General features: G+C 37.3%; 3 long non-coding RNA genes across 9 annotated transcripts; 1 reads left to right on the plus strand and 2 right to left on the minus strand.

The window, feature by feature from the left end:
- Positions 1 to 36,376: 36,376 nt before the first annotated feature.
- On the minus strand, positions 36,377 to 38,407 carry LOC122232547. The gene is made up of 3 exons (XR_006209901.1): positions 38,347 to 38,407; positions 37,068 to 37,249; positions 36,377 to 36,580 (listed from the first exon to the last, which is right to left on the minus strand). It is a non-coding gene; the product is annotated as an uncharacterized LOC122232547 (long non-coding RNA).
- Positions 38,408 to 47,059: 8,652 nt separating this feature from the next.
- LOC122232549 lies at positions 47,060 to 57,947 on the minus strand. The gene is made up of 3 exons (XR_006209902.1): positions 57,883 to 57,947; positions 49,186 to 49,238; positions 47,060 to 47,208 (listed from the first exon to the last, which is right to left on the minus strand). It is a non-coding gene; the product is annotated as an uncharacterized LOC122232549 (long non-coding RNA).
- A 116-nt stretch (positions 57,948 to 58,063) lies between these two features.
- LOC122232597 lies at positions 58,064 to 97,853 on the plus strand. 7 transcript variants are annotated; one of them, XR_006209945.1, is made up of 7 exons: positions 58,077 to 58,316; positions 58,477 to 58,565; positions 65,942 to 66,082; positions 66,558 to 66,637; positions 66,794 to 66,948; positions 73,397 to 73,590; positions 73,678 to 74,279. It is a non-coding gene; the product is annotated as an uncharacterized LOC122232597 (long non-coding RNA). The 7 variants fall into 7 exon arrangements; XR_006209950.1 differs by having other exon boundaries at positions 65,942 to 66,049; XR_006209949.1 differs by lacking the exon at positions 66,558 to 66,637 and having other exon boundaries at positions 58,064 to 58,090.
- The last annotated feature ends 46,326 nt before the right edge of the window (positions 97,854 to 144,179 follow it).

Genomic DNA, 144,179 nt, shown 5'->3' on the forward strand with positions numbered 1-144,179 from the left:
TAAGGACATAAAACATGTCATGTAAATTACTCTTCTAAAGATTTCACAAGTGAATTTCAAACCAGAGATATTCTTGCTGTATTCTCTTTTAATTCTTAGCTCCTTCCATGGTTGAAAATTCTAGCAATAATGAGTATTCTGCTGAGTTTCAGTAAGGATTCCAACTTGAAATGTAATTGCATTATGTTATACATGCTCTTTCCATTTCTAATAACACGTCAAAATAGATGAAGTGCCATAATTCTACCCAAAAGTATGTGTGAAACAATGAGAATCAAAATCTGTTTATTGACATGTGGCTTAGAAAATTAAATAAAATAACAAATTTCTTTCTATTGCCACCCTCTAGACTTATTTTCTTTATTTCTAATTTTCTATTATATCCTTATTCAAATTACCTTTATTCTTTTAAGTTGTCTACACTTGTAGAATAAGGAAAGGTGAATGTAAATGAAAAGTACACAACTCGAGCAATAACAAGCATTTGTCTGAGAACAAAACACCTAGAGGGTCTTAGAGGTCAATGTTGTGGAAGTGGCATTATTATTACACAGCTAAAGGAATGCGCACATAAGAGGCAAATGGATACTTTAAAGGTGTTAACATGAGATCGATTTGCATCTTGAGGATCAGGATTTTCGGGGTATAACTGTGTTTGGTCACTGGCGTCCCTGCTGTGATTTCCCCTGTTGGTCAGTTTGGCCCTTGGACCAGCAGAATCAGCATAACCTGGAATCTTGTTAGCACAGAATCCAGGTTCCCAGCCCAGACCAACTGAATCAGAACATGCACATTAACCAGTTCGCCAGGTGATTTGTGCACACATTCAAGGGTAAGAAGCCCTGAGCCTGACCCCATCAACCTTCTCTGTTTGCTGACTTACTATCCATTTGCAGTTCCTCCAGGGCAGGGACGCCTGAGCATGTTTACTGGCTGAGAACTTAGTGGCCATTTATTTAACCCCCACCCCCCCTCCCACTGTTGCACCTGTGAGGAGCCAGGCTCAAACCACATGCTGACCCATCTCAGACTGGAGACAACGAACTCGATCTAGGAAATAGATTAGTGTATGTAAGCAAGTGATATTGGGCTTCCAGTCATTGTATCCCTTCCTATAAGGATCCCTTCCTATAAATAGTCAAAAGGCTGTTGCTGACATAGCTAGAAACAGATATGGAAAATCACCGTGAGGAGGCAGGCACCACTAATGGTGTCTGTGACACACACACACACACACACACACACACACCAAGTTTTATAACAAAAGATTGATTTTGGTAATAGACAATACATTAGAAATAAGAACACTGCCAAAAATCATCATTCTCACAAATAAGTTCCAATGGCAGCTAAAGATATCCTAAACCTCACCTTTAACCTTTTATTAATGAGAACTCAATAAGAGTTTCATTTACTTGTATTATGCTTTCTTCTATAGCTCTAATTCAAAATTTTTATTATGCATTGATGAAAACTCTGCTTTTGAAATTGGACTTCTATGTGTATATGGGCTGGGTTTCTCATATATTGTCATAGTATTCATTGATCTGCTTACTAATAGTGTATAATATAGATACTAAAGACATATTGAGAAAGAACAAGGCACAAATTATTTTTAAACTATTTTCTTACTCTGTTCATGTTACCCAAGGTATGGAGACTGGGAGTACGCTTAACTTTGAACATGACAATATCTTTTTATTCAGAATGAATGCATATCAGTAGAAAGAATTTCTGAGAAATTAAAAGATTGGTTTATTTCACTGTAATAATGGCTGACAACTGAAATATTAATCTACCACGTTTGTAAAAAAAAAAAAAAAGAGGGCCCTCTAAAATACTAACTCAAAAATGCAGATAACTAATCTATGGAACCTTGGATGATAGTGACTATTTTCACAATGCAAATTCATACAATTTCATCTTAACTACGCACATTTATCTCAACTATGTACAAGAGACAACCTTATAATAGTAATAAAACTAACTATGATAACAATGACACATGTATTATGATACATGAAACTCACATGTAGGTTTAGCTATGGAGAAGAAATGGCTCCCATGATACGTGTGAGGCTCACAGAACTACTCAATGTGTTCTTCTAAAAGAGGAAGTCCTGTGAAACAAATCTGCCCCATTCTCCTCTTGAATGACCTTAAAACTTGAGATTGGAAGAGAGCCACTAAATAGCCCTTCCTTTGGTCAAAGAGAAGGAACAGAAATACATAGGCATGTAAATTATGTTTATTAAATGTTTAGCTCTGATTGGTTGCTACATATGTATGTATTCATACACATGCAAACATAAACATAATAAAGGCACATTTTTATTCTTTTTTGCCATGTTTACTATATTTGATTTCAGTCCAATAAATTTCCAAATTCTATCCCAAACCCAACAACCATTCTTTTTGTTTTGATCTCATAGGGCTATGTAGTATTTCTTCTAAAATGATCTTGATACATAACTTTTATAAATTGATAATTATCTTTGATAAATAAAAATATATAATCTACTTGCAGTTTTTAAAAGCCTCATCTAAAATATCTAATTAAATTTAAGAAAGGAAATTATTTTAGAAAATAGAATACATTGCCTTGTAAATTTTAACATCCAGTTCCATCCAAGACTGGCTAATTGACCTATAATCGGTCAATTACAACTGCAATTATATGCAGTTACCATCTTGTGTACACAAAGATCATAGGTGACAATATGTACACATTAAAGAAGTAGTCATTCTTAAAAATAAGATCTTTCTCATGTTAGGTTCTCCAAGGGCATGTGGATGCATGAAATTCCAACTGGCAAGCACAAGATATTTTATACGCTTTGAAGAAATTTTAATCCCTGGAAAAATACTTTATATATTACAATATAGACAGAAGGAGCCATTGCTATCAAAGTCTGATGTATCTAAACATCTTGTATGAAAACCAGTTTGAAGAGTGCCTCTCACCTTTAATACAGTGCTGGTTGCTTGTAGGATTGATGTCCTACCTAGTTGAACTCTTAACTGCTTTGCTATAACGGGATGTTAACAGAGACAGCTGACATAGTAAAAAGTGCTATCGCCACCGCTGGCCAGGGTGTGACCCAGAGCAGTTACAGAGCAAATCCAAAATGAATAGCTTACAGAAGAAGGAAAAAGAAAATATGATATTTAAGCTTCTCGTACCTTATAGATAATGGCCTTTAGGACAACAGAGAGACTTTCTAAAATTAGCATTTCCTTTTTGACATAACATAAATCAAGCCAAAGTAGTATATGTTACCATGTTGTTTGCGGAAATATAAAGCACCTGAAAACCACACTGATTAGCAGACAAATACCTTCTGTTTCCACAGATGCTAAGTACTTATTGATTTAGTTTTACCTGCTAGTGGTCATTAAGGCCGGAAAAAAAAAATGACCACAACACCATAAATCATTATCATGCGGAAGCATTGATTAAGTACCTGTGTGTACCTGAAGGCATTTGGTGGAAGCAGACAAGGAAAATCATGTAAAAATATGACCAGTGGGAGAATGTGGTGATGAAAGAGAGAATGTGATACAGCCGTGGGTTCAAGCGGAAATTATGGCTTGACAGGCTCCGTGTGGGATCAAGTCTAATGGAAGAAGTTAAAGCACCACCAATCCCTCAGTATGTGCTGTTGTCTGGCATGGGATTTACCCAAGCAGACTGTTAAATCTGGTGTTAAATCAAAATGAGATCTGTCTTCAATATTATGAGCATCTCCATAGAAAATATTGGAAGTGTATTTATACTGTGTCTTTGGTCATTCTTGTTTTTAGTTGTCTCTATTTTAAAGTATTGCTTTAATGTTTATTTATTTTTGAGGAGAGAGAGAGAGAGAGAGAGAGAACCAGAAGGGGAGGGGCAGAAAGAGAGGGAGACACAGAACCTGAAGCAGGCACCAGGCTCTGAGCTGTCAGCACAGAGCCCGACACAAGACTCGAACTCACGAACCGTGAGGTCATGACCTGAAGTGAGGTCGGACTCTTAACCCACTGAGCCATCCACGTGTCCCAGTCATCTTTATTTTAATAAATTGGCTCGAAATTTTACAAATATGAACACGATGCAAGTTGTTGTGTTGTTTGGTATTGTTTTGGCTCTTAATCCTTGAGAAGGCAAGGACCCGTCTAGAATGTTCTGGCTTCCTCCTAATTACAGGTGAGGAGAGGGTTCTGTGAGAACAACAATAATTGCTCACTTAGAAGGAACTAAGATATTCTTCTCGGTTTTTAAGGAAGTTAACATAACTTTCCAAACCACAAGAAGCTGCAAAATGCCTTACCTGTGCTATCTCTTACATGATTTTTCCCTTAACAACCTGAGACTAAAGAACTACATGATTTCAAAGCGACCTCGGCTCTGCCCTCATCTTCAAAAGAGCCAGAGAGTGCTCACAAGGGCAAGTGCTTTTTCTTTCCTCTCTGCACCCTCATTGGCAAGTGCAAGGCCACACACCTTTGAGCTGATTGAAGCATAACAAAGCTAACTACTTGCTCCAAGAATCAGACTCTGGCTTTGGGCTATAGCTCAGAACAGAAGTGATCTTTGCTGAACAGAAAGAAAGTTAAACAGATGCAATCCTCAGTGACAATCAAGAGAGACAACACTGATGCAGGAGGAAAAAAAAAATCTAAGGGCGAGCCGACATTCAAACCACTGCACAGACACTGCACCCATAAACTAAATGAAGCATTAACAGGTCATACAATTTCAATTTGAGTGTGGGAATGAGTGAAACTTTTTGTACAGAAGATTCAAGGAAAAATAGAGACCAAAGTGAACATGGAAATCAAACTTTTGAAGCCTTTCTTTCACCCTCTTCAGAAATGGTTAGGAATTTGACCTTCAATGATAAACAGTTGAGTGTGCCATGGGAAAAATATACTAAGGATAAATGTTTAAAGTTTCAAAAATGAAAGTCCTGAGTCACGATTAAAGCAAACTAGTGAGTACTCGGAATCACAATTTTCAGGTCTCTAAAACATATCACTGCTTCAAAAATTATTGGCATTACTTCCTTAGCATATACATCAATTTGTTCAAACATTTATTGATGCCCATTATATGCCAGGTACTGTATTAAGCACTTGGTGCATAAAGGTGATAAGGACCTGCCTCTATAGTAAAGAAGCTTCCAGAGTTCCAAAACAATTATGTGCAAGTGGCCACAGTGTTTTATTTTGTTTATTGTTTGCTAAACATCAACTCTTTTGAGCCTTGAAGACCTCTCCTTGAGACCCTTGCAGTGCTGAGGGATATCAGTATTGAGCTGGGGAAGAGAGCACAATATTGCCCTTGGGAAGGAAACCGTGAATAAGAAGAATCCTCTTCTTGTAGATGATTTCGTGAAACCAAAAGACCTTGTTTGGAGAATCCAGACCAAGAAATGAAGTGGTCATCTTCTCTAGGTAGATTTTAAGAAAACAGACAAAGATAAAGGTAAAGAACTTGATTTCTAAGAGAAATTTAATGAGCCTAATTTAAGTATGTGACTAAACTTCTACAAATTGGGAGATGAGAAGTACCCAGAGGTCTAGAATAGACTAAGAATATCTACAAGAGGAAATTTTTTGCTATAAAAAAATAGGCTTGCATCAAATAAAGTTAATTGGAGTACTGTTTCGAAGAACCCAGAAATTCAAACTTTGATTTTCTTTGTCTTTTCCTATACATACTAGTTTCCATAGAGATCCCTTTTGTAAGTGTCTGTTCTCAACATGGAGTAGGATGTGTTCATTCCAGTGTTCTCCCTGGGTGAGTGTGATAGCAACGCCAGCTTTAACTTCCAGCCAACACCCATTTTAGCTTTAAAATGGAAAATTCTAGCATTCACCAGAACCTCGGAGACAGAAGGAGAGACATTCTGAATTCGTTCGGAATATTTTACATATTTTCTTTCATAGCAAGGAATGCTGCTCCAGGGTCTCATGTGTGCTTTCATAACCTCAATTCCCAGACAACCCACCTCAATTTGATTATCTAGCAACCACGCTACTGAAAGACCTCTTACTGGCCACTTACGGCATTGAAACTGATCACTGGACATTTTTCAGTGTTATTTTATTTGAACTCTCAGTATCATTTGACCCCGTTCACCACTTCTCTCTTTTTGAAATTCTTCTTCCTTTACTTGGATCACACTATATTCTTCTTGTTTCCCCTAATTCTATCAGAACTTTCTTTTTAAACATGCTGTCCCCAAGTATTCGTCGTGGCCTCTTCTCTCAATTACGTGTACTCAGTTGGGCAATTTTTGTAGCCTGACCAATTCATGTTTGTCCCTCAAGGACCATGAAGTACATTTTAGAAGACTTCCCTTTCTTGATGTTCCAGCTTGATACTGAACAATTCATGATTAGCATTCCCCTCTAAGATTCCATATCATCGTGTACAAATTTCTTAGAAAACCACAGTGAATTATAATTTTCCACCAGTTTATTTTTCATTATCTTGTTTTCCACCAGATTTTAAGATTCTCAAGACAGGGGTCTCTGTCTCATTCATCATTATATTCCACCTTATTCTCAGTTTTTGCAGAATTGCTGGACGAATTAGGTAATGTTTGTTAAATGGATGAAACAATTAAAAATGAATAAACTAACTTCAATTATTGCCCAAACAGTGTGTAATTTTCCTCAAATATTATGGGAATCTGAGAACTGTTAGCATTTTCTGCAAGTTTTTGAGGAGAAAACAAACACAGTGACATATTTTATTAATATACTCTGCTCTGAAGCACACGATTAAACATATATATTTTCCTATGAGTGTGATCATATGCAAATGTATAGAAAATGTTTTCAACTATACTGCTAATTGAGTTTTATCTGCAGATTCATGCTTCATGTTGACAAGGAATAACTCCTATGCAAAGAGTTTACAGTTTCTGCACAAAACAATATGGATAGAGAAATAAGAAATGTATTGAATAGATCTTCACTACATCTACTATACTAAAGCAAGAGTCCAATTTTTTTGAAAGCTTTTGAAGAAAAAAAGGAAGGCTAAAACCAAACCACTAAAACACAGGGCACCTGTTTCTCAAATTAAAATGGGAGCAGTCTATTAACAAATGAGAGGTTTAGTTGGTACTATTTTTCATTAAACTACTGCATATTCCTTTGTCTTTAAGTCACATGAAAAATCAACAGATTTGTTCTTATTTGTGCCAGTAGAGAGGAACATTGGCCCAGGTAATAGAAAGCCATAGCCAATTAAGTCAGCCATGTAAGGTGAGTGGACCTCTAGGGTCCTGAGCCATGTTCAGGGTGCAACTAGGTAGCAAGATATCTAGAAGGTGTGTAACCTTATGTCTAAAAATAACAGATAGGTAGATAGATAGATAGATAGATAGATAGATAGATAGATAGATAGATTATTAAAAGGTTTAGAATCTAAGGACAAAAAAATGCCTGTAATTGAAATGGAAAAAATGGGGTATTACTCCTCGGTGAAGTTCACAAATACTTGTAGCTCATGAAAGTGGTTTTTATAACTACATTGCAACTTAACACAGGTGACAATTGCTTTAATGCAAGGCGGTCAAAGATATGAGCGGATAAAGGCAGGTAAATTTATTATTTGTTTTACAACCGATGGCAAAGGAAACATGATTCTGATTTCAGTTTCTTGGCAATGCATTTATTTAAACCAGTAGAAAAGATTCTCACAAGTTTTTTTTTCATAAGGAAAATGTTGCTTGGGACTATACCCCAAATTCAAATATAATAGATCGGTAAGAAAAGAGTCCGGGGTTGCAAATAGATACATACAGATAGAAAGGGACATGTAAAAAGAAAGTGGACACAAACAGAGGCCAAGAAGCAAAAATAAATAGCCCAGTGAATTTCAATATTTGGGAGCAAGAAGAGTTCTGTAGGTGGCCTAGATGTAGGTGTAAGGGGAAAAGTTAGTATGGAGTGGGCAACGCACAGCACTTCATAGGAGGATAGGGCTGAAAGCATCAGCTCAGGAAATACTTGTGATAACTTGTTGTGGCATCCTTGTATACTAGAGTATTGGTGGAACTGTCCCAAAGAGAAAGCAAGCAAGCTGGGGGAAATCATAAATGAATCTTCCTTTTCATTGTTGTCTCTCTAACACGCTCTCTCTCTCTCTTACATGTACACAATGCTCAAAAAATGTTTGTGGAATAAATGAATGAATGAATGAGTTAATGAAGTCATCTAACAGATAGACATAAGGTGAAAGTATCTGCTTGCCATTCAATTCCAAAAAATAACAGGGACTACCACAATTTTAAAAAAAGAAGAGTGAAGAACTTGAAAGTGTCATAGAGAAAAATATAAAGGTATTGGGAACAATTTTTTTCCTCTCTGAAAAGAAATGTATAGTGTAGGCCCATAGTTTGCTAATGCTGATTATTTAAGGATTAAGGAAAAGGAAAGGAATTAAACAACACATATTTCTGCCCTTATATATTTTGCAGCCTACTTAGGACACAAGTACAGAAACTTGAAAATAGTTATGTAAAAACCATGTTCAGGGGTCATTAGGCTCTTTTTTCAAAGTGGGGATATATTTTCTTTCACGTACAGTCTGTGATGATTATTGCCCTCCCCCGTCCACATAAGGATTGAGCCCTTAAAAGTGATCTCATGACTATGTGTGAAAGTGTCATGGGGCTATTTCCCTGGGTTCTATTCCTCTGCTGCCCACACTCCAAATCAGAACCCCTTCCTCTGGTGCCTGTGGTCCTGAGAGCTGTCATTCCACTCTGCACACTTTACTTCTAATGAAACTATTGCTGTCGCGAACATGTTGACCTCTCCTCTGCCACCCTGTACAAAACTTATGAGTGTACTTCTCTACATTCTACACTGTACACAGTTAAAAATTATAGACTTAAGGAAAGTAAACTGCAGAAAAGCATTACAACTGCTTTTAGATATGAGTGCTTTTGGAGCCTGGAGAAATTAATTTTGAGTAGGCATTATCAGGTACTAATAGGCTTATTTATTTATTTATTTATTTATTTATTATGTAGGCTTCACGTCCAGTGCAGAGCCCAACATAGGACTTGAACTCACAACCCTAAGATCAAGACCTGAGCGGAGATCAAGAGTCACTTAACTGACTGAGCCACCCAGGCACTCCTAGGCTTTAACAAAATTGTCCAATCCATGTATATTCACACAAAAACTTGTCTATGAATGTTCATAGTAGAATTATTCAGTAACTAAAAAGTTGAAATAACCCATAGGTTCATCTACTGGTGAATGGAAAAACTAAATATGGTATATCCCTACGATGAAAAAGTGTACATCCATGTGAAGGAATGAGGTACTGATGTATGCCACAACATGGGTGGCCTTTGAATATGTTATGCTAAATACAGAAGCTGACCTCAAAGGCTGCATTTTGTGTAATTCCCTCCATTTGAAATCAGCAGAATATGCAAATCCACAGATACAAAAAGCAGATTAGCAGTTGCCTAGAGATGTGGGGAGAGAGGTATTGGAAAGTGTGGAGATTCTCTGTGGGGAGATGGAAATGGTCTGGAATTAGATAGTGGTGAAGATTGCACAACATTGTGAATATGCTAGAGACCTGTGAATTATATACTTTAAAATGTTTAACATGGTGAATCTTAGATTATGTGAGTTTCTAAAATAATAGTGGAAAAAATAAGATCTAACCTGATATCCAATATCCAAAATGCTGTACGGTAAGCTTTTAAAAATAACTTTTAACATGAGAAAACCTGATGTCAGATAAATTAAATAATCTGCTCGTGAAAAATACAAAGAAACAGAGAGCCGAGTCTAAGCTATTTAATTCCTTCATACCACAATGCTTCATGAGATGAATCTTTTTTTTAAATTTAATTTTAATTTATTTTTTTTCTTTTGCTTAAGTACAAATTAGTTAATATAAAGTGTAACAATGGTTTCAGGAGTAGAATTTAGTGATTCATCACTTGCGTATGACACTCAGGGCTCATCCCAGCAAGTGCCCTCCTTAATGCCCATCACCCATCTAGCCCATCCTCCACCAACCTCCCCTCCAGCAACCCTCAGTTTGTTCTCTGTATTTAAAAGTCTCTTATGGTTTGCATCCTTCTTTATTTTGATCTTATTTTTCCTTCCCTTCCCCTATGTTCATCTGTTTTGTTTCTCAAATTCCACACATGAGTGAAATCATAGGATATCTGTCTTTATCTGGCTGACTTATTTCCCTTAGCGTAATACATTCTAGTTCCATCCACGTTGTAGCAAATCACAAGATGAATCTTAAGCAGCTTCCTAGTGAGTGGGTCAGTCAATAATATATAACAAAGTAACTTTAAATATGTCCTTACTCTATTTTCCATCAATATTTTCATAATCCATATTTATTTGAAATTGCCAAAGTGTTCCTCCAGTTGGCTTCCATTGGGTTTTCTATTATCGTGTTTCAAGATCATCCAGGACAGGTCTCCTACGGATCCCTTTTGAAATTTCCAAAGTGCATCCTCAGGGCACTTTACAATACATATTTTTTTGTATGAAATAATGTTGCTTTTTGATTGACATGTATTATTTTATTTTAAGGGCTTAATGATTCTTAAGTAACTTCCTTTCACAGCGTTTATATAATTCATATTTCAAAAAATATTTTGGTTTTGTTTACAGTAATCAAACATGTTATGAGATTTCAAATATTGCATTTTAATTTTCAGAAATTTTTATAAATATGTAAATAGAAGTAACTTGTGTTATTTAAACTTAGGCCTACGTTTCTTTTTTTAATGTAGTAAATACATTTGCAACCAAACACAGGTGGTTTTTGCTGAGAGCCTCTCACTTCCAGACTCAGAAGATTCACTTGACCTTGGAAATGTGTTCTTTCTTCTGTTTAGCTCTTTGTAGAATAGGACAACATTGAGTTCCCAGGAAGCGATGGTAATGTCAAAAATTACAGCCTCGTAAAAGCTTTAATTCTCACCATAAAAATAATATATAAAGTAGAGAACTATGAGGGTGCCTCGCATATTGCAATGTCAGGTTTAGGAGCACTACTATAAAATTTATAATACCTATCTATTTGATAGTGGGTAGGAGCTTGAGCAAGTGTTGCTTAAATATAGCTAGGTTATAAACAAGTGAATGCTTTGGGGAGAGAGAATTTGGGGCATGTTTTGTGGTACAAATGAATGTTAAGGACCTGATGTTTAAAGACCCTGTTTCTTTAAGATGACTCTGTAAAAAAATAACATTTATCATTAAACCATAATGAGTCAAAATTACAAAATATGGCATGGTATATGGATATGTGGGGGAGTGCAGAGCCGTGATTAACCAAAGCTGCAAAACCAAAAGATAGAAAAACGAACCTGCCGAAAACGCAGCTGGATTGGCAGATGCGGAAACAGGACTGAGCAAAAGAACATCTGTAACGTCAGATTAGGCACGCCAGATTAGGTAGAATTAGCTCTACTTGGCCAACAATATGCTCCAACTCCCCGGTTTCCTAGCTGGATCCCCATCCACTAGGATCCCTTTCCTACCATTCTGATTCTGGCTGCGAGAAACTTTGTCTTCAAATTCTGTCTGTGCGTTATTGGAACACAAGGCAGGTTTGGAAGGTGCAGGGCTGCAAATTGGCAGGTAGGACTGTTCTCGGTGGCTTCCTGCAGACCCCACTCCTCCACACGGGCAGAATAGCTGCTCCTTCATAGTCCATTCAGCAACAGCCCCTTTCTCTCCAGGGCTTTATCGACAGGTATCGTTGGTGGTTTTTTTTTGCTTTATTACGTTTTTGTAAACATTTTTGCTATTTTTAAATAATCTCTTTTGGACAGGATAGTTATAAAACCTACTGTTTTGTTTCAGCAGCGTTGTCTGCTGCTTGTGAGTTTCTCTTTTCACACCCACATCATTTTGCTTTCTGCAATTAAATGTTTCGCTGGGAGAAATTTTCTTTTTACTCTGCATATCTTTTATTCTGTCTACTATTTTGAAACTATTTCTCCCCAAATTATGTTCCCATTCTTGTATCCACACCCCAAAGCCTCGTGTGACCTCAGCAGCCGCTCTTGTACCTCAGGGAACTGACCATAAACTCTATAATAGTCCAGAGATGGGTGTCACGGGAAAAGCAAGACTAAACAAAACAAAACAAGCAAACAAGCAAACCTCAAAGTCACTTTCCTTATTTGGGAAATTCATTTTATTATTGATTATTTTTTTAATTTTATTTTTAATTAATAAATAAATAAAATTATGGATTTATTGAGGGGGAAAAAACCTATGACCCAGTCTGGTCCAAGAAACTTCTGGAAGTGTTCTGAATATTTTGGGAAGAGTTTTCTTCGTTCTTGTGAGAGGACCTCTCTGTCTCTCCTTGTGTCCACAAACAAGAGAGCATGTGTTTCTGGCTGCTTCTGTTGGCCATCCCTCAACAAGCATGGGGACTAGATTAAGACGAAGTCCATGATGTGGGTGCAGAGAAAAATGAGTCTCCATCCTCAATGCCTTCATTAAGCCACCGAATTGATAAAACCTGATCTTCTCTTTAGTGCTATATATCCTCATGTGAAAATTAATTAATTTCCATATTTTCAAAGCTGGTTTGAATCTGATTCTCTGTTACTTGTTCCAAGAACATATTATCTGACACACACATGTTCATATTTATCTTATATTTTAATAAGTGTTGCATATTCTATATTAAGTGGTTGCAACATTATAACTATTACTCTGATGATCAGAATTTTCATTTTAGAGAATGCAGTTGGCTCTTGTTCACCACGGCCAGTCTCTGGGCTTTTTCTGAGCACGTTTCTCCCTATTGACCGTACTGAGAAACTAGCTGCTTTCTCACCATGTTGTTTTCTTCCAGAGTGTGGTATCTTAGCGTTCACCAGCTCGAGCTTTGATGTGCTTCCACTGATGTAGTGTTTAATGTCAGAAACGGTTTTCCAGTATATTTTATTGCTGGGTTTAATACAACACACTTAATGAACAGGTGATCTCGATGAGTTACAGGCCTTGCCTTCCAGGAGCTTCCAGTCTGGGGAAAGATGGGGCTAAAGCTTCTGCATGGATTTAAGGCACTGTTGGTTGACATACCACTTTCCCTTCCTCCAGAACGCCACAGAAACAGAAGACTGCAAAGTGAAAGCGAAATGAAAAAGAAAATCTTCGGGTAAAATAAGCCAAGTACATTGACTGTAAATTTCATCCTCTGCAACGAAACAAGCGAAATCATGGCTTTCCCTGTCTATCAAAATCACAAAGAGTTAGAGGCTCTCCTGGCAGAGCTGCAGATTCATATGAATGTCGTTTGCCTCATACAACTGGGCGCTGGAGAAGCCCTTCTCCCCACGCACCTGGGTGCAGGTTGCATATGCTGCTAGATTCTTGTTTTGCACAGGAAAGCAGTCAGGAAACACATGCCATGGCGAACACCTGCTCTCCAGCCATCTGAGTATTTTTGAACACTGCAAAATTACGCAGAGAGTAGGTGCAGATACAATTATTGCTACAGATTTGTAATTTTCGAAGGAAAATTGCAGCTTTCGTTGCTGCTGTCTAAATTTAGATGAATGAGCGCAGAATCAGCAAAGTAAGTTTGGGATGTATATATGTATAAATTAAGAGTCTGCGACAGAATCTAGGTTTGCCAGTCTTCTTTCTTTTTTTTTTATTTTTTTAACATTTATTTATTTTTGAGACAGAGAGAGAGCATGAACAGGGGAGGGTCAGGGAAAGAGGGAGACACAGAATCTGAAACAGGCTCCAGGCTCTGAGCTGTCAGCACAGAGCCCGACGTGGGGCTCGAACCCACGGACCACAAGATCATGACCTGAGCTGAAGTCGGACGCTCAACCCACTGAGTCTCCCAGGCGCCCCATCTTTTCTCTTTTTTCTAAAAAAATAATATGAATATTTTAGAAGATGGAGATTAAAGAACAAGTTGTAAAGCTATACGAATTATGTTTTGTTGCCCTGATGTAGTTCAGTTAGCCATTTTATATCTGAGAAGTGAATGTAACACTCAGCAATGGAATACCAAAGTAATAACCTCTTCCTCTAAGTGGGATTATTCTTACATGATGTTGAGAAGCCACTGAAAGCTATAGAAACTCTCCGCAGAAAAATAAATAGTCATGCCAAACCTTGCATAGAGTTTTAGGACATTATGGATGCTCCTAGCTATTTAATATTTGAGATGTTAGACAGCCTTCCCTCCCTCAAAACATCAAGTAAATAAAAGGAAAGATGTACATTGGGAAAAAAAAAGGTAAATGTAATTGTAGAACTATCTTATTGGCATCATCTGGCAAACAAAACATTCTTTTTTAATTTTTAATTTTTTTTAACATTTATTCACTTTTGAGAGACAGAGAGAGACAGAGCTCAAGGTGGGGGTAGGCCAGAGAGAGAGAGGGAGACACAGAATCCGAAACAGGCTCCAGGCTCTGAGCTGTCAGCACAGAACCCAACGCGGGGCTCGAACCCATGAACCATGAGATCATGATCTGAGCCTAAGTCGGATGCTTAACCGACTGCGTCACCCAGGCGCCCCCAAACAAAACATTCTTAAATCGCAGAAATTTTTCCTTATATCTAATTAAGCACTTGCGGTGTATTCGAGTTTTTATGTCATTATATGTATATACAGAAAAATTCAGCAAATGTACACTTTTTCATAAACTGTAAAGTTTTTAAGATGTTGTTTATGTATATGTAAATATATTTAGTTGCATTTAGAATCCAAATATAATGGTTTAATGGAAAACATGTCTCCTCCCCCACTTCCAGGAACCCCACATGTTGGCATTCCAGAATTGGCCAAGTGACTTTACATCATATCTCAGGATCTTTCTTCTGCTCAGTTGTCTTTGACAGGACACTCACATTCTCACAGATTCCTTTCTTTCTTTCTTTCTTTCTTTCTTTCTTTCTTTCTTTCTTTCTTTTTTTCAAGTTTACTTATTTATTGTGAGAGAGCAAGCTCAAGCAGGGGAAGGGGAGAGAGGGAGAGAGGGAGAGATAGAATCCCAAGAAGGCTCTGATCCCGACACAGGACTCAATCCCACAAACCATGAAATCATGACATGAGCCAAAAATCAAGATTTGGGTGCTTAACTGACTGAGCCACCCAGGCGCCCCATCTCACGGGTTCCTTGTGGTCATGACATGGATGCAATCTTTGGTCTGCACTGAAGGCAGGAAGGAAAGTCTGGGAAAGACTGGCTTCTTTGGAAAGCAGACTTCCTGGCCAGAACCACGTCATTATGATGAACCCAAAGCCAGGAAACATATCCTTGGAAGTAAGTAGGTATACCGCTGTTCCCCCAAGATGGTGACGCTGCTAGGAGAGATGGCCGTTAAGGACGGATATCCAAGGCAGTTTCTGTAATCATTGCCAATATTTTCATTCTTCTTTTTATTCGGTCACTTTTTGAGTGACTTCTTTGGAATATATGCTCCCTAGATGAATTACAGTGCTTTCTGAACTTAAAATCTTAACAAATGGGGAGATTTCCTTATTGATGATAACAAGAGAATAATTTAGGTATACAAGTTATGAAGGATTTGTGAAGAAAATATACTTAATTCAAGTGTAAGTGGGAGAGTTAACTAGAGGATATTCACCCAGGTAGTTTTCAGTCACAAAGAATGAGGAGAGCAGTTTTCCTGGAGGGCATCATGTTACCTATATTTATGGTGCACGTACTTTTTGCCAGACACTGGGACATTTAGCCCTCGCCATGACTTTACCAGGTAACTACTACAGTTATCCTCACTTTAAGATAGGAAAAACACAAAAACAGCCATTTAGAGAAGTTGAGTAATTTTCTCAAGAATGCTCTGGTATTTAAAAAAAAATTTTTATATTTATTCATTTTTGAAAGACAGAGACAGAGCACAAACGGGGGTGGGGAGGCGGAGGGGTGGGGGGACACAGAATCTGAAGCAGGCTCCAGGCTCTGAGCTGTCAGCACAGTTCCGACGCGGGGCTCAAACTCATGAACCACGAGATCATGACCTGCGCTGAAGTCGGATGCTCAACCGACTGAGCCACCCAGGCACCCCAAGAATGCTGATATTGACAATGCTTTGCTAAGAGTTAAACACAGTTTTCTCCAATTGCCAAAACCCACAGTTTTTACCATAATGTAGCACTAATTTATCTATAAGCAGAAATGTGGAAACACGAAAGTGCTTTTGAGGGGTGGGGCATTACAAACAGTTCAGTGTCGGTAGAAAATAAGTGGACTCATGAGGTCTCGGGAGAAATGGTCAGAGAGGCAGAATAAGCTGGCGCACTTAATAATTTAATTCCGGAGACTCCACTGGAGGGTTCATGCAGGGGGATGTCACACAGCAGTGCTTCTCAAGCCTTAATGTACATGCAAGTCATTGGAGATTCTTACTAAAATGCTGATGCAGATTCAGGGGTTCTAGGCTGAGGCCCGTGACCTCATTTCTTTCTAGGAAGTCCTTCCTCCCAGAGAAACTCCACTGCTGTTAAGGCTGCTGACCTTGAGAAGGAAGGTCACTGATCACTCTGGAAGTACGGCAGAGAGGAGTCTGAGGGACATAGGGTGGGAAGCTCGACATATTCGTTAAAGAACAAGCCAGCTCCGAGTTCGGACCAGCAGTTAATAAGCGTGTGAGTGCGTCGCTTTGTCTGTGGGATAAGCGTTAAGACAGGATCGCGTGCAGAGTCGGCCACGTGTATAAATACGAGCTGTGCAAAACAAAGACGAAAGAGGCTTTGACTGCATAGAGGAAATTGAGGCCAACAGGAAGTATACGAATTGCACTTTCTTTGCCAGCAATGGTATGGAACATACCGACGTCAAAGATTTGAAGAAATCAAATAGAGTCAATTCCCCGTTCTCCTGCAGTCTCTCGCTCCTTTGGAAGGCGATAAGGATTGTGTATGCCCATTCAAAACAAACCCTTTTGATTTATGAGCACTTTTCTTGAATCCACGGTAAAGTAACACATTTTTACCAGTGCTGTTCAGAGTAGACCATTGCAGAAGTTCTAAAGAAAATATACACATAAGTTTCAGCCAGGAGATGATAAATATCAGCGTTAACGTGCATGGGCTGAGCAGATTTCTGCTAGGACAAGTATAACAACATTAATTGTAAAGTAGCTTTTTGAAGTGCATAATTGGATAATGGCAGAATAAATGGAAATACTTAGACAAATCCAGTGGCATAATCATTTTTATTTTATGGGATATAACGCAGGTAAAACAAAACAGAGACACAAGAACACAAACTGTCTCTTGGCCAACAGGGGCTAATGTGCTTTTTTTGCTAATGCCAAATTTTTAGAGTTTAATGAAAACAAAAAGAATATAAATGTTCAATAGTGTCTTGAGCTTCAATGTACTCATAACTTCTCTTAATTAAACAGAACCCGGCTAAAAGCAGAATCTGCCTATTCAACAGCATTCATTCACCCATTCATTCAGAAAATATTTATTCAGTGTCTGCTCTTATCAGCTACTGTAAAGGGATCTGTGACTTCAGTGTAAAAGTGAGACCGAACGAAGCCCCTGCTTTCATGATGCTTTTATTAGAATGTGGGGGGATAGGAAAGAAACAAAATTAAAATAAATAGAAGGATAATTTCAGGTAATACTAAAGAAATAAAGTAGGAACATTTAAGAAAAAAAACTGAGGCAAGAATCTAACTTAAATGTGGCAATAATTAAAACATTCTTTAAAGAACTGCCAATTCACGTGAGATCTTAATGCTTAAAAAGCCGCTGTTGGAAGATCTCGGGAAAACTATGTGTCGTGCAGAAGAAATAGTGCCTGGGCTTTGAGGTTTCTGTAACGTTGGTCTGACCAAGAAGGGGTAAGAACAGCAGAGGAATGCTCACACTGAACGGGTAGGAGGGGCCCCAGGAGGCAGAAAAGAAGATACAGGAATTAAGTCCCCAGTGCAGTGGATGGTAAGCCAATGAGCTCACACTCCATTTTCATGCGAATGCGAAGGAAGTGACAGGTTCACGGAAGCAAGAAAAGTGATCTGAATTTTATTTTATTTTATTTTATTTTATTTTCATTTTTGTAATCTTTATTTTTGAGAGGCAGAGACACAGAATGCAAGCAGAGGAGGGAGCAGAGAGAGAGAGAAGGAGACACAGAAGCCGCAGGAGGCTCCAGGCTCAGAGCTGTCAGCACAGAGCCCGATGCAGGACTCGAACCCAGGAACCGTGAGATCATGACCTGAGCCAGTGTTAGATGCTTAAGCGACTGAGCCACCCAGGTGCCCCTGTCTGAATTTTATTTTTAAAGAAGTACCCTGGCTGTTGGATGGAGAAAGGTTTGGAAGAGGATCAGCAGCAACAGAAAAATAGAATTTCAAATAGTTCAAGGTAAACAGGAATTCTGACATGATCAAAAAGATGCTTAAATGCCTGGTAGATCTCGAAGGGCGATGTCAGTTGGGCAGCTGTCATTTAGGGATGGCGTGTTGAGATAGATGTTTGAGAAACAAATGTCATGTAAATGGTTATTAGACACATTGAGGCCAAAGAGAGAACAAGAAGTCCATGAAGGAGACTGAACAGTGTGGGCAGTAGAGTGGAGAAGATCCTTCCAGAATGAAGCATCATAGAATGAAAGAAGTAGTTGTTTCAATTAAGTGGAAAGAGGGAACTGCAGTTTTCTTTTTCCTTTTTTTTAAACATTTACTTATCTATTTTGAGAGAAAGAGAGGGAGAGAGAGAGAGAGGATCCCCAGCAGGCTCTGTGCTGTTAGCATAGACCCCAACACAGGGCTCGATCTCAGGAATGGTGAGATAATGACCTGAGCCAAAATCAAGAGTTGGTTGCTTAATCAGCTCAGCCACCCAGGTGTCCCAGAACTGTACAAATTACTGCTGAGAGTTCAGTTATGAGAAGACAGATGAGTGGTCCCTGACTTTCAAACCTGGAACAACTAAGAACCCACATTATGGTTCAATAGAACCATAGGAATGGAGTCCAAAGCAAGTGAGTTGCAGGGAGAATGTGGATTGCATAAATTAAAACACACTTTGACAGGAAAGTTGCACTGTGAAAGAAAAGAGAAAAACAAGGTAGTGCCTGGAGCAGGGTGTACAACCTGAAGGGTGGGGTTTGATCCCCAGATAGGGACTAATCAATTTTTCCTAAAATATTTTATTTAACCCTTGCATGATACTCAATGGAACAAAATATTTCAGAGTCTTAGAGATTTCGCTTCTTCCACAAATATCATTATTTCCATCTATCAACAAATTTAGCAATATAAATCAGATCTATGGGTAAGAAATTTCTTGAAAATAGTAACTTACAGACAATATTTGTCATAGACTCTAAGTCTAAAGTTCTTTCTTGTCTAGCAAGAAAGAGGGACGCAGGATTAAAATGAGAGATGGCTAATGTCTGGGAGAAGACAAGAGCCCTGAATAAGGGTCCTTTCCCTGTATTTATTGGGATCAGGAGGCTTACAAACATGGTGATGGACGTGCAAAAAAAGAATGAATCTGTGAACATTAACTCATGGACGTGAGGGAAAAGGGGTCTTGAAAGTATTTGGGGTTAGGGGTTTGGGTTAATACAAAACAAAATCCTGGTGCCGGGTAGCTGGGCGGAAGGTGGTTTACAGTGAACATGAGGCAGCACCTCTGTTATCTTAGCTAGCCTAGGGGATGCGACAGGTAGGACATGTGACCTAAGGGATAACAACGCACCTTTCTTTTGTTAATCATCTCCTCTCTGGGCAGCTTTGCTCTGCAGGGCAGCACAACCATCTATAGCCCTATTTACCTGTTTACCTAACTTGGTCCTTCCCTCATGTGAAAGCAGCTTTCTCCTATAGTACTAAATTGGGGGGGGCACTTTTTCCCTGAATACCTAATCTTACTTACCCCATATATCTTTGTATTGGGGGCCTTTGACCCCTCTGCCTTCTGGGGCCTTTGCCCCTCCCTCTCTATTCTGGGGTCCCTGGCCCCTCCTTGCTTTATTATGGGGGTCTTATCTTGTTTACCCAAGCTTGGGTGAGACTTTGCAAGTTTTTATGCCTTGTGAATTTCTAAGCTTATTCCCCACAAATATTTAATGTGACTCCTTTTTTTGGAGAAGCTAAAAACAAGACACACAATATGTATGAATTTTAACACATTTGTAAATATCTGTTTTAAAAACGTTGCCATATTTAATTTTTTCCCAAAGAACCTTGTGTTTCAATTTTCCTTTATTGTAGACAAAATGTTCATTTATTAATTGTTAATATTTTAAACGACATTCCTGAAACTATCATTTGCTTAAATGAACAATCTCCTCACTCCCTGGTTCCCAGGAACCTAGAAAGCCAATTCTGGATAGATCATACCTCAAGCTTTGGGGATGGAAAGATATTTTTATGTTCTAAAAATCTTTCAGGGGCAGCTGAGTGGCTCAGGCAGTTGAGCATCCGACTCTTGATTTTGGCTCAGGTCATGATCTCACGGTTCGTGGGATTGAGCCCCAAGTCAGACTTTCTGCTGACAGCATGGAACCTTCATGGGATTCTCTCTCCTTCTCTCTGCCCCTCCCCTGCTCGTCTCTCTCTCTCTTTCTCTCTCAAAATAAATAAATAAATATTAAAATATAAAATAAAACTCCTTCAAAAGGAAATCCTAATTCTTATAAATACCTGTTTGAACAGAGCTAAATGCTTATTAATGTATTTTCTTTAGTTCCTCAGTGCCTCCAACATTGTCAAATAATACAATTATTTTTAAAGTGATGTGATATAACAGGGTGGTCTTCTTTAAGTTTATCTAGTTTATACATATCTAAAATAATTTACTTTTCATAATCATGCCTGCTCAAAGTGTCACCTAGACCTGCAGGGTCTTATCTGTTAGAAGTCACTTTTGATCGACGAATTTATGTTGTTTAACACATACCTTAGGAAAATTATGTGTTGGACCAGATAACAGCATTCTCACTGTTCTGTCCTGGAGTTTATCTAGTATTTTCATGTTTATGCTAAGCACCTCTATCTACCTACTAAGCATAGTTCCTCCAGGGCTATTTATATTTGAACACAAACAATGCTGAAAGACTGATGCTCTAACTAGCACACTTAAGCCTTAGCCAGGAAACAAGGGAGTTCCTGGGATAGGACATCAGAGGTATCTCTGATCTTGAAACATAGCTATTTGTCTACCGAGCGTGAGTTCTAGAAGGAGTTTCTTCATGGGAAAGAATTAACGACATTTTACGGACGTATCATGTGTTCTCCTGATGTCATTATGCACACCAAAATGACCAAACTGTTATAGTGTAATTTATAGGAAGTTTGATGACTCTTGATGCCTGTATCAGGCACCCTAAAACGTGCCATTTACTGTAAAGAGTATAGAAGGATATTGGTCTTATGAGCCTTTAAAAAATGTTGTTTTTTTAAGGTAATTGTCGGTAGAGCAGATTGTTGATAGCCTTTCAACTGCGAGAGACTGGCAAAACAAAGCTCTCATTTCTTTGAAGGTTAGTTTTTCATGATGCCGTCTGCCAAAGGGTCAGTTAAAAATTTAAATACAGTACCCAGATTACTCATGTTTTGCCAGCAGCCTACTTGTTATTGTACCCATATTTGAGATGTTTCACTAGCTTCCAATTATCCAATTTGAAAGAACTGCGTTCTGCTTTCAATTTTTAATGCCCAACTCCTGTGGATTTCAGCATGAGATCTGTGGGTAGCAAAGTGTCAGAATATACTGACTTTAAGAGGGCACTTACAGCTTTACAAGGCAGTAAATGATATAAAGTTTCAGTATGTGGATATTTCACTGCATGTTACATTATTAAAGGTATACCAGCTTGGTGTTCCATCTCAGAGCTCTAGGGCGATAAGAGAACAGTTGTTTGTGTTTTTGCTTTTTTTCTCTTGTGACACAATTAAAACTTCTAACCCTTGAGAAAAGTAAACTTTAATGTTTCATTTTATGATTAAGAATGGGTATTCTTTAAAAAAATTATTTATGAGAGAGAAAGCACGAGTGGAGGAGGGGTAGAGAGAGAGGGAGAGAGAATCCCGAGCAGGCCTCACCATGCCAACTTGGAACCTGATGCGGGGCACGAACCCATGAACCGTAAGACCATGACTCGAGCCAAAGTCGAACACTTAACAGACTGAGCCACCTAGGCACCTGAAGAATGGATTTTCTAAGTCAGATTTGAATGGCAGGTGAACTAAATGCTCTCTTATATTCTGTAAACTAATCCAGTGAAAATCAAAAAAGTAACTGTGAAGGCTCTGCCATAATTGAAGATGCAATTCTATGCTTTTGGTTTGTTAATACCTCTAGAATACGTGAAAATATATAAACAAAGGCATATAATAATATTTACTATATACATTTTTCATACATTTTGATCATAATGTCTGGTTTGTAAATTTGTAATAAGTTTGTTTCTGGCATTATTATGATACACTCATTAACTAACATATTATTAATTCAATAAACAGATATCCTGTGGATATTTTTTGCCAGGCACATATTAGCAGTCATGGGAAATGCCAAACTATATGGACAGCATCTCTTCTCAGGAAATGGAAGAAAAAACAGACGTATAAGAACTATAATAAAAGCAATGAAATGCTATATAAGATAAAGACAAATAAAATTTCAGGAGAGGGGCACCTGGGTGGCTTAGTTGGTTGAACGACGGACTCTTGATTTCAGCTCAGGTCATGACCTCACAATTCCTGGGATCAAGCCCCGTGTCCAATTCTGTGCTAATAGCACAGAGCCTGCTTGGGATTCTCTCTCTCCCTTTCTTTCTGCCTCTTCCCCGCTCACACACACTCTTTCTCTCTTTCTCTCTGTCTCTTTCAAAATAAATAAATAAACTTTGAAAAAATTTCAGGAGAAGTTACTTCTTGTTGATGTTGTGGAGGAAACATTTTTCTCTACTGTTTAAGATTCTCCTGGCTGGTCTAAAAATTCACCTGACATGGGACAAATTACCAGGAGAAAGTCAAATTTTAATTCTGTATGCACAAAAAACATGATTCTTCAGATAGTCAAAATGAGATATATATGTCATTATGGATGAAGAAGAAAGGGGTAAAGTTATGGGCCTTCAAAAGGGAGGAAGGATATTTACAAGAAGAACGGGGAGAGTCCATGTTTGATGCGCAAACGTTTGCTGGGTCATCTAGAAACAATGAGACACAAAGAGCCCTTTGATGAAACAGGCCTTGCTATACTTCCTGTCTAGTACACTTCTCTGTCTACCATACTTAGTTTATATTGTACTACAATTATCTTTGGTGATAGTTCCCTTTTTGGATCATGTCCTATTTAAATTCTTTTAGGCAGTTAGGGTGAATGTCAAAGGTTCTTCCCAAGCCTTCTAGCTCTCAAAAGCAATCAGCCCAAAATAGTCCACATGCCCTGGAGTGGTACCCTGGAGAGACATACCCTGGGGTGGCAAAGCCTGCTCCACCACAGTAAGGTATTTGAAGACGATGTCATGAGAGCGAAAGCATAAAATGGGAGCGTTTAGTCTACGGAATAAAGGGTAATCCATATGTAGCATTTTATTCTGTGTGTGAAAGGAAGTAGCAAGAGATAAGCCTGAAAGGGCAGGATGGAAAGGGATTCTGAAGGACTATTTTGTGAGACTAATGATAGAAACAACACTCTATAGGCAGCAGGAATCCATTAACTGGTCTTAAGCAGGATAGTTTTCTCCGTGTTTAGGAATATTAATCCCCACTGGGGATAAAATGAATTTAAAGAGGATTATAAGAGCAAGGAGGTAAAGGTCTGATACAAATAGTTGCATATGGCTTTATTTGGATTCATGATGGTGTGAAAGCGATTAGAATGAAGAACAGTAACGACTTGAGACAGAACACACCCAAAATTCGTGCAGAACTTGAAATCCAAATGCCAGTGTACAATAAGGAAGAAAAAATAATTATCCCAAATCATTGAAGAGGATGACAGAGTCAACAGGATGGGAAATTCAACAGAAGCAAAAGCAGATATAGAGAAATAATCAAAAATGATGTGGCATGTAATCATTAGGATCTCGGTAGTAAATCTAAATAGTGGTGAATAACAGGCAATGTGAAAACCTAGCCTGGATTTTGGGAAAGGTTTTGAGTTAGAATATATTAGATAATACGAAGAAGGTGAAGGCACACGAATGGATGAAACTAATAAAAGAAAGTGTACAGAAATGTAAAAGTAAATGAATACATGCAGGATATTCTCACTACCTTCCTAGTGCCCGCCCTCATATAAAAGATAACTATGGCAGACTCTCCAGGTGGCCTATGATCCACACTTCTCATCCTGTGGGATCTCCTTCTCTTGAGTAGGTGGGAATTTACATATATAACTCAGATTCAAAAAAGAATCTTTCTCTTTTTGGTGAAATATGCCTTTTTGTAGCTGTGGAAATAAATATAGCATATGCTGTGGATTAGTGATATCTACATGGAGAAATTACAATCTTTAGTAGTTTGTCAGGAGAGCTCTTGTTTTTACCCACCTATTTCAACATGTTTTTAAATTGAGTTAGAAAAACAAAAGGAATATAGATAAACCTGTGTTTAGACTTGGATCTAATTGAGAGACTTTTCTCTCTCTGAGCCTCAGCGGCTAGCAGTTACTAGCCCTGCAAATCTCCACATAACTTTTTCTTCTTCCCCACTTATAATGCTTAAATTCAGGCTTATATTTATTATTTGAGGAATTTCAATTAACAGTTTCAATTAACGGTTTGAGGTTTCAAATTAACGTCCTTGTCTCCAATCTTGTCCCTTGCATTTTGATCTCTTCACTATTTGCAAAATTCTCTTCCTAAAATGCTGATCAGAAACAACTTCCACAAGTCAAAGATTTTCTCTCGTTTTTGTCATTTCTGATTTCCTAGCACTTGGCATGATGAGTTATCCTCAACATATTGGGCTCAATACATATGAATAAATGCTATTGAATGAATCATGTTGTTTCTTTTGCTTAAACATTTTAAATGATTCCCAAGTAAATAATCTCTAAACCTTGCCCCTAGTAGAGAAGTCTCTTTATGATCCGGCCGCTACCTCTCAGCATTCTATCTGATCTTCGTGTCACTCACTTTGTCCCTCCACCTGCGGTCAAGCCACAGAACACACGGAAGACATGGAAGCATTTGTAATTTCACCCTCACATCATCAAGTTCACAACTCCTCTGTTTTGTGCCGAAAATTCTATACTTGCTTCTATATTGACTGCCTAGAACCATCATGCCAACCCATCTTTCAACATCAGGGGTTACGTTTTTTTCTAAACCCTCAGCTGGCCCACCCTCATAGAGTGAAATTGAGCTCCAGCTTCTATGACACCACAGTCCACATCCTCTGAGATGTGCATTCATCTGTGAGGGTCCTAGCAACATTTTACTGCGTTTGCTTATGTGCATACCTCTTTACTTTTCATGCTAAAGCACCTTGTTCGCAGAAGCTATGTTTTGTTAATGTGCCCACCTCCGGTGTCTAACATGGTGCTTGGCATAGATGAAGCTGAGCACTTGTGAGATGCTTCATGAAAATTCCACAACTGCTGTACAGATGGCTGGGGCTTTGCTGCTTCCCACCTGTGACCCTGGGGACATTCCCTAACCACGTTGTGACTCACCCTGCCAACTCTGTTATGAAGATATTAATAGCGCTTCATTCAAAGATTTCTTGGGAAGATTAAAAGAGACATTGTTTGGTGCCTGAGGTGGAGCAAGAACCCAACAAATGATACATGCTAGTTTTTCTAGAAAATCCCTCGTTTGGTCTGAGAGTCCGTTTTCTTATTTGTAAATTAGGGGTAACAATCCCTACCTCAGAGAATGTTGGTGAAGATAAAATGAGGAAGTTATTTTGAAATGATCATTTAAACATGTTATTTTGTGAGTATTCTATTTTGAAACAAAATGAAATTTGTAAGCAAAAATGTCAGTATTATCACAATAATTGGACTAGCGTCGCAAGGAAGACAAGATCTTGAAGTGGAGTGTGTCCGGGAAGAATGGCTTATGAGAGAGAAAAACAACCGACGACAGGGAGAGGAGCCTGTGACAAACTCAGAAGTGCAGATGCGGACCCTTGACCTAAGTAGGGAACACACTTGTAGTCCTACATGGGGGCTCCCTGAATATCGAAATGATTAAGCAGAAGACATACTGAATGCAGTTTATGACAGTTTCAGACTACAGAATAGAAATTGTAGGAAGGCCCATTTGAGCTCAGCGTAAGGAAGCATTTTCTAAAAATTAGATTTGTCCACAAAAGGAATCTGTTTCTTCATATGGAAGTGACAGTTTAAAAGCACATTCTGAGCGGTGCCGGGGTGGTTCAGTCGGTTGAGCGTCCGACTTCGGCCCATGTCATGATCTCATGGTTTGTGGGTTCGAGCCCCACGTCGGGCTCTGTGCTGACAGCTCGGAGCCTGGAGCCTGCTTCCGATTCTGTGTCTCCCTCTCTCTCTCTGCCCCTTCCCTACTCATACTCTGTCTCTCAAAAATAAATAAGCATTGAAAAAAAATTTTAAAAATACAAATAAAAGGACATGCTGAATGCAAAAGTCTTTGGGAGGCCAGAATGCTATTCTATGAAACAAATTCTAGTTGGCAAAAGGAACTCTAGCGTTCCTTTCAATTTTTATATTTTATTATATCATTTTGCTCTTTTGATGGCACATTACTTTTCATTATAACCTAAATAAATAAATAAACAAACCAATTGTTTCCATTTCCTTACCAACATACAGTAATTGGAGATAGATACTTACAATGTCTACCTCACCTACCACTGTATACGTGATAACCAACAGGACTAATTTTATTAGAGAAAAAAACGAGGCCATCCCAATTTTAGAACATCTAGCTTTGAAGTTCCTTTAAGCATGAGTTGATTTTTCTGTTGCTCTTTCAGAAGCAATGCCCATCAAAAGGAGCCTGCCTTTTTTTAAGCTTTTAAATGAGTTCTGTAATTATTATTTTCATGAATGATTAATCTCTAGCATAAGAAAATTAAGAAGATGCAAATAAGCCTACGGAATTAACGAAAACAAAATGTTGCTTGGTGAAGCAGCAGATGCTGACTATTTCACAGTACCCCTGATCCCGCTTGTGGGGTTGTGCCCGGTCTGTGATGACAGCGGAAGCACATATTTTTCAAGCCCCAGTGAGACATTTGATCAATGTTCAAGTGGCAGATGAGCCTCATTATTACGGTGTCCGGCAGGTGTAGGCATTCAGAAGGGGGCTGTCATTAAAGTATTTTGTATGTATCTGCTAATTATAGTTCTCAGTGCCAAACAGCAGCACTGACGTCCCTGTCACATTTGTCATCCATGCAGCAGGTAGCAGGGGTACAATGAAAAATAAAATACTGTCTTCACGGTCGTGTGGAGTTCTGCCGGAATTCTGGAAAAGGTGTGATAAGAAAAATCCATCCTTTTCTTCCAAAATGTCATTAGGGAAAAGCAAGGTGAGTCAGACAGGAAGGTCCTATTGAAAGCAATCTCTACGTGTGTGTGTGTGTGTGTGTGTGTGTGTGTGTGTGTGTGTAACTTTTATCAGTGCTTTTCTTTTATTGGTTCTTGATATTATATATGTATATGCTTTATTCATTGCTTAAATTAGTTGTAAAAGTTTTACTTGTATTACATTATATAGTTTACAAAACATGTGCATGTGCTATTTTATTTCATACTTAAAAGGGCAGTACTCTTAATTCCATGAATTTGAAACTGAGATCGTTTCAATGATGTGTCCAGAGACAGAGCCACAAAGGGTAGATCCAGAATGCCTCTCGCAACTTGTATTTCCGAAGTTCCAGCCACTCTCTGCCTACACACATTGCATCTTTTCTGGGCTTGTTACCCAAACTTGAAATTGAAATACATGAATAGGAAACATTAAAGAAGAAATAGAGCAATATAAAGCTTTGTGAGATGTAATTGGATTTGCCCTGTGCACATCATCAATAGTCAATTTGTTTTATTAGTTCTGAAATGTGTTCTGCAATCAGTTTTATGAACCACTCTATTGGCTTTTAGATACAACAACAGAGTCAAATGTCCAAACAGCTATCAGGAACATAACTTCAAATTTTAGATCATTTCCCCTTCAACACTTTCTTCTGACCTGCCTTGGCTAGTTATATTATGGAATTAAAGAGAAATGAAAAGGGGCCTTTTGAAAAATTCTTAAACTAGAGAATAGCTAGATAGCAATACCTCTTAAATGTTTGACTTTGAAAGAATTACTTACGTTGCAAAATAAGATTCTGATCAAAATATTTACAAAATCACTGTTTAAAAAAATCAACGGGGTTTTAAGCAACATCGTTTCACATAGGAAATAATGATTTTGATATCTTCAAGTTTTAGATATTTTTGTAAACTTAATTGTAGAAATTAAGAAATACATATTTTACCTATAATATTAGACTCTAAAGTAGACCATAATTCTATACCCCTAAGCACCTACTGTATTTGCTCTTTCTGTATTCAGCTCGCTTAAAGTTACAACTTTTTAAATTCAAACAAGGAATAAACTGAGCATTTCGTAATTATTGTGTCTTTCATATTTTTATTACTTTATTCTTTTAATCCGTATTTTTAAAGGGCAATGGGCTTGGGAGATTAGCCCATTATCTTCCAAGGAAAACAAATGTTAACTCTTTCTTTCACTCTTGTCTCTTTCCAATTCAGTATAAATTCCAGTGACATAGCCCAACATATAAGGCTCTTTACCGTCTGACCTACTCCTATTGCTTCAAATACAACTCCTTCCATCTACCCTGATGTAGGTTTGGTCTTCCATGTTAGAATAGTTATCTGGGGGCACCTGGCTGGCTTAGTGGGAAAAGCATGTGACCCTTGATCTCCGGCTCTTGAGTTCAAGCCCCACGTTGGACGTAGACATTACTCAAATCAATAAACACTTTATTTAATAAAAGAAGATAGTTATTCAAATGCTCCATGCACTTTTAACATTTTACATCTTTGCAGATGTTATTGGTTTTTCTGCCAGCCCTTTTCCATTTCTCATTCCAACTAGTAAACTATTCCTTAGTGGTTTGTCTGTAATTCCCATACTCTTTTTTTCCTGTAGTATCAGAATTATAGAATTTTTAGGTGGTACATTTCTGCCTACAAAATACTACATTTCCCATGTCCCATGAGGTTAAACATAGTTTTGTGGTTAGATTCTGGGCAACAATATGTCTGATATTATGCAGCATCCTTCAGAAACTTTCCTTAAGTAGCAGTTGGCAAGCATCCTCTGCCCCTCTATATCATCAATGCATTCTTACTGCTTTCTGGAATGGGGGAACTGAGGGTCAGACCAGGATCAGACATCAGAGTGTTAAAAGAGAGGGGCCAAGGTCATCAGGATTTCGTGGTGCAGAACACAGAGCAGCCTTGAATCACCTACTTCCCAAATCAATTTAATAGAGAGAAAAATGTCCTTCTATCTTGTTTGAATTACTACAATATTTAGGTCACTTGCTGCAGAACCTAATTCTAACCATATATCGTTTTTCAAGATCAAGCTCAATTTTAACACTATGAGAACTAATAATATTAGATTGAGCCACATACAAATGTAATTTCTGTAGGTCAAAAGCATCAAAGATCTACAATTTCATGTGGTCCAAATTAATACTGCTAATAACAGTATTTTTTACTCTATCTTGTATAATCCTGTAACACTTATTTCACTCAATTATATCATATCATATTTAGTATTGTAATTATTTCTTTACATTCCTATCCCTGAAACAATCATAAGTGCTTTAAGAGAAAACACAAGACGTAGTCTCAAATTCTCAAACTAGAGCATAATTCCTAATCTTTAGTAGACATAATCACTTTTTAATGGAAGGAATGATCAATCAAATACAGTATTTCTATGTTGCACTTACATATTTTTTTAAATGCAAGCCTTTTGATTTAAATTTATATATATTTTCATAGCATAAAAATTTCCAAATATGTCATTAAATGATTATTTTCTTACTCAATAGTGGCTTTTATTTGGGGAAAAATGAGTGGAGTTTTTTTGTGGTTCATTGTGCCAAGTATTTAAAGGCTTTTAAGTAAAATCTGTGTGAATCGACTCCTTCTTTACCAGTGGATCAAGAATCTTTGTTTCTGTAAACCTCCAGTTTTTGGCAAGTTAACTTATTTGCCAATAAAGTCTAAAGTAAGGGAAATAAGTAATCCAGACTTTCCATATGAAAGAAGCTAATCCATCGCACATACTTGATACTATCTAAGGTGAAGCCAGTTGAAAAAGGCTGTCTTTGACTATTGAGTAACAGCTAAATATAATTATTAAATTATAATTATTTTCATAGATATTGGTCAGACTTTAATTTTTATATGAATTATGGTTTGCTTCTCTGTGAAGAAGGATATTCCATGTTCCACCTTTTACTTGCATCCGGTCAGACCAAATGAGACTTACAAAGGTATATCTACAGTTTTATAAATGTTGAAACAATAATTTAATGGTGCCAGCTGTAACATATTAAGCTGCAGAGAGATACAGACATAAATTTGCCGATGAACACAGCGCCATTTTGTGACGCCCAGGGCGTAATTCAACATTAAGCTGCAAATGGCGGTGGTTTTTGGATGTCTCCTTTTCAAGTAGTGTGTTATATTTTCAAGAAGAGATATGTGGGCCTTCTCTGCTGACCCTTTCCGCTGTACATCAAGTAACTGCTTTAGTTTATATAAAAATAGATACACGTATTGATTTGGATCTTCTGAGGGGTTGTTTTTAATAACCATCCTCTCTGTTCTGTGTAACTCCTTTGCTCTTTTGGCTGATTGGCAGCATGTGGGAATACTCCAGCATTAAACAGAACCTTTAGCTGATAAGAAAGTCTTCCACTCAACCAACTATCATCAAATCCACCAGGACAAAGACAGAGACAGACAGAGAGGGAAATCTTTTCCTGCAGGCTAAGTATTGCTTACTGTGTTTGAAATTGCTTTCATAGTCATTATTCTTGGCTTTTCTCAAAATTATAGGTAGTGCCTATTCATCCTTTCTTTTTTTGTTTTTGTTTTTTTATTTTTTTTAATGTTTATTTATTTGTGACAGAGAGAGAGACAGAGCATGACCGGGGATGGGCAGAGAGAGGGAGACACGGAATCCGAAACAGGCTCCAGGCTCTGAGCTGTCGGCACAGAGCCCGACAAGGGGCTCGAACTCACGGACCGCGAGATCGTGACCTGAGCTGAAGTCGGAGGCTCAACCAACTGAGCCACCCAGGTGCCCCACTTCATCCTTTCTCATGCAATACACATAGCTCTAATCTGTTCGATAAAATTCACAAAATAGCACTTTTTAGAAGTTTCAAAAAAACCTTTGAAAACTTGTTAAAAATGTATTGCTTGCACAAATTTAGCATAAGTTTAGGCCCTGAAAAAAATCAGAGGACACTGGTCTAAATAACAATTAATATGTTAAATTCCTGTTTTTCAACTCATTTCATTTGGTTCCATAGGAGCTCTTTACCTGTGTAAGATCTGAAGCTATTTTCTTCATATGCTTTGGTCTTTTACATGTGTCTCCAAAGTTCACAACTAGTAATTCTTTATTTGTCAACTAGTTGTTAAATTACAGTCTTTTGTTTGTTAGTTTGTCTATTTTAGCCAAACTCTAGTTGTCTGAGGCACTGGTACAAGAGCCAACCAGAAGAATTTGATTCAGCAACAATGACAGGATGCCTTTGCCGACAATTTGAGAACAGAATACTGGGTTTTGTTCACTGGTTGCTATGAAAAACAGACATACAAACACATAACAAAACAAAATAAAACAAAACCTTTCCCAAATACTCTAGGTTAAAAAAAATAAAACAAACATTTTTGCTATGTTTTTATTTTTCCTAATTTTATTTCATTGTGGTCAGAAAGTATTATTTGTAGTGTTTCTTTTTGAAAAGTATTAGTTTTCTTTGTGGTCTAATTTATGATAATTTTTGTAAATGTTTCTGATGTGGGAAATAAAGGCAAAAGAAAAACTTAAATTGCCTTACTACTTAGAGCCCACTGACAAGACCTTGAGACAGGCAGAATGACCGTTCTCTGGAACTCAAACGCCTCAATGTGAACACTTTGCGAAGGGCAAAAGGCAATCTTAGCTTGACAAGAATCTGACCTCCCGGATCCTCTAGGTCCTTTAACATATAAAAATCTTTTGCAGATGCCTGGGTGGCTCAGTCAGTTAAGTGGCCAACTCTTGGTTTCGGTTCAGGTCATTTCTCATGGTTTGTGAGTTCTAGCCCCACATCAGGATCTGTGCTGACAGTGCAGAGCCTGCTTGGGATTCCCTCTCTCTCTCTATCTCTGCCCCTCCCCCACTTGTGCTATCTTTCTCTCTCTCTCCAAATGAATAAATAAACTTTAAAAAAAGGAAATTAAAAAAGTAAAAAGTTCCTTTTGGAACTTTCTTTATCTCTGCCTCCCAAATATATGTTAGCAATCATCCTCCAAGCATATGTCCCACTGATATACACCTGAAGGGTCTCATGACCAACACTTTAATTAGACAGTAATAAATGACCTTTTCCGAACAATAGCTAGTCTCCTCAAGGTCCTGGAAACCTTGCTTCCAAAATTCCTTAGAGATTTACATTATCCCTGACCCCTTCCCAACTTGAAAGTTTATAATCAGTCACCCCTCCCAACCCCAGGGCAGCTCTTCCTGCCCACTGGTCCTGGCCCTGTGTTTAATAAAACCAGCTTTTGCACCAAAGATGTCTGAAGAATTTTTTCTTGACCATTCGTTCTGAACCCCAAAATTTCCACATCAATTTCTTAAATGCTTAAAAAGCATGTTCATCAATTGCTACAGATCTATAATGGGCCTATTTAATTCATTGTATAATTTAAATATATATTCATTCTGTTTTTTTTTTTTTTTTTTTAAATCTTGAATGGAACAGAGAGAATTAAAATAGTCAATATTTAGGGTGTTTTATTTATTGCTCCTGTCATCAACTTTTTTTGTCCTATAAAAGTTGTTGCTGTGCTATTGTGTACATAAATATTTATAACTCATACTTTTTCGAGATTCATACCCTTTAGCATTATGAAGGTTCTTCACACTTTTTGGTCTGAATTCTGGCCAGTTCTTTTACTTGTGTTTGCCTAATGTATATATGTCTATTATTTTTTAAAGAAATGTTCTGATCTTGACCCTTGTCCTCAGGCATGCTTCTTTTGTTCGTCCATATCCCTTCACGTTAGAGCATGCTTTGTAGGAGCATCTGATTTTTCTCTCTTAAAAGTTAATCATCCTTATTTCATCGACATGATTACATTGTTTCACCAATATTTTGTTACACATAGATATATAAATGTCCGTGTGTACTTTATGCCTGTGCACATGCACATATGTATAAAAAGACTGGCAACCTCACTAAGTAAAAGAAATGGAGATCAATATTGAGGACTAGAGTGGGATTTGGGGACAAAGTGCTAGACAAAAGAAAACCATAGGAAAAGTGCTCCCCAATTCTACATGGACGTTCATTCTTGGATTCTTGGCCTACTGTTTTCATGAACAGATTCAAGGTGGGACCCTGAGAGCCCCATTCAAGAATGACTTCTAAGAATGTGAAAATTTGGATGATATTTCGGAGTCAGTAAAGTGTTAAAGAAATAATAGTCAGGATTTTTCTACATTTGATGAAGGACATCATCCCTCAGAAATAAGAAATTCAGTAGGACACGTAAAGAAAATGATCTCAAGGTTTTGTTTATTTTTTGTGTGTCCATGTTTTGTTTGTTTTACTTATAATATTACTTCTATGACCATGATAAAATACACCTATTTTTCCTTTTTCTATAGCTCATGTTTGGTTTTTGAATGTGTGTTCTATTTTTCCATTTTCTGAAAGAAAGATATATATATCTTTTTCTCACTTTCTTCTTCCTTTCTCATTTACAATTTTTTTTTAATGTTTATTCATCTCTGAGAGAGAGAGAGAGAGAGAGAGAGAGAAGAAGGAGCAGAGAGGAGCAGAGAAGAGAACATAGAATCCGAAGCAGGCCCAGGCTCAGAGCGGTCAGCACAGAGACTGAAGCATGGCTTAAACCCATGAACCATGAGATCATGGCCTGAGCCAACGTCAGACACTTAACTGACTGAGCCACCCAGATGCCCCTGTTCTTCCTTTCTCTTAACTTCCATATTAATATCATCCCTTTGTACTGTAGTATATCTACTTTTTCTCTTACTTTACACTTTCTTAGTTTAAAATGTAGACTTAATTTCCAGTTTGGGATTTTACAGCTTTCATTTCCAGAAGTATTATTTTGTTCTTAAATCTAATTGATCAAATTATTTCATAATTTCAATGGCTACTCATATTACTTTAAACTTATTAAATTCACAATTATTCATGATCTCTGATAAATCCATCTTAGGTCTTTGTAGGTCTAATTAATGGTTTGTTATTTCATTATCGAGAGTCCACTCAGAGAAGCAGATCCACTAGAAATTGTGTAGAATAAGAGATCATAATAGCAATTTGGCATTTGAAATTATGAGAACTGGTAAAGTATACTGCCAAATTCCCAACATCTATCCTTGCAGTTTTGAATGACCCATAGCAGGAGGGAATGGCACTGTTTTCACAGAACCTCATTGGCACCTTGCCAGGATTTTAGATGATTGATAGATAGATAGATGATAGATAGATGATAGAAGGATGGATGGATAGATAGATGATAGATGGGTGGATATATAGATGATGGATGGATGGATAGATAGATGATGGATGATAGATGGATGGATAGATAGATAGGTGATGGATGGATGGATAGACAGATTATATATGGATGCTAAATGGATGAATGGATGGATGGATGGATAGATAGATAGATGATAGATGGATGGATGGATGGGTAGATAGGTAGATGATAGATGGATGATAGGTGGATGGAGATAGATGATGGATGGATGGATATATAGATGATAGATGGATGATGGATGGATGGATGGATGGATGGATGATGGATAGATAGATAGATAGATAGATAAGAGATAGACAAACACTAAAAGAAGAGATGCCATGGGAGCAGAAGCTATGGGACAGGCTGCTGCCTATGCCAACAGAAGTCATCCTGAAGAGAAACGGAACATGAGTAAGCCTATGTTTTGACCTTTGGAGAGTAAGCATCTACTGCACCACCTTCAAATCCCATGCAGAGCTTTTGTATGTCTATGACTAACCAAAAGTAGTATAGAGAAGGAAAAGTATAGAGAAGGAAATTATGAGTCCTTATTTCTTCTTGCCTTAGGTGGCATGCTACAAAGCCATCAGAGTTACATATATGGGCTCTCATTCAAGGAGGCTTGCTTACTGGTGCTTTGTGGTTTTTGTTCAGGAACCATTGTTCTTGGTGCTTTGCCCTTGAGGCTTCTCTGAGGCTTGGGTTGGTTTGCATCTTAGCATTTGTTTGGGCTATAGAGATAATGAGAATTCAGGATTTGAATGTTTGGAATTTGAATAATAGATTTTTTTCCCTTTTTCTTCGTTTTATCAAAAGTCAAGCCTAAGTAGGCAAGTATTTGCATGTATTTCATTTTCTTATTCCTAGCTACCCACTGAAGTTTCTATTCCTTAAGGATCTTAGCTTAATACACACCATCTTCTTTGACCTCTCAATCTGCTCAGACTACTGACTTTCCTTCTGAATCCAGCTCCAAAAATGCATTAAAATACATGCTCTAATATGCCAAGGATTAGCATATATCCCCATCCTGAAACACAGTGCTTGATTATTCTTCTGGATCAGATTCACAAAAATCTGTTACTTTCCCAACAGTTTATCAATGAGTGATTTTAGATAATCCAAGATTAGCAACATCAGAAAGTCATTTCCACCCAAATGTTAGAAGAACAGAGGGATAGGATGGCAATACTGATGCCCAGGGGCCAATCATGTCTAGGAGATACTAAGATACAAGCTGCTATCAACAATTCTGCCCAAAGCTGAAAGGCGCAGAGAGAATAGTTTCAGTTCTTCTCTTCTCCAGTTTTCTAATGCTGCCATTCATTGACGTAACCCAGCCAGAAGCTAGCGGGCCCAGCAGTGTGGGCTAGGAGCCTGGACTATTCTGCCTCCTCTTTAGAGAGCAGAGCACAGAAAGGTTAAGGAATGAATCTAAGGACAAAGGAGCCGAACAGCCTGCCCAGAGCCTTAATGTAATTTTATCTTCATTCCAAGAAGTACAAGGGATCCAACTATATTTGGAACCAAATCTGTGAAGCAGTAAATTTTACATTTACAACTTTGAAATTTGGTGTGATTATATTCATTTTGCAAATGAGGGAGAAAAAACCCTGAGGTTCAAAAAGGTTAAATATCTTGTCTGAGTTCATACCGCTAATTTATAATAGTGCCTGGAATAAAGCCTCCTTCACCTTTCAACTGCAGTGTCTTCGTTTCTTCCTTTTTCTTTTGGTTAACATCGCCAAATAACCCCAATTCCAGATGACTGGTATTTTAGCCCCATTGCCACAGAATCTAGTTCAAGGTAAACAGAGACACAAGTTACACTTGAGACTGCAGTAATACGTTGCAGGTACTGTTCCCAGCTTTATTCTTGGGATACTCTCTGGGGAGATTATGAGACCCTAAAGACAAGTAATGTTTGTTGTACAGGTATTTGCATCTACAAGCGCCTTTGATCCCGACTACATATGCAAATACCCAAAAGAAGTGAGCAGTGGTTCCTCCTAGTAATTGGGATCCTCCAGAGATTTAATTAAAGCAGAATCCAAGTTCATCTGCCTGCCACATTCTCCAGAGGCTGGTATCTATGCTGAACTGCATAGCAAATCTGCCAGCTATTCCCAGGAAACACTTGGCAGTGGAGAGTCGAATTCTATTCCCAGTGATGTATGTAAAGGATGGGGAGAACAGGAGTCTCAGTTTCAATTGTTATCATGGCTTTCCTGTCTAGGTAAGACAGCGAGATAGGCAGCCGCTCCTCCATTCACACACTGCTTACCCTTGACTTCATGCCATGATTGTTCTCCTGAATGCAGCATCCTTCGTAGCATGTAATCAGTCACTTGATTGGCCTGATCTAGTCTCTTCTGCAAGGAATGTGATTAGAATATCTCAGGGGTTCCTTTCCATTTTGAAAGCTTGTGACGCCAGGCTACAATGTGCTTTGAATTAGACTTCAATCTATAAATAATAATGCATAATTACTACTACTGTGATTAGTGCCGCTACTCCTGAGACTACGCTACTAAAAATAACAATGATGTAAACTGCTGTTTAAATAATGATGTGTAGCATATCCATTGCTTTCATCAGTAGCATCTAATTTTATTTTTCCAATAATGCTGCAGCTCAGCAAGGTTGGTGACTCTAAGGCCAAAGACAATGAACTGATGAAATGCTGTTGAACCCTACTTGCATGAACTGATGGAGACATCTCTGTAATATCAATTCAAGGGAAAATTATCCTAGAAATTATTTGACGGAAAATTATTATAGAATGAAGGCAAGAACATTTAGTCTGATACAGAGATTTTTGTTTCACAATACGAATATATTGTTATTGGGTTTCCTAGAGACTCACGGGTCACAGGGCCTTCTTCATGTTAGCTCTTTGCTTACCCTGGGATGTCTTACTTCCACCTTACTTTTTCTTGGCTTGCTCCTTCTTTTAATGCCAATCTCAGCTTTAAGGCATCTCCTCATACTATTTATTATTACCTGATGATTTGATATCTATCAACCTTCTATATTAATTACCACACTCCTCTTTAATACAACCTTAAAAAAAGCTGTGTAGTCACAGCTCCATCCCCAGAGCATAAAACAGTGCCTGAAGTGTAGCAGAAACTTGATAAATATTTTGTGACTTAATTACTAAGCTATAAAATCTATACTCGAAGAAATATCACTGAAAACATTTTATATGATCTTTATTTTAATTAATTAATTATTTTCATCTTAATTCAAGTTAGTTAACATATAGTGTGGTATTGGTTTCAGGAGTAGAACCCAATGATTCATCACTTCCATATAATCTTTATTTCAAAATGGGACTTCATCTGCTATAGTTAATTAAATTTTCCTAAAATAAATATGTCATCATCAAACACAGAAGAGAAATATTTCTTATAATATGGAGTCACAGGACTCTTGTTGGAAAGCCTACACTCAAATCAAAAGGGTTTTCCTACATGGCTAACATTAGTAGATTTCACAAAAGAAATATTCAGAGAATTAAGCTAGTCACAAAAAGACACTTACTGTATAATTTCACTTACATGAGTTATCTAAAGTAGTCAAATTCGTAGAAACATAAGGCAGAATGTGGTTATCAGGAGACTGGTGGAGGTAGGAAAAAAGACATTTTTGTTTCATGAGTATAAAGTTTCAGGTTTACAAGATGAAAACATTCTAGAGATCTGTTTCACGATAATGTAAATATACTTAACACTGCTGAACTGCACACTTCACAGATTTACACAATACTGTTATTTGCCTTCTCTAGCATCATTCCGTTACTTAAATCCATTATATATTTTGGGGACATATTAAAATGCAAATGCACATAAATTAATGAGCAAAGATGGAGATGAACACATATCAGATTATAAATGTACTTTGTGGCCCAAGAGCCCAGCAGGTTACAAATGAATTTGAACATGGCTACGACTACGTCACATGAGACAGCAATTCAGTACTAGCATTATTAAATGATTTTACTTTTCAGAACTGGGGCTTCCAAATCACCGACCAATTTAAACTATCTTAAATAGTCCTCCATTGTCTTCAGGATAAATTCATTCTTGGTTTGCCTGTAAATCTGAGCCCTCCACAATCGGCTTTATAATTCCAACCTCATCGCCCGCCATTATCGTGCCCACTCTTCCCAGTCACCTCTGGTGCTCAACTGCATTCATGCCTTGCAAGTTCTCAGTTCAAAAGCCTCCTTTCCTTGCTGTCTGTTAGAGCAATAATGTCTTTCATTCCATTCTCCCATCTGTTTAAATCTTACTAAGAAGGGACTTCTTCAAATCATTTCCTTGTGAAACACTTCCTTATGTGTATTCCTCTCCATTCAGACATACTCTACAGAAAAGTTACTTTCTGTCCTAGACCCCAAAGACCTACCAAACTGCAGAGGGGAATAAGGGCAAGACAGTATTTGGCCTGGTGGGTGACTCAGGACTCCAAACACCGATGTTTTCCTTCACTAGTAGCCACTCTTCAGGAGATTCTCATGATAAATTATTTCAACAGCAGACAGCAAAGTCCTTCCGGAGAATGAGTTAACTTCAGGTATGAACCTATCTCAATGCTCGTGGAATAGAAGTTGAGTTTATGAAAGCCATAGCAGGGATAGCTAATAATAAATTTGAAGTTATCTGTATTGCTAAAATATAAACATTTCTTCCATCCCTAGGTTATGTCCAATCTACTAATCATCTATGATTCTCCCAAGGGTTTGGTGTGAACATGTTTGTATGAATATATATGTGTATGAATGTCTGTACCTACTTATTTTGAGAATTTAAGGGAGTTTTGACCTTCATACTTGACTCACATGGTATGAAACTTGGTATGAAACAACACACAAATGGGAGTCCAGATCCACAAGTGACCTGCGGAACAGAATAACCCCAACACCGAATCTTTGGCCTTATTATAAAAGAACATGGTATTTTCAAAAGGCATATAATAGCCATACCAACAACTTTTTAGTTTTATGTTCTTGGAGGACCAACATCTGAACCTTAAGTAAAATTTTATGATAGTATTGGGTATTTTTATTTGTGTTCTTTTTGAAAAAGAAATTAGCCATTTTACTGGATGTGTACCTAGTGCCGGTTTTGATTTGCATTTATATGATAATTAATGATATCATTAATGATGTGACAATTAATGATCAGTTTCTCATGTGCTTATTGGTTATTCTCATGCCTTCTTTGGTGAAGTGGTTTTTTTTAAACGTTTGTTCATTTTTTTAAAACGTTTATTTATTGAGAGAGAGAGAGAGAGAAGGAGAGAGAGAGAGAGAGAGAGAGAATAAGGGGTAGAGAGAGGGAGAGAGACAGAATCACAAGCCAGTGTAGAGCCTGATGCGGGGCTTGAACTCAGGAACCATGAGATCATACCCAAGCTGAAATCAAGAGTCAGATGCTTAACCAACTGAGCCACACAGGTACCCACCCTTTGGGCACGCATTTTTTAATGTATTGTGTATTAACTGACTGCATTTTTAAATGTTCTTGTATTAATATAACAATTTTTATTAGATATACATTTGCCAATATTATATTTCAGGCTGTGGGTTGTCTTTTAATTTTCTTACGTATCTTCAAAGAGGCAGAAATATTTTATTTTAATGAAATATGATACAGCATTTTTTTGTGTGACTTATGCATTTCGTATTCTAAGAAAACCTTGCCTAGCTAAAGGTCACCATATTAGTTTTCTATTTTTCAATAGAAATAACCTCAAATTCAGCAGCTTAGAACAACAACATTTTGTAGTTAGGTAAGTTAGAAGTACAGGCACATTGTGTCCTGGCTTGCAGCTCAGGGTATCACAACACAAAAATCAAGGTATTAGTGAGGCTATGTTCTCATCTGCAGCTGGTGGTCTTCTAGACTCCCACATTTGTGGCAGAATTCAATTCCTTGCCGAGGACTGAGTACCCCATTTCTTCACTGGCTGTCAGAGAGGAAGTTTCTCACTGAGTTTCTAGAAGTTGCTCAAATTTCCTGCTGCTGACCCTCTCTATTTCCAAAGTCAGCTTTGGGGAATCCTCTTTACATCAAATCTTTTCCATCTTCGAATCTACTTAACCACAAAGAACCCAGATGCTTTTAAGAGTTCACTGGATTGTGTAACGTCTACCCAGGATATTTCCTGATGCGGGGCTGGAACTCACGAACCATGAGTTCATGAGCTGAGCTAAGAGTCAGACACTTATTCTACTAAGCCACCCAGGCGCCTTATCCTATTTCACTGTCTTACATACAGTAATTTTATATTAAATCTTTGTATCAGATAGTTCATTTACTTTTCTTCACAGAAGTATTTGGGCACTTGTAGGTCCTTTATATTTCCATAACAATTTTTGAATCGTCTTGTTATATTTTATAAAACATGCTGAAATTTTAATTGGGATTATATTGGAACTCTAGATCTATTTGGAGGTATATGATATTTTCAAAATATGGAGTCTTATAATCCATGACTGTGGTGTATATCTCTCCATTTGTTTAATTTTTCTTAGCAAAAATGTTTTTAGATGTCATTGGGTGATTTTTCTATTTTTTTTACACTTATGCCTAAGTATTTCCAATTTGTTGATGTTATAGTACATGGATTAGTTTATAATTCAAATTTCCTATGGCCTGTTGTGTATAGAAATATATTTGATTTTGTATATTGTCAATTTTCTTAACTTATTAATAGTTACAGTAGCATTTTGGCGGATGCCTGAGGCTGGTTTACATAGGCTATCACATATGCAAATAGAGCTTTATCTTTCCTTTCTGATGTATATATATATATATATATATGTATATAACTTTTCTTGTTGTTTTTCCTTATCTTATTTCCCTGACTAGGGAATAAGCTCTATGTGCTTATTTCCAGTAGCACATAGAGTAGAAATGATGAGTGAGTTTTCTTTCTGTTTCTTACGTTAGGAAGAAAGCTTTATTCCTTTATCATTTAGCATTATGCTAGCTGTATTTTAAAAGATGGTTTTCTATTGGGTTGAATAAATTCTCTTGTTTTTCATTTTAATTTTTTAATTTTTTTTTACCTTTTCAACTAATGGAGGTTGATTTTTTTCAAATGCTTTTTATGTATATATTAAGGAGATCATATGGTTTTTCCTTTCTAGTCTATTCATATAATGAATTGCGTTGATTAATTTTCACATACCAAACCAACCTTAAATGCTCTAATAAACTTCTTGCTCAGGATATAATTGCATTATGTAATCATATTCATTATGTGATATATATGTATGTGTGTATATATATATATATATATATATACACACACACATATACATATATACATACACACATATCATACATATTTGAATTTGTTTCACTAATATTCTCAAGAATATTTGGGCTGTTTTATGAAGAAAAATCATAGTTTTCTCTTTTTGGTAATAGCTTTGTCACGTTTTGATATAAGAATAACTTTGTAAAATGAGTTTGGAAAGGTTTTGTCCTTAATCTTCTGGATAATTATTGTAGAATTGGCATTATTTGTCTTTAGATGTTTTATTGATTCTACTATTGAAACCATTTGAACCTGGGGGTTTCTTTGTGGAAGAACTTAAACTACAAGTTCAATATATTTAGAAGGTTCAAAACTACCCAGTTTATTTATTTATTTATGAGTGAAATTTGGAGATCTTAACTTACAAATTTATCTTTTCCCATATTATCATATTTATGGGCATAGAATTCTTAATATATACATATTTTCCATTTACTACAGGATCTACATTATGTTCCATTGCTTATGTAAGCTGTATTTAATATGTATCTTTTGTCTTTTTCTTACAATTAATCTAGATAAAAGCTTATCAAAGTTATTTATATTGTCACACCACCTTTGGTTTCATTTATTTCATTATTATTTAAAAATTGTTTTTTAAATGTTTATTCTTGAGAGAGAGACAGAGCATGAGCAGGGGAGGGGCAGAGAGAGAGGGAGACACAGATCTGAAACAGGCTCCAGGCTTTGAGCTGTCAGCACAGAACCTGATGCAGGCTCGAACCCAGGAACCGTGAGATCATGACCTGAGCCAAAGTCGGTCATTTAAGCTTAACCGACTGAGCCACCCAGGCGCCCCATATTTACTCTATTATAATTTTAATGATTTCTAAGTTAATGAATTTAGTGGCATAAAACAATGTATATTTATTATATCACTGTTTCTGTCATTCAGTACTAATTTTTTTTTCATTTTTCAACCCTAATTATTGTTTTCTTATTTATATATGGCGTGGCATATATTGAGTAAGTTTTTGAAGTTAATTCGCCTTTTTACAGTGTTTGGAGGTATAGTTGGCTTATGTTAAATTCCATATACTTAATTTTTTTTAACACGTACTTATTTTGGAGAGAGACAGAGTGCACGCATGCACGCATGGGGGAGGGGCTGAAAGAGTGAGACAGAGGATCTGAAGCACTTGCTCAAGCAGATGTGGAGCTCAAACTCAGAAACTGTGAGATCAGGACTTGAGCCGAAATCAAGAGTCGGCCATGTCATGGACTGAGCCTCTCAGGCGCCCCTAAATCACATATACTTAAATTTGATATGTAGTAAAAGCTTGGTTTGGGAACATAATTCATTCTGGAAGCATGCTTGTAATCCAAAGTGCTTGTTTATCAAAGCAAATTTCAAGAACCTTTGGCTCAGTGTGATCATGTGTTGTTCTGCATCACGAACTACTCATATTGTAAGACATCACTTGTTTATCAAGTTAAAATATATTAGAAATGTTTGCTCAGCTTGTGGAACCCTGGCAGAACAAATTACTCGCAATCCAAGGCTCTACTGTATTTTGATATAGGTATGCACCTGTAAAAACAGCCTCACGATGAAAATAATGAAAAAATCTCTTTACCACCACCTCACCTCCAGACAAGTGATTGATCCACTTTCTGTCACTCTAGATTAGTTTCCATCCTCTATAGTTTATATAAATGGAGTGTAGCTACAGGTGCTCCTTCTTGTCTGGCTTCTTTCATTTAGAATAATTATCTTGAGATTCATCCATGTTGCTTTGTGTATCACTAGCTCCTTCTTTTTTATTGCTGAACTCTATTCCATTTATAGATATGCCAAAGTTTGCTTATCCGTTGACTAACTTATGGACATTTGGAGTGTCTTCACTTTTTCGTTATTCTGAATAACGTTCCTGTAAACATTCACGTCTATGTCTTTGTATGGACATGTGTGTTTCACGTCTCTTGGGTGAGTTTGTAGAAGTGAGGCCGTTGGGGCGGGTTACATGGTGAATTTATGTTTAACATTTTAAGGAACTCTAAAGTTGTTTTTGCACAATGGCTGCACCATCTTCCATGCCCAGCAGCAATTATGAATGCGCGGACAATTTTAAGTGTTCCCGAGGATGTGACAAAGCCATCACATTCACACATTGCTGGGTCCAGGGCTGTTGGTAGAGCCTCGCTGAATCCTCTGTTCAGGGTACACAACACTGCAATCAAGACGGCAAGCAAGCTGTGTTCTCCTCTGTAGTTTGGCATCCTTTGCCAAATGTATTCAAGTTGGAAGAATTCAGTTCCTTGTGATTGCAGAACTAGAAGCCACCCCTGTTCTTAGCCAGTTTACAACATAGCTGCTTGTTGTTGTTGTTTTTTTTTAAGTAATCAGGAGAGAGTCTCTGAACCTAGACCCTCTTTTCAAAGGCTCCCCTAATTCGGTCAGGTTCACTAAGATAGTTTTTTTTTCTTCATTAAATTAAAAGTAACTGATGGGGTATCTTAATTATAGCCACAAAATGTTCACCTTTGCTACATAAGATAATAATCCCAGGCATCCCATCTCATCACCTTTGCCATATTCTCTTAGTGAGAAGCAAGTTATAGGTTCAGTCCACACTCGAGGGGTGTGTATTATACAATGGCAGAAGTCATCGGGGGTAATTTTAGTATTCTATCCACCACACCCCCTTCTGCTCACTTGGAACCTAATTTGCTTTTTATTATTAACTTCTTGAAGTCTAAGCTTACACCATGGATTGAGAATTTCCTTCGCCTCCAATGCAGACATTTAAAGCTGTCAGCATCTGGGCACGACCGTAGCTGCGGTTTATGTGTTATGATGCACTACCATTTCATTTTCCTCCAGTGAAAATTGTTTTCTAATTTTTTCTTTCGAGTTATTTCTTGAGTTGGGGGTTTAGAAACATCTTTCTCAATATTATAACATTTGAGGAACTTCGAAATCTTTTTGTGATTAATTTATATTTTTATGCTATTGTGGGCAATCGCACCCCTCATAGGGTATCAACAATTTTTAATTGATTGAGAATTTGTTTTTCAGCCCACAACATGCTCAATGCTGGTGAATACTCTGTGCGCACTTGAAAATCATGTGTATTCTGCTATGGTTGTAGGAAGTACTCTAAAATTTTTAATCAGGGCCAGTTTGAGAATATTATCAAAATCTGTTCTATTATCCCTCAGTTTTTGCCTCTCAGATCTCTTGCCTTATCTTTCTGATGAAAACCCAGTAGAGGCACACGGAAAACAGTGGCGAGCAGGGCAGACCCCCCTGTAGTCAGAGGCTCTCAGGGATCATAAACTTTTATGCTTGCCTGCACTTGTCCTTTAAGAATTCATTAAAATTTCATTTGATTTTTTCTAGCCGGGTTTATGGTCGCCCCCTCTCCCACCAATGCTCTGCCAAAGGTGAAACAATTTTATGTGACCTGTCTCTCTTCAGAGGGGCTTTTATCACCTTTGGAATCCAGTTCACCTTGTGAACTTCACTGTGATGGAATTTGAAAAATGACTTTTCCCGTTTTTAGGACAGCACCGATCTTCTCTTGTGGTTTTCTACCACCTAAGTACGAGCAGAACCATAAAACTTTGGGGCTTTGAAACTGCCAGCAATGTTTCTGCACCCTCCCCAGCCAGGAGGAGCCTGGAGGGAGACTAGGTGGGCTCCCCACAGGCCTCTGTGCTCCTCCAAAACTGGTCCCCAGTCTGGCAGCTGACGGTCAAGTACGTTTTGAAAGATTGAAAATTCTCAGCACAATGAATACAAAAATGGGTCCTTGCTGATAAGTGATGGGAATGATAAATGATATGATGTTGGGAATCAGTGTTGTAAAAAGCAAACTAGTATTTATCCCACAAAATCTAATCCGTCCTCTCTCTCTAGGTAATTCCGAGGGCTTTTGTGAGGAGAAAGAAACACCTGTCACAGGTCCTACGGAGCCCTAAGGAACCACCTCTAAGTTGTCCACTGTCTTGTTGTTTGTGGTTTTCACGAGAAAAAGAAAAAGTGGTGCAAAGATCTCCAGAAAGATACATCCTCAGCCATTAACTCAGCAGCGGGGGAGGCTGGCTTGTTATTTAGTGAGTATCTGCGTGTACATATGTGTGTGCACACATATGAACGTGCGTTGTGTAAGAGACAGAGTTCCTCATGGAATACTCAGTACCTAGTTACAAAACAAGAAAACACCTGTTAGCTTTTAAAGTGCGATACAACCCAGATTACATATTATCCGGAAACAGTTTATTTCTTCCATGGCTCTTTATAGTGCAGTGCGAATTACCATAAGTAATGTATTTTCTAAAGCAACTTTAAATGAAAACAATACTATATTATGAAATCTTATAAGCCTATAAAGGAAATAAAAAAGAGTACCCCAGCTTAGGAAGGACTGTAAGGGCCGCGGAGAGTGAGCCTGGAGTTTCTTCAAACCTTTAAGGCCAGACTCTGGCAGGAAAGACCTTCTTGTTCCATGAGCCAATCCAATCCTGATTATACCTTCTATGTGCAATTTGTTTAAAAAACCTAATCATCCTCTCCTGCTCCAGATATAACCTCTCCACCCCATGTGGTTTATATTATGTAAATGGAATCAGAAATGTAATAGCTCAAATTTGATTATCGCCGCTTGCTGCCCATGGTATCATTCAAAGTGCAGGTTGACACATGGGCTTCTAGTTTATGGGACCGCATGTCATAAGCATATTAGTTAAGGCAGTAACAGCTCCTGCTTGATTTTACACCAAAACTGGCAAAAGGCATATTTGTAAAATATGCTAAGCGCCCTAACAAGTGACTTCCAAATCTCGGTGGCTTATGCAAGTTTCTTGTCTGCATCTCAGAGGTGGGTAGGTTGGCTGGGAGCGGGAAGGGTCCCGCAGGCCCCTCCTTGGGCTCTCCCCGCCCTTCACTGGGTCCTTTGGCTGATGAGCTAGAGGGCTTTCGCTGAAGACCTAAGAGAGGCGCAGAGAGGCCAGCCCGCTGCATCCGCGCTTGCGCACTTTCCACTGGGCACACCTGTCACATGGCCAGTCCTTCCAAGGGGATTGCAGAAAGCTGTCGCAGCACGTGATCGGGTCCCAAAGGGGTGTGGTTAATGGAGACACTTTTCCTGCAGGCCAATAAAATACAGACTTATCAGAGAAGTACCTATTAAAAATAATGTTTTACGTGGCCAGCGTTTTAAGCTTTTACCACAAGACATTGTCAAAACACAATGAATCACTAAGAATGTGGAAAGTTGACTTCAGAAGTGGAAAATAATTTTAAAAACGGCACATAAAAAACTGTATTCAATACCTAATCTTCCAATCGTGTAAGTCACGGGGCAGTAGCCAAGTGGCAAGCAAATGAGAGATGAAAGGAAAATGCTTCCTTATTTCTTTCCCGTCCTTGGTCCCGGGGGTAGAGTTTTCTAGCAAGTCTGCAGAGATGCTACAGATAATCACAGAGCCACTGCAGGAATTTGGAGTATTCACATCGCTACTGATCGGAGAATCCTTGAGAGCACACGTGTTGTAACCCAGCCAGACTATTCGTAAGGGAGAGTTTACGGAAACTGGCGGTAAGCACAATTGCCACAAGCCATGCGGGGCTTGCTAATGATTCACAGAGTAGAATCAGCTCCATGTAGGAGAAAAAGAACCCATTGCATCATATGTCTACCCTTAATATGAGATATTCTAGGTTTCCCATATGCATTGCTTTTTGTCGTTATTAAAGCACCCTAAATGTATTGTCATCAACATTATGTATCACAGATGATGATAGATTTTAGTAAAGGATGAATTTTTTTTACGTATTTCACCGCACAATAAATCTGAGGACACACAGAAGAGCAAAGTGTGAAATAGAATAAAATATCACTGATGATCCACTTCATGGACCCAACAGTTAGCGTCTAGGAATATAGTTTTTCAAAATCCTTTTCTCTATTTTATTGTTGATTGCACTATCTGTTGAGGATGATCTTTTGAGCAGTCCATTCATTTTATTATCTATTTCTTCTGGTAAATTTATTTTAAACATTGTTAAAATCAATTTGATTTACTTTTATTTAGTGTATTACACAATTCATTAGTTACTTATCTTTACACAGAATAGACCTCTGGCAAAAAGAGGCACTGAGACCTCTATCCTAAACTCACCATTTCACAGGTGACTAAAAAAAAAAAATGAGTCACGTAGATCCTGAGCTATAAGGATCCACAAATGGCACCTCCCATTCCCTTAGGCTATAAAGAGCACCTAAATGCCTCGAACTCTCCCAAGTTCCCAAGAGCAAAATGTCTACTGGGCTCTTTTTTTTTTTTCTTAGAATTGCATATTTAGTCGTGTTTCTAGCAATCACGCTGTGTCATTTACAAATGGGGGCTCATAAATATTCCAGCTTGCACTGTCTTGCGTATGGAGCGTTCACATTTGATGGTGTAATTTCATTTTGGTTAAGGAAAATTTTATGCATTTGGGATCCTTTTAGTTCCCAACATGATTAAACCTAGTGTTGTAGCTAAAAAGCTCTTATGGCAATTTATCACTTGTTGGCTTAAAGAAACTTTCATTACTTTATCCCGTGACATCGTTTTCTTTCCTGGTTGCACAACAGATTTTTCACTTAAAGACACTTTTCTCTTCTCACACTCTATCTCGGTTACTGCCCACGTCCTCTTTCCTTCCAAATGTTTTGTTACATTTTCCCTTGCGCCAGATCCAAGAGAGTACTTCTACGAAGAAAGAGACAGTTTCTCCATTTCATAATTCAACAAAATTCCTTAGTCTTCCTTTTGCTATGCACGTCTTTTACTAAAATGCATTAGTAGTTACAAAAGATAATCCGCTCACCCACAAACAATTGTACTCAAATACAAACAATTGAAAATAATCTTCATTTCCCAAAGGCCTAGCATATACTTTGATTCATTTTTGGTGTTTGAAATTAATTATTTAACTTAATGTTTGTGGCTTCTAACCTAGAAGAGTGCTTATTTTAACTTATAAAAAGGAAACTGAGGATATTAGGGCTTGTATAAATTTCCTAGAGTTCAAATCTGATAAATAGAAGCAAATTTTACTTCCAGGCTTGACTTACTCAAAATCTTCAACTTATTACCACCTTGCGATCTTGTCTGGCTCCACAATGTCCTGACAGAAGTGTTGTTAGTAGAAAAAAAAAAGAGGAAAATCAATGATAAATTTAAGGAGCTGTGTCACCTATTATATCTATTAGTGCTCCTTTCTCAGACTATCACAAAGACTTGAGAGCTTCCTGTGCCCCAAATCAAGAAACTGTTTTGGGGTACAGGTAATGTAGCTTGCTGATTGCCTCATTATGATATCTATCTACTAATTTTAAAAATAGAAATGGTGAAAATATCTTAAAATATTTTATCAATAATTTTTTAAAGTTTAAAACACTTTCACAGATTCGCAGAAAAGCTCCTATGTTTTATAGTTCATTTTATCTCATTTTGTCTTTTGAGAGTATATATGGTTTTCAGAACATACCTGGTCTAGTTTGTTCTCTTCTTTAGCAGAGTTACCTTATTCATTTTAAATACAGTAGAATCTATTTGTTTGTATTTGTAGTGTACCTGTTTGTCACCCACATTGCTGATGTGACTTTATTTTTGTGTATGAAACCCCTGGCATGATTCTAAAAGAACTCTATGCGGAGGAAAGCTCTAAGCAGCGTCCCTCTCTCATCCATTTTACCCATTGTCCCAAGCTCCCTGCAGAGAATCGAGTTCATTGGGTACAGATTCAGCCTCCCTGTGTTTCTTTTCTTGCACAAATATGCATATACAGGTGTATTTCTTATCCCAACATTTTTGTTTGTTTGTTTTTTCTTACACAAAAAGTAGCACACGACAGATACTCCTTTGAATGTTGTGCTTACTCATATCTGGCTTTTTTCACTGCAGCCTGTGGGCCAAATAAAGCCCATCACCTGTAAGCTGAATTTTTACCTTTTTAAGCATTGTAGGAAGAAAAGAAAAAAAAAAATGTTACAGAGATTTAACGTGCCTAGCAAGCTGAAAACCTGACTGTAAGTTTTCCTGCCCATGACTTAGCATACTTAATTTAGGCTCATCTGTGTTGTAGCTTATGCTTAAAGTTTATTCCTTTTTATTGCTGAATATGATTCCATTGCTTGGATAGATCACATCGTTTATCCATTTGCCAGTTGATGGGCATTCGTATTATTGCCACTTTGGAACTATGAACAACAATGGTTTTATTTCATACATACAAATCATTGTGGGTACATATGTTTTCATTTTTCTTGGGTGGATACCTAGAGGTGGAATTATTGGGGTTTATGGAAAATACATGTTGACCTTTTTTAAGAAAATCCCAAACTATTTTCCAAAGTGGCTGCAACATTTTCCATCCCTACCAGCAATATAGGAAGGTTTCTGTTTATCCATATCTTAGTCAATATTTGTTTTCTTTCTTTGCATGATTGCCATTCTAGTGGGTGTAAAATAGCATCTCATTGTGGCTTTAATATTCACTTCCCTAATGACTAATGATGATGACATTCTTCATTATTTTATTTTATTTTATTTTATTTTATTTTATTTTATTTTTTTAATGTATATTTATTTTTGAAAGAAGAGGGGGGAGAGAAGAGAGAGGGAGAACACAGAGGAGAGGCAGAGACAAAGGGGAACAGAAGATCCAAAGTGGCTCAGCACTGCCAGCACGGAGCCTGACGTGGTGCTAGGACTCGAGAACTGCAAGATCGTGACCTGAGACCAAGTCAAAGTTGGACACCTAACAGACTTAGCCACCCAGGCACCCTGATGGTGAAATTCTTTAAGAGCACGTTTTTTTTTAAATGTTTATTTATTTTTGAGAGAGAGAGAACATGAGCAGGGAAGGGGCAGAGAAAGAGAGAGACACAGAATCCAAAGAAGGCTCCGTGCTCTGAGCTGTCAGCACAGAGCCCAATGTGGGACTCAAACTCATGAACTATGAGATTATGACCCAAGCTTAAGTGGAATGCTTAACTGACAGAGCCGCCCAGGTGCCCCTCAATCTATTGGGTTCTAAATTTTAATTTTTTAATGGTTTATTTATTTTTGAGAGAGAGAGAGAAAGAGAGAGCAAGGAGGGGCAGAGAGAGAGAGAGAGAGAGAGACAGAGAGAGGGAGACACAGAATCCCAAGCAGGCTCCAGGCTCTGAGCTGTCAGCACAGAGCCTGAAGCGGGGCTTGCACTCACGAACCACAAGATCATGACCTGAGCTGAAGTCACTTGACCGACTGAGCCACCCAGGCGCCCCCAAAAAAGAGCACTTTTAAAGTACATTTGGGCTGGATGTCCTCTAGTTCTTGAGCAGAAAGAGTTCTTGATGTATTTTGAATACAAATCCTTATCCACATTGTGTGATTTGCAGTTGTTTCCTCCCGGTTTATGTAATGGCTGCCGGCAGAGGATCCCCTGCCTCAACTGTCTCCTTCGAGCAGCTTCCATTCCTGCACCATCCATTTCCTGGAGAGCAGGTAAGAAGGGAGGAGAAGTACGTGTCTAGCTCCTGCTACCTTTACCTCCGCATATTCTAGTTATTTAGCGTCCACTTGAGTTGCCTTAGTTTTTTGTCGGGTTCTTCCATAGTCACTCAGTTGTGTTCATGCCTTGAGTCTAAGACTTTTAGGATCATGACACCCAAATTCAGGGTCGTGCGTTTTCTGTTTGAAGACTGAATATTTTCACACTTGTCCTCAGGCTATTTCCTCGCTCAAGTCTGGATTCTTCTGTTTCATGAAACTCAAAAGTATGGTAACGGTAACTGTGTATGTACTTATTTGTTAAAAATAGAGTTTTAACTTATTTTTATTTTTTGTTAGTAGGATTGTGGGAGAGTGAGTGGCACCTTTAAGAACGTTCTTCCTTGGGGCGCCTGGGTGGCTCAGTAGGTTAAGCAGCTGACTCTTGATTTTGGCTCAGGTCATGATCTCACAGTTTGTGGGTTCGAGCCTTGCATGGAACTCTGAGATGACAGCACAGAGCCTGCTCGGGATTCTCTGTCTCCCTCTCTCTGTCCATCTCCTGCACTGTCTCTCTCATTCTCTGTCTCAAAAATAAATAAACATTAAAAAAAATGTTCTTCCTTGACTTTCCTTGCAAAATTTAGGAAGGAATACTTTCTCAATAAGGGGGCAGGAGATGGGGTTGGGGGAAGGGAAGAAAGAGAGAGACACAGAGAGATGTGTGTCCAATTTACTTTTTCATTGTATGAAGCTAGTTGGTGCAAAGCAGTGTCTATCAAGTTTTCTCTTCTGTGTATTCTCTCCACTTCTTGTAGGTTTTTTGTTCTACCAGAAGAAATGCAACGGTTTTGAGTCTCAGAGTAAGAGCATATCATTTTCTTGCGTGGCACTAAGTATTAAATTCGCATTCAGTAGTAGACTTGGAAAGATTCTATACAGCAATAAGTCATAACGATTTTAACTTTGTTGATTTTTCCTTTAGTCTTTATTCCTAGTTTGTTGAATAAATTAAGTTTATTTCTTCTGGTAGTGATCTGTCAGCTTTAATCAATTTTCATAAGATTTGTTTTATGTGAACTCTAGGGGCTTTACCACTACTATGCTTGTAGTTCATACAACCAATTACCTTGATATTAGGTAGTATTTACTTAATTAGAATTATAATAAAATGATAAAAATAAAACAATATTTATGTGTTTAGAAGTAATATGTGTTCCTAAATGGAATTTTAGACTATATTTATTATGCCATAAAATGTCTTAACATCATTGTAAATAATAGTGACTTAGTAATTAACTGTGCCTGTATAGTCCCTGGAGAAAAATAAAAATGAGAGGAAATTGCAATCACTTTAGTAATTTGTGACCCAATAATTTATTGGAGTTTGGTAAGATTACAGATTAATATTGTGTTTTTAGTTATTTGCAGGCAGAAATCTTGCCAAAACTATGCAAATAACAGGGGTGGTGAGAGGCTTAATATCATGTCCAAGCCTGACTGTATAGGCAATTTGAATATTAATTGGAGTAGGTAGGCGAAGTAGAACATCAATCTCATGAAGTCAGGTCACCTTGACAATGGACTTGTGTGGTTAGGAATTCTGTCTTCCAATTGATAAGTCCTCTTTACTGATTCACTTCTGTTGGGGAATATTTCTACTTGTGAGATTGATAAGAATTAGAATTTCAAACAGAGGGTTCACCTGACATTTACTTTTGAAACCGTACAAATGTAAGACTTACCACCTCTGGTCTTAATAGAATGGGTTACATTTGTAAAATATTTCTAATTTCTCAAATACTTAAAAAGTTGAACAATGCTTACTACTTGCTACCTTAATACATATTTGAATTTGTTTTTTTTTTCAAATGGATGTTTTAGTTTTAATTTAGTTTTATTTGGTTTTTTTCTTGATTAAAAAAACACTTGAACATATAACAGTATTATATTTTCTTTTTAGATTTATCTTCTTCCAATCCATGTATTAATGGGTTAATTATCAATATCAATTAGCTTAGAACACTATAGATCATCATGTAACATGACCATCAATATTATATTAAAACGCTATTCCAATCAAATTAAATATGAAAAAGACTTATAGGACTTAGGATTTCTAGTTTTTCAGACTTATAGGATTTCTAGTTCTAATTAGTTAACTGCTAGCCCTTTCTTGGATTCCCCTCTAACATTAAACTTCCTTCATTTTTAGCTACTTTGGTTCCTGATCTGTATTTTCTCAAAATTCTACAGATTTGAGTCACTCCATTAATGGGGAGAAGAATAACCTTTGTGCATTTTCTGACAGCTTCTATCAGTCCTGTTTTTGTAATGTCAAAAAAATAAAATACCATAGAAAATCATTCATGTCAGAGGTAGATTTCAACTAATGTGGTCCAGTGATAAAACTGGGACTAGATTTTTATTTTGTAGTATGTGGTATGAATCTCAGAATAAGATTTAGTTAAAAAATATGTATATAATATAATTGTATTATATCCACATATGAGTGCATAAACTTTACATTGATATATTTTCAATAAAAGGATATTAATTTATCATGAACTAATGTGCATAAAACATAAGTTCTTCTCATTGTAATTATGTAATTTTCAGCAAACTTTTCCCTATTCATTACAAGATACACATGAACCTAATAAATAATATAAATCTGAATATCTTCATCAAACCCTGTTTCTTATCTTGTTTGGTCTCTGCATTACTGAGCCGCAGATTCTCAATTTGAAAGTCATGACAACTTTGAACACTTGATGAACATTTTTCAGATGTTGATTCACAAAAATTAAAAGAAAACAACAACAACGCTTCAGAAAAATTTCCTCTTGACTTATATTAGATCGGAAAGCTTCCTTGATTTTTCTGACAAACTTGTATTAAAAAAAAATCGGTAACCTTCAGCAGACATTCAGCAGGACTTGACAAAGTTTTGATTGAGGAAAGATTGATTCTCTAAAGTTTGAGTGGTCAGACATGCACTGAATTTGCTGCGGTTCATTGCTATATCCCAGAAAGGATTTCTAGCCATTCTCGCCTAATGAGCTTATTAGTAAAAGGCTGAAAGGATCACAGATTGTCTATCAAGGAAGATTGTCAGTCACAAGCTGTTAGCAACTCTGCTGTGATTTATACACCATGAGTAAAGAACAGAATGGTGCTAAAATGCTGCTTATTATGTCCCACAGCTTGTGCGGTAACACAAATAAAGTATGTGGAGCAAGGGTTTAAAGGGGAAAAATAAGTTCTGAAGAAGAAAATCAAAGGAGATTAGACAGAATAGTGCTTTACCACCTCCCATTTCCTTTAGTGGTAATTATAATGCAGAGGAGAAATCAAGGCAGCTGCAACAATAATAGCCAAAGTCCAAAATGACGCCATTAAGGTCGAGTTGGGGGAAAAAAAAAAACTAAACAAACTAAAAGTCTGATCAACTGCTGTTAGCAACAGGTAGAACTGAATTTTCTCCTTGGAGATATTTTTCCCCCCATATTTTTGGAATTCTCCATTCTACAGCCTTTCATTTGTGCCTTAGTTAAGCTTTAAAATTAGTATTTTGGCGATGTGTTGAGTATGATTTTATATATATATATACGTATATATATATATATATATATACGTATATATATATGTATATATATACGTATATATATATACACACATATGTATATGTAATTTGTGATATAATTATAGAACACACACACACGTATATATGTAATTTGTGATAAAAATTATAGAACACACAAAAAATTCAGACTGGAATATACGCACCAATATTTCCAGTGGCTCCCTGTTATATTTGTATTTACTGAGACTTTTAATAACTCCATATTCTTCCAGTAGCTAATGTTTTTAGATAGGCAGTACATTTTGTTTTTTTGGTAATGACATAAAAATTAATGCCTTTGCTACATTCTGTCTTTTTTAGCTTAGCAACATTCCCATCTCACTGTGAGTTCTGTTGTATGATGTATAGGGAAGCCTGTGTAAGAGTAGGAGTTATATGGCTAAATGGCTCCCCCCCTGCCACAGGCACTAACTGAGGATTAGTAGCGCAGCTTGGTCTCATGGGACTGTAAACTCTCTTCACTGAGGGTGTTGAATTTCCTGATAAAAGAAGTCATCAACCGCAAGCACGATAGAGACAGCAGCCCAGGAGCCCTCAGAGAAAGATCAGAATCAGCTAAAGCTCATTTCTTCCAGACATTTCCATTCTCTCACCTGTTGGCCAGTGAAAGGTACTGTACTGCCCTGTCATCAGGCACTTGACAGGGATCTTTGTTAGAAAGCTCTCCTTTACATATAGTCAATGAGAGTCTATATTACTAATGCAGCGATTCGGAATTCTCTGAAATCACTGAAAAGGAGCCTGACCAACAATGAATAAATGAATGAAAAAATAAAGGATAAAGTGAAGACAGCTGATGATGCGCGTGCAGCACAGGATGTGATAACTTCATCATGGGACACAGTGATAAATATGTGATAAAGCTAGAAAACGTTCAGGTTGTAAATGTTATCATTTCTATTATATGTGCTATTCAAGAATATGGTAGTCTTTGTTTTGTGGATATTGCCTGAAAACTCACAAATTATTGATGTAGGTTACTTTTGCAGGAGAAGACGCATATTACATTAACAGCAATCACATGTGCAATAGCCTCTTTAATTATAAATTTCTCTATGAATATAAAATCTCTGTAGATCCTGCTCATCTCATGTAAATATAAAGAAGTAATGTATACATTAGCATAACATTTCTAAATTTAAAATTGGGTGCGGTTTATTTATATTTGGTAGAACTACTCTATCACCAGCCCCAGCCTCGATACTGTACAGAATGTGCTGGGAAGAGAGGACCAGGTTTAGCTAATGGACTTTACTTCTAATATCAAAGATTGACAGTAACCAGAGACTCTGCGGCAATGATAGCCTTGAAATTTCTAAAGCGGAGAGAATAGTTTGCACCTTTTCTCATATACCCAAGTCCTGACAGCATGAAGGGTTTCCTGATGGCTCTCCAAAGAGACACGATCGCCCTTCTCAAAGCCGTTAAGCTCAAACTTGTTCCACTAGAAATAAAACAAAACAAAACAAAACAAAACAAAAAACAAGACATAATCGAAGAGAACATAAACAAAATGAATGTTTGGTGATAAAAGTCAAAGTTTCCAAAGGTGATTAACAAGGTGACCCCACTTGTTGCTGATGGAGCAAATAAGAATATCATTCTGAAACAAAAGATAATTTAACCTCACTCTTATGAATTTTAAAGTACCGATGTTCTGTGTGACAATAAAAAGAATATACAGAATATAGCAAATAGGTCAAACTCCTTGAAGAAATATTGGCCTTTTCCTACTTCAAATTAATGTTTTCTGGAACATATGTCCTTGGTTGAAATCGAGTTTTAGCTGTTACTGTAGGTGTTATTTTTTTTTTCACCTATTGTATTGATATATAGCATTCCTAATGTGTTTTACATTATTAGAATTAAAATTTGTGATTTAGGTTTCCTGGTTCTCAGCCTCCTTCTTGAAACTACTTCTGAGATTATTTTTCTTTTTATACTGCATTGTTTTCTTATCTATTTTTTTTTACCTGGAATTTTGGTTTTTGAAATTCAAAGAGTCATTTTCCTAAAAGATTTTTTTCTTTTCTTTTTTTTTTAATACTGAACATTGAGGTGCTTGGGTGGCTCAGTCAGTTAAGTGTCCGATTCTGCATTTTGGCTCAAGCCATGATCTCACAAGTTTGTGGGATGGAGCCCTACATCGGACTCTCCACTGTCAGCAAGGATCCTGCTTGGGATTCTCTCTCTCCCTCTCTGTCTCCTCCTTGCTCATGCTCTCTCTCTCTCAAAACAAATAAATAAACATTAAAAAAAACACTGAGCGTTGAAAATACACTACAGTTGATAATTTGAGTTTGTTTCCCTATTAACAGAACTAGCTTCATACACACGTGTCTAGGCACATTTTCATTTCAAATTGGACATTGAAAAATATTATTAAAAGATTTCTCTAGGGGCACCTGGGTGGCTCAGTCGGTTAAGCGTCCGACTTCAACTCAGGTCACGATCTCGCGGTCCGTGAGTTCGAGCCCCAAGTCGGGCTCTGGGCTGATGGCTCAGAGCCTAGAGCCTGCTTCCGATTCTGTGTCTCCCTCTCTCTCTGCCCCTCCCCCGTTCATGCTCTGTCTCTCTCTGTCTCAAAAATAAATAAAATGTTTAAAAAAAAAAAAAAAAGATTTCTCTAGTTAGCAAAATTACTCACAGTTGATCACTACGCATTTTGTACTGAGTTTTGTCCCTTCTAAAATTCACATGTTGAGGACGTACTAACCCCCAATGTGACTGTATTCAGAGACAGAGACTTTAGAGGTAATCAAGGTTAAGTGAAATCATAATGGTGGGGCTCTGATCCCATGGGTCAATTGTCATCATAGGAAGAGGTAGGAACCCCGGAGATCTCTCCCTGCCTGGTGAGCACAGAGAAAAAGGCCAACCAAGTAAGAACATAGTAAGGAAGTGAGTTTTGCCAACTCAAAGAGAAAAGCTTTACCGGTACTCTAGTATTAATGGACTACTGGTGGCTCCAAATCAAGTCCTTGTTGTATACTAAGAGAGAGAGGAGGTAGAGGCAGAATGGAGCCCCCTCCAGTCCTGAAGGAGCTCTGGGCTAGCACTGGATTTGCATAAGCCTCAGATGTAAGTTCCTTCATGTACTTCCTGTTTTCACAATTGGAAATCATATACAAAATAGAAGAGGTCCGTTTGGGGGCAAACAGAATTTTGGAACTGTATGGGAATAGGGATGAGAGTCACAGGCCTTGTGCAGTATTTACTAAGCAATTTGGGGTCCTCTCAGGTGAAAGCTGGAGAGGGCAGTTCACCCTGCATCGTTCGCCAGCGTTGCCGCAGCTCCTAGAAGAGACCCTACCGCACGCTGGGCGCTCGGTGAGTAGTTATCACATAAGTGGACTTTTGTTACTTTGATTACTTATGGGATCACACTGATATAAAACAAAGTTCAATTTGGAAATACCGCTGTCCCATTTGTGTTTGACAAAATTATCCCTAAGCCTGCGCAACATCAGTGGTTTTTCATCACTAAACCCACTTTTGAGTCCTTAAAGGACTCAAGATTTCTGTGTCAGCTTTACTTGCTTGTGAACTAATTAAGACATAAAATAAAAACAGAGAGGGAGGCAAACCATAGGAGACTCCTAAATATAGAGAACAAACTGAGGGCTGCTGGAAGGCAAGTGGGTGGGGGATGGGTCAGATGGGTGATGGGCATTAAGGAGGGCACTTGTTGGGATGAGCACCCCGTGTCGTATGGAAGTGATGAATCATTGGGTTCTACTCCTGAAACCAATACCACACTGTATGTTAACTAACTTGAGCTGAAATAAACACGTTAATTAGAAAATAAGTTAATTAATTGAGCTATGGCATTTTTGGAGATGTGTATATTTTTGTTCCCAGAGATATCTCCCCAAGTCACAGGGACCCAAGTTTGCATCAGGATGAAATCAGTGTTTTTCTCCTAGGCATCTTGCAGACATTCATGTGTGATCGCCACCTACCTGATAACTATTCTGTATGTTGCATTTTAAGCGACTGCCACCAGGCCTGTTCATAATGACATCCGACACTCGTTATTGTGCAGCCCAGCTACGTTCCAATACGTCCCAAGAGTAATTACTCAAACTTAGTTAACATCTATTTGTTTCCTTTTTAGGCATAAGACAATCGACTCTGTACGCACCAAAAACTTGTGTGTTTTTAAACAGGATGCCTAAAGACCAATATAAATTTTCCCAAATGAGCATTGTCTTTTCAAAATGAAGGGGTTGAGAGGTCACCACTATAGTATGTGCTTTGTGAGAATTTGAATAGGAGTTCTTCCCCCAGCCGATGATTTGGTGGGAAAAAATGTACATTAATTAACACACACTGATGGCACAGTAGCACTGAGGCATTAATAATAGTCAACACTATGTGAATAAGTGTATATCTAGTTCCACCAATTTTCTTTTTTTCCATTGGCCTTTTACCTATCCCTCTTCTCTTTTTAAAAAATGTTTATTTGTGTATTTGAGAGAGAGAGAGAGAAAGAGAGAGAGAGAGAGGGAGAGAGAGAACAAGTGGGGGAGGGGCAGAGAGAGAGGGAGAGAGAATCCCAAGCAGGCTCTGTGCGTGGAGCCTGACGTGGGGCTCGATCCCATGACAGCAAGATCATGACCGGAGCTGAAATCAAGAGTCAGATGGCCAACCAACTTGAGCCGCCCAGGTGCCTCTATCCTCTTCTCTCCACTTTTTTTTCCCTATTTTTCTCCACATCTTGTTTACTTTTCTCATAATTTTGTTCCATAGTCCCTTTCTTGCTTAACTTTGTTTTGTAACCCATGGGCACCCATCATATACTTCTGTTTGGATTTATGAACATAAACATAATTCACATGTCTAAAAATCCAATATTATACATGGTTCCTCACACCATGCTCTGGATTGCCATTACCTCCCCACCCCCCAGATTCTCACGAAATTCTTCCTCTGTTATGATGTCTCTCCCATATCCTTAAATTCCCCTTTTCTCCTATTTTAATCTAAGACATGCAACGTGCATAAGTTTTTCTTGTTTTATTTTATTTTTAAAGGGACTTTCATATTTTATTTCTGTTGTTTTAATGTTTATTTATTTTTGAGAGAGAGAGAGAGAGAGAGAAAGAGAGACAGAGCATGATTGGGGGGAAGGGCAGAGAGAGGGAGACACAGAATCTGAAACAGGCTCCAGGCTCTGAGCTGTCAGCACAGAGCCTGATATGGGGCTTGAACCCATGAACTACGAGATCATGACCTGAGGTGAAGTTGGACGCTGAACCGACTGAGCCACCCAGGTGCCCCAAGTTTTTCTTGTTTTAAAGGGAAACAAAATGCAACACCCCATACCCCAGAATTTCCTTCAGCCGTCTATTCTCTGTCTTTCTGCGCCTTTACAGCAAATTTCTTAAACTAATGGCTTACATTATTTGATAGCACTTCCTCTCTCCCAACACCTTCCATTCCTGCCCCTAATCACTCCTAATCTGGTACCAGTAACTCCTGCATTACTAAATCTTTAAACATCATAATACTGGAAATTCTGACAGAGCTGACCACTCACACTTTCTTTAAACACTCTCTTGACATGGCACAGGTGACAGTCACTTTCCTGGTTCCATTCTAACTTGTTTCCATGTCACTAGAGCATTTTGGCTGCTCTTTCTTCCTTGCAAAACCCAGGTCTTTTCCATTTGTCTCTTTGCACTCTTTTAGCTCAACTGTGCCTAGAGATACAAAGAGGCATCTCTACATCCATCATTCCAAGTTGTTACCTTGAGGAAAGTCTTCCCTTCTGACTAGCAGAATGTGGTGGCCAACTGCGTCGGGTATGCACTGTTCCTTGGTATCTCACTGGCAACCCAATCCCTAATTTATAATTCATAATTTTCTTTAAAAGCTACATTTGCGTTAATGTTTCTTCTCTCCATCTGTGTTACCGCCATGCATCCAGCTACAAAAACTTGAACACTCTTCCCTTTACTCCACATATGCCATAGATCAATCAATGAATTCAACCTGTAAGTACCTCTCAAGTTATCTACTGCGTATGATCTCTGTACCTAAGTCCTGGTCTGCATAATGTCTGATTGAAAGCAAAAATTCTGAAGACAGTTTATTGTTTTCTCCCAGTTCGTCCACTTATCTGCGTTACGACCTTGAGCAAATTATTTAGTGTCGCTTGGGCTTCAGTTTCTCCATACATAAAAGTGATACGAGCAGTCTTTTTTAATGTTACCGTGTGGAAATAATACCAAAACATTTTCTTTACACACTGCCTCGCACATAAAAATTTAGTGTTAAATGAGAGTAAGCAGTTACGATTAGAGTGCCCAAGTCATTCATAGACCATTGCTATAAATAGCTTTCTCACCAATCCGCCGTGGTCGATTCTTTAAAAGAAAATACGATCCTTTTACCTCCTTTCTTAAAATATTACAGTGGTTTGCAATGTCTCCCGACACAGCAACGGAGTCCAGAATGCAGCCTGCCGATGGGCTCCAGCTAAAATGTGCTAGGGTCTCTCACCGCCCTCCGTCCCTCCCCTTGCTGTCCCGAAGCCACGTGTTTTCCTGAGCGCCACCTGCTTCCTAAGCTGTTTCCATCTAAGGCCTGAGGCACACATTGTTTCCTCTGCTGGGAACAATTTCCCCTTCACTTTCAGACTTATTTGAACATCTTTTAGGTGTCTATCCTCCGGAATAATTTAAGTACTTCCTCCGAGGTGACAGAATCTCTGTCGTTCTTCTTGTTGTCTGGGAGAGTTTATCTGTTTAGTTACTAATTTAAAGGTGATCACTCCGTCTGGACTAAGTTCTCTGAAGTTAGAGACCTTACTTGCTTTGTTTACTGCCAAGTCCCTTTGTAGAACATCCCACCTATTAAGCAATTGTATGTATCTTCTAAATGTATAAATGAATGAATGGAGGAAAGTAAGAATGAATGGATGAATCAAGAAATGACTCTTTCAGCGCTAACCGAGTATCTGCAAAACTCAATTTTTCCAGACTTTATTGAATCATAATTATGAAATGGGTATTTTAGTTGCCTTCCAAAAAATATCTACATAAGGACAATTTTTTTATTCGATTAGTTTTTTTTTAATGTTTATTTACTTTTGAGAGAGAGAGAGAGAGGGTGTGAGCTGGGGAAGGAGCAGAGAGAGGGAGATGTACAATCCGAAACAGGCTCTAGGCTCTGAGCTGTCAGCACAGAGCCCAACGTGGGGCTCGAACCCATGAGCTATGAGATCATGACTTGAGCCGAAGTCAGATGCTTAAACAACTGAGCCACCCAGGCGCCCCAATTAAGTAAGGAACATTTTGTCTCAAATGCCTCTTTTCACAAATACAGTGCAATGCAAGTGAGCCAAAAAGATGCTGGGGCCAGCTTAGGGTCATAAAATAAACTCCTTCGTACATATATGATTAGTATACCCTGCTTCTAATGCAAAGTCTGAAATCCTTATTTTTATGATTTAATACAGTTACTCAAAATATATTTCATACAAAAACTAGTTAGCAACCATTTTAAGAAAAAATAGGGAACGGTTGCAGGCTTGCATTTTTTATGTCTACTATTACACATATCATATTCTAATAATTCTGGAAAGCACTATTTGAATTAGTGCTTTAGTTAGCAGGACTGGAGAAGGAAAAGAAAGACCAGCATAATAGAGGTGAAGGTTACAACATTTGTCATTTATACGGCATATTTTTTACTTCCTAAGGCAAATGTTAACACTTTCCTTCTGTTACTGTTCAATGTGGGCAAAAAAATCTCTACTTTGAACATGTATTTTATTCAGACATTTTATTTGAGACTTCTTCACAACACCTTAGATGATTTCTATTTACATTTAAAATATAAAGATATAGACATAAGCAAATCCTAAAATCAATCCATGACTACATTTTGTTGTTGTTGTTGTTGTTGTTGTTTTTGGAAACCTGTTTATTTAGAAGTCCTACTGAATCAAACAGATTTTTGTTTTCTCATTTTTCTAGATCACTATAGCCTCAATAATAAATGCAAAAATCGTCATGTTGGATATTTTAAGATACTAAATTTAGCAACAGACCATTTTCCCCTTCTTCATCAATAACTCAGACATTATAAAAGTTAGGTATATGCATGTATACATGTACACATATAACTGTGACATACCCGCAAATATATATACATATTAAAATTAATAGGTGTACCTTCTATTTAAAATATCATCAATTTAGAAATTAAGGAGTAAACTGTGAAACAAAGATTTGCAACATACATGGCAGATAGGGGATTGTTGTCCAAAATGTACAGCTAAAACCTGCATAATAATAAGACTAACTAAGCATCCCATTGTTAAGTTGGCAGGAATAGGGACGCATGACAAACCCATAAATAAAACACAAAAATATAATAAAATTCATTATTTATTGAAAACGCCAATTAAAACAACAAATTAAAATTCCTGAGATTGCCAAAAGCTTAAAGTTCATATCAAGTGTTGATGATTGTGGAGAAAAGGAATAATATCTGTAGTTATAAGAGCAATTTGGTTGTAACCTGCTGAAATTGGGAATGTGCATACTGCAATATATAGCATCTCTACTCATTTTGTATCCATACTACGGAAAAAAAAGCCCTGAGATATGCAGAAAAGTGTCTTATAATGTTGCTTATAATAATTCAATACTGGGAGTATTTTAAAAGTTCATTATTTGGGGAATAGCCAATTCATTCATGGTATATCCAAAATTATGACCCATCAGGTGTTAATTAAGACTAACAGGGTAGCCTGTGGGGTGCCTGGGTGGCTCAGTCAGTTAAGCTTCTGACTCTTGATTTTGACTCAGGTCATGATCTCGGGCCCCTAGGCGGCTCAGTTGATTAAGCTTCCTACCGTTGGTTTCGACCCAGGTCACGATCTCATGGTTCATGTGTTCGATCCCCATGTCAGGCTCTGCACTGACAGTATGGAACCTGCTTGGAATTCTCTCCCTTCCTCCCTGCTTCTCCCCCACTCATGTTCTCTCTCTTTCTCTCAAAATAAATAAACTTAAAAAAAAAAAAAAAGAATAGCCTTACATGAAAAAAATCTAAAAATATTTAAAGTTAACTGAAAAAATGTAATAACAGTTTTTAAAATAATATTTAAACTAAACAGTTTTATGTGCATATAGGTACACATATTAACTAAATTAAAGTATGATTTAAAAAAATTTTAATATTTATTTAATTTTGACAGAGAGAGAGAGACAGAGCACGAGTGGGGGAGGGGGAGAGAGGGAGGGAGTTACAGAATCCGAAGCAGGCTCCAGGCTCTGAGCTGTCAGCACAGAGCCCGACATGGGGCTCGAACCCACAGACCGCGAGATCATGACCTGAGCGAAGTCGGACACTCAACCGACTGAGCCACCCAGGCGCCCCACATATTAACTAAATTCATTCCCTCCCCGCAAATCAACAGTCCAGTTTATTATTTTTATCCTCATTATGCAAGCAAGGAAATGGAGGTATACAAAACTTATGTAACTTGTCTGTTACCTATGTAACAAGGTGTCAAGTTACTAGCCAATAGAACTGAAATTCAAACCCAAGTACACCAGCTCCAGCATCTATACTCTTAAGCAAACTATAGAATTGTAAATATACTAGGGAAATAATGCAAACCAAATGCAAACCAATAATACATATTGCATGTACCCATATTCATAAATATATACCTAAGCTAGCTAAATAATAAGAATATATCATATTGATAGCAACTGAAACCTCTGGGGGGGGCGCCTGGGTGGCTCAGTCTGTTAAGCGTCTGACTTGGGGTCAGGTCATGATCTCGCTGTTTATGAGTTCGAGCCCCGCGTCAGGCTCTGTGCTGACAACTTGGAGCCTGGAGCCTGCTTCACCGTCTGTGTCTCCCTCTCTCTCTGCTCCTCCCTAACTCATGCTCTGTCTCTCTCTCTCTCAAAAATAAATAAACATTAGAAAAATTTAAAACCTCTGGGAATGAAACATGTCAGAATTGGGGGGAGCTAGTTACCTTTATTATTCATGTTTTAATCAAAGACAAGGAGACCATACTCAGATATATCTTTCTGAGTAGAACCTAATAAAAAAAAATAAAAGTGTCAATTAATTTTAAATCGGCTTAGTAATAACGTAAGTTCATGCAATTAAGTTTCTAATTTTGAGAAAAAATTAAGGTATGTTTTGTGCACATAAGCAGAAAGTGAAAAATTATTGAGAATGTGACTTTTTAACAGGTTTTGGAGTGAAAATAATGTATCGACTCAAAATTGAGTGTTATTTTTAATGTGTATAACACATGATTGAAAATTTAAATCAATGAAGGTTACTTTTTCTTCTCTTTATAGTAGTTCAGAAAGATACTATTTACAGAATTGGGTGTTTTTGTTTTTTTTTTTTTTAATTTACCAGATGCTAAAAGAGAGTGACAGTGAGTTCATAATACTGCTAATGTTGATGTACAAATTTAAGAAAGAATGAAATGAATTCCTAATTGTTCATAAGGAAGAGGAAAAAAATTGAAAGGATGCTTTGGGAGGAGTGAAATGATTTATTAATAGGATATCAGAAAGTTTCACAAACTCAGAGTTTAGGAGATGCATTTCGTTTTCGGGAATGAACTCATGTCAACTTACCATGTTTACTCTTAAAGCTCTTTTTTTTTTTTGTATTAATTCTATACATTTTTGTTTCCCTCTCTTTCTCTGTAGATGTCTTCCTGAAATTAGATTCATATACAAGGAAACACAGAGACTTATATAGCCACCAGATGGAGAAAGGGAGAGAAAGAATTTTTTTCCCTTCATCTTAATCACAGAGTAAGGATGAAGATCCATCCATGTTTGCAACAGGTCTCTGTCCCTCTTCCAATCTATCTTGGACAGGATGCATTAGATATTGTAAACGTTTATGCCAGATTTCGTCATTTTAAGCCATAAAGATTAGGGGCTTGGCAATTTTCAGAAAAAGGAGCGCTCGGTAAACGTCTCCTACGCTTACAGAATTCTTACCTTTTAAGAAGACAACTTCTCGATCACTTTGGAAGGACAGTCAAAAGATTCGAAGGACATCCATTTAAAAGTCACATTTTAAAATTTAACCCACATGCTAAAGTATTATTTTCTTTTTAAAAAGTGAATGCTTTCAAAAATTACTTCAAGAAAAATATATGACACTTTATATCTTAAACTTTACTTTTCTATTTAAAGAAAGCTTTATAATGGGGAAACATGATAACTTATTAGATAGGAAATGAGAAACAATAAAGCCCTAAGGCACTAATGAAACTGTGGCAAAAAACAGCTAATGAAATTATTGTCATTACAGGTACCATATCTGAAATTCTGAGGTTGAATTTATTCACAGCAAATGAAAATGGATCATCTCTCCACATAATGATTTCCCAGGTAGGGTGCTTTCACAGCAAGTAGTGCATTGGGTTGTGGAAGGAAAATATTAGAATTGATTTTAATATTTATTGCATATCTAACATTAGAAAGAATTTAAGCTTTGTAACATTTAATAAATGATTGACATCTATTCTCTCTTATTCTGTATGTCAGATGGTTTGCATTGCAAAGAAATTCCACAAAGAAGGATTACATGGCTTTGTAGATAACACTACTGCAGAATAGGAACAAATTATCTCATAGATTTATGCAGAACTCCCACTGCTGGCCATGACAAAGTCACAGATTCTGCATTTGCCTTCCAAAAAGTAAGTAGCAAAGTGGACACAGTATCTAAGTTGATTCTTTACAAATACTGAACAACAGGTGGTTCAGGGTTGTGATGAAAACAATTTATAAGAACATGAACATCAAGGAAATTTATAAAAGCATGAACATCAGGGAAGAAAGAAAGAATTACATTAGTCAAAAAATAAAAACAACTAAACAGCGTAGCTCTTAAAGCTAATACCAATATTAACCCAGATTTCAACCTTAAGTCATTCATATCAAATCACTAACTTTTCACTTTCAAAACTAATGAAGTCTATTTAATCACATTGTTCATTTCAGAAAATGTTATTGATAGGCTTTGAATCATTAATATATGAAGTAAAAGGATTTAAATTACTGTGTATGAAATCCTGTTCTCCCTTTCTTAAAAGTCCCATGTTTGTATACGCTTTTAATGTGGCAAGATATTGGTGCAATGTTACATATAATGAAGACATTTTATAATTTTCAAGGAATGAGACCTGGTACTTCATTATCTGATAAAGGGGATGGTGATAATGATGATTGATTGATTGAAAAGCCCTGTGTAGCTTCGTGATGTGGACATATTTCAGATGTCCTCTCTTGCAACTATACTTATCAAGGCGTAAATCATATAATGAATAACACCACTTAAGAAAACATACAGAGCTGCGCTTTGAGGGAATGACTAATTTCTTGTTTTGCTTCAATTTGGGATCCTATCCAGTGGAGGGGGACATAGTAAAGCTCTCACATGTATCGATAACTTTATTTCAAGATTCCCACTTTCTCCTCTCCAAATATAGTGGACACTCATTAGCACATTTTTCATTTTCTCGATGCATCCCATTTTTTCATTTATATCAGATTAATTGGTTTACAATGTAGGAGGCCTTCTGAGCATGTTGGGACTTGAATACCATTGAGATAGCTCAAAATATTGTATTGTGTGCCTACAGGTTTCTCCCACTATCTAAAAGCAGAGTGTTCCTAAGAAATTGTTCCTAAGCCCAAATGGTGAAAAGCCAAGAAGCAATTACCATTAATTTATGTGGAAACTTTTTTTAGCATTCCTAGACCCAAAGCATAACCTATCTTGGGCTTTTCTGATGCCTTAGGACGCATCTTGCCAACGGATGCACAAAATAAATCCAGATAAAGCACACACCCTCAGAGACAGCTCAGAGCTCTGGTGACTTTTTGCTGAAATGAGGGGTGTAGTTCACGAGGGAGGAGCTGGGGTGTCGCTCTCGCTGCCGGGGTGCAGACTGCCTCTTTTGGGCTTGGCACAAACAAGCACTGATTATCTTTTGGCTTTTCGTCTTTTTTGGTTTGGTTTTGTTTTAATGTGAATCACTATCGGGTTTCTTTCCGACAGTCAAAACAGGTCCTACTGTAGGTCTTTCATAAAAGGAAAGGGGCATAATATGAACTTTTGAAAAGCAGGGGATATCTGTATTTGAAATGCGGAAATTCTGCCATCAAATTAGAAAATGTTTGGCCACACAATAGAAGCCCTTTTATCATGGGAAGGATTGTGTTTTGCGTGTTCTTTTTCTTTTTAGCAGACAGAGCAATAATGCATAATTGAATGGCTATTAAAACAGTATTGGATTCTTGACTTAGCTTAAATAATTCTCATGTCGAAAGCTGCTTTTTTTAGTCTCTACTCTTAGTGACATTTCAAGCTAAAAGTATGCTTCGGAAACCTAAGTGAGTTGTGCGCTGAATCTCACAGCATGGACAAGCTTAATTTTCCGTTTCTTCTTTCATATATACTCTCTCTGCTCCTCTGACTGACTGGACGGTAAAATCTTTGTTCAGCCTCCCTGGGTGAGAGCTACCGGGCCATCTGCGCTGCCAATCTATAACCGATCTACGGCATGACTGAAGGAGCAAACGTTTATCCATTTGACTAAAACAGCAGCGATTCTCATCACTCTGGTACATTCTTCAGCCTGTTTCAGGCGCTGCCCGCTAAGTTCATCCTTGTGAGTTCGTACTGGAGCGGCCTTTCTCCGAAGTGCATAGGCATCTCAGAAAGCCCCAGCTTCCTCTCACTAAACCGTATGCCCATCACCTCCCAGATACGTTCCCCTCCTTGAGACAAATGAAATTAACTGGGACCACACTTTCCCTCAGCCTGATGACAGGAAGAATTAAACTCCCTCCCTCCAGAGAGCGCTGATTCTATGGGAAAGCTTTCTCACTCTGTCTACGCGTGCTGTCATTTAATTCAATTAAATCCACAGCTTTTCACCTTTTAGCTTTAATGAAGTGTTACCCTTTACCTCTCTCCATACCATAATAGCTCCAGCCCAGGCTAATTCAAGACCTCTTCTCACCAGGGCTTCCCTCCAAGGGCTCCTTGATTCAGGGAAAGGGCTTTGGTCCTCGGGGTAGTCCCTCTTTCATATTCCACTTGGCCTGAGTAACACTCCGACTCTATTGGAAATGAAGGATAATAAGAAGAAAAATTATATTTCAGCGGAGCTAAAATTAAAATATTGATTGCTGTATAATTTATGTGTGAACACAGAGCCATCTTTCTTATTTCAAGTCCAAAAGATTCCAATTGACTCTGCTCTCACATACACTTCATGCTGTATTTCCCTTAAATGCAAGAATTAAGTGCACCATACTTCCCATCAACATCCTTGAAGGACACTCCTGAGAATAAACACACTGCTGCTTTACTTTGTTTATTAATTCTCTTCTTCTGGAGGGAACTGAACCACATACTATCTGTACTGCATAAGCACTACTTTATTTTCAAACCTTTATGAGATTTTCACTTAATAAACCTTGACACATTTTGCAGTCAGTGAAATTAATAGCCACCTGAGAGCAGCTTCGGGGGGTCATGTTGGATGGCCCAGTGACTGGCAACTCCAGGATTGGTGACACTCCTGAGTGTCCCTAATTATCACACGGGCTCTTGTGAAATTCTAAAATGACTCTCAGAAGGAAATTAATTTTAACTGGCTTAATTTTTGAAAATACATCCTGTGCCACACTTTTCGTGGCCGAAATGTCCACAGTCAAACATGGAATGTGATCATGTTGAAATCCTATGTCGGGTTGCAATCGGATTCCGTGAACCTGGTTTGAGCACGCACTTTGCACAAGGTCCTGAATCCGGCCCAGTGAATGTTCAAAGATGCGTTAGAAATAGTCACCGCTATGGAGAACTTAAACCCTTGTGGGGGACATAAGCATATAAATAACTAAGTAAACCGTGAGAAAATTAATTTGCTAAATACAAGTTTTGCCATGGGAGTGCTGAGGAAGACACAATTAATTCTGATGGAACGTGCCAAAAAAGGCCTTGAGGAGGAAGTCAGATAGCATCAAGGCTTTGAAAAGTGAACAGGATGCTAGAGACTTGGTAAGAGAGCGGAGATACTGTGAGAAGGGTGGCTATTGCTTGTAAAGGAGAAAAGGTGGAGACCTGGAGAATTTATAAAAGTATGTGGTAGAAACCTATGAGAAGATGATGATTTTGCAAAACTTGAACAATGATCTTCTCTTTTAAAATTAACATGAATTGGGATGCTTCACTGGCTCAGTTGGTTAACGTCCGACTCTGGGTTTTGGTGCAGGTCATCATCTCATGGTTCATGAGATCGAGCCCCGCAGCAAGCTCTGTGCTGACGGCAGGGAGCCTGCTTGGGATTCTCTGTCTCCCTTTCTCTTTGTCCCTCCCCCACTCACATTCATTCTCTCTCTCTCTCAAAATAAATAAACATCAAAAAACCCTCAAACATTGCAAAATAAATAAATAAGGAAATAAATAATAAATAAAACAAAATAAAATCAACAGGAACCATGCATGGGATAATTCACAAGCAAGTTTCTTCCCCCCAACACATCTATTTAGTCAATATCCAACTTGATTGGAGAGGTTCTGAAAAGTGGGCGTTGAGTTCTTGTGGCCTGTTAGTAAGTAGAGGTGTCAGTGCCTATTAATGCTATTAAATGTATTATTACTAATTAGTTAATCATTAAAAATGTGTGCTTAGAACTTCCTGGGGCACCTGGGTGGCTCAGTCATTAGGCATCTGACTTCGGTTCACATCTTGATCTCACAGTTCATGAGTTCAAGTCCCACATTGGGTGAGCACGATCCCCGTTTTTGGGTAAAATGCAGGCCCTGTGTGAGCTCTGCTTCTCTTTCTCTATCTCCTCTCTCTCTCTGTCTCTCTCTCTCTCTGCCCCTCACTCACTTGAGCCCTCTCTGAAACTCAAAAAAAAAAAAAAAATGTGTTCTGAACACCTGCCACGTATACAGCACCATATAGGAGCTATTTATTTTAAATAAAGATATAACTCCCCACGACATCCTCTGACTTTTTGGTTCATACTCTCACACACACCTGTAAGCCCGGACTACTCCTTCTGTCATGCCTCACGCTTGCCTATGTATTTCTTCGTTCTGACAAAGTATCATATTTGGTTGAGAAAGAGGACAAGTTACACTGCAAAAGGAAGGGATATTAGTTATTTATATACATCATTTATTAACACATATCATGTATGGTTGCATGTTAATTATTATGAACATTATAATGATCCCTAATAGAGGACCATGGAAGTCTACTTTATTGTAGGGGTGTATCTGCATATTTGTGGGCATCCTGAAAATCATGGGTACGTACAATCTCCATTCCATTGTATACATCCAAAGGAAGGGAGGGAAGTCTAGTTTGCCGAAGGAGAGAAACCCAGGGAAAACGTTCATGGTAATGTCCTTCAAACATTTGAAAGACTGCTAATGTGGATTAGGTTGATTAGGTAGCAGTCGAATAGAAACAAATTCTGGCTCACTCGATACAATCAATTACCGACAGTTAGAGCTATGAATCAAAGGTAAGTGGAATCTTGTAAAATAACGTCGCCTGCTATATACACAAAGCATAAAGCATAAACAGTCACGAGCAGATGTGTTGGACCGTGTATTCTTCCACTTTTCTCACTGGGGGGTTGGCCTTAAGTACGTGAATATGGAATTCAACTATAATGTCTCATAAATTTATGCTGTGTACCCGGCATATCCCACATTGTCGTGTATTATGTGCCCATATCGTTGGGATGACCATCCCCTGTGGCTGGCTTACACATATTTAGATACTCTTCTTCTTTGTCTTGCTAGCCTACAACCCAGCTTCTAAGTTGGCCCCACTTAAGTTGGGGCCCCAGCTTCTAAGTTGGATCCATCCCTGAAGCTTCTTCCTGCATTGACTTTCATGTAATGCCAGGTTTGGGCGCATCAAGGCTTGAGTCTGTGCTCTCGCTCTAAACCATGGTTGGTGTTCTCTGTCCTGAGGATCAAATCTAGCATTCTGACTGTTTGTATAAAGGACGTTTTATCGGAACAAAGCCATTTCCATTCATTTATGTGTTGTCTATGGCAGAGCTGACTAGCTACAACAGAAAGGGTATGCCCCACCGGGTGAAACGTCCTCTCTCTGGCAATTTACAAACGTGTCTGCTGACCTCTGCTGCAGACCACATCTCAATGCTTCCTCAGAAATGATTTTCTTTTTTCTTTTTTTTTTTTTAAAGAAATGATTTTCTAATTCTCACACCAGAATGCCGTCTGTTGCTAATGCTTCCAGATTCCCAGGAAAATTTTATTGATACTGTTAAACATGAAATTAGATAACTATGACTTATCTCCTTACTCCATCATTTGATTTTTTTTCGCTCTCTTTCTTTCCGATCCATATACTAAAATAAGCAATAACAACTACAGGGCGAACAAACATAAGTGCCCTTGGGATCTCATCACCCTGAAATCCACACCAGTGTAGGTCTCATGCGTGGAGACGTGGTTTTGCTGCTCCAAGGAGTAGAGCCCAATGTATTTTCCAATATTATCATAATTACAAGAGTCAGTTCAGTTCTATAGTGTTATTTGCATCCTATGATAACAGAGGCAAAAGTTCCAGGTTGTACGCTGGGTTTCAGTGTCCCAGAGATATGATAAGGTCATTATGAGTACTTAATGAGACAAAACATTTAAAAAATGTCATAAAATATGACCAAAAATATGTCAGCCATCCTTCTTCTAGTTTTCATATTTTGTATCTGAGGTACTGTGTTTCCGTGGCAACTAGAACCGTAACTCTCTGCCTTGGGGAGTCAGACGGACTCAGAAGCCCCCCTCTTTATCTGTGCGGAACTGGGCTTAGAAAGATCGCCAACAGTTACCTCTCAAACTCATGCAAGTTACACTTCATACTCAATTCCGGTACCAGGGAATGTAGTCGTTTATGGCATGGCCCTGCTGACATAATCCAAAGTGCATGTTATTATCACATTGTGACACTCTAGAAATAATACAGAATACCGCTCTGATTCTGCTGTTGCCGAATGCTAACTGCAGGTGCCGGCATGCTTCTGGAAAGGTGGTGTGTTTTCATACTAACCCAGTCTCTTCCTTCACCCCACCCCCGCCAGGCGTCCTCACCCCTAACCAAAGACTGTGAGTCCGCTCTGATAGAATGTGATGGCTCTGGGTGAGGAATGAAACCTCAAATCAAGAAATGCCGTTTAAGATGATTCTGTTCTCCCTCTGCCCGACATAAACTCAGGTGATACTTCAGGCTCTCTCTGGAGTTTTACGCTGACCTTGGATCACCACACGCAATTAGGTCAGTGTATTAAAAATAACCATCTGCCTTTTGGGATTTAAAAACAGGCCAGCACTTTGGTGCCAGTGTTTCTATTTTTTGTTGCAGTGTGATGAAGGATAATGATATTGGAGGATCCGATACCCTTCTCAGCGAAACCTGGCTCTCTTCTCTACATGCTCATTGCAAAAGGAGAGGCCTCTTGTTCATGAGTAAAAGTGTGAAAGGAAACACTCACGGGCTTTAGAGCCAGACTGCCTGGGCTCATCTGAGGCTTGACTTTGGGCAAGGACCTTCACCCTCTGTGCCTCAGTTTCCAGTCTATAAATGGGGCGATAGGACATCCTTCCTATGTTCACTGTTACAAAGACGAAATGAGCTAACCTACCGAAGGGCTCATTCAGGGCCTGGCACTAAGTGTTCAACATAAACTATTCTTACCATTGTCATTGTTGTTCCTGTCCTGACAGAATTGTGTGTCCTTAGATCTTTTAAGCTTTGATCGCTTCGTTTCTATAATGGGAAAAGTACACCTCCTTTGAAACAATTATTTTGGACAATAAGATCTCACCGGCTGTAGAACAAATAATCGTGTGTGAACAAACAGCACCATAACGCTTTTACTCAGCATGCCACAAATGGTTGGAGAGACTTGGATACTCCCCGGGAAAGAGAGCAACCCCCATGTATACTCATCCTGCCATGGGAAGAATAAATACTTCTCTCAGTGCATTAAAAAAAAAGTTTCCTTTGTGTTGACACCAATCTCAACAACTGCCACAGCAGCCCAAGAATCGATCAGGTTTTATTTAAACATTTTTCCATGTGACTAAGCTAAGAGATAAAGATGTGTCCAAATCATTTGGCATTTTAAAATGGGAACGATGTTCATTTGAAAAACAAAATGAGTGTTGACTTGAAAATTCAGGTGTATCAACTACGACTAGTGTTCCAAAATGATCTTAAAGGTTTCTATGAAAATGCCCAATTAGGGCTTTCTTACCTAAATAATTGTGTTTACATATAATACAAAGACTAATCATTTCTTTAAAACTTTTTTTTAATGTTTATTCATTTTTGGGAGAGAGAGAGAGAGGGACAGAGTACGAGAGGGGGAGGGCAGACAGAAGGAGACACAGAATCTGAAGCGGGCTCCGGGCTCTGAGCTGTCAGCACAGAGCCTGACGCGGGGCTGGAACTTACGAACCACGAGATCATGACCTGAGCCAAAGTTGGACACTCAACTGACTGAGCCACCCAGGCGCCCCAAAGACTAATAGATTTTTATCACCATTAGAAGGAAATCAGGACTTCTTTTTCTCCCAGTCATTATTTGTGTGGTTCTCTTGTTAGAAATTTAACATTTGCTTATCATGAGCTTTTTTTAAAAGTGGTGTTTCCATTCAGAAATCTTTCATACTAGTTCAGTTTCAAGATTCACACATACATATGCATGTATGTATACATGTATGTGTACTTGTGCAAACTCATATTTTTTTCCACGAGTTTTTTTTTATTCTTATAATGCTTCCTGCAGCAGAAAAAGAAAAACAAACAAACAAAAAACAAACAAAAAAAAACACAAAGAAAACAAAGGAATGTTACAGGAGGGCATATTAGCTTTACTTTACAAGAGGAAATAGTAATTAAGCAGTTAGTTTATTTGTTGTTATACCACAGAGTTACAACCTCCCTCTTTCCCACTTCCTGCTCTCTGTTCTAGGCGGATCTGCCCTTCTTTGGCTAATCAGTCTCACCAGCCTCCATCATGCCTCGGAGGTTTTTGCAAATACTTCCTCTCATCAGCCAACACTTTCCACGTCCCCTCTGTCTTTGCCTTGTACAAGTCCTACTCACCCTTCATTAGAGAAGACCCCATGACGTCCTTTTTTAGAAAAAGTTACCTGTTTTAGAAAAATACAGAGGCTGGATTTCTTCTTAGATCTTTTCATATGAATAGTTACATATCATTTGTGTCATTTCTTTTGGTTACTGCAAGGAATACGTATTTGTTAACTGGTTATATTCTTCATTAAGGAAACGTTTCTTAGCTCTCTTGGCCCAGAACCAACCACATTACTTCTGTTTACATTCCATGAGCAGGAACTATTAATATAGAACTATCCAGATGCAAGGGAGCTGAGGCTGTGAGCTATAACTTCCATTTGGGAAGCCACTTCTCACTCACTATTCCATTAGGGAAGCAAAATGAATTATTGGAGGACAGGAATATTGGGTAGCAGTTTACTAATGACCGAGATTTATAAAACCTGAGAGAAGCTCTAAGTGATAGAATTACTGCTGACCAATATAAGAAAAACAGATAATAATATCAACACTAAAATTAGGTCTTAAATTTGTGTTGGGCTTTTGCTTTTCAAATAGATTTTTCATTCAGTACCATGTCTCATCTTCCATAAAACAAGGAGGATGATTTCCAGAAAGATTAACAGCAAATCCAAGACTATTCAGCTACTAAGGTACCAATCAGGTACTTGAACCACAAGGTTCTAAAGGCAATTGTTATTATTCTTACAATGCCTCTTTCTAAAGGAATTCAGTTAACTTTCTTTCTAAAATTATTCATCATATTTCTGTACCTGGGGAATTGCAAGACGACTACTCTTCTCTGCAACAGAATAACATGGATCTACAGTATATGAGTCCATTGAATCTAGCACGGAGACAAATCCTGCCTAAAAAGTAGAAAACGAATACAGATACGTAATGTTTCTTTTCTAAAAAAACAAACAAATGAACAAAAAAAAAACCCATAAATTATTAGGAGCCACATGTATGCATTGGGAAACTGAGCTTCAGAATGCTTAACAGTCTAGTTCAAGATCACACAGTTAAATGAGGAAGTTGGAATTCAAACCTAGCAGTTTCTGATTATGAGTTCCACAGAATCCCATTATACCCAGACATGGGGGATTTATTATCCTGTATAAATAAGACCAATGTTATTTTCTAAATGCTTATAACTTTTCATTTTCACTTAAGGGTAGCATTTGAGCATGGATACCTCTTGGATTATCTGTTCAGTACAGACAGAAAGATCTGGAAAAACAAATCAACTAGACTCAGTAGTAGATTTATGTAGATTTACAACATCTTCATGGCTCTATTCTTGATAAGTATTTTGGGCAAATGGAATCTCTAGTTCCATCAAATATTTTAGAGGAGTAGAAAAATGTAGAGATTCTTGTTCATTCTTAAGGATTGCAACAGTTAGTTATTCATAGACCAGTATGAGGAAGTTTACTGGTATGATAAACCTAGTGATCAATGAAATGAAATGAAATGAAATTAGCTACAGTTCAAATGAGGATGTTTAGAATGTATAATCAGTAAGTATGAACAACAGTACTGCCAAAGTCATGAGTAATCCTATCTCCTCTTTTAAAACTGTCAGGAAAGATAAATTACGTGGGCATTGGGTTTGTACATTCCTTAGACAAGGAAATCTACACAAATTTCTAAAGATAATTTATACTTGAGTAGGAACTCTGGGCTTGTTCAGTGAAAGACATTGACAATTCTAGTGGGTCTTTTTACAGATCCTCAATGATTAAAGGAATTTTGACTCTGGAATATTCACATATGGTACACCCATCAGAAATAGGAACACATCATCTCCTTCATTTCGTATCAGAGAATGGGAATTTATCAGTATGAACTGAGAATGACAACAATATCAAACAAACCCTATGACTAAGATCCATGGGATAAAAGGCCTTTCTCAAATATTTTTGTTGTTGTTGATTAGACTTTTATCTTAAACTATGCTAATATTTGCCTAGGAATCAGAAAAGGAGAGTTCTAACTACTTAATCTCTGTTTTGTCATCTTTAATGAAAACACTTGCCGTGAGTTATTCGACTAATTGGAAATTATGGAAATTACAGGAGGGGCACAAACTCTAACCAATTGGAAAATCTGAGAGAGTACCAGACTATTGACTGCAATCACCGGCACCTAGCCATGATATGAAGATGGGCAGCCCAATTTATTTTCCACATTCAAGAATGCATTTTATTTTTTTTCCAGACTATTTTTTAGAGCAGTCTTAGGTTCACACAAAATTGAGAGCCAGGTACAAATTTCCGATATATACCCCCTGCCCCTGCACATGCATAACCTCCACCATTATCAACATTACTCACCAGAATGACACATTGTTTACCAAGGATGAACCTACATTGATACTTCATAATCGCTCAACATCCATACTTTATCTTAGGATATACTATTGACGGTGTACATTTTATTAGGTTGACAACAGTATAATGATACATCAATAGAATATCAAAGTATTTTCACTACCTTAAACATCCTACACCCTCTGCTTATTCATCTTTCCTCTCCATGCCTAAAAATCAAAGATCCTTTTATCAACTCCATAATTTTGCCTTTTCCAGAATGTTATATAGTTGAGATCATATTGTCTGTAGTCTTTTTAGATTGGTTTGTCTCATAGTAATACGAGCTTACGTTTCCTCCATGTGTTTTCATGGATTGATAGCTCTTTGTTGCTGTTGTTTGTTTGTTTGTTTTTTGCTTGTTTTGTTTGGATTTTTTTAGCACTGAATAATATTCTATTGTCTGGATGAACTACAGTTTATCCATTCACTTACTGAAGGACAGTCTCTGGGTAAATACCAAAGAGCGTGATTGCTGGATCATATGATAAGAGTACATTTAGTTTTGTAAGAAGCCATCAACCTGTCTTCTAAAATGACTGCACCATTTAGTATTTCCACCAGCAATAGATGGGAGTTCCTATAGCTCTCCCACCTCATCAGTGTTGGTGTTATCCATTTCTAGATTTTAACCATTCCACAAGCAGTGGAAAGGTATTTCATTGCTGTTTTCATGTGCGTTTCCCTGACAACCTATGACATGGTGCATGTTTATTTGCCACCACTCTATCTTCACCGATGAGGTATCTGTGAAAGACCGTGGTCTATTTTTTAAATCAGATTATTTGTTTTCTTATTGTTGAGTTTTAAGAGTTCTTTGTTTATTTTGGATAATCCTTTATCAGATGTCTTTTGCCAATATTTTCTCCTAGTCTATGGTTTGTCTTTTAATTCTCTCAATCCTTTCATGGAACATAAGTTTTTTATTTTAATGAAGTCCGGTTTATCAATTTTTTTTTTTTTTTTTTTTTTTTGGGACAGAGAGAGACAGAGCATGAACGGAGGAGGGGCAGAGAGAGAGGGAGACACAGAATCGGAAACAGGCTCCAGGCTCCGAGCCATCAGCCCAGAGCCTGACGCGGGGCTCGAACTCACGGACCGCGAGATCGTGACCTGGCTGAAGTCGGACGCTTAACCGACTGCGCCACCCAGGCGCCCCTATCAATTATTTTTTTAATGGATTGTGTCTTTGGTGTTGTATCTAACACCCAAGGTCATCTTGATTTTTTCCTATGTTTCGGCTTCCTTTTCATCTCTATTCACCTATTTTAATGTCCTCCAAACATTACATGATAGGGATGGAATGAGATGATTTCTATGGTACCTTGCTTTATGTATTTTAAATGACTAGGATTATAGTTCAAAATATTCATTTCCCATGAGAAGCTCATGGTGCTTCTGATGTAAGCAACAGAAAACAACATGGCTCAAGGGAAAATGAATATTTCACTGGCATGAAAAGGTTCAGATAGTCGAAGGGGAATCCACAACCAGTGGGATACAGGTGTCCACGTCAAGATGCCTCAGATCCACATGTTTTCACTCCTTGTAGTAAACTGCATGCATTGTACAAAGTCCAAGGGAAAAGTGATAGAAGGGACTTTTTTGAGCGTGTCACGTTTTCACTCCTTGCTTCTAGAAATGAAGAGCATCTTACCGATCTTCGAGTGTGACATGAAGAATTGATGCAGGGGTATTTCCTCAAATGACACCGAACATGTTAATAAAAATATATTACAACTTCAGGTAGTATATCATGTGTCTACTGCACTCATAATGACATTGTTGCCTATTAGTTTTCCATTGATATGTAACAAATGATCTCAAATGTGGCAGCTGAAAACAATATCCATTTATTATCTTCAATTTCTGTAGTTGAAAAATCTGGGCAGGCTCAATTAAGTTTTCTACTTACAGTGTCACAAGGCCAAATTCATCATGGAATGTTCTTCCTTCCCTCCTATATCTTTTCAAACTCTACCAATATCTCAAGACACTTTCAAGTATCGTCATGAAAATTTTGGGACTTCTCTAGGAATCGCTGGTATCTTTCTTCTAAGCAAATGCAGTATACATAGTTTGTAATACACAAAGTTGGAAAGTATTAACATTCCTTTACTATTCTCAAATTTTGGCACATTTAAAAAAAACTAGAGTATGAGCTATCACAGGGTGTCTATTTTGCATAAATTTTATATCACCCACAGCATTGACCAAAGTTTTAAATACACAGCAGACAGCAGTTGTTAATTTTTACCCATATATTGACATTCCCAAGTAAAATACGAATGAAAATAAAAATCATTCCATCTGAATACTTTCCATTAAACCTGAGATATTCCCCTCCCTTTACATTCATTGAAGTACTTTTTGCAAGCTCCATTGTCATTTACTTTCTCATTCTCTCTCATTCCCGTCCATACAAATATTCCCAACTGATGACAAGGTTAAATCTTTAACAGGAAGGTTAACAATTGTAGGCACATGAAAAAGGCCTGAATATGAAGACAAAACAAAATTGCCGAAAATTCAGTATCACACAAAACTGTCATGTGGATGCCTCATAACCGTCTTTCTATGCCCTGGGTGGATATATTTTGGAACAAAGCAGTTGGCTTAGTAAGAGATCTGGCGCTAAATAAAAGGTTTTCAACCTTCAGGGTTTAGCATCTGAACATACTCTTCAGGTGCCAGATTGGCCTGCCCTGGAGTTGATGGGGATTTGATGAACCTGTATGTATGTACAGCCTCAGTGGATGAAGAGGCAGGGCCTGGGAAGGAGGAAAAGCCACTGAGAGAGAGAAGTGATGGGAAATAGCATCAGAATGTACGGTAATATGACAAAATTCAGTGGGTTCAGAGCCAGTCCATTAAGAAGCAAGGTTTGAGCCATCAAGCTGAGACATCTGGCCATTTTAACTTGGCCACCGATGGCGAAATAAAGGCAGGCTATCCTGGATTCAGCAATAATTAGGATGACTTCAATGATTCCTGATATTTCCATTTCAAGACTATATCTGAACAGTTCTATGTTTGGTGTCTGCTTTTCCTTTCATTTTAATCAGTTTTATATATATTTTGATGGCATGTTTTCATGAGTATAGAGGTCATCTATCAAAGAGAAAAATGGCCTTACCTTTTTCCTTGCAAGAGATTTGAAATAATGACTAAGATGGCCGTATCTAAACATCTTTTCTAGTAAAACAGTTGAAACTTCCTTCACCTACGGACTGTTTGCATTTAAGTGGAAAGCACAATGGGTAAATATTGGGTGAGTGTCCTAAGTCGGGCTTATTAGTTTGTGTTCTCTGAGGAGTCACTTGTCCTGTCAGAGCTTGTATTGTGACTTGTTGAGAGCCCTGACATGTTGTCTCCTCACTGAGGACCTCACCCTTGGATGGTAGAGAAAACAGCTTATGTTTTAGGATTTCTTATGAATGCAGATTCTATGGTCTCATTTGGAAAAGAGCAAGCACAAATAATTTTGAATGTTTTGGTTTAGGATATTTTAGGATATTAACATATACTATTTAGTATGTGAATTAGAGACAGCCTTTTCATGGTCAATGAGCAAAGCAACAAGAGTATTTTCATTCCTCATTTGCATGAAGTTTCGAATTTGCAACCAATATAAATCATTTAAATTATTAATGGTAAAGCACACTAGTTATTTGAGTAGACCTAAAAAGGAAATAAGCCAATGAAATATAGCCTTTAGTTTCTAATAAACCAGCTTTGGAAGTGGATGAACTGGTCAGAAGGAAGCCTCATTCTGATGGAAAGAGGAATCTGGGGGCAGGCATCCTCAACAATCTGAGCCCAAATGATGGCTCAAGGATGTTGGATCTGTGTAACCTGCATCTTTTTTTTTTTTTGGATAATACCATAAGGCACGATCTCATTCCTTCTCTTTGTTTCCTGGCATAAGAGCCAGAGTCCAGTGAGAGAGACTAACTGTTGGTTGTCACGAGTCACATCATTTCCGGGGAATAAGTGCTACTCTGGGAGGGGAGCAGGATAATATAAAAATAAACAGTTGCTTGTGTTTCCTTAATCCAATATGTCAAATCAGTAAGTCCATTTCCTTAGAAATAGCTCAGGCTTTTTGTGTGTGTGCTAGGTGGGTGAGAGCCAGAGAGTATTTCCTATCAGCACTTCTGGTCCTTCCCAATCCCTACACGTAACTGCAGGAAAATCCTTGAACTTCTCTATCTGATAAAGTACATGTTTACCTAGCAAAGTAGATATGTATCAGTAATCTCTTATGCACCAGCATGTCAGATCCAGAATTTTCCTCATTACCCTCAGCTTCATGCCAGTGTGACTGTGTAAGTCTCTGGTTTAGGGGCCAATTCTGCCGCCTCAATCTCCTCACCCCACTGGGCAAAGCCAGTGCTTGCGACTGACCTCCTGCCTTGTTCAGTGAGAGTTCTCCACTTTCTCTAGAACTTTCTCTAGAACTTTATCTTCAGTTCTACTGGAACTGAAATCTTTCTATGCTCTCCATCTCACTTGTTAGAACATTGATTTCTTAGTTAGGAAAAAAAAAAGTGACATGTATTTTTTATACTGCCAGGAATTGTGCCAAGATATTTTTGAATTTATTATCTCATCAAATCCTGAAAATGAAGTTAAGATACTAATATTATCACTGTAATTTTATCAACAAACAGAGGGGTAGCCTCCTTAATAGTTTGCTCAAATTCCCTGGCTGCCAGATTTTGGGTTGGAGGACAGATACACAATCACCTAAGTTCCCAGTGTCCCCATCTCTGAGTTAGCTTGAATTTTAGATCACAGCAGGTCTTAAAACTGGCAAGTCTTTATAGATTCTGGTAATACTACATTTTAAAGAATGAGCTCGAATAATGAGCCTATTCTTCAACCAGTAAGGCTGGCTTAGTGGTAGGTCATCTGATGGCAAGATCTGAATGAAGTAACTGAATATATATGAAATTAATATAAATAAGAATTTTCTTCAATATTAATTAATCTATGAGAAAAATTCACAATGGTATAAATTGCATTAACATGTACTTTATAATGGCTTATCTTTCTGGAAAACTATTAGAACTGTCAGAAAATACTCCCCAGTGGTAGAAACATCATTTTCTTCCTGTTCCAATTTTTCTGACCCAAAAAGAATCACAGAAAAAATACTGATCTTGCTAATTCAGGAGAATCTCAAATATAGAAGAATCTGTATATAGAAGAATCCAGCCTCTTGTTGAGAAAATATGGCATCTAAAGTCTATCTTAAATTTGTAAAATCACTTGTTAATTTTCATAACATACAATCTAATAGATTAGGAGGGGAGTGATATTTGTCTACAGCATCTTATGTAGTCATTTATCACAGCACTTCGTTGAAAAATTTATTCAACAAGAGTTAATAAAGTAACTAGTAGCTTTTAAGCAGTGATCGGTTGTGTTTTAAAACACCTAATTACATTTTATTGTACGGTTTTTTTCTAAATCTACAATTTTAAGAAATTCATAAAATATCAAAATCAAAATCATAATCAGGTTATTGTATTCTATTGTTTTCTCATCAAATTTTATCTGTAATGTATTTTATCAAGTTAATTTACTGCCTCTATTAGAGGCACCTTGACCAGGGTGATAGTGGTTTGTAGATTTTCTCATTTGAGATGGAAAACTCAGATGAGACTTGACCAAGGCTGATGCTTCATGACATTTGGAGGTGGTACTGCTTTTATCTTTTGAGGGTAGGAGTAGTCAACGTCTCAAAATTCACACCTGTGCTCTGGAAAGAAAAACAAAAACACTAATAATCAGAACATAATTTGGGTCCAAGATTCTCATACTTGGACTTTATTCCATATGATAACCTTTATTTTTCACTGTTTAACAAAACAGTTCTGCGTCAGGCATTTATACGTTTTCTCTTTTTCTTTATATCCCCCAATGCTACAAATGTCCCCAACTCCTACACAGCAATCAAGAAACTGTTGGACTCTCTTCCATTCCATGGTTGGAAGAGAGATGTTTGTCACACGTTTGGGCTTCAATGGTGCTTTCCTAATAACATAGAATGATTCTAGTCATTACTGGCCACAAAAATTTCAATGTTCATTCATCCATTTCTGGTATTCATTATGTGATTTGATTTTTCACAATTCATTCAAAACACTATAAGTTACCAGTTTAATTTCAAGAAGCTACACTTTAAGTCTTATTGTTTGTTTTCAATGTGTTCTATGCAAGATCAATTCTAGAATGTTCAGTAACGCATCCTTGAAGTTCATGCAATAACTTCCTGATTTTTCCCCCTCTTTTGGCACTTGAGGATCTTCTTATAATCTTTTATTTCCTGAAAAACTTCTACATTATTTTATATAAAAATAGATAATCCTTTTTTCTGATTATTTAGAAAATGAATTGAATTTGAAGGTGAATATAACAGACATTGAACAGAATTCCTAGAATATAAGGAGAAAGAAGATAGGAAGTCAGACCACAAAAGACAGAGAGTCCAAGGTATTCCAACCCTGTGTGCAGAAAAAGAGCTGTTTGATTTTCTTATCAATTTTTACACTTCATTTTTATAGACTTAGTGTTTCAAAACCCTCCTACTGTGCTTATGCATTAAAAAGTTGAGTTAATAATGCTGGCATTAGAGTTAGAGAAGAATATGAATTTAAGTTATTCACAAATGTTAAAATTGCAATGCAACTAGTGTATACAATGTAAGAGAGTTATGCAAATGAAAATAGTGCAAAACCACTTTAAATGTTACAAATGAATATTTTCGTGGCATTGATGAAAATGTCCAAAGTCCAATATTATTTATTCTTTCCTACAAAGTCCATCTCTGGCAGTAAAATTCCAGGAAATTACAAAATAATATCAAAGAGTTTTTAAAAGGAGTTACAAGTCACATGAGTTAGTATCATGAATACCAATTTTAATTATAATATTCCCTATGAGATAGCCCAGAGATGAACAAAGAGAGAGGCAGGAGTTTTAGAGGGAGGATAGCAGTTTATACAGTCACCTCATAGCAGGTACCTCTTGTATCATTGTCCCTCTTTCTCTCTTTTTCTGTCTCTCTTTCTCGTCTTGGTTGTCCGTACTGGAAAGGGGGAACCTCTTCCATCCCCCAGCAACAACATCACCAACAAAGTACCATGCATAGGTTACATATTCCAAGGCGGAGGACTTAAACCTCCTAGTCTGTGCAAAAAGAGCCTGTCGGTTCTATGATCACTAGCAAAGTTCTGCAAGTGGAGAGTTTGTGCAGAAAATCGGTTTTGGTGTCAAATCTCCGAGTATTACAAAAAGTCACTCTGCTTGCTCTAGTTCTGTTGTGTATGCCTTTCTCTGGCTCCTCAGGAAAGGCTGAGACAAGTCTTAGAACTAAAGATTTAATCAATCTCTATTACCAAAAATATGACTCACAAGAGCACTGGAAATTGAGATACTCTTGAGTGGTTTGGACAAGTCAGCTTGTATCACTGGCTTTCAGTTTGCTCGTCCATAAATGACAGTTTAAGCTCAGTGATGTCTAAAGCACTTATAGCCCTAAAATTCTTCTAATTTCTTCTCTCTCCTCTCTGTTATTATGTTAGAAAGTTTTCTCTTTTATGTTTATTTCCAAATGTGTGTTGAATCAAATTTCCATATGCTATTATGTTGGCACTAAAATGCAACACAGTCAAACTGTATCAGTTTGTGCAAGCAAAATAATGGTCACCAGGAATTTGCTAAGAAGTATCTGAGTAGAGACTGCCATCCATATTTTCATGGCAATTGGGGCCCTGCATTGTGGGGTATAGGAAACGGTAGCAAGGGTAGTTGTGCATTGCGGTAGGCTGTAGAAATCCATACTAGAATTTTTGTCTTGAAATTACTTTTGATGGCTTAAAAAAAACCAAACTTTGGTTTTTGTGCCATTTGCAAATAATGTCACATCTCTCAGTGACATTCAAAATCCAAAGAGGTTCATTTCCATTCAACAGTAGCATGGAAATAATTTCAAATCAACTTTGGGACAGCGAGAGCAAAATGTTGTTTGGAAGTCATTGTGCATGGAGAATCATGTCTTACGCCATCTGTTGACAAAATGGAACTCTGCAGCCTGGATGCCTCCTGAATAAACCCAAGGAGGGTATTCGTGCTAGAAGCTAATTTAGAGAGGAGAAAAACAACAACAACAAGGCAGCAACAACAAAAAGCCATGGGGTGTCCTCATAAAAAGGCAAACAAAAGAAAGATCAAGAAGTACAAACCCCGAGCTTAGATGCTTCTTTCTTTGCACACATCTGCTTACTGAACACATTCCAATTTAATTATATAGCCAAATTACCATCCCCTTACAGAACTATTGTCATGGTTTTCAGATTCTTCCAAGTGTCAATTTCAGTGTAACTCCCTGTATATTTCAAAACAATGCCTGGAAATTTTCCTCTCTCTGCAATTATGCAACATTCAAAGATACGAGAATTTCTTTTCCCCCACCTAATCAAATTTTTCATGTTAGCTTCCTAAAAACACCTCCCTTTATGTACTATCTGCCTAAGTCATTTGTCTCCAGATTTTATTTAGACAATTAAAAAAATCGATACTTAATTTTCAGAGATGTTAGAGATGTAGGATATGTATTTCCTTTACTTCAAACTTAAATGAGCTAAAATTTCTGCCTATATAATAAACGAAAACTTAAAAAAAAACCCTAATCTACTCACTATGATTGTTAAATCTCTAAAAATATTATGAAAAGGTTTTGTTTTTTACAATAGTGGTGTCTATATTATAAAAGTTTTTGTCCAAAAAAGAAATTTCCACGGAAGCCCTATGCCATCAGAAAAGGAATTCATTTGGTTGAGAAGTTCTCTCATCATGTGCTTCTCAATGAAATGTACTTGTTGTCTACAGTGACATAGACTTAATTAGAACAATTATTGAGGCTTTAAATATATGCCTATAAAAATGATCAGCTTTACATAGAAAAAGGAACAACTTTATTTTTATCAAAGATGACTTTATATTCTTTGAACTGATTGGTAGAATATAAGATATAAAAACTAAGAAATAGTCCAGAAACTATATAGCCTACTTATAAGACTAATTTACTAAATCAGCCACCTATTTATATTCATCAAGCATTTATTAAATGTGTACTTTGTGCCAAGGAATATGCAAGATGATTTTTATATCCATTATTATATAAAGTTTATACATGAATCTTTTAAGGCAAATCCTTCTTCCCTGTGGCAATAATTCACTCAGTATTCCGTATTTTAATTATCAATGGTTTGGATGCATTATGTGAGTATTATCCTCACTTTTCATTCATAGTTTGGGGTCTCTCAAATAGAATATAACAACCAAACTAAAACAAATCAAGTTGCAATACTAATAGGATTATGAGGACTTTGAATTCTGTTGATATTATAGGAGTTTGACTTGCATTAGCAGGAACAGAGGCGAATTTTGTGTGGCCTGAAGTTTATATAATTTTTAGTCTTTCTAAGCTTCGTCTTCTTAGAGTAAGTCCTTCTCTGTACATCACTCCTTTCCTTACTCAGAAATATATTGTTCCTAAATGTCACAACGTGCAAGAAATCAGCATGATTTTTAAATCTTATAAAAGACAGAATAAGTCTGATGGAGATCTGAATGATGGTAAGATTATTGCAAAGACTACATGCTACCCTGAGGTGCTGGGGAAAACAGCCAATGGATCCAGGCAGAAGCTCATCCATTTAGCAAATAATTGGTTTCTCCAGTGGAGGCAGCTGCTTTGCTGCCCTTCTGGCTGAAATGTACTGGCAAAAGGTCCCTATGGATGCAAAGGAGGACAAAAATATTGGTGATACAGGAAAGATCTAACAAAATAAGTACCTAAAGCCAAGAGAAAAGCAGTTTATAACAACCTGTTTAGGAAACTGGGCCCAGATCTGTGTAGAGAAATGCCAGTTGCCTTGTCTTCCTTCAAATGCCAGTTGCCTTCCTTCCTCCCTTTCTAGTCTTCCCAAGCTAGTATTTAAAAGTATTTAACCATGAGCTCTCTTTCAATAACACAGGGTAAGAAGGAAAGCTTCTCTTCATTGATTCAGTCATGGATAATTGTTCAGAAAGTAGGAAGTGCTTCGGTAGAGAAAGAGCACCCCTCATTGATCAGCATGGCAGTTCACTTTGTCAGCATTTATATAAAAGCCATCATCCATAAAAATTTCTCAGAAGAGTTTGTTGTAGAACCAATTAGTAATTTGAACAAATGAGAGTGAATGAATGCCAAAACTCTATAATGTTCATTGTACTGTCTCGTGTATGACTAGGTGATTCTGAGAGTGATAAAAATTATTTTTACTTATCTAGAGCCAGGATATCATGCCAGAAATATTTTTCTTTTTTTGTAAGTATCTGGTTAAAAAAAATTAGTTGTAGATACTTCATTGTGAGGGAAGGCCTCTTTACTGGGAAGGACAGAAGAATGTTCATAGAATGTGTAGTCTCTGAACAGGAAAACAAAGATATAAATAAACAATAATTTAAAAAAAAACATTGCATACCAATACTGTAGTACTGTAGAGGTGTATTCAATAAATTATCTCCTTGATTCTGACTCAGGTGAATTCTTTCACCTCTTTGCTGTTGGCCTCCACCTGATTGTTGCCCCATATTTGGGAGCTCCTATATGATTGAGAGACATTCCATTTAGACACCACAAAACCTAAGTTTTGTTGCAGGATTTTTTATCTCAATACCCGGGGTTCGTTGTCTCTCCACTTTGAAAAATGAAGGGGTGGACACAAAATGAGCAGCAGGCAAAAGTTTATTAAAGTATAAGATCAGAAAGAAAGAATAGTAGGGAAGCTCTCTTTACAGAGAGGGGTCATTCGAAAGTGAATGCCCATCCACAATAGGCAAGGATCCTTGTTTTGTAAGGTTCTGGTTGCCCAACCTCTCCCTTCCCCCTTTGTTCCTTCTCAGGTCCTACCCTTATTGGCTGGACAACTCTAGGTCCTGGGTTGTCCATTCCTGATTGGCTTGTTTTCATTACATGAGGGGTGGTGTGTGGCCAAATTGTTCCTTGTGGGTCATACATTTTATGGTGTATTTATTTTTAGTTAGCTCGTGTGTCAAATTCCTGATGGAAACCTGAAGGGGTGTAGGTGGGGTCTGTTATATTATTAAGGGGAACCTTACACCTGAGGGGTTCTGCTCTAGTCAGACACTCCCAACATTGTTCCAAAACAGGTGTCTTTCCCCACCCAGGGACCTCAGGTCCTAATCTTCCTCCCCCTGCCTAGTTTATCCTATTTTTTCCTATCATAGTTTGACTCTCAATAGTGCTTGACCATGGATTCAGACACACCTAAAAATGTCTGGATGACATATGTTGCACACTGACCAAAGATAGATCTCTTGGTATAAAAGGTCTAGGAACCTCTGTGAGCAATTTGTCCTAGGAAAAGAAATGGTTGAAATGTTTGTGGTAGTGATTAGAGATCTCACCTAATTCTTCTCTTTCTGGCCACAGGATAATGTAGCATGCATGTGATTTGCTTTCCTAATGAAATATGAGTGGGAGTAATGTCTCAATTCCCGGTGAAAGACCGTGAAAGTTTGTTTGCTACTTGCCAAGTTCCCCACCCGATCTCAGCCATGGTGGAAGCCTCTGTTGAGAGGCCGATTCTGATTGTCAGCTCCCTGGGTGACCAGTGACCAAATCCTCTTTGCTATTTAGCTGGATGCGTCTTGTGAATGAGTATACCCTTAGGGGTTGCTGTATCAGTAATCTCAGTGATCCTTCTGGGACCTTGAGAACTACAGAAGAATCCTGGGTGGTGCATCCCAGGCGGGGCAGGAACAGAACAGGGAATCCCGGTAGAGAAAAGAACATGGATTACACCCCTGTAGGATTTCTAAAAATATTACAGTGCACTTTAAATAGGGGCTAGACATGTCTTAATTTCAGCAAGTCCGAATTCCAGGGAAACAAAATTTACTGGTAATGTGACCCAATAATGTACTGTATCTCTTCAGGGGATTGGGTTGTCCAGAAAAGCCTGGTTACGTGTCTCTTAATTTCAATTACTGCCTCAGATATTTCTGTTTTAATGTGAATCCTTATGCTCTTCATTCTTTCCTTAGCTATGATCATTCCAGAAGCCATAACATCATATATAAGTTTTTGAATCTTTTCTGGTAAAGACAGGGTGTTTGATATATTTTGATCATATTGATGGTAACATGATAATGTAAATTTAAATACTTAATTACAAACCAAAAACTGATATGAAATAAGAGTAAAATTGTAAAATTGACTCAACTTCAGCTGGCCCCAAATTTGAGCTTCCCCAAAACAAAAATTCCATACTGTCAACCCAGAATCTCAGAAATTGACCTCGATCTTTGAGAGCTTCAATATTCTGCACATTTCAGAAGAAACGAGGCAAAATAAAATAATCATGAATTAACACAGCTTCACAGAGCTTTCTATAAACCATTACAAGTATGCAGTCACAAAATATTTTTAATTTATCCTATAATTCCGCTTAAAATTCTCTAAGTGATCTAGTTGAACACAATGTAGTTTAATAATTATATTGCAGGTTATTAATACTTTAAATAAAATGTCTCTTCAATTAAATAGTTCCAAGTGTTTGATTCTTCAAATTGTTTAAGATTATTTTTTTCTCATCTCCTACTAAATTAAGCTAATTCTCTTAGGAACTAAAGAAATTTTGGATACACCTTGATATTAATGTAGAAAGTATCTCATTGGAAGAAAATATCCTTTGGCTCTGCCTAAAATCTTGAGTTCTACTCATTGTTTTTTGTTTGTTTGTTTTGTTTTGTTTTCCTTCCTTAAATGATTGTTTTCCTATCTGCATTAATGCAAAGTCCCCCTTAGTAATTTGAAATGGTTTTAGTAATAGGAATTATACAATGCTATGGAAATATATAGTATGGCCACTGAAGCAACCTGTAAATAAAGTTATCAGAAAACGTTAATTGCTATTTCAATGCAAGCCCAAGGTCAGTAATGCTATTCACTCTTTCCCTAAGAGATTTGTTGCTATTAGGAAGATCTCGGAATCTGAACCTTCATGTGACAAGTACAAATGGTAAACTTCATGAAGTTTTTCCTGTCTCAAATGAATAAAGCATAATAGAAAACATCCTTTGGTTTCATTATAAATATCTGGGAACAACACCAGGCAGGCCAGCCTGAAAAAGAAGCAGAAATGAACAGCAACAAAGTTAGAGATGCACAACAGAAGCCCTGATCAAATTGTACCTGAAGCTTGAAGTGTCTGTTTATATTGCAGTTTGATGGGTCAATAAGTCCCATTTTCTTGAGTTGAGTCATCTGTTACCTGCCACTGAAAACATAATAACCCATGCATTCAAATACGAATCCCTTAACACTTCCATTAATTTGTAAACTCAATAAACTTTGAGTAATTGTTGATTAAATGACATTTAATTTATATATCCACAAATTCTATATAAATGCAATGACAGTTTGCCAATCAAAAATACCATCAGTTATACAAATGGTATGTAATGTGTCAGTCATTTTGACATTTTTGCTTAAATGAGTTTTTTAGTGGATTTAATAGATCTAATAATAAAACACAGGAGTATAACATCAAGCTTTTTTTAAGTTAACTTAATAACTTGACCAGAAACCAACAAAAGGGGTAAAGTTCTGAAGAGGTAGTTACTATAGAAATGCTAATTAAAGTAAATGATGGTTTGAAGTGGTTTATTACATTGCCCAACATATGTATGTTTGACTATGATACAGAAACTGAGCATTGCTTCACACAGCAGGATGGGAAAGAAATTGGTCCTAATTTTATGTGGAACAAATTGAAAAATTGTGTCAAAAAATACTAAGAAATGTATTCTTTTTTTGGTTCATTGATTTGACTTCTAAAATTTGTCTTATTGAAATAATTGACTAGTGTACAGATATGTTAACATAACTTTTTTTTTAATGTTTTCATTTATTTTTGAGACAGAGAGAGACAGAGCATGAGCAGGGGAGGGGCAGAGAGAGAGGGAGACACAGAATCTGAAGATGGCTCCAGGCTCTGAGCTGTCAGCACAGAGCCCTACCTGGGGCTCGAACTCATGGACTGTGAGATGAGCTGAGCTGAAGTAGGATGCTTAACCGACTGAGCCACCCAGGCACCCCACATAACAGTTTTTTATATGACAGAAAATATATTTAAACATATCAAAAATTAGGATTTAGCTTTAAAAATACGTAACAATACAGTAATTTATAAAACTGGAGAAGTTCCTTTTATCTTGGCATTGTGTCCCAAAAACTAAAATAGAAAAGAAACTGGAGAAGTGAGTTGAATGCAGCTGGAGAGGGCTTTGTATGCCTGTCCTGGAGCTGAGACTTAACCTAAGGACAATGCTGAGGTGTTGTAAGGAGTAAATCAGAAGACTGACATGATCATATGTGCATTTTTTTTTCAACTCACTCTAGCCACAGGCAGAAAAATGAATTGTAGGCTATACGTCTGTCATTGGAGAAAACTGTCAGAGAAAAGAAAAACTCTCCCATTTAAAAATAATATTTTTAACACTACTCAACTATTTAACAATCATTTCTTGAGCACATACTATATGTCAGACATAGTAGGATACTGACGTAAACAACCTAAGACCTCCCCTATTAAAATGTGCATTGATTGAAAATTGATCATTTATTTCAAGTGTATCTGTAAGTCTTAAGGCAAAAGGTAATGCGTGTGCAGCAATATTTGGGCACATTTTGCTCTACTATTTTGTAATATTACAAGCAATGATCTATGCCATATGATGTGCAAATGATAAAGGTTTGGTGCATATGAAAATAATTTTGTTACAATAAAAATCATCTAAACCTCTCAAAAAAGTAATTTACTATGTTTATAGATATATTAGGAAAATATTATAGAAGATTATTGCAGAAATGGTACATTTAGGTGGATTCTAAAGTGTATCTTTTGGGTCACAGTAGTAATGTAGATATAAAAATTAGAAATTAAAAATGGAGAGGGAGAAAGAAACTTGGAAAGAAAGAAAGAAAGAAAGAAAGAAGAAAGAAAGAGAAAGAAAGAGAAGGAGATAAGGAGGGAAGGAAGGAAAAAGGAAGGAAGGAAGGAAGGGAGGAGGGGGGGAGGGAAGGAAGGAACAAGGAAGGAAGGTAAGTAGGAAGAAGGAAAGCAAAGAAAATATTGGTGTCCAACATGAAAGCCACAACTAGTATACGAAATCTGGTTCTTAACAGTAGTAACGCTGAATTCTTCTTATTTCCACTGAAAAGCAATCTTCGAATTATCGTTCAGTTACTTTCCAGTCGGTAACAAGAAAGAAGCACCAGAGACAAGTGTTAATAGGAATGGTCCTATCCAGCTTTGGAGGACATGTGGCCAGTTATTACATGGCTCCTTTACCTTTGGAAGCAGATTTCTCAGTTGATGGGTGACATAATTCCTTAAAATCCTAAGCATTTCTGTCCTTCTTGCTTTTGCTATTCAACTTATTTAATCACGCCCACATGAGGACTTACTTTGTAGAAGCCACCTAAATGGGACACATCAAGGAAATTCCTGCAAAATGATGACTTTTATACACAGGATTGAATACACCTTGACTTGTATGGATGCGTATGGATGATTTTCGCACTGAAGACACGAAAGACGGCAGACTGCCCACACTGACACTTGCTCGGGTTAGGCTGAAATATCTCAAGATTAATAACTTGGAGATATTTTCGACGAAGGCCTTGGGCCTTAAAAGTGGACGTCCCCTCTACGCCTTTTCTTACACTTGGCTTGTTCAGTTTTCTGAGAATTAGCTATTGTTAGGGAGTAGATGTCTTTTGGAATATCTGGGCCAGCTGCAGCTTATCCAGGGTCCAGGTCTTAGTCCAATAAATACACAGGACATTGAATCCAACCAAAAATTCCCATTATTTACCAAAGTGGATTAAGACTGAGGTTAACGCAAAGCTGGCCATTAAAAGGGCATGCAAAAACTTCAGATCTTAGGGGTAAGTTGTGTAGTATTTAGCACAGCGGTTAACTTGGAAACGTAATTGCCGGGTATGATGGTTCCAAATCAGTGCAGCTTTTACTGATATTAAGATACACCCTTCGGGATATATAACATGTCCCAAGAGTTCAAACTCAGACCATAAGAACATTAACTCTCCTGTATTTTTATAGAGGTTATAGGGCCAGGAAGTTGCCAAGATGGTTCAGAACAGGGAATATATGACTCTATCTCCCAGATTTAAAACCACAGCCTGGTATCTAGGAGATATTGGAGAGGGACTTCATGAAGCTGAAGTATTTAACCCAATAGCTGAATTCTTGGGCCTTGTCTGAGAGCACTTCCCTGAAGCATTTGCAAATATAAAATTTTGGATAATAGTAAAAGCTGACTAATAAACTTCAACTTATTTCAAAATTTACTAGCCTAGACCATATTTTTTGAGATACTGATCATTTAAATGAAGCTAAGCCTTGAACAAAGAAATAAAATATAAGCCAAGATTTATATCAAATTTTGGAAATCAGACAGATGATAGATAGATAGATCTTCTAAACAGAAGACATACTGCCCAGTAGTTTTCTCTTTTCAAGACCTTTTCTTTGCTTTCATGACCCGATTTTACCCCCTGGTGCCCCTTCTCATTGCTGAGACTCTCTTTCTATAAGTGCACTTCACTTACAAATTTTTATTTATAATCTCAGAATAGTTCTGGTGCTGAGGATATATACATTAAAAAAACACACACACAAGATCTCTGACATTATCCTGCTAATGTTATATGGAGAGACAGCCAGCAAAGAATAAATAAGTAAACCCATAAACAAAATTAATTTGGTAAGTGAAGACGATTTAAAAAGTAAAGCAGGGCAATTGGCTGGAGTTAGTCTGGGAGAGAACAGAGAGAGAACATCTGACATTATCACGTAGGGGTAACATGATAGTCTCTTCCTTCTGTTCGTTTTCATTTCATCCTTTGTGCTTAGTTGGTCTTCACTGTACTTAGTATTTTGCTTTTTATATTTTATGTCATCAAGGTCTGTGGGTGACTTAATCAGTTAAGTGTCCCTCTTGATTTTGGCTCAGGTCATGATCTTGGGGTCAGGGGATTGAGTCCTGTGTTCACTCCATGCTCGGTGCGGAGCTTGCTTGAGATTCTCTCTCTCCTTCTCCCTCCGCCTCTCTCCCACTACACTCTCTCTATCTCATGCACTCTCTCTCTCTCCCCCCCCCAAAAAAACAATTATATTTTATGTATTCAAGAAAGTGTTATCAATGAATATATGAGATCAGATCACTAAATGCAAGTTTTCATTTTCTCTCTTATTTTTGTAACGTTCCTGAGCAGACCTGGAAATCAAAAACAGAGGAAGCTTTACAATATATATTATATTCACTGGTTGAAAGAAAATACTATTAAATGTTTGGGCTTTCCACCCCCCCCACATAGCCCAAATAAAGGAGTAAGTGACGAAAAAGCAATTTAAGACAAAAGGAGATATTACAAACTGTACTAAGACAGAGAAAATGTTCCTTAAATGAGCTTAGCATTTGGGAACAGTATTGAGTTGATGCTTTTACTATCTAAAGCTGTACATCAATATCTGCTGGAGGGTGTAGATGTTCTACTCGAGAAGAAATTAGCACAAACATCCAAAAACATGTGACCGCAGCACAGAAATGTAGAAACATAAAAGAGCATTTACGTTTCTGCAAAAACAATTTCTGCATGTTAAACAGGCATAACATTTCTAATCCACCAAAACCTAAGAGTTGTTTTGTTTGTTCGTTGTATCTGGTGTGCGGCGACATACTGATTGGGGGTCCACGCGGGTCCCCTACAAGGACAATAGCAAGGCCCCTCACGCACCCCAACTCTCCACACCGGGGTTCTCTCCTTTCATGCAAACAATAGCTTATAGCACTAACCCGCACAGCAGCCTGGCCCATCGTAGGGACCGTTTGCTGTGGAGCTCCGACTCTGGGGTGGAGAGCCCGTGTTCAGTCAGTGATCACAGCTCTAACACTTGACTCTTGTGTGACTTTGAGAAAATTGCTTAACCATGTGTCTGGTTTTCTTGACAGTCCCAGACGGTAAATAGTGGCAGTACCTCGTATCGTGGGGTTGTGAGAATTAAGTTAGTCAATGCATATAAAGGCCTTGGAACAAGGTTTGACACGCACACATACAAAAACCTTTCCGTAGAAATATATCATCATCATCATCATCACCACCATCATCATCATCTATTTAGCTTCCATCAGTCTTTCTCTACGTTATTTTCTCAATTTAGCCAGAACTCAGGAAGAGGAAAACAGACCATTATCACATATCACTATTTGCAGAATGGACCAGGAAAGTTGAAAAATAAGACTGGAACTAAAACTTAGGGCTCAACAACGCAACTAGAAGATTTAGTAAGGCCTGGGAACATAAGGTCAGAAATTCTGACCTTGGCAATGGAAAAAGATACTATGGCATAAAATACCTCTGTACGTGGAAAAATTCACACAGGCTAAATTTTCAGCAGTAGCGCCGGATGACCCGAGTGGACTTGATCTGTGAGAGCCAGCCAACGAGTCAACTGGCCACCGGGGGTGCCTGGGAGACACCAGAGGCTCACGGAAGCGCCTGCCGGGCTGCCCTGATTTTCTTTCCTAGGAGATGTCATACTTCTGGTTTTCCCCAGGCTTCATGAATAGAAATCAGTGGGTTAGAGAAGAAAAACCAAGGGGTGGCAGGAGGAGAACACTTCCTTTCCCTGCCTGATGCTTCCTGGTGGGAGAAGCCAACGTGTCCCCCCCCCCCCCCCCACCAACCCCGCCCCGCGACCTGGCCAGCATCTGGAGGGTGTCCACTGCCAGGGAAAACGCAGTCACCTCTCTGCAGGCCTTTCCCCCCTCAACCCCCCATCCCCCACCCCGCCCCGCTTCCTGAAACCCGAAGTTGTTCACTTCCCTTAAGGGAATCCAAACTTACAAACACAAAAGTATGTACAGAAGTGAATATTTGGTTTGAATGTGGAAAGATATTACAACAAATTTTAAATTTTAAAAGGCTGGCAGTTAATGTTAACCATCACAAAAAATCCCAAAACATGAAAAATGTTTTTTGTTAAATAATGGCCTGCTGTCGCTGTAATGATCCCTCTCCCTTTTCTTGCCGTATTGGTTGATTGCCTCTTTATATGGAAAAAAAAAGCCTAATATTATTTTTATAGACTTAATAAAATGATAGCTTTGCTATTCTTCTAGCGTATTTATTTATAAATAAAAATGTGCTCTTACTAGTTTTGGAATATCAGTTGCACATTTACAACTTGTAGAATGATGTCATATATGTTTAAAGTTATTTTTTCTTTAAAAATTTTTTCTTAATTTTTTTTAATTTATTTTTGAGAGATAGAGACAGTGCGAGTAGAAGGTTGACAGAGAGGGAGACACAGAATCCCAAGCAGGCTTCAGGCTCCCAGCTGTCAGCACAGAGCCCGAAGCAGGGCTGGAACTCACAAACCACGAGATCATGACCTGAGCTGAGTCAAATGCATACCCGACTGAGCCACCCAGGCACCCCTGCAGCTCTTTTCAGTATGAGAAAATCTCTGACATGTTTTCTCATCAATGTGCTGTAAGATTTAAAAGGATTTTCTTGGGGCTCATTTGGTTACGCGTCTGACTTCGGCTCAGGTAAGTTCGAGTCCTGCAAGGGGTGCTTGGGATTCTCTCTCTGTGCCCCTCCCTGACTTGCGTGGAGACTTGTGTGCTCTCTTCTCTCAAATAAATAAATAAACTGAAAAAAATAATAATCATAAAAGAATTTTCTTCAGGTTGAATTCTGGCTCTCTATATTTCAAACTTTGTTTCCTCATAGGTCTGGCTTTGGGTGCCATGGGCTATGATATGGTCTCTGACCCTGCATTTAAAATATCAGAATGCCATCGGAATCACCATGGTTACATTCCTCCTTCTGTACGTCCAGCAACAACATAATTGAGCATGAAGTGAGCCACATACTTCATTCCAATAAACCCAAGCTTGATATTATCATCTCCAGCTCAGTTCCTCATTTGAAAACTGGTTCGGATCCAAAACCACATTCATATTAAGCCAACACTACCTAGCCCACGAGTATGTGTGATGGAGGGAAGGCAGCGTGGAAGGACACATTTGTCTATGTCAAGGCAGTTTAAACACTTTGTTTTTGCATTTTTTACAAAACGTTAGACTCCATTTCTACAGCCTCCATTGCCTTTTAGGGTAAATGTGGGAAAAATAAATCGGGTGTGCTTATCTGAATTCCCTCTCTCCTTATGAGGAGAGAGCCTAACTGTCCAGAACCAGAGTTCCCTTCTGTTTTCAACATACCGAGAGTCCCATCACCATCTCTGCACCCACCCCCCATGCCCACCCACACCTTGTCACACACACACGGAGGGAGACCCAGTCTATCCTGAGCAGGACTAGGTGTTAAGGCTGCTAACTCTGGAGCTGAGATTCCATATTTACACGGATTTCACAGTCAACATCTTAGGTACACACATTTAATATTAAAAAATAAGTTGATAGCTGGGCCTCCAATTGGCCTGATATTTTAAATATCTCAGTATGAATAAAAATTGAGAGAGAGAGAGAGAGAGAATATATCTTAGCAGTCTCTCCATGTGCAATCATACGTTCCCCATTTAAATTAGCGTAGTGAAGAATTTTTGGAAGTTACTCCTTGGACTGTCGGACAGCTCTGTAAAATTGTCCGATTTCTCACATCTCTTATTAAAGTCTTCATTTACTCTTTAATTTTGCTTACTTACTCTTTAAAAAAAAATTTTTTTTAACGTTTATTTATTTTTGAGACAGAGAGAGACAGAGCATGAACGGGGGAGGGTCAGAGAGAGAGGGAGACTCAGAATCTGAAACAGGTTCAAGGCTCTGAGCGGTCAGCACAGAGCCCAATGCGGGGCTCGAACTCACAGACCGCGAGATCATGACTTGAGCCAAAGTCAGACGCTTAACCAACTGAGCCACCCAGGCGCCCCGTGTGCTTACTTACTCTTTAATTGTGAAAAGGCTTTCCCCTGATTGCTTTAAAATGACGTTCTGGGAAAATTCAGGTCTGGACCAACACGACAAATCTGTTGTGTGGACATCATTTGTTCTGTACCCATCGCTTATGAGGTAATTTGCATTTGAAAAAAAAGCGCACTGTGTAGCACAGGACAGACTTTTAGGACAGAGATGATTCTATACATGGAGAAACAGAATTTTGGCTTTTCAAACTGTATGAGAGACAGTCTCTCACAGACACCTGAGTGAGTCCTTTGAAGAAAACTTGAAATAAGTAAAAATGGAATCGATTTTGACTAAAGTCCCTGTGCATTTTCCAGGACAAACAGGTAGGCTTTACTGCCTGCTCACCACAGTATGAAGGAAAGATGAGTGACTTTTTTGTTTTTTTATTGTATCACATTTAGATAGAAAACAACAAGAATTTGGACAGAGGAAAATGCAAACAGGAGACAGCGGTATTTAACAGGGACGATACAGCTACTCAGGAGAATGTGGTTCAGGTGCAATAAGGACTGTGGTGGACAGTTTGAAGCTTCTAGAAAGAGATACCATACTCACATTTGGGGTCAGGAGAGAGGCAGGCACTGTTCATAAATGGAGTCAGTGGACAAGAAGTTCTTATGTACAGGAGCCATTTGGGTATTCCAGTAACAATAGGGTGTGAGAATTCACAATTGGAGACTAGAGTCAGCAAAAATACAGACTATTATAGTTTATTGTATAATAGACAATTATAGATGTTGCTGATTCATGATAACTGGTCCTTTCTATTTTAGAGGAAGAAACCTTCAAAATAACCTTTCTACCTGAAGCTAGAGCTCAAGTTTTTCTACTAAATGCTCTGTCTCCTGAAGAATATTCTCTCAGTCTGGATATTATGTCTATTAAAGTGTTCAAAAAATTTGAGGAAAATTTAGGTAATGGTAGGAAATGATGGATAACCTGAGAACTATGAGGATGGATAACCTGAGAACTGCTATAAGCAGGAGGTCAAGGCTTGACTTCTTCCATAAACTTTAAGCTCCTTATAGCCCCAAAGCAAAACATTTGTCCACAACACAATGGGAGCTTACGACATAATTGTTGATTGGTGATTAAATATAGGTCATAAAGTTATTTCTAAATTTACCCTTCAATTTCTTCTTATTCATAATATATACATAGAATACTTAATTTAAACTATGGAAGAATGTTTAAATTGGAATATAATTATGTGTCATTTTAGTTAACTGAAGAGACCCTATTGAATGACTCACATACTCATGAACGAAATATTCAAAAATAGGTTCTAACTTTAGATAACTTGTGAACTAGATGTACTTTTTCTTTTCAGATCCCAGTGACTGTTTGTTTGTTTTTTTTTACCATCAAGGAAATATTTTCCACATGATACACCTCATGCTTGTCCTTTTTGACATTCTTTTTGGTACTGATAAAATGATTAAAATATATCCATTACTATTTTTTAAAGTAGTAATTATGGGTTTATAATGGCTTAAGATATCAATTTACCTACAGAAGATCTTTTCAACTTATTAAGAAAAGACATGAAAGACATAAAAAAGCCTTAAGTGATAAAATAACGAAGTCAGAAGTGTATGCTAACTGCACTCAACACATAGCCTGACATGCCCTCAACAGGTGATGGTGTCTTCCACTTGCTCATTACTACATTCTGGAAATATTTGAATTGCCGATATCTTACAGGTCTAATAGTGTCCCGTAGCCACTCAACGGGATCTCACACACGTATTTCACAATAACTGAGCACTAAATAATCTGACAACGGCTGATAATCATTAGCGCTCCCTGGCCTCCCCTGGGTCATCTATGGAATCTTTACAAAATAGTTCTAAATGGAGTTTTTCCCCCCAGTGTTTATTTATTTTTGAGACAGAGAGAGATAGAGCACGAGCAGGGGAGGTGAAGTCGTGACCTGAGCCAAAATCAGACGCTTAACCGACTGAGCCACCCAGGCACCCCATTGCAAAATAGTTCTATAACACTGGCAAGTTCTCTTAGGTGGGTTACGGATTTGTAGAAAAGTTTTCATGTCTAGCTTAATAAAAATATGTTGCTGTCTTTTCCTTTAATTTGAAATGTTCTCTAGAGAGGCAGATTGAAGATTTCCAGCATCTGGGATCAGAATGTAGAGAAACAGTCACCAACTGTTGACCTTGCCCTTTGTTCCTCATCTTGATGAGTCATTGGAGTGCACCGGTCGGTTGAGTTATCTTTCCTTAAGATTCTACAATTCTTAAATTCCTTCAAATGAAGAACTATGGCAACTCAAAAATTAACAAAACGATGCTTCTTGCTTTACCTGAAACATGACCTACCAAGTATGGAGGTAAATAACAGATTAATAAAGTGAAACCTTCACAATACCCTTAGATCCAGCTTTCAACACACACTTTCAGTTGTGTTCTGGAAAAAGATTGTTTACGGGTATAGTGTATAATATGGTAACTCAAATGTCAAAATCTATTTCTATAAGCGGTCAGCAATAATGACTGTAATTATGAGCCAGTGTTTTATTTATAAAACGTTGTTTTCCTTCCCATCTAGAGTTTCAAAGTGTTTCACTGGATGATATATGGATGATGATGTTGAGCTGTGTGCTGTGTCTCTGTTGGCAAGAATTCGAAATGGTTGTGTGTGCAAATGGCAATGAACCCCAGAGACAGGGAATGTGTACACCTTCCTCAGTGTATTTGTACATCCATCAGTTTCTTTCCTACATCAAATTACTTTCCCTTTTCTGTTTTCCTCTAAAAAGCTATATGATAGATCTAAAAGCTCTAAAATATCTGTGTACAAGATATACCTGTAATTTTAAATGTTTCTCTGGAGAGGTTAGGAGTACACTCACAGAAATATTCTATTTACTCTTTATTTCTATTGCTGTTATGCTCTTGTTTATATTTGTAATTTTAATCATCATTGTAGTTTGAAAATATTTTCTTAATGTGCATATTATTTAAATTGGCATCGATGGGTTATTCATAGACCTAACAAGGGCCCCAAAATATATATTCTAGCTGATTGTTAATATTTATGCTCCTTTTACTAAAACTATCTATGGCAACATTAGTCACGAGGCCTAGAATGCAATTATTTCTTTAAAAAATATTTTCTTGGCCAAAAATTGCAATAATGGTAAAAATGACCAAGATCATACATTATTTTTAAAATAGATCTTAAATGTCATTTGATCTCTGAAGTAAGCAAAAGGAGAGAAACCTACCAAGTGGTACAGTCTGTGGGCTGTGTTGATAAATCCAACAGAAAGAGTCTTGGGGAAAAAAGACGACCTTTATTCACTGCCTGATTTTGGCCAGATCTTTTCGTGCCCGTTCATATAATTAAACCATCTTAAAAGTGGTGTTTCTTATCATAAATATTTTATAAAAATGACAGAGAAAATATTAGTAGTTAGAATAGCTGGAAATTTCTTTGACCATCTGTGTTATATATTGTATGTGTGACTCATCCCATACCCAGCTTATATTTTCATAATTGGCTCTTTAATCTAAATACCAAATGATCAACCATGGATGCCAGCTTGACTGGGATGAGAATTACAAGCATATGTACACTACCTCGGGTTATTATTGTCAGAACACTACAAAATATGTTTGTGACTCTTGTATATAATTACACCCTGGACTCATTATAGCTAGTAATAACACAGTCTTTTATTCAAGTCAGGATTACTCTGGACCCAGTGTAAATGTTGCTCAGCTATATTAAGTCATTCAGAACATAGATGACACTGCTGAAGGTTGTTTGGGAACAATCACAACTAAATTGGCAGATTCAATAGCACAGGAGAGCTGAATCCAAATGCTGGGTTGAGAAAGGAAAATGCACAAAGTGGCTTTACCTGGTCAGTGATAAGACTCATCACAATGTGTTCCCTGTTTTCTTTCTACAGATAGAGACAGTTCCTGTGCAGCTGATGTCTAATGTGTTGATGTTATTTATCACAATAATATGATGTAGCAAACATTTGGTTTTAACAGTGATCTGGAAAGAAAAACGAGCAACAACTCACACCATCTAGATTTTGAATGAGTTTACTATAGCTGTGCTTGGTAGGATAGGATGCAATACTGAAATTCTTTTTTCTATTATTTTAATCATCTACAGTTGGCAATTTCAAAGTAATAGAGAATGCTAAATTACTGACTCTCTTGATGAGTTAGAATGTCCTACAACCCAATCTCCATTACGATCTAAAATTTGTTCTTGCTGTGCTTTAACTCACCTCTTCTCATGACTGGCTTATCTCTGTTCAAACAACACCTCCTCCAGGCCCCAAGTACACCATATTGTTTATACTTCTTATGCCATTTATCTATCTATCTATCTATCTACTTATCTATCATCTGTCCATCATTTATCTATCATCTATTTTTATCTATCTGTCATCACCTATGGCATTTCCCTATTTATTTAAATACTAATTTGTTCAGTCTTTCCACAATATAATGTATGGTTCCTTACATAAAGGCAGGGATCCTTTTGTCTTGATTACAATTATATTCCCAAGTCCTAGCATGGGACTAGACATATTGAGTACTCAAAACATATATTGTTAAATGAATAAATGCTTGAATAGAATACAAACCATTTGAAGAAAATTGTTTGATCCTAAAGAGTTGGATTGATCTTATTGTTGTTATGATGATAGATAGTGTATTAACAATACCTATTAACTTAGCTCGAAGTAAATCCTATATCATTGGATTTACAGATTGAAAATTTGTTTGGGCATTTTTACAAAACTGAATATTATTGCTGTATTCAAGATTAACTTATTGCTCTGAACCAGACAGGGACATTTAGAAAAAATTGCTGATTTACCTTTAATTTTACCCTTATAATTGAAGGAAGGTTTCCTGGCTTCTTTTTCTTACCTGGAAAAAAATGAGGGTGGGGTAAATTTGATACTAGTTCATCTTCCTTATCAACTTCCTCATAATACTTAATTTTATCCTAAAGTCTGTAATACTGATTTCTCCTAATCTTCATATCCAGAACCCCAGGAGATAATCCATTCGATGGATCACCTTTGATTGTTCTTGGATCTGATTGTTAGATAAATGATGATGACATTAATGTTTTAAATAAAATATTCTTCTTTAAAACATCAGGTATCTCTTTACATTTTTATAGGTCATCTCTCATAGTATGATTACAATTGTTTTAGTTATTCTCAAAAATCCTACTTTATAAAACAAACAAATTACACAATCTCTGACAAATAGAGTTGAAAGAGATCCTAGCCACCTGGACTGCTTTTCAGATGAGAAAATGAGAAATGCTTTTCAGTGTTATTTAATAAATTACTCCAAGTCACAGAGATGGCTGGTGGGGAACTCAGGGTGAATATTCCAGGGCATTATGTTCTTTCCATTAAAATAGTATGCTGGTTTTAAATTATTACTTTAAAAAATACATCTTCTGTAGAGTATTATCTATTCTATTAAGAGACAGAGAAGTACACAAACAGGGTAAAATATTACAGCATTTCTGCAAAAGTATCTTCCTCCTTTGAGTTTTATGACTTTGTATGTGATACTTGGATTACCTGCCCCATCATGTGCATTCAGACGTCTTCTATTAATCCTGGAAAACCCTGTTCAATCAGGACCATTGTGGTGGGAGGTTCATTGAACATCCTTCCTCCATCCAACAAGAGTTACAACCCTTTAGAATGAATTTGTGTATACCTCCCACATACTACATCTGCAGGGAGTATTACTTGTAATTTAGTATACACAATGGTCCAAACATTTTCAAATATATTAATTGATATTTATGCAGCAGAAGCAGTAACTGGTACCATATTATATCTCCACTTAGTGCCCAGAAAAATTGCAGAAAATTACAAAAAGTTTCATAAGAGGAATGCATGGTTTGTGGGAGAGATCTAGTCCTGTCTCCCTCTAATCATAAATGTATTCAGTACAGTTAGTTTTTGCCTGAGCTTGAATAGAAACTTAATTGAGCTCCATGAGTCCGCTGTTTAATATTTTGTAATAAAACATTATACAGCCATTTTAAGTCACAGAACAGAGCCTGAATTCAGTAATTTTAGTGCTTAATAATGATACAAACTCCAAAGCCATTTTAAACTTAAGGCTTTACCTATTCTCTCAGCTGCACCTGCCTTCAAAACGTCAGCTTTTAAAAATTGAGGTGTGGTCAGCATGTTATCTTCTCTTTCTGAGCTTCAATTTTCCCCTCTGTATCTTGACAGTCCCCAAATTTCCAGGGATTGGAGCAAGTGGGTTGGAGAAGAGGGAGGGTTTTTCTCGAAAAGCCCTGACTTGGGAAGATGGCACTGATTTGCCGCATACCTTGGAAATAAATGTTCAAAGTTGAATCTTCCTCTAGTGGTCATGTTTGCGGGTGGCTTGGAGTCTACTAAGTTGCTGGGAATCTCTCCTCTGGATATACTTCCATCAACAACTGCAGAGAAATCCTCCTGGGGGACACAGAGACACAGAGACCCAGAGAGGCAGTGATAAACGTGTCTCAACCAAGGGAAAAAAGGAATGGGGGATTTTATTCATATGCCATTTTTGGTTGAAACTTGCTCTTAGGAGAACGTGTAGAAAGACCTAGAGCAAGTTCCTGTGATCAGAAGTATGTCTTCATCCAACACATAATAGCTGTTCCCACTAAACAACCTTTAGCTCATGAAAGGTATGGGTGTGGTCCCCAGAGCCTCATCTGCTGCGCACACACTGTTCCATGAAAGTTACTATGGGGAGAAGGGACATTGGATTCGCTCAGTTCCCTTTATATCAATGACAGATGCCCAAGTTATTAGAGAAAACTGATAACAGAAAATATATATAAATATGTTACCATAGGACCAAGTATGTCCTTATGTATGCTTCTAGCACATTTTTCTCAAATACGGTATTTTTATATTACAGTGAGAAAATTGTTTTAATGATGTTAAGCTAAAGTGTAGAGATGTAATCTTTCTGAGTTCCCTGGCTTCATATTATTCATTTAGTAGTTTCTCAAACACGGATAGCTGAAGGTTTATTAATTTTGTTGGTAACATCAGTGGTCAGGGAGAACTTAAAAGCAGACAAATGTGAATTGTCATAAAATTTGCTGGTCATGGATTATTAACCTTGAAAATAATTAACTAGATTTTTAAAATAATTTTTGTTTATAATTTGAAAATAAGATATAAATAATAATACAAATAATAAGGTTTTTGTTTATAATTTGAAAAAAAAAGGTCTTGTCTCGGTTCTGAAGTTTGTGTCAATATCATATAAAATTCATCTCAAATGTTACCTACTTAAGAAAGCTATTTCTTACTATGGACCCGAATAGGATTAACAACTCACCACCTTGCACTAATTCTGCACCCTCTCCATACTTCAAGACTGTCATTATATGTTTTTATGATTTATTATTTAAATCCAGTTTCCTCTGTAAAAGCTGTGACTGCATATTGACTCCGTATTTCCAATGTCTATCTCAGATGTTGAGACATGTTTTGCTTAAGCAGATTACAATTCAAAGACAACCAATTAGAAACTAAAATAGACACACGAGTATATATAGAAAATAGATTACCCTGGTACCAAAGAAAAGTAAACAATATCCACAGATATTATATAAATATAAAAGGTCAGTTTTTTAATTTTATTTTGGGTCCCAGTCCATGCGAGCAATTATTGAAAATGTGGCTGTGTAGTTCTAGAACAATAGTAATGCCAATCCTTTCACTTTCAAAGGCCAGATAATAAAGAACAAGTGGAAAAATAGAAATCACCTTTGGAAAAAAGAAACACGTGGGGCGCCTGGGTGGCGCAGTCGGTTAAGCGTCCGACTTCAGCCAGGTCATGATCTCACGGTCCGTGAGTTCGAGCCCCGCGTCAGGCTCTGGGCTGATGGCTCGGAGCCTGGAGCCTGTTTCCAATTCTGTGTTTCCCTCTCTCTCTGCCCCTCCCCCGTTCATGCTCTGTCTCTCTCTGTCCCAAAAATAAATAAAAAACGTTGAAAAAAAAAATTAAAAAAAAAAAAAAAAAGAAACACACACATGACAAGCTACGGTTTTTCAATAAGGAGCTGTTTTGTTCCTTAGATGAACATAAGACAAAAAACAGACTTGGATTCTTATAGCTATATCTGGTTAATGGAACATCTCACTAGATAAAATGTTTTTGACGATCAATGTAAGACTTTGTTTATAAATCAATACTTTTCCTTAATTTTGTAATTTCCCACTTTATTCTCCGTAGATAAATAAATATTTGACTTCTCAGCATCAAATATTTTCTCTTTTGAATGCTCTTTGCTATCAAAGTTCATCACGTAGTTACCAAATAATTTTGTCACCTGAGCCTTCTCCTTTGAGTAGTTTAAAGTGGGAAAATATTGCACCGATTCCAGCATTTATTTTATATAAAAATTGCAAATCACAACATAATGCATCTGGCCAGAAAGCGTCCCTAAGGAAATAAAGGAAAATAGCAATGGTTTCAAAAGAATCCTCAAGGCTTGACCAGATGCCATTTGAGAGATGAAGAGGCCCATATATTTGACCAAATAGTAAATAAAGTTTGCAACTCTTTGGCACATTATCCTTTATGTATATTTATTTAAATAAAGCTAATATTTATGCTCATATGAAAAGAGTGATGCTCCATATCAGCAATATTTGGGAATAGCTGAGTTCATCCAAAAATCAAATCCTGCTGTCTGTAATTGAGGAAACAAATACTTAAAAGTCTCCATTTGCATCTGTACACGTTCAAGTTTCATTAAAAGCATTCCTATGGTTAATAAATTGTCTAAATAGATCAAGGGCAGACAGTCCCCCAAATGGCAACACATATTTCTAAAAATGACATAGAAATGCATTTGTCTCATATTTCGAAAAATGGCAACTCGTAGTTCACATAATCTTTTTTTTTTCCTGTAGCTCACTTTAAATACTGTTGGCTATCTCAAAAAAATGTACTCACTCACTAGTTCACCCATTCATTGGAACATTTATTTAATCTTTCATTGTTTTGCCCAAATGTACATTGTGATGAAAGGTATCGAATGTCTTGCTGAAGTCTGAATGCTACATGTGTGCTAATTTTACCAGCTGCCAATCATAAATCCGCTGACAAAGCTATTTTGGCTTCTAGTGAGCATGAATTTCTTTTCTAAGTCATTCAGAAGGCATCCAGCTATTATATTACTTGGTTCTAAGATCTTCTCTCTTGTTATCATTGGGTGAGTTGATCTCCTTTGACTTTTTGTGAACTTCTCTGCTTTTGGTACCTCTGTGTTCCATGAGGTTCTTCAGAAAAGAAAGCTACATTGGCGTTGTAGTAGATTTCTCAAAGTCTTGAAAATATAATAATTGTTTGTATGTATGCAGACTGATCTTGCTCATTTTGACATTTCAAATAAGCCCTATTTAGGCTCTTTGGTATCTTAAAACATGTAGATGTGCTGGATTACTTTTTTATGTATTATAAAATAATAGAGAAATAGAGAAATAAATTTTATTTATTATAAAATAATAGAGAAAACACATTCTTTTGACCTTCTGCACTGTCACATGGATGCTCTGTGCTCTATGCAGAGGCCAAGTTCTACAGAGATTATTCTAATGTCATTATCTAGAAGGAAGGACACAGGAACGCCATTAGACACATACATGGCTTTAAGGAGACATATGCCTGAGACTATTATTTCCAACTTGCTGACATACTGAAGTTCGGTTAACCTTCACCAGGGGGCAGGAGTGCTCGATTTGGTGGTTCATATTTATACAGATTTTTTTCAATATATGGTGGGGTTCCATCTCAGCAAACCCTTTGTGAGTTGAAAGTATTATCAGAGCTTGGCCTAGCCTTTCTTAATTGTGCTCAGAACACTTTCAGTAGGCTGCAGTTGGGCGAAATCATAGAACACAAAACCTACTTGTCAATCGAGTGTTGACTATCTTGTCTAATGTATTCATTACCACACTGAAAGGGAATGAGAGAATGGTGTGGACACGGATGGTTGTCGGTGTGTTGGTGGTTGACCCTCACTGGTCACTGGCTGACTGGGAACCAAGGTGCTGCCCTCCCACCCCCCAGCATCATGGAAGAGGGCCACGCCACTTATCACTGGCCCGGGGAGGGATCTACATTCAAAATGCCAAGTGCAATTTCTACTAAATGTGTATCACTTTCACACCATCACGAAGTTGAAAAATCCTGTCAGACTATCACAAATGGGGACTGTCTGTAATGAACTATAATAAATATTAGCATATTTTACCTTCCATTCTGTTCTCCCCAAATCAGGCATCTTTTTTTAAATTTACCAAAAAAATTTTTTACTTTTATTCTTTTCATTTTTTGATATTTAAATTTTTTGAGAGCAAGACGGAAACAGAGCACAAGCAGGGCAGGGGCACAGAGAGAGACACACACACAGAATCCGAAGCAGGCTCCAGGCTCTGAGCTGTCAGCACAGAGCCCAACCCAGGGCTTGAACCCACAAACCAAGAGATCATGACCTGAGTGGAAGTTGGATACTTAGCTGACTAAGCCACCCAGGTGCCCCAGGCATCTTTAATAGTACTTCTCTGTGGATACATTTTAGAAAGTAGAAACAATAGTCTTATTTTGCATTATATAATTACCAGAAAAAATATAAGCTGATTAAAGGTTAGATCTAAAAAGAATCTGAGTGACCACGTAGGCGGAGCTCCTTGTTTTTCCAGAGAAGATCCAGAATGATTAGAGTGCATTATCCGATGGCAAAGTTCGAGGATTCTGCAACTGTCAAATCAATATTTTACACAACAACTCCCAGTGTTGGGCATGGATCACGTCCTGTGTAGGTCTCAGGTTGGAAGGGAAAGTGGAAGTCTCTGGGTACTCAGCTATCTTTTAATATGGAGAATTATGGAACACCTGGGTGACTCAGTCAGTTAAGAGTCTGACTCTTGACTTTGGACGAGGTCATGATCTCACAGCGTGTGAGATGCAGGTGGTTCATGAGATCAAGTCCCATGTCAGGCTGTGAGAACAGCACAGACACTGCATGGGATTCTCTCTCTCCCCTCTCTCCCTGCCCCTCCCTGGCTCACGTGCACGTGCTCGTTTTCTCTCTCTCAAAATAAGTAAATAAACATTAAAAAAATAGAATGGAAAATTAGGAAACAGGGCTGGCTCTTTCAGACACTCAAACTCCTCATTTAAGTCTTAAAAATTTATAGCTATCTAATGGTTAAAAAACACCGTATTTAAAAATCTAGGGGCACCTGGGTGGCTCCGTTGGTTAAGCGTCTGACTTTGGCTCAAGTCATGATCTCACAGTTCATGGGTTCCAGCCCCACATCGTGCTCTGTGCTGACAGCTCAGAGCCTGGAGTCAGCTCTGGATTTGGTGTGTGTCTGTCTCTTTCGGTGCCCCTCCCCCGCTCATGCTCTGTCTCTCTCTCTCTTTCTCAAAAATAAACATTAAGAAAAAAATCTAATCGTGTATTCTATTACATTATTTGTTTTGATAAATTTTCACTGGGTCATATTTTCTGTCATAGTTAATTCAGTACTAATACTTGGAAAAAATAGAATAAAGAAGATATCGAGCTATGAACTAGTGTCTACAACATTTGTCTATCCCAGACCTCTTCCCCAAGCTCTAAGCTTTACATTTAACTTGCCAATGGCCATTTCCACCTGTATGACCCACACTTTCCATAATTTCAAGATGTCCAAAATTAAAGTGACTATCTTCTATCAGGAAATTTTGCCTTTATGATCATGTCACAAATTTTATCATCATCAACCTTGACCCTGAAATAGAAAGTTTTTGTCAGTATCACATACCTGATAAAATAGCTTTTGCTATCAGTTCTATTTCCTTTTATCTCTGTCCCTTCTCTTCCCCATGCCATTTCCTTTGTTCCGATTCTTAATATTTTCACCAAGATTGTTGCAAGAACTCCTAATTGTCCCTTTGTCTCCATCCTGGACAGCTTCAATTCATTCTTCACAATGTAACACACATGTTTTATGTAAAGAACAAAAGTAATCATTTAGTTCCATTGTTTGGAATATTTCAATGACTTTTAAAAGCCTTTATTTAAAAGGCGAATATCTTTCATAGGGTGGGTGAGCTGTGATCTGGCTCTTACTTTCCTGTAGAGTTTTCACACCCTCCACATTCTAGATTGTCATCATATTCTAGGCAATGAAACACTGTAGTATATGAGATCCTCAAAGAACCTTCTCCCTTTTTCCACAAAAGCTATTTTTCTATCAGCGTTTTAACTTTCTGTCAATCTCTATTTTTCAAATGCTTCATTTTGTCTTATTCGTCTATTCTTGAAAACACTTAGTACATAATTCTCTCAGTGCATGTTTCACACTTCATTGAAATTATTTGCTTAGCTATTTATCTTCCTGAGAAGGCTGTGGGCTTCCCCATCAGTCTCTTGAACTTAAAGGTTATGTAATCCCATTGACTGGCAGTTGCCTTACTTAGAGTGGACCTTCTATGGATGCCTGCCCACTTCAAGTGATTTTCTGTCATCTTCCAGATATTTCTGGATGCATTTTGGAATCTTTAGTATGTCAAGGAAGTCTATCATCACCAGTCATACAGGTCCTTTAAAGGTGTCACCTTTAAAGGTGTTAATGACATTTCCTATAAAATTTGTCATTACACACACACATGAAAAGAAATCAAACTCAGTAACTGGAAGCAAGTATTTTAATCTCTCTTTTATTTTGATCTCCAGTGTTAAGTCATAGCTGTACTTGCTTCAAATAGAAATTGTGTACCGGACCTAGAGGTCAGGGGAAACGACAACAGCAACAACAACAACAGCAACAACAACAACGACAGCAACAACAACTTTATGTAGATAATTGTAAACCAAAACTCTTTATTCAAAGTTATCCCATAGTTTCCCCTCATATTCTTTTTTTGTCTTGAGCATTTTACACTCTTTCTACAAACTTAAGGAAAGATCAACATTTTGCTATGACACTCTCCTTTTTGTCCCTTGGTGAATAATTAAAACTTGCCCTTAGCCATGGTAGCTTGTGTTTGAAATCAGTTCTACGGAATAAAAAAAAAAAAATTGTCACATAAGACATGTTACTGATTTAAAGACCTCCAAGCAACACTCCAAAATGACCATGAGTGGTTTTCTAAGGTCAGCAGATGACAGGCATCCCTAAGGACTGGTGTTAGAATAAGGTCCTAGCTTGGTATCAGAAAGAAGAATACAGTGCTGCTACTCTCCAGAGCTGAGCTGCCATCAAAGTCAAGTTGTCGTAATTTTTCGTGATTATCAGATGCTCTATGGCACTTTCTAAAGTAAAATGTAATCCCTGGTTCTTTATTTTATTTCATTTTTTTGTAATCCCTGATTTTTGATGGGCATTGTATGTGACTCACTATTTTCCAGGTTGTTTCCATTGTATGCAAATTCTTCCATTATACATTTAAAAAGGTCCTTAGGTCTATCTATGAGTGAACTTTCAAAAAAAAAAAAGTCCATGCATGAATCTGCCCAAAGAGAATAGTAGTACACACACTTGAACATCCAGATCGGCCCTTTCGGCAGTCTCTAATGTAATGAAGACTATGTTCTTAAAAAATAAATAAATAAATAACAGGGGCGCCTGGGTGGCTCCGTCGGTTAAGTGTCCGACTTCGGCTCAGGTCATGATCTCACGGTCTGTGAGTCCGAGCCCTGCGTTGGGCTCTGTGCTGACACCTCAGAGCCCGCTTCAGATTCTGTGTTTTCCTGTCTCTCTGCCCCTCCCCTGTTCATGCTGTGTCTCAAAAATAAATAAACATTAAAAAAAATTAATCTAAGAAAACATAACCAAGTACAGTCAAAGGTGGGCACATTACATTGAGATTACAGGTATTAGAGCTAAAGAGAGTTTTCACATTTACAAAAATTGATGTGTTTCTGTGGCTGTATTTACATTTAAATAAAAAGTATATTTTATTTCCTATTCCTTTTTTCCTATAATCAAGAATTAGCAGCATACAGAAAAATACATTAAAACAAAGTACACATACATACATAATATATACATAGACACACACAAATATACACATATTTAATAAGAATATATTATAAAATTAATCATGGGTTTAAAGAAGAAAGAATGAAGATGTTAGAAACTTACAAAGATAACATTCTCAAAACTCTACTGTCCCAAAACTGTTGCAAATATTTTCTTTCAAAAACCTGTAGTTTATCCTTTTTGATCTTCTGTTCTGTTGATCTTTTTGTTTATTTATTTATTTATTTATTTTTAATGTTTATTTTATTTTTGAGAAAGAGACACAGAGCGTGAGCAGAGGAGGGGCAGAGAGAGAGCGAGACACAGAATCCAAAGCAGGCTCCAGGCTCTGAGCTCTCGGCACAGAGTCTGACGCTGGGCTTGAACTCACAGACCTCGAGATCATGACCTGAGCCGAAGTCGGTCGCTTAACCGACTGAGCCACCCAGGCTCCCTGATCTTCTTCTTTTAATTATAGGTATATTAGATAATTGATATTAAATGTATACACATTTTCATATTATTAATTTTCATACATTATTGAAAAATATTAATTTACCATTTTGTATTGTATCATTCTACATAATAAACTATAATTTATTTAGTGCAGTTAGAATATTGTTTATTTTATAAAAAATCCTGTATGATCATTGTTATATATTAATTTTGACATGAAAATTTACCTAAAATTTCTCTAAGCCATGGATCACTGGGTCAATGAAACCTGAAATTTTTAAGATTCGTCAGACATATGAAAGACTATTTTTCTAAGGAAGGTATGTTATCATAGTTGTCTTCCATTTATAAGCATGCATTTAGCATGATACTTTTAGCTTGGTGTTTTAAGCAAAATCTTTTTAGTTTCTGTATCCATTTTTGTCTATTTAAGTTTTTAAATTGATCTTTTATTAATGATTTAATGAATATTTTTTATTGCTGGTAACATGTAGTAGTTTTGAAATACTCATAAGGTATATCCATTTCTCACTTTGCAAAATGTCTTCACTGACATACTTTGCATCGATTGGATTTTTAATATTTTCTGAGTTCCGAGTTCCATTCCGAATAATGAAAGGTATTAATCCATGATTTCTTCCAGTATTTAATGGCTTTATTTTCACACTTAAACTGTATCCGTTCATATATTATTTATATCAATAATGTGAATTGAAAAGCAATTTTTTCCCTGTAGCTTAATTTTCACGGAATAATTTATTTTTATGAAATCCACTATATATGTAGTCTATTTCTGGCCTTTCAATTCTTTTTCAGAGTCATTACCTAGTGATAATATTATTATTGGCTTAATACTATTTTATAAAATCTGCTAGGGTACTTGTGCACATTGTTACCTTAATAGGATATTTCCAAAACCTAAAATATAATTTGTCAAGAATTAACATCAGGCTGGTGACCACTCTTTTTATTCAAGCACTGACAGTGCCTCTCACTGTATTTAGTTCTACTACGAAGTCACGTATCACATGGTAATTTCTTGGTTTACTACACTGGTCCTGTATTTGTCTTGAAGAATATTCTTCAAGTTTCATATCAAGTTGCTATTATGGTAGGAGATTGCATTAATTGTAAAAGAGAGAGACGGCAAAAGACAGAGGGAGAGAAAGAAACTGACTCTGAGTCTTTTAAAGGCATTCATTAAAAGGCATTCATTGACATGATTATAAATTCACAGAATTTTCTGGAATGTTGGCGGACTGGGCTGGGATAATAGAAGCAGGAGCTGTTAAGAATCAGTCATGACTGGAGGCAAAGCAACATCACAGAAACAGTCTTGATCACAGGTAGCCACTGTCATTAATATCGGGATGCCTTAGGTGGCACTGTTACTGCCACGGGCAAAGGTGTGTGACATTGGGGATGCCTACTGTGTACACCTGAGTCACAGCTGCAGGGTGAGCTGCCTATTTGTTTCCAACACTGAGAGGTATCTCTCACAAAGATCCTGGTAGAAGGGAATTGCAACTATAAAAAGGGAGTTCAGATTCAAAATTTTTACCTTACCTACTCAGATTGTCTTGAATCAGTTTTCTATTTTGTGATGTAGAATTGTAGGATTTTTATTTGTGATGCTTCTAGTCTCCTCGTGATCAGTCACTTGAATCTGCTGGTGGGCCAATCTCTTTTGATTAACCTTCAGTCTTTGTTGTCTAATACCTTTATAACTACTTGCATCTGCCAATTAAGTGCTGCTTCTTGGCCTTTGTCACTCTAGAACTACCGTATCGTCAATGAAATCCATGAATATATCACTAAACTCTTCCCCTGATATGTCAGTTATGTATTGAGACATAACAACTTACTTAAAATTTAGTGACTGACCATAGGTGATAATTCAGTAACTACATTTAACACTGTAATTAATAGGTACAGGATTATCCGTGCTCCATTCTCTAATACTAAACAGGTTTCATTGCACATAAAGATAAGTACGTTTGATAACCAAATTTCCATGTTTCCATTTCTTTGAGTGTTGTCTATACTTTTGGCCAAAAATTCCATCTTTGTCAGCATTTTGGGGGGAAGATTGTAGGACCCACTGCAGCCAGAGTGGGTATTGCATGACCCATAACCTCACTGAAGGTCCTAGAGGAAAGGCTCTAGGCTGAGCTTTCAGGATCAGCTTCGTGAACCACATGTCGAACTGTCGTGACGAAGTAGAAGCTGACCTTGGAGCCATGCTATCTCTGCCATAACTCAAACCAACAAAATGAATATCTCATAATGATTTCTTCATGTAGCTCACTTCTGAATCAGGGTCTCATGCAAATGTGTCTTGTTGGCAGAAACAGCCCGTATGTTTATGTTTATGACCTAGCATCCACTGAACATCAGATACATAATTTCTGTGTATTTAACCTTGAAAAGCTAAGTTTCACAAGGTAATAAATTATCAAAATGTAGAAATGTGTTCAAAACTTTCAAGTAGACCAAATGGCATGTGACCACTACGGGGCTCAGTCTCTCTCCCCATTCTTCCTCTCTTGTTCTTTCTCTCTCAGTTTTAATTTTGGATATCATATTTACTTAATATATTTCGAAGCTATGAAACTTGCCTGTTTATATTATCCAGATGAAATCATCTTCCCATGTAATAGTTTTATTTGATTATGATTTGAGATTAATATCGTCATCACTATTTTCTTTCATTGTGTTTGTCTAATATAATTTTGACCCTCATTTTATATTTATGCTTGATGTGTCATTTTTTAAAAACATCTCGTAAACATGAAGTCACTTTATTTTTTAATCCAATCTGAGAGTCATTTGAGGGAGTTATTTTCCTAAATTAAGCTTTCATTTATAAGCTACATCATTAATTCAAATTCCTTCAAAGTTTAATCTGCTAGTTGCTGCATCCATCAAAATTTTAATTCCGAAATCTTATTTTTCCTCCCCATTGAATCCTTATCAAAACTAGATTGTCCTTTTTCATGACATGCTGCTTTGATTTCATAGCATCCTCTTGAAAGTTGTTGAAAACACAAAGTCATTTTTCAAAATTGTGTTTCCCTTCTTGCAGTAAGTCTATTACAGAAAAGTCATTATGTCAAAATTTGAAGGAATTGGATACTGACCTTATTTTGCACTGCAGAATTCCTTCATATTTCTCTATTTTCTGCCCTTATTATTGTATTAGTTGGGACAAAGGGAATTAGATCCACTAAACTAATTAGATATATGGAAGAGGTGAGAAAATAAACTGTGTACAGGAAGGTGACCCCGAGAGAAGCAGGAGCAGGAAGCAGGATCATCCTGTATTGAAAGGAGACTTGGGTGGGAGGTGTCACTAGGCCTGAACCACCACAAAACCTGCAGAACAGACATGGTCCTGCCAGAGATGCCCCTTACAAGGGAAAGAGAAAAATATTTGAATTCTCCTTTCCTCATGCTCCCCATTTGCTTTCAATACCTCTTTTTGGCCAAAACAAGTGAAAAGTAGTGACACAGGAGTCTGGGAAATGCAGCCAGAAAGCTTTATCTTTCCTTTTGTAAGAAGAAGAGCAGAGAAAAGGAGGAGGAAAGAGATAGATAACACACAAGGTCAAGTAGGCACTACCCACCTATTTTACTAGTCACAACATTCTCCATTGGTCTATCAATTTTATCATACAAGCCTTTATGCTCCCCACTAATCGGAGGCCACTTGCTGCCTTTAAAATGCAGATACTTTGGGGCGCCTGGGTGGCGCAGTCGGTTAAGCGTCCGACTTCAGCCAGGTCACGATCTCGCGGTCTGTGAGTTCGAGCCCCGCGTCGGGCTCTGGGCTGATGGCTCGGAGCCTGGAGCCTGTTTCCGATTCTGTGTCTCCCTCTCTCTCTGCCCCTCCCCTGTTCATGCTCTGTCTCTCTCTGTCCCAAAAATAAAAAAATTAAAAAAAAAAAAAAACGAAAAAAAAAAAAATAAAATGCAGATACTTTAATCCTCTTTGTAACAAGAAAAGACTCAAAGTCTCAATAATCATAATTTTCTACTTCTAGTAATGGCAAAAACACTTTTAGAGTTCTACACATTCTATCAAGAGTAACATAAAACTAAACAAAATATCAAAAATCTGTTTGAAGGCATTAGAGACTTAATAGAGCAGCACAGACTGAAGGGGCCTAGGGAATAGATAAAAAGGAAGTGAAGAGAAATGAACCTGAAAGTGTCACTACTTTTTCTCCCAAGGAAGTTAGTAATTCTCAAAAGAACAGAGAGTCCGAATAAATAAGAAGAGTTTTCAACCGTCTTATGAAGCTGGAGGGTCAAAAACTCCACCCAAGGAGTAAAGATCCTTGAAAATATCTTAAGTTTTTAACTTTCTTTCTTTTCTTTCTTTCTTTCTTTCTTTCTTTCTTTCTTTCTTTTCTTTCCTTCTTTCTTCTTTTTTTTTAAATAAAGAGCATGAAAAAGTACAGCCAGCCTTCATACAGCCTGAAGCCCTGTACCATAATAAAGGAGTCTCTCATCCATTTTGAATTCATTTTTGTGTGTGCTATAAGAAGGTGGTCCAGGTTCATTATTCTGCATGCTGCTATCTAGTTTTCCCAGCGCCATTTGCTGAAGAGACTGTTTCTTTTCCATTGGATACTCTTTCCTGCTTTGTTGAAGATTAAGTGATACATTTGTGGGTCCATTTCTGGGTTCTCTATTCCGTCCATTGATCTATGTGTCTGTTTTTGTGCCAGAACCATATTGTTTGATTACAGCTTTGTAATACAGCTTAAAGTGCAGTTGTGATGCCTCCAGCTTTGATCTTTTTTTTTTAAACATTACTTTGGCTATTCAGGGGGTATTTTCTGGTTCCATACTAATTTTGGGATTGTTTGTTCTAGCTCTGTGAAGAATGCTGGTGTTATTTTGGTAGGGATTGTATTGAATGTGTAGATTGCTTTGGGCAGTATGGACATTTTAACAATATTTTTTCTTCCAGTCCATGAGCATGGAATGTTATTCCATGTGTCTTCTTTAATTTCTTTCATAAGCTTTCTATAGTTTTGAGCATATGGATCTGTTACCTCCTTGGTTAGGTTTATTCCTATGTATCTTATGGTTTTTGGTGAAATTGTAAGTGGGATTGATTCCTTGATTTCCTTTACACTGCTTCATTATATAAGTCAGTCAGAGAAAGACAATTGTCATATGATGTCACTCATAGGTGGAATTTAGGAAAAACAACAGATGAACATAGAAGAAGGGAGGGAAAGATAAGATAAAAACAAAGAGGAAGACAAACCATAAGAGAACCTTAAATACAGAGAACAAACTGAAGGTTGCTGGAGGGATGGTGGGTGGAGGGAGAGGCAACATGGGTGGCATTAAGGAGGGCACTTATTGGGATGAGCACTGGGTATTATATGTAAGCAGTGAATCACGGGGTTCTACTCTTGAAACCAATACTACACTGAATGTTAACTAACTTGAATTGAAAGAAGGAAAGAAAGAAAGAAAGAAAGAAAGAAAGAAAGAAAGAAAGAAAGAAATCTATGCTTAGATTAAGATATCTGACCCCCACCTTAACTGACTGCCAGAATGAAAAATAAAGTCTCTGGAGAAAAACAGTGACATACATAACTGATAATTGTCTCTAAAATAGTTCATTCACAATGTCTAGCATCCAAACGAAATTACCAATATGCCGGGAGAGAAGATGAAATGATCAGAGAAGGGGAGGGGTGGGGAGAGTGAGAGTGACTAACAGAAATATAACCATAGGAAATTCAGATATTGAAACTAATAGAAATAGGTTTTCATTTAAATGTATAAATAGACTACAAAGATGAGAGAAAAATGAAGAATAATGGAAACCATAACAAAAAATTAAATAGAAATTCTACAACTGAAGAAAGTTATAATGTAATTTAGGTCAAAGTAGATAAGTTCAACAATATTTTAGATATAAGAGAAGAAAGCATTATTGAATTAGAAGGTCAGAAAAAATAATAAGTCTGATATATGAAGAAAAATGAAAGATATGGAATGTAATCTAATAATATGAGACCTGTAAGAAAGGATGAAAAGTTTGAATACATGTATAATTCGAGCCTTAGGTTGAAACACAGAGGTACACTAAGTATTGAGTAGCCAAGGGATAGTTAAAAATCTGACAAAATCTGAGTGAATATTGTTGTTTAACATGATTTCTTATAAGAAAATATATATAATATATATAGAATTAAAGTGCATGACAATAATAGCAAAACAGTTTGGAAGGGTAGGTGGATTTGGAGTATTCTGAAACTTTATATGGTCTTGATCATGATGAAAGTATGAATTATTATTAGATTTAATGAGTAAAGGATTTATGTTTTAATCTTTAAGGTAACTATTAGAATAATAATAAATAAATGGTGTTTATTAACAAGCTAATAGAGAAAAATAAGAGAAGGCAATAGAGATGTAAGAAAAATATGGAAGAGGTGAACAAATAAAAAACCAAGAGTAAGATAACATATTTAAACCCAAATACATCAATAATTATATTAAACATAAATAGACTACATACTTGAGTTAGAAAAACAATGTCTGGGGGGAAAAACACAACTATAGATAGGATTTTTAAAAGCTGGCATAAATCCTTTAATGTAAAGGTACAGAAAAGTTGTCAGGAAAAGGATATACAAATATATGCCATGCAAACTTGTAACCAAAGAAACGCTGGTGTTCTGTCCTAATGTTGGGTGGAATAAATTCAATGAAACAATTATTACTGGAAATACAGACATACACCAATGGCAAAAAATCAAACCAGAGGGAAGATTTGAAAGACTTGAAACAAGATTTACAAACTTGCCTTAAATGTGTACCTACTGTGTAGAAAATTGCAACCTATAATTGCAAGAATGCACATTTTGTTTCAAATACGCATGAACTCCGAAATTAGATGATATGATGGACCATAGACAGACATCAAGAAATTGCAAAGAATTAAACTCATATGTAAAATGTGCTCTGATCACAGTGGAATTAAGGTAAAAATCAATAAGAAAAATACAACTGGAAAATATCCAAATGTTTGAAAGTTAAGCCATATACTCCTATGTAATCCATGAGTTGAGGAAGAAATAACTATGACAATGAGAAAAAAATTGAATTGATTGATTTGAAAAAAACATAATTCTATAACTCCTACTATATCTCTTCAGAGGCTTGACATTGTGTTTTCATTTACTTCCTTTACCTTTCTGAGCTTCATAGAATCTGCTGTGGCCTAATTTATAAGTGGCTTCTCACAGAGCCTGGACTTGATACAGTCTTTTTTTTCCTCTAGGTCCCACTGAAAACTAGGAACCTTAGGGATTATTGGTAAAAGGGTCCAGAGAACACACACAAATCTGTAGTGTATGTTGGTGTATGTTGTCTCCAAAAAAAAAAAAAAAATTCAAGGACCCCCACAGGTGTTGTATATTTGGTCAGCATTAGTGGAAGATGAGACACCTCACCTCATTTCAGGGGTGATATATTGACATGTCAAAGACCATCTGCTCCCTAAAACCTTTCTTCAAATGGCAGACCTCTGAATTTCGTGGTTTTATTCTCCCTCTGGGCAAACATATGTCAAACTGGTACATCTGGGGGTTTCCCCTTTCTGCACACCAAGGACAACCAGTGAGGTGGAGCAAATGATGTTCTGTGGGATGTCTATTACACCGAAGTTCTGGAGACTTTATTTTAACGACAACAGGAAAGTTGACACATCCCTGAGGGAAGATAGTGCAATTGTAATAGGATCTCTCCCAGCTGAAGAAAAACTGCTCTGATCGCCTTTGATGATTGGTCTGGGGTTGGGGGGGGGGGAAGGCATTTTGCAGGTCAGGAGGGGTATATCAGAGCAAAGCTGTGTTAATTCGCTCTAACAAAGATGCCATATCTGTCACAGCAGCTGCAATTGGAGGGACTATCTAATTCTACTGACAATAATCCACACTCATTGTCAGATGCATCTGACTGTTGTGACAGACGAACAGGTGAATCAAAGGTAGGTTTGATAGGATCAGAATCTGCAAATCTTTGGTGGCAGCGTTAATTACCTTGATTCTCTGAGGGGGGTGATATTGTTTATTTGTGACAACAGTGGCATGGATTTTTGGCCGGCCGGTTTTGGACTATGTATGTTGCAACGGGTCCCAGAAGAAGATGGGTTTGGACCAGATCTGCATTTCTTACCTGAGCTTCCTAGTTTCACACTCTGTCACGTGAGCCAAGGCACTTCTATTTCTCAGGAATCACATCAACTCAGAGCCAGTAGAAAAATCTTTAAAATTGTGAGCACTTCCTTCCCTTCAGTATCCATTTGTCATATTAGATGGCCTCTGGTCCATCTGGAGCAAAATTTAAGTATATTCTCGTGCCAGATCCTTATTCAGGGAACTCAGCCTGTTTTCTAATCAAGAGGCATCCGATCTGAGATGGAACGAGTAATAGTCTAGTTTGCCCAAACTGGAGGGTTTCCCAGGATGTGGGATTTTCAGTTCTGAAGCCAGGAACTGGGATGGTCAGTCACCTGAATCTGTGAATTGACTGGAAACTGGGGGGAAAGTTGGAACTTCCTCTTGCGGTGATGCAAATTGGGTTTCTCTTCACCAAATCTAGATCTTTTCCTGTTACATGGATCCAGTAATACATCAAGAGGCTGTGCATCTGTTTATTCCTAGGTACTTCTGTTCATTTAACTACCAGCACAAGCCTAGGTGTGTCAAAACATTCTGATTACCACTTCAGAACTGCTGTCTATTATGGTAATTGAATTCATATAGTCTAGAACACTCAAACTCCAGTCTCCTACTTTCCAGGATCCCATTATTACCAACGAAATCAAGGACCTAGATTCTACTGCAACTTAACTCCGCTTTTATCCTTAACCTAGGGATGTCACCACAGAACTTTCCAGAAATACTGGTTTTGTCCTCCCAGGTGCATTTATCAATTCCTTTGTAAAGGCAAAGTCTTCTGAGCACTCCCAGGACACACTCTTGAGGGAGAGGGAGAGAAGTGCACTCATCAGATCCACTCCAATGCTACCATCTCCCCAAGACTTAAACGCCTTCCTCTACATTATGCCAGGGAAGTCCCAGCTTTTGTGACCTCATTAACGTAAATTATTGAACTTGGCCTTCAGGAGCCAACTGAGTAAAGACATCAGATTCAAACTTCTCTAAATTCAGAAGGAAATTTAGTGTCACATCATATTTGTCGTCATCCAAAATTAATTTTGTCCCTTTTGAAAGGTTCTATGAATAGATTAGCATGTTTTTATCCAAGTACGCACAGATAAAAATTAACGATATTTTAGGATTCCTTGGCCTATCATATGTCATATCCCCTTGGAGGACCCCTATGTTTCTCTTCCTGGGGCATCTTGGGAAATAACTGTTGTTATTGGTCTGGAGGCAGTGGGAGATTATGAGGCAGGCTAGAACAAACTGTGTCAGGTGACATAAGAACGCATTATATATTTATGGGAAGACTACTTTTCTAATAGTGAAGTTGTTCCTCATTCTATTGGCAAGAAGCGTGAGGAAATTTTGGTGGTGCAAGCTTCTCAGCACACATTTTCCCCATCCCAAATCTCAGGGTCCTTCTACTTCTTCATAAATGCTTTAAACAGAAGCAATAATGTCCTGATATTAACACAGGGGCCGATGATGCTGTGAGATCAACTTGTACTTTATTCATGCTTCTTTACATTTAAATTTTTGTTCGAATCCTCAGTCACATCTCTCTTCCTTCTAGCTTTGGAAATGATAAGTTATTTTACGTTTATCATAGAAGTTCTCTAGTATCTTAAGCCTCATTCTAACAGATTCATACACGTAAGTGCAATGATTATTTTTTTCTTTTTTGTCTGTTCTTCTTCATCTTTAGAAATGGATAGCAGCCCTCTGCGCTTGTCATTATCCTTGTTACCATAGAATAACATTACTATTAGAACAGCAATTTGATTTTCCAAAAGCTTGAATTTAGCCAGCTCTCCATCTCAGCACCCATAGATGATTATTTAAGTAAAAATGATATCCCTGCCTACCACAAATTACCCTTATCCCATTTGCCATCTGCAAGTGCATCATGAGTGTGTTCATATTCAAATAGGAGTTAAGCTCAGTGTTGGAATCCTATCATAAGAGGTATTTTTCCAATACCGCTGCTGATATCGTACTACAACAATCAGTGTCGAACCAGGAAGCACACACCCCTCTGAATATTCTAGATTAAAGGGATTTCATTTAGGAAATTGGTACCAGAAGTGATGGAAGAGGCTGACAAGATGATTAGGGGACAATGAGGCAACCCATAGATTAAAAATAGAGGGTTATCAGAACTACACTTGGCTTCGGGCTGGAGGCAGGGGGGAGCAACAAAAATAAAAACAAAAACAAACAAGAAACAAATAGAGGAGACAATGACACCAAAGAGCCCTGTCCAGTGTCACCAAGCAGAAGCTGAAAGTATGGCAGCTCTGTTCCATTGAAGTTTAAGCCATGGATCCTATGTGGCCTTTGCTGGAAACCCAACACAAGGAAAGAAGAGAGAAAAAAAAATCCTGATTTCTCCCTTCCTTCTACCTTCTCATTTTTCTCCAATTCCTGTGTTAACCAAACCTTGCCCGATGCCAGCTGACAAAGAGTTGGGATCAGAACTCTGTATGGGAAGAATACGGAGCAACTATGAGAACAAACAGCTGAAGTCAGCACGATGGAACGTGTAGCGGTAGAAGGAGAGAATGAATGAAAGGAAAGTGAAAAAGAATAGCCTGGAGGGATAGTGATGGTGGGGGGCAGGGAGGAGCTGTTCATGGTGATAGGGGCAGTTTGTAGTAGTGTGAAACCAGTGAAGAGTGTATCTGTCACACATGTGACTACCTCATCCTAATTATGGATAACGGATGGCATTCCTAGAAAGAGAACGTCGCTATAGAATTTTCTTCTTTAGACCTCTACTGAAAAAGGCACATTGTCTGGACCTACCAATGGTCATGGGCTCTCTGCACTTAATACAGCAGACGACACACATCTAAAAGAAAATGTAAGGCATTTCATGGCTTTGGGTGAATATCTAATGTTAAACTTCATGGAGAGAGGATACAGCAATGAGAATATCTAAATAACACCCAAGCCGCTTCATACCTTAAACCAACTCAAACCACAGGATTCATCGCTCTGGGTGTTCCAGGACAAATATCCACATTCAGCATTCTTTGCTTTTTCAGGAGGACGCTGGCATGTCCACTGGGATTGCAAAAAACAGTGTCAGTTAACCGCCTCCCTGCCCCCAAGGAAAGAGAATCCATTTATGCTGCTTGTAATATCAGTAAAATTTGGGGAAGAAGAGATTGATGTCATTTCTCATGGCACAATTTTGCAAGAGCTTCAGTTTTGTTTTTGAACCTAAATTTAGCTTCTTATTTTTAATGTGGATAATTCCTTTGTGACATATCCTAAATTGTTTATATATAGTTTATGCCTTATACTCAAAATAACATATGGGATGTCATCTGTTAGTTCTGAAAAGTTTGACACTAATGAGTATAAAATAGCAAGACAAAGTTCTATCTCTTATGATCAAAACTATGAAAAAACTTACCATGTGCATGTAAAAAGTCTGTGTAGAAATACTCCAAAAAAAAAAACAAAAACAAAAAAAAAACAACCAAAACCAAAACCAAAACCCACACACACAAAAAAACAACCTCAGCAATTATTGGTGAGTTAGAATATAAGTAATCATTTTCTCTTTCGACAGTTCTTTTTATTTTCTTCTTATCCTATAATGAACATCTGGGTGACTGTAAATTCAGCTTATATTTTAAAAGTTGTTGATCTGATGATAACAACCAAATTCGCCATAGGAACTTATGTATAAAGAATGATAATTTATGAATGCAGTTTTGAGCCTTTGAATAAAGTTGTAATATCTTTGGTGCATAGATATAATGACTAATAATCTATCTTATTATAGATCCTGTCATAAAAGGATCTATTACACTTACGCCATCAATTATGTGACACACATCAAAGAACTTTTCCTAATTTTTATTGTTTATCATATTATAATATCACTGTATCACTCTGCTGTTCCCCATCAATAAAAAGAGTCACTAGGATGAATCTTATAATTGGAGTTCCCAAGGTCATGCAGAAATTGAGTAGTAAGTAGTAAGGTAAGGCTGATAAACGTCCAATGGCGACCTACTGCTCTCCTCTCAAATTCCCCCAGGGGACTAGATAACCTGCAGGGTTTTCATTAATTTCAAAATCACTCAGGGAAATGTAGCTCACACTGCCATGATGGAAGTTTTTACTTTCTAATGACACGTGTTGGGCCCTGTGGAAGGACGAGGATGTTTGGGCTGAGTTCTGAAAGCATGGATGTGTTTTTCGCCAAGCCAACAGTTTCAAGAGAGGGATTGAAGACTGCCAAACATAAATAATCCCTTTGTACTCCGAGGTGATTTCTCTTGGTCAGGTTTAGTCACACCTAACAGATCAGTGTACAAAAACGTTCGCCCTCGAAACCTAAGCTTATCTGTCAGGGAACCTGGGGAGTTGATTTCTGATGAGGAGAATCTGGCATTTTTGCGGAAATAAACCGCACTTAGCAATGCAAATCCTTGCAAGACAAGGACCACCTCCCTGCTCCTCATATAGCGGTGTCAAATGTCAATAAAATCATGTGATGCCTGAATCACTACATTGTATTGACCTTTTGTCCTATTACCCAGAGACTGTGTATTATTTTCCGTCTCAGTCTGGCTCAACTGACTGAGCAACAGATCAAAGACTTGGCCTCTTGAGGTTAAAACGCTAGTGTTTAGGGTTGCTCCTTTATGGCCCCGAGTAAATCAATTAACCTTTCTGCTCCAGTTTCACTCAGGTGTAACAGAAGTTGAAGGAAAATTCTGGCGCAGCCCATAATACCTTGATCAGAGATCACACACATGCACAATCACACACACAAAATGCCATTTCTGTAGTATTTGTTCCGAGTATTACTGATGTTTCTCCCAGGTGTTTCAAAGTTAAGGCTGCAAATAAAATCCCCAAAGAACGACCCGTGCTCGTACTCATCACGGTATAAACAGAGGAGAAAATGAGAGTACTTGCTATATAAAAGGCACCATCGCTTTTCTCTGTTCCTCCAAATCCCATGTAGAATTGCATTGATCAAGGGTACTCTTGTGAAGTGTTAGACAATCCTATCCTGAAGAGAAAACCGAGTCCCGTTCTCCCCGGATCTGTCAGATCACATCTGAATTTGATGAAGTGGTTTTTTTTTTTTTTTTTTTTTTTTTTTCCCCCTGAATTGTGCGCAACGATCATTCCGGGTTTTTTTGAACGCTTGTGCAAAAGCAGGCTGGATCTGCTGAGGACACAGGTCCTGTCCATATTTGCTTCAAGGTGTCACAGGCAAGCCTGCTTGATAGTAAAATGTAAAGGCATCTTCCTTTGAAGATGCCACTGTTCGCTTTCTTATATCCATATACATAATGCATTTGTTTTCCTTGTCAGCTTCGAGAACGTGTCGTTATTCCCCACTCTCTGCTTTGGGCCTGCCATGCCTTCTAGAGTGACAGCTCTTGGCAGCTCGCATTAGCATCATTAGGAGTCTGATGATGTGCTTTCTCACTGGGGCACTGTCAAGGTTTTATCCTAACTTTGTAGTTTCGACTTCTGTGAGTTGTGGAGACCTGCCATCAGCAGAGAAGAGGCAGTTTTAAAGACGCGAACAGAGAGAAGCCTTCACGCTAAAATAAGAAAACATCACATTTACTCTCAAATGTATCATGGTCCAGATTACCCAAGAACACCTGGTGATTTCTCAATATAAAATTCTTAACAAAGTTATCAGGTAGATATACTACTTCTGAGATTTAGATGGAATATGGATTTTATTTTTCTCTTTTCTGAAGAATGCAGAAGTCACAGGATTTGAAAAATAACCCATATATAAAATGAGTTCAAGAACAAATGCTAATTATAAAGCACTCAAAACTAGATTCAGTGAGAAAGTATCTGTGTTTCCCAAAATATCTTTTTTGTTGAAATAACATTATTAATTATTAGGTCTTCTACCCAAGAATATTTAAAGAAAATTACAATTCCCAAATGTAATTGTTTTAATAGTGTTTCCCCCCTAATAACCTTTTGTTTAATTTGTAAAATCTGGATACATGATAATGAACCCCAATTAGCATATTCTAACGAGTAAATTAGTGCTCTAACTTGGCTTGGCTTTTATTGTTAAATTTTTTTTATTTTTCCTAACCTTTGAAAAACCTCACATATCTATATATATCTATATATATATAACCAGATAATAAGTCCAGAAATATTATTTCAGACTGTTAGAGAATATCATAATTTTTTTCTGTGCAAGTACCATGATTTCCTTGGTTCTATCTACAGTATCTAGAACAAAGAAATGTATGGAAAAAAAGTGTTGGGTAAATAAACGGATTATAGACTAAACATTAATTGGATACTAAACAATATAAAAACTAACATTGTAGAATAAACAGTAACCAACACCCAAGTATGACAAATTCTTCAGGTCCTTTCTTTTTCGTCCTTGTAGAAGGTGATCTTTCTGTATTGCTGAATCAAGGGCTAGAAGGCGTGAGTGTATGGAATTAACTACGTATTTTTCTGTCTACATAAGGTATCCCCTTACTATGAAAGATACACTGCAAAATAATTTCATCAGCACTCATCATTTGCTTTTTCTCCATAAAACCAATGTGTAAAGGAAAGAAAATGTTGACAAAAACCAAATGTGTGAAGGCCTGTATTAAATTCTCTCATTTGTGTTCTAAGGATATGGGTGTATTTCTTATTTCACAAGGTCATTGAGAGATTTAAATGAACTACTGCATATGAAAATGTTCCAAAGGGAGAAAAGGAGTATTTACATACTGGTCGCTTTCATGTTGTTCAGCCTTTGGGGTCTGTTGTGTTCTTTGTCTTCTGTATGTGGACATGTGTGTCTGTGATTCTTGACATGTTCCTGTGAGTTTGCTGTGGTTTTACACTCACCCGATGGCAAACTGTACAATTTACTAGTGGCCATTACACTGGTTGCATTTTTCAATCAATGAAAAGAATTCGAGTACGAATTTAATAAGCTCACTCTGTTTGCTAAATATTTTTATAGTTTAACATCAGTCTATCTGACATCAGTCCTGAGGCAAGCTCACACCTATGCCAGACATTGAAAAAGCGTAACGTAAAATGGCCCTTGTTTTGAAGGCCAATTACTTTACAGCAATCTGTTTCATAAGTGAGTAAGGAAGATCCGTGGTGTAGAGAAAGGCGCATTGCAAAGAAGTGAGACAGGTCCTCGGGTTCTGCATCTAGAAACTCTAAGTGACTGTGAGATCTTCAGCGAGAAACCATGCATTCTACTTGTTTGCTTGTGCAGAGGGGACCAGATTATCTGGTCCCACAATAGCTTTCAAATAAAAATGAATAAAATTCCATAAATTAAAGTTAATATATGTTCCTTAGATTCCAGCAAGTTTGGGGGGAAATTTCTAACAAAGCAGGGGTATCAATTTTTGAATTTTATCTGGTCTTCAGAGTTTGAAATCTTCCATTAATATCTACTATAAGTATGTACTTATATTGCACAAAAATAGGACAAAAATATTTCACAACTAGGCATTGTATTTGAATAATTATGCAAATTTCTCTATCAGTGTTTATTTATTTATTTATTTTTAATTTTTAATGTTTACTTTTGAGAGAGAGAGAGAGAGGGAGAGAAAGGGGTAGAGCACGACTGGGGGAGGAGCAGAGAGAGAGGGAGACACAGAATCGAAACAGGCTCCAGGGTCCGAGCTGTCAGCACAGAGCCCCGCGTGGGGATGCAACTCACGGACTGCGAGATCATGACCTGAGCCAAAGTTGGATGCTTAACCAACTGAGCCACCCAGGTGCCCCTGTATCAACGTTTATTAATAAATAGTCTCTTCACTTTAATTTAATAACTATTGACTGGGCACATTCACTGACTGAAACATACACTGTGGCAAGGAATGTGTTTCAAAAGATGAATAAACACGGTCTTATGAAGAGAAATTGATAAATAAAAATAGTAACAACAGGAAAACCTGGCTGGCTCAGTTGCGTTAGTGACCAACTCTTGATCTCAGCTCGGGTCATGACCTCACAGTTTGTGGGATTGAGCCCCACGTTGGGCTCCATGCTGACAGCACAGAGCCTCTTGGCATTCTCTCTCTCCCTCTCTCTACACCACCCCCCACAAATAAATAAATAAGCTTTAATAATAATAATAATAATAACAACAGAAATAATTACAAAATGTGTGATTATCACCAGTTTTTACAACCTGCTAATCGCTCCAGGCCACCATCATTTCGTGATATATTATGCAACACATGATGATGACTTTGCCCACAGTCCAATTCTAAAGAAAGCATCCAGAAGGATACTGTCAAAACCATGTCAGATCACAATAACACTATGCTCAAAACCTACCAAGACTTCCCTATTCTCCTGGAGTAAAACCTAGGTCATTTACAAGGGCCTACAAGATTGTATAGCTGGCCTCTCCACCCCCTTGACCAAGTGCATTACTATTCACCTTCCTGAATCCAATGGCATTGACCACATTCTAGATCCTAGAAGACACCAAATATGCTCCAGACACAAGGCTTTATTTATTTTATTTTACTTTATTTTTTATTATTTTTTAATTTTTTTAATGTTATTTATTTTTGAGAGAGAGAGACAGATCATGAGCAGAAGAGGGGCAGAGAGAGAGAGACACACACACAGAATCGGAAGCAGGCTCCAGGCTCTGAGCTGTCAGCACAGAGCCTGACACAGGGCTCGAACTCATAAACCACGAGATCAAGAACCGAGCCCAAGTTGGACGCTTAACCGACTGAGCCACCCAGGCCTCTTTTTTATTTTATTTTATTTTATTTTATTTTATTTTATTTTAGAGAGCACAAGTAGGGAGGAGGGGCAGAAAGGGAGAGAGAGAGAGAGAGAGAGACAGAGAGAGACAGAGAGAGAATCTAAAGCCGGCTCCATGTTCAATGCAAAGCCCCATGTGGGCTGATCCCACAAGCCTGGAATCATGACCTGAGCCAAAATCAAGTCAGGCACTCGGCTGGTGAGCCACCCAGGTGCCTCCAGACTACGCTTTTAATTCCTTGCTCTCTCAGCTTGGCATACCCTTCTCCTATCTCCTTGCTTCGTGTCCTCAACTCCTTCAAATCTTTGCTTATATATTAACTTTGCAATAGACATCACCATAACCACCCCGTATATGTTATACTTTGCCTATTCTCCTTTGCCCCTTGTGTTTCCCTTCCATGCTCTATTTTTATAGCACTTAACATGTTTAAACATTCTATATAATACCACTCAAATATTCATCCAAGAGGCTTAGAATATTGTAGAGGTTTGTTTGTTTTCCTATTCCTGTATGATGAAAGACTACTTCCTGAAATATACAATTTATTCAGTGCATGATTGCTGAATTAATGAAAGTCTAGAGACACAAGTGTGGAAAGAATCCTTACACACAGGAAAAAAAGGAATTGCAAGATCTTTGGGGGAGATTACGTGAAAGTGGATGTTTTAATGCGGATTATAACAAATGAATAAGCAACTTGAAAAAAAATTTTCAATAATTTCTAAGTTTCTATCTTTAAGTTATCAAACTAGATTCCACAGTATCATGACAAATTCATGTTACACAAATTCATGCAGAAGTGAAACAGAACCGGTATTATTTTTAGGAGGTACTTAATTCAAATAGTAGTGAGTAATACTAGTCTATTTCTCTATTAGTGACATTACTTATATGTTCATTATTATTACATTCACATATTACAAACTAAAAAGCTACACAAAATGAGATATAAAATTCCCAGTCGTCTGTTAATACTTTGGACTACATTGTACTGAAAGGTAATCAAGATGTTGCATCATGCCTTGAAAGTTAACTCCATGGAATGAGCCGATAGGAACAAAGTATATACACTGCTGCAAAACAGACTTAGAAATTTGATGAGATACTTGAGTAAAATCTTAGGAAGTTTCAGTAAGAGATAAATGAGCTGAAGACTGTAAACTTTTCAGATCTACAAGCTACCATCCGTAATTTACCCCACTCTGTCTGATGATTACTATTTGTAACCCAAAATAACAAAATTTCTAAATCTCTGCTTCACATCCCCCTGCAAAAGTATTCAAGATTAAATAATCTGCCTTTTACTTTCACTTCGTTATATAAGAGTTGTGAGTGAAAAGCAACTCTTATTTTTTTTTTTCAATAATTATTTCTGAATTGTCTGTGGCAGTGTTTCACTGTATTATGCTGTTTAACCTGAAGAACACATTTCAATACTGGAAAATAATAGAAACCGACTGATGTAAGGCTTTTTGCTTTGAATAATAGTTCTATATGGAGTCAACTTCTACTCATTCCGTTTTTTAATCTAAGAAATGCTTATGTTGATGGATTTGACAGTATTAGACAACTGTAAATAATCTCTTTATTTTATTCTCTCACGACTCCATCATCCAAAAGCAAATCAAAATAAACACTAACACAAAACCATATGACATTTAGCTAACATTGTATTTCACTTTTTTAATGAAAAAAATCTTAACATTAAAGCCAATGATATTTCTCTAAAATCTTATATCTGAGAGTTTTAACTTATTTTTCTTTGAAGTAGAGTGAGATTAAGTCTATCGCAGAGAACTAATTATTTACAAAATAACATCAAACAGTTTTACGCCAGCATATAGATATTAAAGGCAACACTGGAAACCCTTTCTTTTAACCAAGGGAATAATTTAGCTATATTGTAAAGTTAATAGGAAATCCATTAATTTTTTTTTAATAAACCACTCTGGAAATGTCAGTTTTCTGGATCCAAATTTATCTCTGAAATCAGGCATTGGAAATATATAAATGGCAATTCTACGTATATTATTTATTATTTTATACCTAGAATCACATAATATAATGCCGACTTAATGTATTACTTCCTGATGTATATGCAGTATACAATGAGACTAAAAGATCGAAAAAGTCATTGGGATCATTTTTCATGCACAACTTAACTTCTGCTGCTTGATCTTCAGTCTATGTAAAAGCCAGTATCCTCTCTTCCAAAAGTCATTATTTTCACTACTTGAATGATTATATATGTTATTTGTGTAGGGAATTCTTTATAATCTGTCTTTTGAAACTGCAATTTATAAAACATTATTTTTGTTTCTACAGATTATTTTTATTAACATTTCCTTTCATTTGGAAATTTTTAAGTTTAATTTCACCTTAAAGGTATCCAACCTAATAAAATAATATAACACTATTTCAAATTAGGTTTGCACCAAATTTTTCCCAGCAAATAATTTTACATGAGCTACAAAATGAACCGTATGACTTGCTATTTGAACTTCCTGTATCTTCTGTGTTTGATGTTTTTAAAATAAACGAGTAGACAGTAATATATTTTAATTGAAATAACTGTTAAAATAATATCTTTCTCATAAGTGAATCGGCAGAAGTAAATTTTTTAAAATACTTTTTATAATGCTATTCTAAAGGTGGATAGTAACCATAAATAGAAATTTTCTTCAGCTAATTAACAGTTTCTTCTCATGAAGGAAGCATATGATAATAAAGTAAGTCGCTATAGAAACTCATGGGTGATGCTAATAATGTCGAAGGTGATGTTGCTGTGTGTACGTTTGTGTGTGTGTTTTTTAAATAACTTCTTTACCCATGTCTCTTATAGAACACTTTGGAAAAGGAAGTATGTGCTGATTAGCACATAAAGAATTTGCTTTCAAATTTTTATTTGATGGGAGAAAAGCACCGTTGTCAAAATATCATCGCTTCATGTGATTGGACATCGGATCCACTCACTTCATGAACACAGATGATGTCCACCAAATTTAGGATTAGAATCCTGGTCCCTGCATGCATATCATTTCCTCCATTTATTTGCTTGAGAGAGTCTTGTTTTTCCTTAGTCTTTCACTTTACATACCACTTTTCCTAAAAATCCATTAACCTTAATCTGGGTTATTTTCTTTTTTTTTTAATTTTTAAAAATTTTATTTATTTTAGAGAGAGAAGGAGAGGGTGCTGGGGGCGGGGAAAGAAGGGCAGATGGAGAGAGAGGGAGAATCTCAAGCAAGCTACACGCTCAGCACAGAGCCCCGCGTGGGGCTTGATCCCATGACCCTGGAATCATGACCTGAGCCAAAATTAAGAGTTGCATGCTCAACCCACTAAGCCACTTCAGCATCCCTGGGTTATTTTCTATTGTTATGGGCTTCCATATGAATTTATCCTATTTATATCATTCTGTCATGTTTTGTTATGAAGATGGTTTCCTTGCCCGGCTTCTTTTATTCTTTGTAAACTCTCCAAGGGTAGAAGGAATTAAGTGTTTCTATGGCATTGCTCTTTCCCAAATCGCAGTCATATTACCCAGCTCAGAGTAATCATTTACTGACAAAAACAAGGGACATAGAAGGAAGAAAGAAAAGAAGAAAAATGCATAGAGTAATTTTACCATCTTCTTATGGACTCAGCCCAATGTTGCTGGCTTTGAAGATAGTAGAGGTGGCCAGGAACCAAGGACTGTGAATGCCCTTAAAAAATTGGAAAAGGCAAGCAAATGAATTCTCCTCTAGAACCTTCAAAAGAAACACAGCCATGTAGACACCTTGAGTTTAGCCCAGTGAGACTCATTTCAGAATGCTGACCTCCAGAACTAGAAGATGAGAAATTTGTGTTGCTGTAAGCCACTAAATTTGTAGTAATTTTTTACAGAATCAGTAGGAAAGTAACACAGATTTGGCCAATCTGCTGTCAGGAGATCATTAATGTTCTTTTCTTTTCCATGTCTGTTTATAGTAATATCTCTTCAACTATCAGCCCTGTGTGCAGGCTCAGCCCTGTGTCTATAGCTTTTGCTCACTCGTGGCCACTTTGGGTCACTATTGCCTTTTCATCTCTGCCTCCTGCTTCCATTCTAGATATCCTTTAGCTTTTTCTCTTGACCCCATTTCTTGAGCATGATAATTCAGTTGGTTCAGCAAACTAACACCACACTGTTTAAAATCTCAATACCAGTCCATTTTCTTAGCACCAGTTAAGTCATTCTCTATACGTTTTTCTAATTCCAGTAACCAGGCTTAAGGGTCATATAAAAAGTGTTATGTCAACTTTGAGTGAGAATCTAACCAAGGCTAATTCCACAGCAGATACACTGACTTGCACATTCTATCTTAGGACAATACCCTTTGACCCCTTTAACTATAAGAAGTTTATCTTTTCTATCTTTGTATCCCAGAAGCCACCACCATGCCAAATGGCTATCACATAGCAAAAGTGGGATTGGTTAAATCCTTTTTGATTGAAGGAGAATTACAAAACACACTGACATAGAACTAATATGTAGATAGAACATTTTATGGAGCTGATTGCTTCTCCTGTATCCCTTTGATATAATGGCCTTAGCAAACACTAAAACTGATAATTTTCCAATGAAAGTATAAGTCATAAAATTGTTATAGTGAAACCTTGGATTGCAAGTAATTTGTTCTGCGAGTATTCTGCAAGATGAGCAAATGTTTCTAACAAATTTTAACTTGATAAATGAGCGATGTCTTGCAATACGAGTAGTATGTGAAACCACACATCACATGATCACAACTGAGCTAATAGTTCTTGAAATTCATTTTGATATACAAGTGTTTTGCATTACAAGCATGTTTCTGGAATGAGTAATGCTTGCAAACCAAGGTTTTACTATACTTGTTTGTCATCCTATCAGCTGAATGAAATATTGTTGAATATACTTCGATGACTACAGACTATTTCTCGTAGTCATCTGGTTGTAGCAAAGAAATCATCTTTAATTGTGTATCTAACTTTTTGAGGATTCCCCTGTGGCTCCAGAACTGCCTGTGTGACGTTTGCATGCATCTTAAATCTCTGCCATTTTGATGGATTACAAAAGGTACCAAGATATCAAACTGATTAGGTTAAAATAAGAAAACTCAAGATATGAGTTTTTAACATAGCAAGAATAGAGCTGTTATGCAAAACATACTTGATTCTGAGCCAAGAAAATTATAGTACATAATGTTTTCTGATTTGTTGTGATTTGCACTTTCAATCAAAGTCAGTATCTTGGCATCAGAGTGTAAGAATAGTGTCCTCAATGTGTCTTCACATAGATTGAAATGACTTCATAAAGATGGAGTGGTCAAAAACAAATGGGACAAAACTTTATATGAAGGGGAGAAAAGAATTAAGTTACAAGATGGGAAGCTCTTGTTTGTAGAAATATGTCAAGAAAAGATGGAGAGGTCAAGCTGACTCCACTAAAACCTGTTTAAAATTAGTTGATGATTTATTAGCAATTCTTCAAAAATAATACTCTGCTGATTATGACTACCAGTAGTGATATTAATTTCTTTGTGTTTGTCAATTAAATTGGAGCGGGAAATAATCAACAAGATATCTCAAGTAATAAACTCTCACTTATTTAGGGACAACATGGATTAATGGTGGAAGCTAAGAGTACTGGATTCTCATTCTTTTAAAGATTTGCAAAATATTGCACTAAAACATGTCACCTGTAATTGTGGAGAAAGCTTTTCCCAATTTCCTTTTCAATATGTAAGAGGTAATAAGAAGGAAATCATAGCTCCACATAAAAATAAAATAATGACTAGTCTAAAAACTGGAATCTGGAAAGAATCAACACCAATAATTAAAAATAAAAAAGTTCAACTGAAGAAAATCTATATAGACACAACTTGATGGCATAAGCAGACTTTACTTCATGAAAATTAGTTTATCTAAAACAGTTGAACTGACACTTTCTATTTCTCCCAAAGTCTGATTTATGACTCAGAAACTCAGGATTTCTAGAACTGGGCCACTATCCACGTTATGATTTCTCCCACATTAACTGCACAAGGTTGAAAATGTCCCTACGCTCTTGCAACCAGCCATTGCCAAATAAAGTTTCTTGTCTAAACCAGCGAATACAAGTTCTGGGAGTGACTATTTTCTCAACCAACAATAGTACGGAGCTACTAGCAGTCTAGATTCATAGGGAAAAACTCAACTCCTTATAGTCAATGAAAACCTGAGGTCATTAGGGCTTAATTCTCTTGCAATTCTAGTTGAAAACCAGTATCTCAGTTTAGGACTGAGTATCAGTACCACCTAAGGGGTGCTTTTCGAGGCAGCCAGTTATGTACGTCTTCTTCCTATCTCTCACATCATCCCAAACCATGTTTCCAAATTAATGAAGGGAACGAAAACCTTAGAAAACAGGTGCCAAGAAAATAGAAAAAGAAACAGGATTAAGGTCCTTCAAGAATAGAACCTGTATATAGTGCATGATGCAGGACTGAGAAAGGACCCAGTATCACTGCATGATACAGATTGATGTATTGCAAGAACTGAATCTGATTCATTAAATCAGAACACGATGATGGGATAAAAAGAGAACACTTTACCAAGACAGCTGGTGTAAGTGCTAATTTGAATATGCCTGTTATCTTGAAAGCTGTTTGCAACAGTTTAACTACTATTTACATGTGTGAGGTCTGGCCGAAACAAGTAGGGGGAAGAAAATACTGTCTGTGTCTTAGACGTATCGTGTGTGTGTGTGTGTGTGTGTGTGTGTGTGTATACAGGTCTTCCTGTGTTTAAGGGGAAGTAAAAACCGCCAAATTTATAGTACGAAGACAACAATAAATCCACAAGAATTTATAGGCAAATACAAGCACTATTTCTGTAAGTTTGATTTCATTGAAAAAAAAAAGAAAATAAAAGAAAAACTTTGCGAAGTACAATTCAATAAAAAAGGAAAGAAAGGAACTTCACATTATAGGAAATTTTAAAAGTGATATACTCAGGCTAACACACTGAAAAAGTTAAAAGTTGTTAAAGTTTCCCTTAATAAATATTAAACCTAGGAAAAAATCTGGGAATATATAAATAACTAAAGTTCACTTATCAAGCATAAATCAGAATATAACAATATTCTTATATATCATGCTCTTTTATGGATCAGTCTCTCATAATTTAATAACAGAATGCTTTTTAAATCTTAAAGAAATAAATAATCCCCCGTGCTTGTTAGCCTGATCTGAAGCACAGAAAATGATAACTGTTTCAAATTTATTTATATATTCCAGTATTTGCCTGATATTCTGGCTTGTAAACTATAGAGGGGAAGAAAATGTATAGTAAAATCTTCTGAGTATTAGCAAGGGTATGTAGAAATATGGGTATTTTGATAAAAGGATGTTAAGGGTATATTAAGATAAGATTTCTAGAGGGCAAATTGGAGGTTTCAAAGGAAATGTATATGACCAAAATGGTCATGGATATATGAAAGTGCCAGCTATGAAGATATTTACCATTCTTTATAAGAAAAAATATCAGAAGCAATAAAAATATGGGATATTTTGATATCTGATAAATGAGTTTTTCACCACCTAAATAGGCAACAATATGCAGCTAATTAATTTTATGTTGAAGGAACATTTATTTGATATTCTAAACATATGAAAAGGTTGAACCTATTTCATTATGTAAAAAAGGAGTTTTTCACAGTTACACATAAAAATTCAAGTTTTTGTACAAAGCAAAAAAAAAAAAAAACACGCAGAGGCATTGACACTAGTAGAAAATTAGACACCAAAATGTCAATAATTATTGTATCTGAAAGTTTAATTACTTTCAGAATAAGAGTCTTATTCTTTTCTGTCATTTGAGAAAAGTTTCTAGAATTTTACAATAAATATACATTATATAATACAAATTTACAAAATCAAAACAGAAGCGTCTCAGTCCAAATACATCTTCATAGGTTATTTGAGAGCATTTTTAAATAAAATTCTGCTTGGTGATTATTTTCCTTTATGTATCCTGAATTTTCTTTTCTTTTTCTTTTCTTTTTCCATAATTTTATTCTGTTCATTATTTTCAACAAATAGGTCTTCTTATGCTAGTATTAGAAATCACTTTATCGACCGAAAAGATTTCTGAGCAGAAGTTTATGAGAGGTTTAAATCACTAATGGGCTTGGGTGCTTTTTTTAGAAATTCAGACTCCTGGGCCCCTCTTCTGAAAATGCAATTCATGTGCTGAGGTGTGAGACCTGGGAATCTGTATTTATAATCAGAGCTCCTGGGCATTCTAACGACCAGGCATATATTGTCTTGAAGAACAAATCTGTAGACTGATTTCATAGATGCCTTCAGATATATAAGTACCAGCTCACATATCTAATACCAACTACATTTTCGTTTGGTGGGAATTAAAAAGTAGAAATAGGCATATATCATACTGTCAGGGATTCTGATGAGATATAATGACAAATTTCTTGATAACAGGGGTTGCTCTACGTTGGGATGAATTTCCTCCAAAATTTTCAGAATTTTATTTGTTTTGGCATCGTCAGCTATATGTAGCCTTCTTGCTAGTAGAGTGTGACCTAAAATACATTTCAATTTATGTTTTTAATTCTAAATGATTCAGTATTTTGAATGTTCTGCATAACTGCACTAATAAAATTATGTGAGTTTTAAAAATATTATTATAGGGGCACCTGGGTGGCTCAGTTGGTTAAGCATCTGACTTCAGCTCAGGTCATGAGCTTACGGTTCTGGGGTTCAAGCCCCGCATCGGTCTCTGGGCTGACAGTTTGCAGCCTGGAGCCTGCTTCGGATTCTGTGTCTTCCTCTCTCTCTCTCTGCTCCTCCCGGCTTGTGTTCTGTCTCTTTCTCAAAAACAAATAAATAAACATTTTGAAAAAGTAAATAAAAATATAATATGTAAATACATTTTAAGTTTCAGGATACATTTGTCAAGATTTTATAATGCCAAGGTCACTCATCCCTAGATATCATTTTGCTAATGATAATGGAAATGGTATTAGTGTTCTCAGTAACACACGATGTTATTTTGGTAACATTTCCTAGGCACACGTATTCTGTGGCACACTGTGCTGAGAAGTTGGGAATGGCGTAAATATTGGTAGTGTAATCATGTGTTACAGTAAAATCATGTTCAAATAGGAAGGCTTATTTGAGGACTTTTGGTAATTTTCCATCTCCAAAAGACAAAGATGCTTTTCTGCAAAGCAGGGTAAAAAACAAACAAGCAAGCAAAAAAAACCAAAGAAACAAAACTCAATTTTATTCCTAATATGTAAGTACTAAGGAAGGGGGGAAATACCTTTAATAGGGACAGTGTCTCATGATTTTATGTTATAGGGGAGATACTATAGCTTTCAACCTAACTGAGATGGGTAGTATAACGGATCACCTAAGATAAACTGTAGCTTTTCTTTAACAAGAACTTAAAGATAAATTTTATAATGAAGGAAACTGACACAGGAGTAGTGGATGAGGAGGATTTTGTGATTTTCCATTTGCAAAGAGTTGAAGAGATCAATGCATTTGATTGTTGCTTTTACACTAATATTATCACTTACCCCAGACTTCTTGTTTCATTAATAACACTGGTCTGACATTCTGTAGAGAGTAAAGCAATTTTCTTGAGTCAGCTAATGTATTTTACTTGGATACATGGAGACAACTAAATTCTTGGTAGCAATGACATGGTCGCAAAACATGGGACCTCATACAATTAAAAGATATTTTTAGTTAATAGAGCTGTCTTTTAAATGGATGAATTAGACGCCTACTTCTGGTCACATATGGTTTATTTTTCACAAACCCTACTTCTGACCCCAAATATGTTTACCTCAAGGAATATCCAGTTTTCCTCTCACCGAGTCTAAAATCCTGACCAGCGGACTCATGTCTTTAAGGATTTATTAAAGAATATATAGGGGCACCTGGGTGACTCAGTTGGCTAAGCATCTGCCTCTTGATATTGGCTCAGGTCATGATTTCGAAATCGTGAGATTGAGCCCCGGGCCAACATGGAGCCTGCTTGAGATTCTCTCTCCTCCTCTCTCTCTGCCCTTCCTCTACTTGCACACTCTTTCGCTCTCTCTCAAAACAAAATAAACATTTAAAAGCATATGATGGGGGCGCCTGAATGGCTCAGTCGGTTAAGCGTCTGACTTCGGCTCAGGTCATGATCTCACGGGTTCGTGAGTCTGAGCCCCGTGTCGGGCTCTGGGCTGACAGCTCAGGTCCTGGAGCCTGTTCCAGATTCTGTGTCTCCCTCTCTCCTTCTGCCCCTCCCATGCTCATGCTCTGTCTGTCTGTCTCAAAAATAAATAAACATTAAAAAAAATAAAAAAATAAAATGTATATAATTAAATACCTTAAAATTTAATGTAGAATGTCATGTCTAGTCCATTCCCTACCAGCACCCAAGACCACCATTGAAATGTGCTTAGTTTCCTGAGAATGAAAGAAAAAAAAAAGTTGTGTTTTTTTTTTTTCTGTTTTTCTACACTTGCACCTGAGATGCCATGTTGAGTCTATACTTACCTGAGATTCACAGGGAGCTGGCAGAGGACAAGAGAGAACAAGCTGTTATAGACGGGTTAGGAGAGAAAGAAATAAGCAAGGCTGGGACGGGACTGAGAGCCTCAATGGTACCTGGGCACCTGAGGCATTAAAGCTGCAGGAACAAAGAGCTACCAGGAGAAGGTTTATCCAGAAAGTCTGCTTCACACGATCTGCCTGGGCTGTGGAAGTCTCCACTGCTTTCCCAATTTTGCTGCCTGATGTCTCTCCTGGCATCAGCTGGCAACAACAGCAAACCACAATTCATAAGCTACGTTATTGAAAAACAGAAATTGAAAAATACAAGTCATAAGAGAAATAAGAACAACAACACAGCACCATATTGATTCTTCCATGTTTTATAGCATCCAATTCAGCAAGGGCAGGTGCTCAAATTCTTGTGAAAACTAATAAGATTATTATAATCTCTACTGCCATATATGGAGCATATATTTTGTATTAAGATTGGTTTCATTTTTGTATTAATAAAATTGTCTAAGTCTTATACCAAACTTGTGAGGCAGGTTTCGTTATATCCCTCACTTAAAAAGTAAGGGAAATGATTCCAAGATCATTTAAACATCAAATAAAAACTTGTTTACGGGTCAAAATGCTTGAGCTTGTAGATCTTGGGCTTGGAACCACTTAACATCGTGATTTAATGCCTCTCTACTTTGAAACTATTTGTCATTATTTATTCAACCAAATATATGGAGTACCCGTAAAGCACAAGGCATGATTTATGATTTATGGACAGAGTGACACTATCGTATCACTATAGGACTACCGGGTCCTTTTATGTTCTCGTCTGTGTTTTTTTTTTAAAGTTTTTATTTAAATTCCAGTTAGTTAATATGCAGTATAATATTAATTTCAAGTGTACAATTGAAATTGAAATCTCCCAACACTTTAACCTGTGTTCCAAGTGATCATTTAAATCACACAACAGATAGCCCAGTGAGGTAAATGGTTTATTATTTTAATTTTGCAGTTATAAGAAAATAAACAGAGATGGAAAACACTCTCCCGATCACACAGCTGTAAGTGATGTAATATTTGCTTTCAAGGGAAAATATAAATCTAAATATATAAAAGCCATATCCAAACAATTCTACTAAATGCCAAATACTAAATGCCAAACATATCATTTGTTGCTTAGATCATACAGTATATAACATTATCATACTTTCCACATTAAATTTTAATTGAGTATTCTTCATTAAAAAATATCTTATTTATATGTATATTCTCCAAGGAGTATCAAGAACATAGCAGGAGTGAATAACTATCTTTGGTTAACAGCAATAATGGTGATAAGAAAAAAAATTGGGGGTGGGGACACCTGGGTGGTTCATCCTGTTAAACATCCAACTCTTGATCTCAGCTCAGGTTGTGATCTCATGGTTTGTGGGATGGAGCCTTGCATCGGGCTCTGTGCTGACAGTGCAAAGCCTGCTTGGGATTCTGTCTCTCCCTCTCTCTCTCTCTCTCTCTGTCCCTACTCTCTCTCTCTCTCTCTCATTCTCAAAATAAATAAAAAACATTAAAAAATAATAATAATTTCAAAAGGAAAAGAAAAGAAAAAAATCATTTAAATTCAAGTTAGTTAATAAACAGTGTAGTCTTGACTTCAGCAATAGGACCCAGTGATTCATGTCTTATATATGATACCCAGTGCTCATCCTGAAACGTGCCCTCCGTAATGCCCATCACCCATTTGACTTGTCTGCCCCCCACCTCTCCTCCAGCAACCCTCAGTTTATTTTCTGTGTTTAAGAGTTTCTTATGGTTTGCCTCCCTCTCTGTTTTTGCCTTATTTTTCCTTCCCTTCCCCCATGTTCATCTGCTGAGTTTATAAAATTTCACATATGAGTGAAATCACATGGTACCCATCTTCTGATTGACTTATTCCACTTAGCATAATACTTTCCAGCTCCATCCACATTGTTGCAAATGGCAGGATTTCATTCTTTTTCACCGCCAAGTAGTATTCCATTGTATATGTATAAACCGCATCTTCTTTATCGATTCAGAAGTTGCTGGCTATTTGGGCTCTTTCCATAATTTGACTATTGTGGAGAGCGCTGCTGTAAACATTGAGACTTCATTCAAACCCATAGGAGACTACATAAGGGTCTGCGTTTGTGATGTGTGCTTTCGGTAAGTATAAAAACTTTCAGAAACACTTTTCATCGGATTACGTTGAGGTTTATTTTAAATCTCCATTTTCAAAATTGTAGGAAATTATGATGCCCATTCCTCAAATGTTTTTTTTTTCTTTTCTTTGTTTTGTTTATAGTTTGGCACACAGAAGCTGAGCCTTAGGCAGGGACCCTCAGGGAGGTCTTATGGTGTGAATACATCTGTAGGGACCGACAACCATCAAAATCTTTAATTATTATTATTCCCCGTGTCAGCCATCCTTTGTGAGCCCCCTTCACTACATAAATATTTCACCACTTTTGACAGTCATGAAAGTTTATATTTAGATGGGTTACAGCATAATGTAATAGCAAATAACTGTTCAGTATTTTTAATAATGCATGAATCTGAATGAATGCGTGAGTGTTGGCACAAGGAATTTTCCACATGATAGTGTGAGGTCAAATTTTTAGCCTCACTTCAAGGTTTTTCTTGAACTAATTAGGCAGCAAAAGAAGGAGGAGAATGCGGAGGAGGAAAAATAAGGGGTTTTAAAACCCTGATAAAAAATTGTGTCTTCTGTAGTTTCTTCTTACCAGTAAAGAGAAGGTGACTTATATGCCTGAATACCTGAATGATTAAAAATATAAGCTGGCTGATCCACTTTAATGGCTTTCTATTTAAATTAATTTTATACTTAAAGTGAGATTCTGATTTCTGAAGTCATGTTTCCAGTTTTCCAATAAAATCCTACATTCCTATTTCTTCACCCTTCACCCTTGAAAGCAGAGTCCTATATTCCTATGTCTTCACTCTTTTTTTTTTAACATTTATTTATTTTTGAGAGAGAGAGAGAGAAGGAGAGAGTATGAGCCGAGAGGAGGCAGAGAGAGAGGGAGACACAGAATCTGAAGCAGGCTCCAGGCTCTGAGCTGTCAGCACAGAGCCGGACGCGGGGCTCGAACCCACGAACCGTGAGATCATGACCCGAGCCAAAGTCTGGCGCTCAACCGACTGAGCCACCCAGGCCCCCCTTTAGGTCTTCGCTCTTAAAAGCAGGCTGGCACTTCTGCAGGGAGA

This window comes from Panthera tigris, chromosome D3 (assembly GCF_018350195.1).
Source record: "Panthera tigris isolate Pti1 chromosome D3, P.tigris_Pti1_mat1.1, whole genome shotgun sequence".
NCBI classification, from domain to species: domain Eukaryota; kingdom Metazoa; phylum Chordata; class Mammalia; order Carnivora; family Felidae; genus Panthera; species Panthera tigris.